At 42.4% G+C, this 144,179-nt stretch overlaps 2 protein-coding genes across 2 annotated transcripts in view; one reads left to right on the top strand and one right to left on the bottom strand.

Moving 5' to 3' along the window:
• Positions 1 to 11,236: 11,236 nt before the first annotated feature.
• Positions 11,237 to 91,699, bottom strand: tmc7 (transmembrane channel like 7). The gene is made up of 15 exons (XM_078559170.1): positions 91,565 to 91,699; positions 82,127 to 82,269; positions 77,735 to 77,902; positions 66,657 to 66,739; positions 53,439 to 53,584; positions 50,073 to 50,220; positions 45,839 to 46,012; positions 40,279 to 40,436; positions 39,594 to 39,711; positions 37,106 to 37,203; positions 32,491 to 32,674; positions 31,613 to 31,743; positions 25,340 to 25,495; positions 24,886 to 24,964; positions 11,237 to 13,844 (listed from the first exon to the last, which is right to left on the bottom strand). Exons 2-15 carry the CDS (start codon positions 82,242 to 82,244, stop codon positions 13,749 to 13,751), a joined length of 1,857 nt encoding a protein of 618 aa, XP_078415296.1. The 5' UTR covers positions 82,245 to 82,269; positions 91,565 to 91,699; the 3' UTR covers positions 11,237 to 13,748.
• Positions 91,700 to 140,750: 49,051 nt separating this feature from the next.
• Positions 140,751 to 144,179, top strand: part of LOC144691099 (transmembrane channel-like protein 5) — a 264,020-nt gene continuing 260,591 nt past the window's right edge. Inside the window, exon 1 of the mRNA XM_078559169.1 lies at positions 140,751 to 140,867. The gene's annotated coding sequence lies outside the window, so the exon portion shown is untranslated. The remainder of the gene's footprint in view (positions 140,868 to 144,179) is intronic.

Below are 144,179 nucleotides of genomic sequence, written 5' to 3' on the forward strand. Positions count from 1 at the left end.
ATCATAAGGTCAGAAGTGGGGATGTTCACTGATGATTGCACAATGTTCAGAACCATTCGCAACTCCTTAGATATTGAAGCAGTCCATGTCCAAATGCAGCAAGACCTGGACAATATCCAGGCTTGGGCTGGCAAGTGGCAAGTAACATTTGCGCCACACAAGTGTCAGGCAATGACCATCTCTAACAAAAGAGAATCCAACCATCACTCCTTGATGTACAATGGCATTACCGTCACTAAATCCCCAACTATCAACATCCTGGGGATTACCATTGACCAGACTGGACTAGCCATATAAATACTGTGGCTATAAGAGCAGGTCAGAAGGTAGGAATCGAGTGACAAGTAACCCACCTCCTGACTCCCCAAAGCCTGTCCACCATCTACAAGGCACAAGTCAGGAGTGTGATGGAATACTCCCCACTTGCCTGGATGAGTGCAGCCCCAACAACACTCAAGAAGTTTGACACCATCCAGGACAAAGCAGCCCGCTTGATTGGCAGCCCATCCACAAACATTCACTCCATCCACCACCGACGCACAGTAGCAGCAGTGTGTACCATCTACAAGATGCACTGCAGGAGTTCACCAAGGCTCCTTCAACAGCACCTTCCAAACCCATGACCACTACCATCTGGAAGCACAAAGGCAGCAGTTATATGAGAAGACCACCATCTGGAATTTCCCCACCAAGTCAGTCACCATCCTAACTTGGAATATATATAACCGTTCCTTCTCTGTCATTGGGTCAAAACCCTGGAACTCCCTTCCTAACAGCATTGTGGGTGCACCTACACCTCAGGAACAGCAGCGGTTCAAGAAGGCAGCTCACCACCACATTCTCAAGGCCAACTATGGATGGGCAATAAATGCTGGCCCAGCCAGTGAAGCTCACAGCCCGCGAATGAATTAAAAAAAAAACAAGGAGCTTTGGAAATTTGGCATCAAACTTTCAAAACTATGATGAGGGTGTACTGTCAGGATTATCCACAAGGTTGGGATGGAGGAACTCCATTCTTGTTCTTTGCTATTAGAGACGCTCCTAATGCATTGACTGGCTTTAGCCCTTTTGAAGTAGTTTATGGTCATGAGGTAAGGGGACTACTAAAATTGATTCATGAGAAATTGGTGGGTCAAAATTCAGAAACCATTCTCTTGGATTACATACCAAATTTTAGGGAAAGATTAAACAGAGCATGTGAGTTGGCTAGGGAACATTTAAAGATATCACAGCAAGTGATGAAAGTGAAGGCAGATAAGAAAGCTGAAGCTCACAGTTTTGTTTCTGGAGAGAAAGTACTAGTTCTGTTATCAGTACTAGGTGATTCATTAAATGCAAGGTTTAACAGGATTGAAAAGAAACTGAGTGATGTAAATTATTTAATAAATACTCCAGACAGGAAAAAGAAGCAGAGGATGTGTCATGTACATATGCTTAAAAAGTACTTTGACAGGGAAGAGGAACAAAAAGAGGTATTAGTGATGATCAATGATGAGAAAGGTATAAATGCAGGACTCTGAAATTGATTTTACTCCAATCAAATTAGATAATGAGGGGGTACTTGAAAATATAAATGAAATATTGAGTTACCTTCCAAAGAAGCGTCAAAGTGATTTGGAAAAGCTATTGCAGTCACACAAACCTTTTGTGAGAATAAATTGGGAAAGGCAAATTTAGCTATACATGATGTGCCTGTACAGGTTTCATCTTCAATAAGGCAACATCCTTATAGATTAAATCTGGCAAAGTTATCACAAGTACAAAAAGAAATTGTCTTGATGCTTCAAAATGATATAATTGAGACTAGTTGCAGTAATTGGAGTTCGCCTGTTATAGTGGTACTGAAAATGGATGGAACACAAAGACTGTATGTGGGCTATCGAAAGGTGAATGCGGTGACAAAAGCAGATTCCTACTCTATACCATGGTTGGAAGATTGGATTGAGAAAGTGGGACAATTGAAATTAAAATCAAAGATTGACTTGCTAAAAGGATATTGGCAGGTACCGTTGTCAAAGAGAGCAAAGGAGAGATCGGCTTTTGTGACACCAAATGGACCAAATCAGTTTAAAGTCATTTGGTATCAAGAATGCACCTGCAACATTTCAAAGGCTGACAAACAAAGTAATTACAGGTCTAAGCAATTGCGCTGTTTATATTGATGATCTGATAGTTTTCAGTCAGACGTGGGAGGAGCATTTACAGCATCTGGAAGAATTATTTACTCGATTACAAAAAGATAATTTGGTGAATTTTCAAAAGCGCAAGTTACGTATCTAGGCCATACCATTGGATATGGTAAGGTGGCTCTGAGATGTGAAAGTCAAGGCTATCGTGGATTTCCCGGTGCCTACAACAAAACAAGAAGTTTTGAGATTTCTGGGCATGAGTGGGTTTTACCGGAAATTTGTACCAAATTTTAGCCGAGCGGTTGTTCCACTGACTGAACTATTAAAAAAGAACAAGGAGTTTCATTGGACACAGGAGTGTCAGAAGTCATTCAATAGTTTGAAAACTGTAATAATTATGACACCAGTGTTGGCAGTACCCAATTATGCCAAGCAATTTAAGTTGGCCGTTGACGCAAGTGATATAGGCATTAGGGCTGTACTTTACAAGAAGATGACACTGGAATTGAAAAACCAAATAGGGTATTTTTCACGGAAGCTGAATATACAACAGGGAAGATATTCAATGATTGAAAAAGAGATTTTGAGTTTGGTGTTAGCATTGCAGCATTTTGAAATTTATGTTGCAAACAATTCTTCAGAAACAATTGTTTATGCAGACCACAATCCTTTAAAGTTTCTCGACAAAGTTCAAGACAGAAGTGCAAGGCTATTCAGATGGATCTTATTACTGCAACCATTTAATCTCCAGATTATACATGTCGCTGGATGAGGGAATCTGATTGCAGATGTGCTATCAAGAGTTTGAAGCTTAAGGGGAAGATTGGACATTAAAAAAAAACCTGGATACTGAACTGGAATGATTTCTATTGATACCAATTTCTGTGTATATATATTATGTTAATACATGCATCTGGTAATGTAAGTGTAATAAGTGTAGGGAATAGTGGGAGATGGGTTATTAAAAAATGAAGCCATCTTTTAAAATTATGACAGTTCATTTTTTGATAAGGAGGGGGATATCATGAAGAGATATTAATGTGTATAATGCTATTGGAAATTATTTTTAAATTGGACTTGTAGTAGGATCTGTGTCTATGTTGTGCCTGTGTGTGGCTTAATTGGATTAAAGCCAGCTAGTCTGGGTGCTTTGATGTATAACAAAAGCAGAAAATGCTGGATAAACTCAGCAGGTCTAACAGCATCTGTGGAGAGAGAAACAGAGTTAACGTTTCAAGTCTGTATGACCCTTCTTCAGGACTTCATCCATGGTCTAGCTGGGATGTCAGTTGTGATCAATAACTCTCTAGCTTGATTAGCTTGGTTCTCATTACAAACACCGCACTGGCCTTTGTGGTATTTAATTTCATTGCTCATGTTTGGCCAGTAGAGCATTTCTCTTTCCTTTCTCAGTACCAAGCTAAATGTGCCCAGCAATATGGAAAATTGCCGAGTTATGTCCTGTACACAAAAAACAGGATAATTCCAACCTGACCAATTGCCATCCTATCAGCCTACTATCGATTATCAGTAAAGTAATGGAAGGGGTCATCAACAGTGCTATCAAGCGGCATTTGCTCAGCAATAAACTGCTCACTGGTGCTCAGGTTGGGTTCCGCCAAGGCCACTCAGCTCCTGACCTCATTACAGCCTTGGTTCAAACATGGACAAAAGAGTTGACTCCATAAGTGAGATGGAAGTGACTGCCCTTGACATCAAGGCAGCATTTGAACGAATGTGGCATCAAGGAGCCCTAGCAAAACAGTCAATGGAAATCAGGGGAAAAACTCTCCACTGGTTGGAGTCATACCTGGCACAAAGGAAAATGGGTGTGGTTCTTCAAGGTCAATCATCTCAGTTCCAGGACATCACCGCAGGAGTTCCTCAGGGTAGTGCCCTAGGCCCAACCATCTTAAGCTGCTTTATCAATGACCTTCCTTCCATCATAAGGCCAGAAATGGGGATGTTCGCTGATGATTGCACCATTCAAAAGTTCTCAGATACTTAAGCAGTCCATGTCCAAATGCAGCAAGACCTAGACAATATCCAGGCTTGGGCTGACAAGTGACAAGTAACATTCACGCCACACAAGTGCCAACCAATGACCATCTCCAATAAGAGAGAATCCAACTATCTCCACTTGACATTCAATGGCATTAACATCGCTGAAACCCCACAATCAACATCCTGAGTGTTACTCTTGAACAGAAACTGAACTGGACTAGCCATATAAATACAGTGGCTACAAAGCAGGTCAGAGGCTAGGAATCCTTCAGTGAGTAACTCACCTCCTGACTCCCCAGAGCCTATCCACCACCTACAAGGCACAAGTCATGAGTGTGATGGAGTACTCTCCACTTGACTGAATAAGTGCAGCTCCCACAACACTCAAGAAGCTGGACACCATCCAGGCCAAAGCAGCCCATTTGATTGGCACTCGATTCACTCCCTCCATCATCAACGCACAGTAGGAGCAGTGTGTACCATCTACAAGATGCACTGCAGGAATTCACCAAAGCTTCTTAGACAGCACCTCCCAAACCCACGACCACTACCATCTAGAAGGACAAAGGCAGCAGACTCATGGGAGCACGACCATTGGAAGTCCCCCTCCAAGCCACTCACCATCCTGAATTGAAAATATATCACTGTTCCTTCACTGTGACCTGGGTCAAAATCCTGGAACTCCCTTCCTAACAGCACTGTGGGTGTACCTACACCACATGGACCGCAGCAATGGTTCAAGAAGGCAGCTTAGCACCACCTTCTCAAGGGCAATTAGGGATGGGTAATAAATGCTGGCTTAGCTAGCGATGCCCACATCCCAAGCATACATTTTCAAAAAGCAAGCGATTAGGAAGGCAAACAGTACGCTGGCCTTTATTGCAAGGAGACTGGGATACATGAATAAAGAAGTCTTGCTGCAATTGTATAGAACCTCGGTGAGACTGCATCTGGAGTATTGTGTAGTGTTTTGTTCTCCTTCCCTAAGGAAAGATATACTTGCCATAGAGGGAGTGCAGAGAAGGTTCACCATTCTGATCCCTGGGATGTTGGGATATTCCTATCAGGAGAGATTAAAGCGACTGGGTTTATGTTCTCTAGAGCTTAGAAGAATGAGAGGTGATAATTTCACATTGTATCACATTTGAGCACTTTTTGAATATATTTACATAGACTCATAGATGGCTTGGTGTGTTTGTACACTATAGAACTCCAAAAGAATGGTAACCAATGAGAATGAAGGCAGCATGCTGAGGTCCATCTCGAGATGAAGTCTTCAGGAGCAAGGGTGTGGCCATATTTGTGAGACATTGGAGGGCTTCTTCCTTCTTTGGTCTATCATACCGTTCCAGAGTTCAAAGGCTCAGGCACTGAGATGCTCCTTACATCTTTCATTGTCCATCCAAACTTGACTTTAAAAGAGCCTCAATGATCAGACTTCACAAACAGATGCTGGGTAGCAGGTGCATCTCAAGCATGTATGCTGGATGCAAAGCACTCATCCTCAGTAGTATCATGTATTGGCCTAGATTTGAGCATCACAGCTTCACAGGCTATGTATGCTTCAGAGAATATTGCTTGTCTGCTGCCCCCACCACTTCAGCAGCATTTGTATTCCAGGTGGAAAAGGATGTGTTTTGTGGGGAAAGTAGAGATTTATGGAAGCCTGGAATGTTGCATGTGGCTCCTGCCTCAGAAACTGGTCCATTGACCGAAATGGATGACGTACATGTTCTTTCAGAGCTGTTGTTGCGGATTCATTGTGCACAACATGCTCTAGGTGTATGATTGCTGGCACACACAATCATACCAACATGCAGAGAGTGTAAAGTCTTAAGTCACGTCACTCTCAGCATTGTGGGTATGACTTGATCATGGACAAGGTGGCGACTTTGGCGCCGCACTTATAGGCACCAGCGTTGATGTGAAAGGGCCAGGCTGTGATGGACTTCTTACCATATGTGTCTGTAATATGCTGAGGCTTGTGGTTATGATGGTGAGGGTTTCAGCCATTTCAATGTGACTGAATCAAACTCATTGATGTTGATTCTCCCTTGTGGTGGATGGGCATTCCGTTGAGTAATTGTGGCATCAACTTAAAAGGTTCTTTATTTGTAATTTGCTCACCAGGAGCTGGCTGATGGCAAGTGAGAGATAGAACGACCTTATATGAATCAATTTTGCATAAGAACACATCTGGCAATGCTCCTCTTCTGCACAGAATCAGCCCAGGGTACATAGTTATGCTTCCCAGCTGCTCTGCCATTGGCAGCCTCCTCATTCCCCCATTTGGGGATTGTCAGAATGGACAGGGGCTTCCTCCTTCTCCTTAAAGGCTGGAGCTCTGCCCATGACATCATCGTCATCAATTTCTAGGCCGCTCTGCTGCACAATGTTGTGTAGCATGCAGCACACCAATACAATTGCTGATAGCTCTGTTGGGGCATACTGCAGGGCTTCAACTGAGTGATTGAGGTACTTGAAGCACATTTTTAAAATTCCAATGGCCTGCCAGACTGTACTCGTGACACCATGGCTACTATTGTAGCCATGAATCTGCGAGGGCGGCTGAAACAGCTGAGGGAGTTGGGAACTCTTTAATACAAAGGAGTCATGGCAGCTACCAGGAAACCACTTGAAGGAAGACCTTGTTGTGGCCACAAACCACCTGTGGATTGATTGATTGGAAGGACTTTGAATTAATGAAGATGTCTGAATTAGGAATTGGAGCCTTTATGGCAACATGGGTGCAATCAATAACACCCTGCACTTGAGGGAAGCCTCTAAGTGGGCAAAGGTCATGGCTCTTTGTGTCTGAGATCCCAAATCTGCAGGGAAATTAATGTGATTCCCCACATGAGCAAACAGGGCTCAATGCAGCTGTGTGCTGCTGACTGGGATATATCATTCAGGTCTCCTGCTGAGTCCTGAGGTATAAAAGTTGAGAACATTGGTTACTTTTAACCACTGGCAATGCAAGAGACTCAAGTTGTTGCTAGACATACGTCTGTCACCACCTTACGGCTTAACTTCAGACTTCAGTAGTGGTTCATCGTCACATTGAGGTATGATGTCCTAGGTCTGTACACCCTGCAGGGTAGTACCTGGTCGTCCTGCCTCTCCTCCTTCCTGGTGCACAATGTTATAACACAGCAGATGGTAAATGCTGAGCTGTTCAAATCCCAGAGGGAAACTTGAAATAACTGTCACAACTAATTTTCAATTTGTATCTTTTGAGAGTTTTGAGGTTTTTATAAAACTAAATTAGACATTTATTAATAAAATATTGTAAGCAGATACATGTCTACAAATTGCTGCTACAATAACTTTTAAATCCCCTAGTTAATCTGATTTCCAGTTACACCTCCGTTAAGGTAACAGTAAACCACATAATTTTAAAAGACCCCAGGCAAAATAAACAATACCCTGAACAGTCGAATTCAAAGTGAGTTCTCTTCACTTTAGTCCTTGGAGAAAGCAGTTTGGTAGCTACAGGCTGAAGGCGTTTCACACTTGTTGAATCTTAGACGGCCTTCCCTTACACACAGCCTTCACTCCTTTATACATATTTTCCCCTTTGAATGCAAGTACTCATTATTTCACTGTGGCTTTGGACTTTACCTTTCTGATAATAAGCCCCTCAAAGCACTAAGTTTTACCAGTAATCTTTGGGAAAAATAAACACGCCCCTGTCAGGGGGGGCGGTTGTGTAGGAGCAGGCGGGCTCCCAATCAGCCTTCCCGGTTGGGAGTGCACCGCCATTTTATGTGCGCGGGCCAATTGAGGCCCGCCTAGCGTGACATCTGCCAGGAAGCTCTATGCACTCCCTGTGCGGTTGGGGGGATTCCCTCAGCCAGGAGTGTGCTTTCATGCATGTGCGCGAAAGAACACACACAGATCTCCCTGAGGCAAAGTGTTGCCTCAGGGAGATCAGCTCAGGTTTGAAAATTTCAATAAAGGGGGAAAAAAATTACTGACATGTCCATTCATGTGCCACTGTCACATGAGCTGGGACATGTCAATTTCTTTTACTTAAACATTTTATAAAAATTTTAATCCCCACATGAAACCTCATCCCGCCCGTGGATGAGGTTTTATGTTTTTTCAGATGTCCGCCTGGGCTCCCGGTCTGCCCAACCTTAAGGTTGGATGGGCAGGTCCATTAACCATGTTAATTACTTTTTTAGTGCCTTTGACAGTTCAGCGGGCAAGCAGCCGAACTGAAAATCTAAATGACGTGGGGTGACGTCGGGATGCACGCATGACATCACCCCACGTCAATTTACATGTCAGCGAGCGGGCCCCACCCCCGCACAGAAGATTCTGCCCACTGTTTCTAAACTTCACCTGGCTAGGTGACGCATTTCACCCCTTTGAAAACAATCTAGTCTGTTTCATTTAAAAATGCAAATGTCCTTTTATACCTTACATTCTAAACCTCCCTATGCTTACATCAAAGCCTTCAGACCAGCTGCCTTTAATCCAATTAAGTCTCACACACACACACAGATACCACTATTTTACAATAAATTCCAATAATATCATGAGGATTATTATATCTTCCTAACAGCGTAATACTGCCTCTTCCTTCTGACCTTCTGCCCTCCAGTTGCTCATGTTGACTGGCTTCTATGTGTGAGGCTGCTATACCCATCTTGTATCTTCCTTCACATGAGGCACAACACACCCTTTGCAGACACAAAGGTCTTCTTGGCACCTGGGGGCATGAGTCAGTAGGGCAAAAAAACCTGCCTGAGAGTCCACCAGACCTACCCTCCTGCTCCTCGGGTTAAAGTGGTGCAGTTTGAATTATGCTTTTGTCAATTCTGGGGCAGTTAAGACATGTTTAAAGCGAATTTCACACAGGTACCTTCACCTCTCCAAAGGGGTAGCCTGGTTATCCAAAGAAATGAACAAAGTTCAGACCTGTTCCTACCAGGACTTCTCTGCTTTGTCGCAATTCAGGCACCTGAGAGTCCAAAATCCAGCTTGAGTGGAGGCTGCTGCTGTTCTATATGAGCAGCTGCCACTGTGAAATGCACGAGCACAAATCCCAACTTTGGCCCTTTCCTGCCTTCTTGAAAATGGTAGGTGTCACCTTCAAGGGTGGGACTTCCAATTTCGCAACGATGGAGAGGCTATCAGTCACTGCAAAAATTTAGGCCATCATATTGATGTTATTACTAGTCCTACAGGATATCCACAATGACAAGGTATATATTAAAAAATGCCTTTTCCACCCTTTTGAATATGTTTAATATTTGGTTTTAAAGTAAGTAGTTTTCAGTATTGGATAATCAAATCTCGAATTACAATAAATTATTTGAAAACCTTTACTTATGTAAAGGACAAAAACTGGTTAATTTATCTTTTTTTTAAAGAGACTGATATACACATTCATATGCATATGATTGAATTCGAAACACATTTCTTGTAGTATCTAGTAGTACACGTGTTAACAATAAGTGTACTCCAGCAAATCCACCCGAAGCTATGGGGCATCATAAATACAGACGCCCCTTAAAGATACCCTGTAAAATATACATCTACAAATGTAACCCAATAAGACATTACTGCAATAATAGCAGTATTTTTTAATGAAAAAAAGTTTTCTGGAGAAAAAGCTATATTGCAGGTAATTAATACATTTAGTACATAAAAATTTCCTTTAATTAAAATCTACAACATTTATAAAGAAACATGTATATAATGTGTTTATTACAAAAGGATAGATTGTCAACTGAAATATTTAGTCCATGACTATTATTACAGACAGGGCGGGGAAGAGAACTGAAACCCTTGTACCCTCCCCTTACTGTTCATAATCAGTGTGGCTTTGGACAGTAAGTACTGTGTTTCTTAGCCTCTGGGGTGAGTGGTCAATTTAAATAACAGCCAACTTTTGTAGGTTAAAGACAGAGGGTTATTTATTCATGCATTCATCCCGAATGTCTAAATGCTACATCACACACACATACACACGAAAGATACAGTTTGAATTACAAAAAAGAGTTTTTAAGAAGCAGTGATTAAAATGGCATTTCACTACTGAAGGGTTAGTCTAGGTAGATTCAGATACCCGGAGTTGTAACTCAGAGTTGTTGCAGGGCTCCCTTTAACAGATTAAGGCTCAACAGGTCACAAAGTTAGGCACTTGTAGTTTTCATACCAGGAGACCAAGGTTGCTTTACAGATGCGTTTGGAATAGGAATCAGGCTGGGAAACCTTTTACATATAACAGTCTTCATGTTAAAAAGGCATGGGTCTGCTACCTTTTTTGTTGATGTCATGCAACTGTTGTGTAGACTGACTGAAAGAAAAAGGGGCTGCCTCACCATGTGGCTGCTTACAGCTGCCTTCCAAATGTGGTGTTAATCTTAAAATAAAAATAAAATACTGCAGATGCCGGAAATCTGAAACAAAAACAGAAAATGCTGGAAAAACTCAGCAGGTCTAGCAGCGTCTGTGGAGAGAGAAACAGAGTTGACGTTTCAAGTCCGTAAGACCCTCCTTCAGAGGGTTAACCTTACTTTGAATACCACAGTCTGGACTATTGTTTCCAACCATCCACCCCTGGGTGCTTGAGACCATTATTGTCTTCTGGCTGAAAATACCCATTCAAGCCAAGAATGCAGTTCCTAATGGTGTCAGGATGCGTGTGTTGACAATTCTTAGTCTGAAATGGGTGCCGTTGTCTTTTGAGACAGTGTTGTAGTTTGAATCCACCAATCAAGGCAGGTGACCCTTGGCAGCCAGCTTAGCAGTCCATCATTGTTTATTTTAAAAGCAAGTTAGTTCCAGAAGATTCCAAACCAATTGCGGTGTTTTAAAAATTATGAATAGGATATGCCTTTACTGGGCATGACAGTATCAAGAAAGCTTTGGTTAAAGGATTTGGAAGATATAATTGAGCCAAATAGAGCCACAACCCATTTTCTAGTAGGAAAAATCATAGAACTCGAGTGTGAGCAAGTTTATCCAGGTTTTCTGTTGCAATTTGATCTTGCACCACACACCTACTCAGATGAGTAATACAACTGGACTATGTTCTCTGCCAAAACACCCCAGTTGGCTGAGAGGAATGAGACTGTAGCCATTGGTGCTCTAATTTTATTACTCTGTGTTTAGCAAAGTTGCAACTGATAATTCATTGCTTGTGGAACTGCAGTAGATTCGAATAAAAAGCTCAAGGCCCATAGTAAAAATCAGCAGTAACATCATAATGATCAGATAATTTCCACAAAACTAAATATGCTGTCAATTTTGTAATACATATTTTTGGTAACAGTATGAATGCAATATATTGCATTATTCTGCTAAAATGATGTGTCTCTTTTAGACAACAAAGTGCAATTGTTGTTGAATGAAAACAAGCTCATTTTACTTAAGGTTTAGATATTGTTTGCTCAGGAACTATGCAAATTGGAAAGTGGTGTATGCACCATGTCAGAAGCACACGGCATTAGGCAACATTTTTTTGATTTTCTCTTAATTATTTTTGATTTGTATTGAAATCTGATGTGATGAACAATTTTTAAAAAGGGACAGATTTTTCTGGAGCTGGGCATCTTGTGGCATACACCAATAGTTAGACTTCTTCCAGCTCAAAACATTTTCACCCCATAACTTGCCGCAAGCTGATAATGACAGAGTGAGGGCAATGGGGCATCTTAGTGAATGGCAAGACCAACAGTATATTTCCTTAACCAATGAGATTTAAGGAACAAGAAACAGCATAAGCACAGAGAAGGATGATGAATTGGGAATCAGAACAGCTACAGAAAGAGAAACAGAGAGAACGAAAGAATGATTAGATTAAGAGAGAGAAAGAAGAGATGGAAAGAAATAATTTAAAAAAAAACACATTCAAAGCTCTAACAGCAATTGACTACATGCAGGAATGAGATTGAACATTTTAATCCATTTCTGGTCCAGAGATATTGATTAGCATTGCATTAACAATTACTACTTATTAAAAAAAGCCACTTGCATCTTAAATACCAGACTTAACTTTCTGCGTTTAATGGTTAATTAATTTGCAAACCCAGCAAGTTGTGTGGCCAAGGTGAGATGCTGTTTGCACAAACCAGCAAGTTCTAGAGACTTGCAACTCACTGAACAATCCTGAACTTGCTGGCTGAATTGCACATAAATAATGGCAAGCAGTGTTAACATAACAATATTTTTCCAGCAAGATCAGGCCCAGTATTATTAGCAGATCTCTTGTGCTGTTGGTCACAGAGTTAGGGAAGAGGCTATTTAATAATAAAAGACATGTTATCAACAAACTGTGATAGAGAACTACATTACAAGAAGTAAGAGCACTTACAGGAAGTACAAACTAAATGCAAGTCTGTTGATAGAATAACATATAAGTAGATGGATAAATCTACACTTTTTGTAATAACTACATTTATCTCCTGTGATTTACAGACACATCATTAATTTCAATGGAGGGTCTCCTGATTGTGCATTGTAACTTCAGTGAAAGTTCAATGAAAATGCCAGAAGTATAACTCAAATGTTTATCAAGTTATGGCAGGCAATCAGGACCCTGCTCCCATTGAAATGCAACCCCTTAATTGGGATCGTTTAAAAACTGAGGCTATTTGAGTGGAGCTATCCAGCTATATTGTGTGCTCCAAGCAGATTTTTTTCCACCAGTTTTAAACATGAACTGCAAGGATGCCTAGGTAATTTACTAAAGACAAAGATACCCTGGGTAAGCGGATAGGAATTGACGTGGGTAGCAGGAAGATGCATATGAGGTTACGTTGAATGATATTTAAATTGGTGCTGAGGTGCAGCTAATACGAGAGGTGTTTGCAGCAACATGAGTTCAGAAAGAATACTCAAGTTCAAATATCCACAGCGTGGAGTTGGAATTTTAAAATCTGTGCATTCTGAGCAGCTCCTTTGTCCATCATAGTGTGTCAAGTGTTGATTGTATGTTTTCATTTGTCTCTCAGGAAGCTAGTAGTAGTATTAAAATAAACATCTAACTTAATTTCATAAACAAGACAAGTGTAATCTGTAAAAACTTTGGTGCAGGTAAAGAACCAGTATATTCAAATAAACAGTTATTAGGATTTTTTGAAGCAAAGTTTTGAACACTGAATTGAGAGGTAGTGGAAATGGGTAGTAGTCTGTAGCGTTGTATTTGGGCGGTGAACATTACCAGCACTGCTTCCTTCACAGTATTAAGAAATTCTTCCATTACTACACACATAAATATTAAAGGAAATATGCATTAATAAATAGGAAATAATAGTATAATAACCATCAGATGTACAAAGAGAGTAACAAATAGGTAAAATAAGCTAATTTTAAAAAATGGTTCCCAGATGATTAACAAAAAACCAATATCAACATTTGCAAGAACTTGTGCCTGTAAAAGCTTTCATGTAACAGAATTACAATTTGGTTTTTAACAAGGTACAGGCAAAATTTCAAGAGAAAAGAAATCCCCAAAATGTTTACCTTATAGTTCAGTAACAGAACAATCAGAAAACGTTCTCTGTAAAATTGTGAAATACAAAAAAATTCCTGAACTATTGTAATACATAGCATACTTCTGTTGTCTATGTATTGCTGTATATTCTGAACAGTCTTATTTCAGTTCTCCCAAATGTTTGTCTCTGTAGTTGACTTCTTCAAAAAGAGCGAATCCCTTGTTAGTTTTTTGATAAGGTATTGTTTGTCACGACCTTGCTGCAAAAATAATCACAACTGTAAACTGATATTCTGAGATTTTCTCAAAGATTTACATCCTTAAATAATTCAGTACTGAAATGCAGCTAATGCTGCCTTGATATATGCAGTTAAATATCCAACATTCAATAAATGTAAAACCTAGCATCGCATTGTCTTACTAGGAACTTGTTAGCGTCCCATCATAACTAATCATTATGTGGTTAGGTGGGTGTCTGTTATACAATGAAGTCTACCACAATGCACGAGGTCCCTAGTCAAACCAGTATATCATCTAGAACAAAAACAAAAATATCTAGAAAAACTCAGCAGGTCTAAGCATCCGTGGAGAGGGACAGTTGACGTTTCGAGTCTGGATGTATATAATCTACATCATTGCCTGATATTCAGGACAGATCTATCCCTCCAGTTTTTATCAATGAATTGGATTGGCTAGTCGATCATCCACATCAAACCTGTCACGTTCATGTGTCAAATGACAATGTCTCCCTGAATCAATTCTAATTTCTATTGCTGGATTTACATAATTACCTTTTGGGTTTTTTTAATGAATAACCTTTGCATATTTTTATTTTCTCACATAGTAGAGCCTCAGCTACAACCAGAGTGTTTTCACTACCTTTGATTTGAGGTAAAATTCAAAGGGTGGGTTTTTTTACAACAATCAATGGTTTCAGATTTTTATTGAATTCAAATTCTACCATCTGCCGTGGCAAGATTTGAACTCTGGTCCCCAGTGCATTATCCTGGGTCTCTGGATTAAAAGTCCAGCAACAATACCACTCTGCCATCATTTCCCCTTAACCTTCTCATCCTGTGCTTTCTTTAACAAATTGTCATTATCTTCAAACCTTACTGTGACATCTACAACGGCTACCACGTCACCCCTACAAACAGTTAAATCCAGTTTAAAAAGTGATCCCTCATCTGTTCTGATGTATGGCTCCAACAAAACTGTATACCCATGTTTAATCACCATGTCCTTAAAAACATGGAGAATTTTGTTGTGTCACTGAATTCTTACGTTTTTAATGTATGAACAACGACCTGAAATATGCAAAATTGTCTCATTAACTGTACACCGTCTACATTTTGTAATATATTCAGATCTATTGAAGGGTAGAAAGTATCTAGTTGGGTAAGCATTAAGTAAGTGAGCTTTGATAAAAGTAGATTGTTTGAACTGAATGAAACCTCAGCCAATGATTCGAAATAATATTGTTATAATAATAAGGATAATTTAACACAGTCCAACTCTTAAATTCATATTTGCATTAATCAAGGTGCATATCGCTGTTAGAGCTGCTGGATCATCTACGGGCATGTTAAACAACTGGCAAATGTACCTTAGACGCATTATCTAAAACTTCTTTAGCTATTTTAAGATTGTAAATCTGATCCATTTTCTCTTTTGTCCACACTGCTTTATTGAAAAGGAAACCATAATTGTTTTAGCAGTAGAGGGTCTCAATGAATCCATTTTCTTAAGTATTGCAATAGTGTTAGGAACTAGAGTTAGTTTTAAGTAAGTTATATGTGTATGTCTTTCTGTTAAACTTAAAGCAATTTAAGTTTTAGCTTTAAGTTTAATTTATATGTATTTGTGTGTGTTAAGGAAGAGAAAACCTTGGTTTTGGTCACTTTAGAATGTTGCCTGCAAGTCTGGGGTTTGCTTTTGTATACGTGCATTTTAAAGACTTTTTATGACCTTTGAAGTGGTTTAGGGAAGTTCAAACAGAGTAGAAAAACTGTGCTGTTGCCTAGCAACAGGAGAGACAGGGAGAAACAGAAAAGCAGTTTGAGTTCAACTGGTAGGAGCATTCCACAGAAACTGCTAAAGCAGGCAGAAAAAGGAGCTGCAGGGAGCAGGTCGTCCCGTCCCCCCCCTCCCCCCTCCCCCCCACCCCCCCTCCAAAAAAAAAAGAAAATCCCAAAAACCAGTGAGCTGGACAGAAGGTAGCGCCAGGAAAGCAGTGAAATCAAGGTGAAAGAACAGGAATCTGAACCAGCCCTGTTCAGTGGAAAAAGCTCCAAATTAAAAGACAAAGCTACGGGGAGCAGAATCAAGGCAAAGTGGGCTTGCGAGAAGCCAGAAGATCCGAGGAGACAGCCAAAGATTGGTAACTCCTTACTACGAGCCTGTGAAGCAGTGGTGTTCTGTTGGCACGGCTGAGTATCTGAGCGAGTGCATGGAAAGTGAAGCCAGAATGCGTGCAGAGATTCAGGGGAGGAGAACATCAGAAGGAGAAGTTGAAACCCTGGAGATGGATCCTTGTCAAAGACATCCAAGTGAAAGCGTCATTTAGGAGAAGATTCCAAGGCGAGCACTTCAAGCCTTGAGATTGGAAACTCTTGGGTTCAGAGTGTGGTGTGTACGGCCAGAGGTCATCTATTGGTTTACATGGACGGCATGCTTATTGTGAATATTAGAATATAAGATAGATTTTGTAACATGTGTTGTCCTTTTGAATCTGCATCTGACTGTAAAAGTATAGTTGTCGGTGAAGGAGTATTGTAATATAGTTCATCTTTTCTTGTTTAATAAATGTTTTTTTAAGTAAAAGTTCATCAGCTGACTCCTATAACTATGGTCAGTAGCCACCCTCCACATTTCTAAATAAAAAATAAAAGTTAGTGCGGTATTTTACCCTGATGGAATTTGACGGCCCCGCCGAAGTCAATGGACTTATGAATGGCTCACCGCATTTTCCGTCATGATGAGGTTGTAAAACTCCACCCTTAAGTCCTATCAAGCTGGGTTCCACCTTAGGATCTGGCTTGTCCAGTAGTAACATCAGCTGGGATCGTAACAAAACAGCAATACTCACCAGCCAATCAACTTATGAGTTTCCTGTGATGTCACATCTCATTTTCTGTTTTCGAACGTAGTTCTGATGCAGCTATCTTCTCCGCTCTCCAAACTCTTGCCACTTCTCCTGCGGGTTTTTAGCACTTCCGCTCTCTGGACTCTCGAGGGTTTTTAGCCCCTCCACTCTGGACCCTCACGGGTTTTTAGCCCCCCCTTGGTGATACACAACTACTTTTCAGAGTGTTGAAGAGACTTATACAAGGCAGTTTGCAACATTCCTACTATACTGATTTCTAAAAGCTCAAATACGACCAGGCTTATTCATCACCAAGTATGGAATCTAGGCATTCACATAAGACATTTTAGTGAAGTGACATCTCCGCTGCATGCCCCTTCCCGCCCCACCTAAGATACCGAGTGACAAGTCACTGAAGGGCAGAGCCAACCCACCCTGCAACAATTGCTGCCTTTTACCCCAGGTGCACCTCATAAATTAGGCCAGAGTCTGACACATTGGTTGGAGGAGGTCTCGTTGATTATACAGAAATTCCAAACCATAGAAGAAGAATTATGTGGATAAATCATGTGCTGCTGGCATGACCTGCAGTGGAAGTGACAAGACAGGTGAGGGCACTTTTTAATACGATTTCTGGGTATTGTGTTTAGGAGGTATGCTGTTGAAGCTTTTCATCAGGACTTTCAGGGCAGATGCAACAATGCCAAATTTCAAAGGGAGCAACAATTTATACTGGCGCGGACTGGTTGATAAGTCGACTCTGATTGGTCAGGGCATTGCCATGGAGTATGCACACTTTAGTTTAATTCAAAAGAGATTCAGTGCCTGGACACGTTCTTTTTGCCTGCAGAAGACAGGTCCCCTGTATGAATATACGTAACTTCTAGCAAGCATAAGTGAGTGACATTGTGAGCCCAACTGATAATCTTAAATTGGCTGTTGGAGCACACTTGGGATTGTTCAGCAAGTGCAGTCCAATCATGGAATCACATCAAATGTTACACATTGTGTTGAGTTTTGCAAGCAGGAGTTGGTTGAGTATGGTCAATACTCTGCCTATTGTGAACAGCCAAAGAGACATGCTGTGGGATACAATCCACCAGTTGATGGGACATGTGGCCTGCACACCTGGCAGCACACTGACACTGAAATTCAAATATCACATTACTCATTTGTGTGATGGGTAGAAAGTCCTTTTAGCTTGATAGCAGCATCCTGTTAGTTGAAAATACCACTCGTGTTGCCACTGCATAGTAGCAGCGTGAAATGACTAGCTTCACCAGTTGCTCAAACTTTTGAGATCTTACCCTTCCAGGGTAAGTTAAGGTAAACTGGGCACTTTTCAGGTTCCAAAGTAGCAGCCTTGGACCCACTTGTGAGTATGTGCAATACACAGTGACCAACGATCTGATTGGTGTGGCCATTATCCTGCAGGATAATGCTACTTGTGTATCGGTGGTGGAAGGAGTGGATGTTGACGGTGGCAGATGAGGTGCCAATTAAGCGGCTGCTTTGTCCTGGATGGTGTTCAGCTTCTTGAGTGTTGTTGGAGCTGCACTCATCCAAGCAAGTGGAGAGTTTATCATCACACTCCTGACTTGTGACCTGTAGTTGGTGGGCAGGCTTTGGGGAGTCAGGAGGTGAGTTACACTCTGCAGAATTCCCAGCCTCTGACCTGCTTTTGTAGCCACAGCATTTATATGGCTGGTGGAGCTCAGTTTATGGTCAATGGTAACCCCCAGGATGTTGATTAACCAACGAAGGTAGGCTTACAGTAGACAATAGTAGATAATCCATTAGCGAATTCTCACCTAGCGCATTGAGTAAAGGGAGCTCATTAGACTGCTCCATTTCAAAAGGTGAATTTGAGTGCATGTGGGAAATTCTTACGTGCAGCTGCAGATTCAAATATAGCATGTATATCATCTATGTGTCGGAAATATGCAAAGGGTAGGAGTTTAAGTGTCACAGTAGCCGTTTCACGCTGCTGACTGAATGCTGCCATCAAATCAAAGAAACGTTCTGCCTAACAAACCAATGCATATTGTAGGATATAAATTTCAGTGCCTGTGCAATGTCAGGTACATTGGTTGTAAGTCCCAACGACTAGCAAAAAGTAACAGCAAGTTCCTTCGGCTGCTCACGACAGGTAGAAAACTGACCGCACTTAACTAGACCGTGCTTGCAAAACTCAGAACACAATGCCTAATATGTTAGATATGATTCCATGATTGGACAGCCCCCGTTTGACAACAGTTCCCTGATGCATTCTCCAGGGCAACACCTCAACCAGAGTCAACTTGTCAACCAATCAGTCCCCTTTTCTCATGCAGTATAAATTATTGTTCCCTTTAAAATTTGGCATTCTTGTGTCTGTCCTGATGAGTGCAAGGTGAAAAACTTCAACAGCATTGTCTCTTTTCTCAGCAATACTCAGGTTCTGTACTACCAAGCAACTATTGTGTTTAAGCTGAAGTTAGGCAGAAACTCTAGGTAAAAATATGAATCAATAGCTAAGACAGATGGCTCTCAGATTTTACTGAAGAATGGGAACTCTGTGCCTAACAGCAGGCAGCACACCCAGAGAGATTGGGTATGTGGAGGCATTACCGATCTTAACAGCAAGGCCTCATTTAAGAAGAAGTTCCCAGAGTCCAATCCAACATCCGTTTCTGTGGTTGTGGACGTGACTCCAGGTGCTCTGTTGTCTTCCTGGTGCCAGGGTCAAGGATGTCACAGAGCGGCTGCAGGATATTCTTGCCGGAGGTCGTGGTCCACATTGGTACCAATGACTTAGGTAGGAAGTGGATGAGGTCCTGAAAGCAGATTTCAAGGAGCTAGAAGGAGATTGAAAAGCAGGACCTCTAAAGCAGTCATCTCAGGATTACTTCAAGTCCCACATGCTAGTGAGCATAGGAATAGGAGAACTGAGCGATTGAACACGTGGCTGGAGGAGGAGTGTCGGAGGGAGGGCATCAGCTTTCCGAGCCATTGGGACCAGTTCTGGGGCAGGTGGGATCTGTACAGGAAGGATGGGCTGCACCTTAGCAGGACTGAGACTAACACTGTCGCAGGGAGATTCGCTGGTGCTGTTGGGGAGGGTTTAAATTAGATTGACAGGGGGATGGGAACCTGTGAGGGAGCTCAGATCCAAGGGAAGCAAAACTGGCCAAAGGAAGCAGAAAAATAGAAAGCAAAAATAGAAGACAGGCGAAGAATAGGCAAACATCAAATAGGATAAGAGTAGAGAATAAAGTTAAAAAAGCAGAATTAAAAGCACTCTCTCTGAATGCATGTAGCATTTGATAAAAGGTTGATGATTTGAATGCACAAATTGAGGTAAATGGGTATGATTTAATTGCCATAATGGAGATGTGACTGCAGGGTGACCAAGATTGGGAACTGAATATCCAAGGATATTTGGCATTTAGGAGGGATAGACGAAAAGGAGATGGCGTAGCACTGTTCATAAAGGATGAGATCATTATATTAAAAAGAGAGGATCTTAGATTGAACGATCAAGATATAAAATCAGTTTGGGTGGAGCTAAAAAACAGCAAGGGGCAGCAATCATTGGTTGGAGTTGTTTAAAGGCCAAACTGTAGTGGCACTGTCAGGCACAGTATAAATCAGGAAATTATAGATACATGTAACGTGGGTAATAAAGTAATAATGGATGACTTCAATGTATACATAGACTGGGTTAACCAAATCAGCATTAATGCTGTGGAGGATGGGTACAAGATAGGTTTCTGGGGCAGTACATTGAGGAGCCAACTAGGGATCAGGATATTTTGGATTTAATGTTGTGTAATGAGAAAGGGCTAATTAATAATGTTGCTGTAAAGAAGCCTTTGGGAAATAGTGGCAATAATATGATAGAATTTTGCATTAAGTTTGAGTACGATATAGTTCATTCTGAAACTAGGGTCTTAAATCTGAAGAAAGGAAATGATCAAGGTGTGAGGGGCAGGCAAGTTGACTATGGTGGATTGGGAAAATACACTAAAAGAATTGACATGCAATGGCTAATATTTAAAGAAATACTACACGGTCTACAACAGATATATATTCCTCTAAGGCACAAATACCCAAAGGGAAAGGTAAATCAACTGTGGTTAACAAAAGAAGTTAAAGATTACATTAGATCAAAATGTTACGACCCCAGATGATGTTAATACTGGACAAGTCAGATCCCAGAGTGAAATCTAGCTTAGTAGATCCTTTTTTTTAAAGAAACCATGGAGGTCAGTTACTGAACACATTCACAAGAGTCTGCCAGCATACTATTAACACAAAGAATAAAATGTTTATTAAACTAGAAAAAAACTGAACTATATTACACTGGACAAAAAGGTTGGAAAGATTTCAATACAGATCCCTGCAAATGATTCCAACGCAGACTATTCCTTTTATCCCAGGAACCCTTACAGACACAAAACCCCAGTGGAGATTTACCACTGTCTCAACACCAAGGTTTCTTGCTTGGGTTAGCTCAATTTCAAACAGTTTTCTTCCTGCAGACTTCGGAGCATGCACCAGACACTTTTCTTCAGCCTGTACCTCTTCCTGAGGCACCACAAAATCTGCAATCTAAACTCATTATTACTTCAACTTCAGAATAAACACATGCATTCCCTAAACTCATTTCCCCAGCAGGCTTACAGGATTTATTATTAGAGAGATTAGACCTTCTGCCTGATATACACACACTAATTACCCACCCTTCTGTGTTTCCCTGTCTTTGTGTGTGTCTCTGGACCACTGTCGCTAGGCAACAGCACAGGTTTTTTGTACTTTATGCTTTTTTAAAAAAAAGACTTCACTAAACTACTAAACCCTTGGCAACCTGTCTCTTCACTTCAAGAGTTGTAAAACCTCATTAAAAATGCATATATACAAACAGGGCCCTAGGCTCCACAGCACCCAGCTCACAAAATCCTCTAAATGAAACTAAAACCAAGCTTTACCTTTCTTAATACCCAAATACAGAATATAAATTAAACTTAAAGTTATACATTATTCCTAACAAAAGGAAAAAGCTTATAAGGATACCAGAAAAAGTAGTAAGCTGAAGATTGGAAACACTTTACGACCCAGCAAAGGAGGACCAAGGAAATGATTAAGAAAGGGAAAATAGAATATGGATGCAAACTAGTAAGGAACATAAAGGTGGACTGTAAAAGCTTCTTTAGGTACATGGAAAGGAAAAGATTAGTAAGGACAAATGCGGGCCCATTACAGGTGGGGACAGCAGAATTTATAGTGGGAAACAATGGTAGAGAAACTAAACAGTTACTTTGTGTCTGTCTTCACGTAAGGAAATACAGAAAATCTTCCAGAAATATTAAGCAACCAAGGGACTTGTGAAACTGAGGAACTAAAAGAAATTGGTATTAGTAAAGAGTTGGTACTTGAAAAGTTAACTGGATTGAAGGTTGGTAAATCTCCTGGACCAGTTGATTATCGAAGGAGGTGGCTAGAGACATAATGGATGCATTGGTGGTCATCTTTCAAAATTCTATAAATTCTGGAAAGGTTCCTGTGGACTAGAAAGTAGCAAATGTAATCTCACTATTTAAGCAGGGAGGAAGAGGGAGAATGGAGAACTACAGACTTGTTAGCCTTGATGTCAGTAGTAGGGAAAATGTTAGAATCTATTATAAAGGATGTGGTAACTGGACATTTAGAAAAGAATGGTAGAATTGGGCAGAGTCAACATGGATTTATGAAACTGAATTCATGTTTGACAAACTTGTTGGAGTTTTTTTAGAATGTTACTTGTAGCATAGATAAAGGGGAACCAGTGGATGTGGTGTATTTGGATTTTCAGAATGCTTTTGACAAAGTCCCACACAGGTTAGTAAACAAAATTAGAGCACATAGGATTGGGGGAAACATACTAATATGGATTGAGAATTGGTTAACATACAGAAAGCAGAGCGTAGGAATAAACGGATCATTCTCAGGATGGAAGGCTGTTACTAGTAGGGTACTGCAAAGATCCGTGCTAGGTCCACAGCTGTTCACAATCTATATAAATGATTTGGACATAGAGATGTAATATTTCCAAATTTGCTGATGACACCAAACTGGGTGGGAACTAAGTTGTGAGGAGGATGCAAGGAGGCTACAAGAGGACTTGGACAAGCTAAGTGGATGGGATAGAACATGGCATATGGAATATAATGTGAATAAATGTGAAGTTATTCACTTTAGTAGAAAAAACAAGGCGGCAGAGTATTTCTTAAATGGTGAGAGGTTAGGAATTTGGGCATCCAGAGAGACCTGGGTGTCGTGTTATGACATAGTAGTTTTTAAAGACTGAGTTATTTAAAATCCCATAGGGAAATTTTAAACAACTGTCATAACCTATATTTTCAATTGGTATGTTTTGAGTTGCAGCTCTAAATTCAGGAATAAGACCACCAGTTCTCGAGAGGTTTTTATATTAAACTAAATGAGACATTTGTTAATTTACAAGGTATTAAACACACACACATGGCTACAAAGTACTATCATAATTTTTTAACAAATTCCCAAACTAATCTCCGCTAAGGCAACAACAACCCATAGACTTTAAACAGACACCAGGCAAAGCATTTTCACCGTACAAATTCAAAATGAGGTTCCTTTCAATTTGGTTCCTTTGCAGACAGTTGTAGGCTTACAGCTGCTTTGATGTTATATGCCTCTCTTCCACACACAAAACCTCTCAGGTTATACCCAGCCTTTCCCTCTGAATGCAAATTCTCATTGTATCACCAGGCCCTTTGAACTCCACCTCTTCTAACAATAAAACCCCTTTCACAGTACTAAAGATGTCTTGCTGCAGTTGTTCTGAGCCTTGGTGAGACCTCACCTAGAGTACGTATACAGTTTTGTTCCCCTTATCTAAGGAAGGATATATTTGCCATAGAAAGAGTGTAACAGAGGTTCACCAGATTAATCCCTGGGATGGCGGGATTATTTTATGAAGAAAGAATTAGGAGACTGGATCTGTATTCCCTAGAGTTTCACCCTAGAATTTCAAAGAATATGGGGTGACCCCATTCAGGGTGGATGTAGAGGTCTTCCCTGGCTGGTGAGTCTAAAACGAGGAGACATAATCTCAGGGAGAGGGTGATGAATCTTTGGAATTCCCTACCACAGAGGGCTGTGGAAGTTCAATCATTGACTTTGTTCAAGACAGAAATAGATAGATTTCTAGAGACCAATGACATCAAAAGAGAGTGCAGGAACGTGGCATCAAGGAAGATGATCAGCCATGATCAAATTGAATGGCAGAGCAGACTTGACAATTGAATAGCCTACTCCTGTTCCTATGACATCCAGCCAGGTTCATTACGTGGTCAGGTGGATGGGAGTGGGAATTTAGCAGGAGGGGGCTGTAGCTAGGGGATCCCTGGGAATGGTCCCCTGCAATCAGTAGGAGGGCTCTGAAGGAGATTGGTGGGGAGGCTCCTGAGGAGTCCTTGCCTGGCCTTGGGGCGATACACGCCACAACATGTGAATGTCAAATCAGCCCCAGTTTGCCTTTAACAGGTGCCTCATCGATGGCCTGAGACACTACAATAAAAATTGCAATGGCTGGGAATGGGGCAGGTTGGAATCACAAGTTAGATTTTTTTTTACATATTACTACTCATGCACCATTCTCACTGGGAAAGAGTGGTTTAAATGCTGATCATGTTCTTTGATCTTCATACTATACTAAATCCCCAGAAAAATTCACAATACCACATCCGTGAAAAAGAACTGGATTTTTAAAAATTATTTTAAGAAATGGCTAACCAGGCCTTAACAATGCAATGGGCACATAGTATCAAAAGCCATCATATATAAATGAATGACAACAGACATTGCAGCTTTCCTCCTTTTTTAAGGAAATAAAGGAGTCTTGAGGTTTATCTGCAGGTTTCCTCCAACTCCACATCCAATTGAGATGCTTTCTACTTAGCCTGCATTTTACCAAACATTTATACAAATATATTTGGCCATGATTTGCTGCATCATGTACGAATACAGCTTTGTCAAGTAACTGCTCCTTGTCTGAAGCTGGTGTACAATTTTGCCATGATTAAAGGTGAACACCATTACCTTAGTTTTTATTTTGACAGGGAAATCTGGACTATCTGACAAACTGGCAATAAATCACTCCAGGTGAATAGTGTTGAAAATTCATATTTAATAATTATGGAATCAAAATCACTCACCATAGCCAGTTGCTCTCTGAGCTGAACAACAACTCGTTTATGTGCTCCAGCCAAAGCAACAAGATAGAACAGAACGAGGCTGAAAGAACAAAAATTGAATGATGTATTTGCTTAAGTATAGAAAAGGACAACGTATAACTCTTGTATTCCCCCACCACTGATCCTAATTTTCACAGCTCTCTTCAATTCATTATTTGCCATTGGAACATTGCTTATTTGCTAAGTCTTTAATCAGGCAGTGGCACATTAAAAGCTGTTTTAAATTACACATAATTATAACAGCTTGCATTAATATAATAACTTTCATTTAAAGGTAAATTTAAGTATTTCTTTAAAAAGATTACAAATTATTTGTTGGTCACTAAAATCACAGGCACATCAATAGGGGGAAAAACATTATTTTGTAGTCCAACAGGAAAAAAAAACTCATATTTTACCATCAAATGCGTCTTACCATACAACCAGAAAGAATGGTATTACAAAAGCCTCGGATGCCAAACCATATAGAAGATTCTTAAGACCCTTTGGGAAACAGTCAATGGTTTTTGGTATAATATCCCATGTGGTATCGTAGTTCATGAATGGCCCACAAGATTTGGATGACTTGACCCTGATCGGAGGGGAAAGAGCACACATATTTATTTTGCCTCTAATACAATGATGGCCATATCACTTCAAAGACAAGTTTTTTCATCATAAAAGGAGTCCCTTCATCAAAATCAAAAACATAACTTGCTGAAGGCTACACTCAAAATGATAACTTGTCCTTTCCTTTACAAATGCAGGCAACTTTGCTGCAGTCAGTTTTTTGTTTCAGACTTTAAGCATTTCTATTTTTTTACTTCTCCAGCAGGAAGTCTTTTTAAAAAAGTTCAAGTTTCCGATATCAACATTAGTGTAGTTTGGTTAATGATTTAATTTTTAGTTTAAAGCATGTGTGAAATATGGACAAGTGCCTTTTACATTCTGGAGACTGGGCTCAGTGGACTCAGGTGCTGAACAAACATCAAGTATGATCTTATATAAACACAAACACACACAAACAAAATTGAAAATCCGGCAAAGAAAGCATATGCTACCCAGCTTTTTACTCTATAAAGATTGGAAACTCCACCGTTGATGAGAGTTATATAATTTGGGTCCATACCAATATTCGTTTGGATTCTCCCTTATTTAGCCTGATAGTTACAACCACAAAAAACTTCAACACATTTATCCAGCACCACTTCCCTTTCATAAATCACTTTGACTCTAATAATATTATGATTTTCTAAGTGCCCTGTTACAATACATCTGAGCATTTTCATTACTACAGGCTAACTGGCCGATAGATACCTTTTCTCCCTCCCTCTTTTTCGCAAATGCTTGTTTAGATTTTGTCCCTACGGATTGGAAGGTAACACTCCAAAATTTGAGGGAATTCTGAGAAGATCAAAATCAAGGCATTCACTATCTCTGCAGCCACCTCTTTTAAAATTTAGCAGGTAGGCCATCAGGTGCAGGGGATTTGTCAAATTTTGGTCCCATTAATTTTTCCAGTAATATTCCCACTAAGACTAATTTCTTGAAGTTCCTCACTCTCACTAGACCCTCGGTTCTCCATAATTTCCAGAATGTTTTTTTGTGCCTTCTACTGTGAACACAGTTACAAGGTGTTCATTTAATTTAGCTTTCATTTTATTATTCCCCATACTTCAACAGTTTGCTTTGTTCAGGTCTAAGAGCGGAATCAACCCAGATTTACACCAAGTGTAGTAGCTGGCAGGGGAAAGGATATTTTAACCGCCGGCCACAATGGCGGCTTTTTATGTCATATCGTCCCAAACCTGCCTGATTAATTACGCATTCCCAGGAAACACGCCATTTCGATGGCGGGCGGGCTCTCATTCGTCCGCCATGCTGTCTCCTCGCCGCTTCATCATGTCGGGAGCCATATTTAAGTGCAGCTGTGTGCACACCTCTCAGTGCTTCCAACCCAGGACTGCTGCATGGAAGACATGGCCCCGGAAGGCAAGAAGATTGCAGCACCAACCTTCCCCACCCCCCCAACCCCCGGTTTAATGACGTGTCCCTCGAGTGCCTTTTGGGTGCAGTGGAGGCCCGCTGTGATGTCCTCTACCCCCGCTCTGGGCAAAGACCAGCAAGCAAGGTCACCAATCCAGCATGGCAGGCGGTGGCAGTGGTGATCAGCGCCAATGCACTATAAAAGAGGATAACCACCATGCCACTACAGGATGAATGGTCTCATCCATTCTGTCAGGGTAAATCACTCCATAAGAAGTAGGAGAAGTAGGCCATTCAGCCCATCGAGACTGCGCTGACATTCAATGAGATCATGACGGATCTGATAATCCCCAACTCCACTTTCCTGCCTTTTCCCCATAACTCTTGATTCCCTTACAGATTAAAAATCTGTCTATCTCCACCCTGAATCTACTTAACAACCCAGCCTTTACAGCCCTCTGCGGTAAAGAATTCCACAGATTCACTACCTTGTGAGTGAAGAAATTCCTCCTCATCTCTGACTTAAATGGGCAACCCCTTAGTCTGAGATTATTCCCTCTGCTCCTAGACTCTCCCACAAGGGGAAACAACCTCTCAGCATCTATCCTGTCAAGCTTCCTAAGAATCTTATATGTTTCAATAAGGTCACCTCCCATTCTTCTAAACTCCAATGAGTACAGGCCCAACCTACTCGACCTCTCCTCACAAGAAAATCCCTCCATACCCGGGATCAATTTTCTCTGGACTGCCTCCAATGCCAGTATATCTTTCCTTAGATAAAGGGACCAAAACTGTTCACAGTATTTGAGTTACTTGTCTAACTACAAATAACTAGTGCCTTGTATAGTTTTAGCAAGACTTCCCTATTTTCATACTCCATTCCCTTTCAAATTAAGGCCAACATTGCATTTCCTTTCCCTATTATCTGCTGAACTTGTATGCTAGCTTTTTGTGATTCATGCACGAGGACCCTTAAATCCCTCTGTGCTGCAGCTTTCTGCAGTCTTTCATCATTTAAATATATTCAGCTCCTCTATTCTTCCTGCCAAAGTGCATAACCTCACATTTTCCCATGTCATATTCCATCTGCCAAGTTTTTGCCCACTCACTTAACCTGTCCATATCCCTCTGTAGACTCTTTGTGTCATCCTCATCACTTGCCTTCCCACCTATTTTTGTGTTATTGCAACTTGGCGATAGTACATTCACTTCCCTCATCTAAGTCATTAATATTTATTGTAAATAATTGTGGCCCCAGCACTGATCCCTGTGGCACTCCACTAGTTACAGGTTGCCATCCTGAAAATGCACTCTCCCCTTATCCCAGCTCTATCTTCTATTATAAAAGCAAAAAACTGCAGATGCTGGAAATCCAAAACAAAAACGATGTGGATTTCCAAAAGGCATTCGATCAGATGCCACACAAAAGGTTAATAAGATAATGGCTCATGGAGTTGGGGGTGATATTTTAGCATGGGTAGAGGATTGGTTAATGGATAGGAAGCAGATAGTGGGCATAAACAGGACTTTTTCAAGTTGGCGGGCAGTGAATGCTGCCAAGGACCAGTGCTGGGCCTCAGCTATATACAATCTATGTTAATGACTTAGATGAAAAGACAGAGAGTAATGTATCTAAGTTTACTATGATACCAAGCTAGCTGAGAAGGTAAGCTGTTGGGGGGACACAGAGAGGCTGAAAATAGATATAGACAGATTAAATGAATGGGCAACAAGATGACAGATGGAGTATAACGTAGGGATGTGCAAAGTTATTCACTATGGTTGAAAGAATAGAGTAGCAATTTTTTTTTTAAAGGTCTGAAACTTGTATCGATGTTCAGAAGAGACTTGAGTGTGCGTGCACAAGGAAAGCAGAGTCAGCAAGCAGGTGCAGCAAACAATTAGGAAGTCAAATGGCATGTTGGCCTTTATTGCAGGGGATTGGAGTACAAGAATAAATAAGTCTTGTTCAAGTTGTACAGGGTTTTGGTGAGACCACGTCTGGAATACTGCATGCAGTTTTGGTCTCCACATTTAAGAAAGGATATACTTGCATTAGAGGTGGCACAATGAAGGCTCATTAAATTGGTCCCTGGGATGAGAGTTGTCCTATGGTGAGAGGTTCAGTGAAATGTGCTTATATTCTCTGGAGCTTAGAAGAATGAGAGGCGATCTCAGTGAAACCTAAAAAATGCTGAGGGAGCTTCAAAGGGTAGACACTGAGAGGTTGTTTCCGCTGGTCAGGGAATCTAAAAACACGGTGGAGGGGGGAGCACAAACTCAGGATAAGGGGCTGATCATTTAGGACTGAGATGAGGGGAAATTACTTCACTCAAAGGGTTGTGAATCTTTAGAATTCTCTAGCCCAGAGGGTTGTGGATGCTCCATCGTTGAATACATTTAAGTCTGGGATAGACAGATATTTGGGGTGGAATTTTGCTTTCTGGTACTAAGTACCATGGCAGGGGCGGGGACAGGGAGCGTTTCCCGCCGTGGAAGCCACCGGGAATTCATGCCATATCACGCAGCCCCAGCCTCATTAATTATGCAGTCGGAGGTTTGCCAAGGTTTATTGCAGCTGGCAGGCTGGATGGCACACACTCTGCCGTCATATCTGGCGCCATATTTAAAAGGCACCCAGACAGCAACTTATTACTCACCACGCTTACTGAGGAGATGGCCAGAAGAGGACGGGGCCACTGATGCCCAAGATCAACGACAACTCCCAGGGCGCCCTTCTTGACCAAGTGGAGGCCAGGAGGGACAGCCTCTATCCTCCAGATGGGAGGAGGTCGAGCAGGGATACAAAGCCTGCATGACAGCAAATCTCCAGGGCAGTCAGTGCCCAGGGCCTCTGGCTGAGGACTGCCCTGCAGTATCGAGAAAGGATGAATGGCCTCATCCGCGCTGCCAGGGTAAGTGAACCCTCGACTACTCACACTCACCTCAACGAATGGTACAGGAGACATGGGCCTCAGTGGCAACATGATAAGATGTTGGCTCACAGCCCCCCACTGCAGTCCATCTACTCTGCAGGCCACTATGGATCCCTCACTGAGGGTTGGGGAGGCAGGGGAAGAAGGGGCTCAGGCGCTGAGGGCACCAGCAAGTACCTCTAATGACATACCTCTGAGCTTTATCCTTATATCTGCTTGGGTCAGCGTTCTGAAGGGTGCTGGCCAGAACCCTTCTGGACAACCTGCAATGCATCAATCAGATGGCACACAATCCAGTGGGTGATTGTAAGACTGGAAGTATGGGAAAGATATATGAAACCCATTTGCTCTTAACCCCATCTTCTCTCTTTGCACGGAAGTTAAGCCATAATCGGAGAGAGGGAGAAAACAGGAACTGACTGACTTCAAGGAGCGGGTGGCCCAGCTGGCCGGGTGGAGCAGGACAGACCTATTGGAGATGGGAGAGGTTGGCTTGTAGCCTCCATCCAGTAAGGATCCATGGATGTCATAGAAACCTCAGGGTCAAGGGTGCCTCCATGTTGGAGGCAGGTCATGCAGTCACTCACTCTCTCCTCTCTCACTTACAAGCATCACCAGGAAGATGGCAATGCCCGAAACTGAAGAAGCCCTGTCCAGCACAGGCCATGTGGTCTACTGCTGCTCCCATTTCATGTGTTCTTGTGCACCCCTCTCACCCGCACCCCCAAGTGCTTTACAGGTGTAACTCGGAAAACTTGTTTCTATTTTGAAGTGTTTAAGAAAAAGTGCCAAGAATTGTTAACAAATGAACAAACTCAGCAATAATGTAGAGAAAAAGACTATATGAAATAAAATTACAAAATGTGCCGATACCAAATTTGGTGGTGTGGCAAACAGTGAGGATAACACCAATCACCTGTACCTTGACATAGATAAGGTGGCAGAATAGGCAGACACATGGCAGATGGAATTTAATAAGGAGAAGTGTGAGGAGATGCCTTTTGGCACAAGGGATAGGGAGAGGCAATACAGCCTTAATGGCACGATTCTGAAGAGTATGCAGGGACACAGGGACTTGGGGGTGCATGTGCATCCATCTTTGAAGATGGCGGGATATATTGAAAGAGTGGTTAGCAAACCATCTTGGATTTTGGGCTTCAGAAATAGAGGCACTGAAAATAAAAGCAGGGAAGTTATACTAAACCTGTGTAAAGCTCTGGTTAGGCCACGACTAGAATAGTGCATCCATTTCTGGTCAGCACTCTTTAGGAAAGATGTGAAGTCCTTGAGCGGAGATTAATCAGAATGGTTCCAGGAATGAGGGATTTTCGTTTTAGTTGGAGAAGCTGGGCTTATTCTCCTTGGAGCAAAGGAGATTGAGAAGAGATTTGATAGAGGTGTACAAGGTTATGACTGACTTAGATAGGGTAATCAAGGAAACACTCTTCCAATTAGCTGATGGTACAAGGACTTGCGGACACAGATTTAAGATTTTAGCCAAGAGATGCAGGGGGAATAAGAGAAAAAACATTTTTTATGTACCGAGTGGTAATGACCTGGAACACGCTGCCCATGAGGATGCTGAAAGCAGGGACAATCAATGACTTCAAAACGATTTTAGATGGGAGTGGAGTGGGACTGGCTGGATTGATTTCCTGCTGGCTCCCTGTGGAGCAATGAACTGACTGGCCACCTTCTGTACTGTAAAGTACCCTATGGCCTTGATGGGTAACTTATTCACAATGGTGCAACTAGAAAACAATATTCAACTAATAACCAATACTCACACTGCAACACCGAAGAGGATAGGAACACAGGCTAATGGAAGTCCAATTAACAGAACTGCCAGAAAGAAAAAGTTAGAGCTTGATGCACGAAAAGGTCTGTTGGACGGGCGACAATTGTTCATCAAAGAAATCTGGAAGGTTCAGAAGACATCATGTTTTTATTAGCAGTAATTCCACCAGCCTCTACTTTTCTCCCCTTCTCTACTGCCAATTTTTTTTTACCACAGATGTCCTCTGATATTTCTTGCAAGAGGCCATTAATTGTTCTTGAATATTGGCATGATATTCTAGCAATGGAGCATCAAAACCAAACCCAATTTTGTCCTTGTCCAATATCTACACATTGCTGGATATCATTCTGGACAGGGAGCTTATCAAATTTATTTTTCCTAACCTTTGGATTATGGGGGCAAATTGTGGTATCTCGAAGCACCTGCTAAACTGAGATTAGCTAATTCACCTCAAGCAGAGAACTAAATCTAGGATCTTCACGACCCGACCCTAATCTAATCTTAATGTCCGTTTTTCTCCCCAATGTGTAAAATACCTTAGAACTTTCTAAATGTTAAACACGCTATATAAAGGCAATTTTTTGCATTTACTGGACTACTCAGCTACTCACTGAGAAACCCTGAGTCATTCTGAGAACCTCAGTGGAACCTGAGAATCTCAAGTCAAATTTCAGGAAGTCTACTGGCGATAAACTAACATCTATTTCGATTGTCAAACTTATGGTTGAAAATCTTATCGATTAATATTTTAATCGGTCAGGAATAACTAAGAAAAAATTAAAGAGAGGTAATTCAATCATCTGATTGCCATATATTATTGTTAAAAATAGGTTTGCTTTCATTGGTATATTCTGTAAAATAACTCACCTTTTTGATATAAAATATGATGATGTACTTGATGGTTGCTATTCCAGGGAGCAATGGTGAATAAAATGTTCCTATCCAACAGATAGTCTGACCATAAACAATTTCTAACACATTTTGTGGAATAGCAAACTGCTGCTGTCCCCACCACTTGAAAGGTGGAAAAGTACAATAGGTTACAATTAACCTGAAAAACAAATATATAAAAGATGTAATTATGCTATTAGAATACAGCATATCCCTTGTTACAATGCACTGTTCAATAATCTAATAAAATAAAATAAAATTCAATGGTTACAAGTGTAATAACTAATGCACAAGTTTCATTAGGTTTAGAAATTAACCCTAAACATATAACTTAAGCTGTATTAATAGTTTACACAAATGGCAAAATGAACATGCTTATTAAATAAAATGTAATATTACAAATATAACATTTTGGCTTAATTTCAAAAATAATCAAACTCTAAGATACTGGATAGTTATTAAATAGACAGATTGAAATATTTGTTGAATATTACTGATTTGAATAGCAAATGATCAGCTGAATGGATTCAGAAATATCGTCACATCTTTCAAGCTTCTACACAGAATTATTCTTTACAAAGTCATCAATTACGAAATTAGTAAGGTCCAAAAAAAAAGGCTTCCTCACCTCCCCCTCACCATAACCCTTCCCATTTCAAATACCTAAGAACTGCCACCTGGTCAGGCAATGGTGCAAGAGCAAGAAGTGACTGAAGAATAAGAAACACTGTCACTCCCTCAGATACACTCAACCACCAGCTCAGATACTGACACATTCAAGACAAGAGGACACCGTGATTGTTACTAACAGAGTAAAGAGTGGGACTGTTATTGAGGGGGAATTGAGATTGCATTCACTGGTACTCCAGTCAGATAAATGGATCATGGACAATGGGCCACAATGTGGATATGTTGGTTGCCTCTTCACTTCCCCCTATGCATCATCTTCAGCTGCTTGCCTTAAACTGGTGCAGCTAAGTCCATAGTGCTGTTAGGAAGGGAGCCAGAATTTTGACCCAGTGACAGTAAAGGAATGGCAAGCAGAATGGTGTGTGGCTTAGAGGAGAACTTCCGGGTGCTGGTGTTCTCATGCATCTGCTGTCCTTGTCCTTCTAGGTGGTAGAGGTTGCAGGTTTGGAAGGTACCGTTGAAGAAGGCTTGATGAGTTGTTGCAGTGCATCTTATGGTACACACAGCTGTCATGGTACAGTGGTGGAGGGACTAAATGTTTAAGCATAACTCTCGTTCTATGTATGCCACTCAAGTGTGCATGGTTGCTCAGCAGAGTCATAACTAGATGGGCAGCAAATAGTCCTTGCCACCCTCTGGTCTCTGTGACAGTTATGAAAACTATTCTTGCCTTGTTGAGAGCTGTCATGACCTGGCAGATGATGTGTGCCAGGCGGATCAAACCTACAGGGGAAACTTGATCACACGGTCACAATGGTTTTGCAATTTGTATTTTATTTAGAGATGTGTGCTCTGAATTCAGAAGTAATAAGTCTACCACGAATTGAGATTTTTAGAATACTAAATTAAACATTTATTAAAAAAAGAAATAATTCCAAGCACATACACAGGTCTACAAATTACTGCTATAATAATTTCTAAAATCCTTAATTAATCTGGCTTCCAGTCACACCCCCATTAAGGCAACAGTAAAGAAAAAATAGATTTGAACAGATCCAAGCAAGTCAATACAGTAGAATTCAAAGTGGCTTTCCCCAGCTTCGGTTTCTGCAGACAGCAGCTTAATGCACAAATACTGGAAGCTTTTCACACTTTTGGGAGATCTTACAATGCCTTCCTAACACATAACCTCAATCTTCTTTATACATGTTTTCCCCTTTTAATGCAAATTCTATTGTTCCCATATGTCTTTGGAACTTTACTTTTCTCATAATATAAATCTATTCACGGTGCTAATATTGTCAATACCTTTGAGAAAAGTAAACACACTGGTTGGTCTAGCTTCTCCAGCTAGGTGCAACATCCTACCATCTCTTTGAAATTCAAACTACCCTGATTTATCTAAAAATGCAAATTCTTCTCACCTCACATTCTAAAACTTCAGCCATGTTTATGTATTTAGCATTTCAAACCTAGCTTCTTTTCTTGAGTCAAAGCCTCCAGACCAGCTGTCTCCAATTCAGTGAAATCCCACACACACAGGGAAACTATCCAAACCCCACTATTAACCTACTTTTACCATAAATCACAATCATATTATGAGAATTATTATACTTTCCTGAGAAGAGTGGAGATCGAGAACTTCAACCCCCCCGACAGATCTCGGAGTTGTTGCGCATGCGCAGACTGGGAGTGGGCTGCACATGCGCAATTCTGCATTTTTTAAGGTCTCTGGGCCCAGTGCACCTGTACATGAAGAAAAAGACACGAGAGCCCAGGTCAGGTGACCAGGAGTGCAGTGCCATCGCAGGCAAGGTGTCCCAGGCAGGGGATGGGGAGGGGTCCCAAAAGTAGAATCCCAGAGAGTGGACAGGGAGAGGAAAAGGCCCTAGTTGAGTTAAAAAGAGGAGCAAAGCAACAGGCTCCAAACAAGAAAAGGGCTTTGGGTAGCAGATTTTAAATGAAGAAGGTATCTGAAGGTTGGTGACTCCATGCTGCAGGCCGTTGGGACAAAGGAGCAGTAGTGTTCAGTTCAGCGTGGCTGAAGAACTGAATTTATGCTTGTGAGTTGATCAGAACAGAATCTCGGGAGTCAAGAGTGAAACCCTGTGAAGTGGGCCATTGTTGAAGCCGTCCGAGTTGGAACGACTTTTAGTGAGAATTCCAAGGTTAGGTCTTCGAAGGTGAAGACTGGAATTCCTCATGAGAAAGACAGAGTTTCAGTGAGGTTGTTGACTCACAGTGTTACTGACATCCGGGTGGATTGTTGAGAAATCTGTGGAATCTGTTTTGGGCACATTTGGCACTTATTGTGCTGTGTGGTGTGTTCGACTGTTAATTCATATGCACCTCAAACTTAGCCTGAATGTTAAGAGTATAAGATAGATATCGTAAATTGTTTTATCTTTCTGACCTTGTACAGTAAAGCTTATTTTTGCTTGTTCAAAACCCATGGAATCTTGTGGCTTTCTTCTCTCGGCAAGTGTCTTGAATTTCAAATTTTGTCTACTTTAAACAAAACATTATCAGTCCCTATCCAGATCCTACCAACTTGGGGGTCTGACCAAGGATCATTACATGGTTCAAATGTTAATGGTACAACAGGCTGGCCCAGAATAAAGGCATCATGATTGCTGCCAGGGTACCTGGCATTGACCTACATGACATACTGAGTATAGTCACACCAGCTGCACATTGAGGGAATGGAATCTTTTGCAGTTGCAATATATCTTTGAATTCACAAAGCGATGGGTGTCAGATGCACACGCCATCTGTTTCTCTCTGAAAAGGAAGAATACAATCTATTCTCCCCTCTTTGCATCTGTCACCTCCCTTATCCAGCAGTGGACAATGAATTGCAAGATGTTATAGAGTTAGAGTTATAAAGCACAGAAACAGGCCCTTCGGCCCATCATGTCCAAGCCGGCCATCAAGCAGCTAACTATTCTAATCCCATTTTCCAGCACTTGGCCTGTAGCCCTGTTGGTAATGTCTTTGTTCCATCTTGGAAGTAGCCCAATGTGAAGTTCATGGATATGATCACTTTTACAGCCACTGGTAATGATGCCCTTGCCCTGCAGAGGTTGCAGGCCTGCTTACAAAGGTGGCAGATTTCTGTGTGTATCTCCTTCAGAGAAAAGGAGATGTTGCATACACCTTTCCTCACTGAGGCTGAGGTAAAATAGGTGTCCCTGAAGATCCTGGGTGAATATGGCGTCCTGCCGAGTCCTTCTCCCCCTCCCTCTTTGAGCAACATGTCCTCCTCCGTGTTGCCTCTGTTCATTTTGCCTGTCATGCTACAGGCCAAGGAGCACAGAAACCACAACATCCATGACTGCGGGCAAGTGGTGTGAACAGTGCTTTCGAAGTGAGAACCAAGGCCTTGTCAAGGTGACACACCACTCACCGCAGACGACACCAACTTTAGGTAGCAATATATATCTCTGAGCACTTCTAATAACTCATCAATAGTTAGTAGATGCTGGAAGAGGGTCCTTACTACTGCTGAACACGTTCAAATAGTGAGAGATTAAGAGGAGGCATTGGTTGGAGTGTTGAGGTCAAAAATGACACCATTAGAGTGAAAGCAGCATTACATGCTGATTGATGCCACAATCTGCCGACTCTGCATATTTCCAGCACACACGTCCAGCAGCCAGGCTCACAAACTCCTCAAAACAGCGTTCAGTGCAGCCTGCACCAGAAGCATTTGCACACAGCATCAATGACATCTTGGCACCTGTAAAGCTGTAAAAGCAAAGGCTGTGCAACTGAATTTTGCAGCCATGGTATTTTGAGGGCACAGGGTCAAAAGTTTTGCTTGCAATCACCTAGGTCATATTCAATGTTTTTAAATGATGCAGGGTTATTAATCACAAATCTAAAAGGATTAAATCATGTACCAATTCACAATTTTTGAATAAATGAAATGGGAAAGTATAGGAAGGGAAATAACACTTACTTTCTGGGGAATTCCAGGAACAGTGCAACAAATGAAATTATAATCAAGTCAAATATCATCAACTTATACATTTCTTGTCCTATTCGGGTTTCCCAACACTGAAACATAAACAATCATTAACATTCTATTTACAGTCAGAACAAAAGTCATTGATTATACACAGAACATTTATCCATTACAATACTTTATCTCAAGAGCTCAGTGATGATTAAATGTTAAAGCAAATGGGCTTGTAGTTTTATAATGTAGCTTTGGGTCTAGTGTCCTTTTTGAATCTAGGGACAGTTACCTAATTCCACTCCATCCAAACTTCAATAATACTCAAATCTCCCTCATCTTCCACAGTAGCCTCATGTACAGTTCAACCATCCAGGGGGATTTATTGGTTTTTAATCCTTTAAGGCAAAGTCCTAGTGTAGTTATGCCCTGTGTGTTTGACATGAGATTATATATTGTTTGACCTCTCCCAGAAAGAAACCTGAAAATACTTAACATTTACCATATTATTCATTTCCCATTTCTTCTCAGTTCAATTCCATTTGGATAGGGCCTTAACTTCTTCTACTTCTGTTACAATAATTCAAGAAATTTTGGGTATTGTACTTTGCAGCTAGCTTCTAGATGCATTGTTATTATTTATTGTATATATTGTATATAAAATTAGACCGTTTCTATGTAGTCTTAGTTTTTCTTTTCCCTTTCTTAATATACTACTTTTTACTGTTGATGCATTTTGGAACAACTTATTTACAGTGATTTGCTTTTGTTACACTTATGAACTCTTACCTGCAATCCATTTGAAGGATATGCCTACTTTTCCTTATTGGATTTATTCTTGAATAATTTACCATCCTTCACTCTACTTGCATTATTAAGCTGACACACAATACCCAGTATGGTTCACCCATCTGTTATAAAGCTTGATTATCTGCATGCTCTATTTCCCCAATTAAGTTATTATCCTATGGTTGCCACATCAAGCAAATCACATATTTCTACTCTGAGCATTTGGATCACTCATAGGGTCTGAAAATATGTTGAGAACATCAAACCCATTTACTACATTGTCAAGCTTAGAGGTCCATTTTATGCTGGAATAGCTGAGCCCATGAGTGACCCAAATACTTGAAAAAGATTGCAGGAAGTGCAAGAACAAAGTACAAAGTATAGCACAAGCAAATTAAATAAAAGTTGCTCCAAAATGATAACAGAAAAAAGTAACAGATTAAGAAAGGGAAAAGAAAAATTAAGAATCTAAATGTAGAAGCAGCCATGTTATATATGCATTCTGACTTTAAGTTCTCCAATAAAATGATCTTGTTCTTACTTCTAATAATGTGATAAAATGATAAGTTCTCCTCATTGGGTTTGATAGACCATAGTTATCCCCAACTGTTGTGCTGGTCTTTCATAGAATCACATATCAATCACACTTGAACCTCCCAGGTATCCCTCACATACAAGTCAACCTGCCATTTCTACTCTCCTATCCATCCTGAATGTTTTGAATCTAGGACCAATGCAAGCAGATATATAAGCCTGGTGAAAAACCTCAACGGTTCTAAATTTTGTGATTAATTTTCATGCACTCATGAAATCCTTCAATATTATTATTGGCAGTGTTCTCATTTTTAACAGTGACATGAACAGGAGCACTTTGACAAGTCCTTTTAATCAAATATACTCAAAATAATTTGTGTTCAATGTAAATGATGCTAGTTCCTGTTAATCCTGTAAAGTTAAGTTTAACATAAAAATGTAAATGTTCTTAAAGGAACAAGTTAAATACAAATACTTTGTTCTTACATTAGTATTAAAATTATCAATTTCTATGCAAGTTTTTTTTTATTCATTCATGGGATGTGGGCGTGGCTGGCTAGGCCAGCATTTATTGCCCATCCCTAATTGCCCTTGATCAGATGGCATTTAAGAGTCAACCATGTTGCTGTGGGCATGTAGGCCAGACCAGGTAAGGGCAGCAGATTTCCTTCTCTAAAGGACATTAGTGAACCAGATGAGTTTTTACAACAATTGGCAATGGTTTCATAGTCATCATTAGGCTTTTAATTCCAGATTTTTTTTTAATTCAAATTCCACCACCAGCTTTACCCTGGGTCTCTGGATTACTAGCCCAGCGACAATACCACTACACTATCACCTCCCCTAATTAACTGCAAAGATCTCTAAAACAATTGAAAGTCTGTTGAGCATTATAAAGTTGTCATTCTGCAAATGCACAATTCACTTTATTAAACTATTTTCTAAATATGTTCATTGATTTCACTTCAAGTGGCAGGGTTTATTTTATATTAGAATGCAATTTTTTTTGTATCACGACTAAACATTGCTTATTGATGACTACACATTTATCCTACTGCATCCTATTTTTGCTACATGCAAATAGAAATTCTCAAAACCACAGGCTTTTAAACCCATATTCAATCTGATTATAGTTTTTTTTAAATGTAGAATTTATCTATGTACTCACTGGATATAATTTGTTGTTGTAGCCACAAGGTTTGCAGTCAGGATTTTTACAAGTGGTGATTTGTGACAACAAACTCGCCAGGAGAACAATAACATTAGCCAATCGCACAAATACAGACCTGTGGAAAAGTTCAGTTCGTAAGTTTTAGTTTGATTTTCTTTCATGAAGAAAACAATGAGGATATGAGACAGCAGGGAATGAGACTGGGTTTTGAAATATCCATGAGTCACTTAAACAAAAACCTGTGGTAAAGGGTGGATTAAGGGCTGGAAGAGTTGAAGTCTGAAATCTTGGTGAGTGTTGCAAGGGAGGGGAATGGTGAAGTTCATTCACATTGCACTCAATTAGCGCCATGGCGTTATGCTTACAGGGCCACCATCAAATAACAACTGTAATTTTATTGCAAACAATTTTTCATGAAATCATCTACAAATCTTTTCAAAATTCAATATCATTCACACACTGCTTTGGCAATAACTTGAATCCATCTATACACTTTTAAACAGTATTCCAACAAGAAAATTCAAATGATTAAGCCAACTGGTGCAAAATGCAATTGTTACAGTCACATGTACCTTTTGGATGGCCTGCTGTCTCAAATTTATGGGTGCATAACATACTGCCAATCTCAACTATAAAAATATACTCTACCTTGTATACATCAAAGAAATACATCCATCCATACCTAATAAGTATAAATCTTATCTCAAAGGCTGGTGAATAGTCTTCAAATTGGATTATACGTTCAAACAGGTGCGGAGTGATAAAGTTGGCTGCTGTGATGACAATCGATGGCAAGTACTCAACTATTAGGCTGAATGTGAAGCCTTTAACATTATCCAACTGATAAAAATAGAAACATAATCAAATTAAGCTGATGTCACTGTAAAAATCTAGAATTTAAAACTTAACAAAACTAAGCAGACATTAGAACATATAGGGGTGGGCAGTGGTTAAACTTGTCCGCCTGTACATTTTAAAAACACAGCATGGAAGAAAAATTCACATTTATGTAGCACCATTCATAACCTCAGGATGTCTCAAAATACTTTACAGCCAACAAGCACCTTCTAGTTGTGTAGTCAATGTTATAATGCAGGATATGTGGCTGCAAATTTATACACAGCAAGCATCCACAAACAGCAATGCGATAATGACATTGACATCAATATCATTCTGTTTTAATTTCAAATTAAACAAATCGCTGGAAATACTCAGCAGGGCTGGCAGAATCTGTGGAGAGAAAAAGTTGAAAGGTCATCGATCCGAAACATTACCTCTGCTTCTTTCTCCACAGATGCTGCCAGATCTCCTGAATATGTCCAGCACTTTTTGTTTTCATTCCATTTTCAGCACCTGCAGCATTATGCTTTTGTATTGTTTTAAGTGATATTGATTGAAAGATAAATAATGACCAGGACACTGGGGATAACTAGCCTGCTCTTCTTCAAAAAGGGCCATAGGATCTTTCATGTCCACCTGAGAGAGCAGATAGGGCATTGGTTTATATCTCACCCAAAAGTGGGCACCTCTGACAGAATCCAGAGTCACATCATAAAATGCTTGGTTCAAACAACTTACCATCTGTTAAGTTGCTAGTTATTTGTGGCTGGATCAAATACCTGATTGACTAAATGTGAACTGGTCAAGGATTAATTCCAGTCAGAATTACAGAATCACAGTGCAGAAGAGGCCCTTCGGCCCATCGAGTCTGCACCAACACGTGAGAAACACCTGACCTACCTACCTAATACTATTTACCAGCACTTGGCCCATAGCCTTGAATGTTATGACGTGCCAAGTGCTCATCCAGGTACTTTTTAAAGGCAACCCGCCTCCACCACCCTCCCAGGCAGTGCATTCCAGACCGTCACCACCCTCTAGGTAAAAAGTTTTTCCTCATATCCCCCCAAACCTCCTGCCCCTCACCTTGAACTTATGACTTACCACCCTGCCACCCAAAGAGACAGCGGGAAACACATCCCTGCAACCATTTAACACCATTTAACACCTTGCTCAGGCAGAAGTCCCACCTCAGAGAGTTGCTGGCAATCTGCTTGGCCAGAAGCTCTGGAGTCCCAGCAGCGCCAGCAGTGGCCAAGATTGGGACTACAAACAGTCCCCGGATTCTAAGTGGCCAGAACCAGGTAAGTACTGAGGTGAGGGGAGAGGTGTGGAGAAGGGGGTCTCATACCAGGGAGGTGAGGTGAAGCCTGGAAAGTGGGGTGGGGGGGGGGGGAGAAGAGGGTGATGGGTGTTTGGAAGAGCAGGTGGGGGCCTTGATGGAAAGGTGTCAGCAGGGGAGGCAGACCTTAGGGAGGGTGTCTGACATTAAAAGAGGGCCCTTGAGGGAGGTTCCCCCCCCCACCCCACCTTGAGGCCCAAGCAGGGTAATCTGCTGGGCTTCACCCCTGCCCTTGAACTCCTTTCATCAGCCTCAAAATTGGATCATTTATGGGCCTCAATTTGGGCAGGACAGACAGGCCGCCCGTCCTGGGCCTTGCCTGCCCCACGTAAAATTGTGGACATCTGAGGCGCAGGCAGGAGGGTGGTGGGAAGACAACCCAGGGAATTTTATGGGCACCCCCTGCCTGAAAACCTGCTAGTGGGCGACTGTAAAATTCTACCCAATATATCTTCTGACTTAACGTACAGCACAGGAAAGCCACTAATCTTTGTCTTTTTATTCAAAGGTTATTGCGGAAAATAAAAGCTCATGGTCTAGGGGGTAACATATTGGCACAGATAGAAGATTGGCTGGCTAACAGGAAGCAGAGAGTAGGCATAAATGGGTCTTTTTCAGTTTGGCAAGATGTAATGAGTGGTGTGCCACAGGGATCAGTGCTGGGACCTCAGTTGTTAAAAGGATATAAGGAGGCTACAAACAGATTAAGGTTAAGTGAGTGGGCAAGGATCTGGGCAAAGATCTGGCAGATGGAGTATAATGTGGGAAAATGTGAAATTGTCCATTTTGGCACAAAGAATAAAAGAGAAGCATATTACCTAAATGGCAAGAGATTGCACAGCTCTGAGATGCAAAGGGATCTTGGTGTCCTAGTGCATGAATCACAAAAGGCTAGTGTGCAGGTACAGCTAATAGAATGTTATCATTGATTATGAGGAGAATTGAATACAAAAGTAGGGAGATTATGCATCAGTTGTACAGGGCACTAATGAGACCACCTTTGGAGTACTGTGTACAGTATTGGTCACCTCATTTCATGAAAAATGTAAATGTGTAGGAAGCAGTTCAGAGAAGGTTTACCAGAGTAATACCTGGAATGGGTGGGTTGTCTTATGAGGAAAGGTTGGACAGAGTAGGCTTGTATTCACTGAAGTTTAGCAGAGTAAGAGGCAATTTGATTGAAACATATAAGATCCTGAGGGGTTTTGACAGGGTGCACGTGGAGGGGATGTTTCCTCTCGGGGGAGAATCTAGAACTAGGGGGTCACTGTTTAAAAATAAGGGGTCGCCCATTTAAAACAGAGATGAGGTGAAATATTTTCACTCAGAGGGTTGAGAGTCTTTGGAACTCTCTTCCTGAAAAGGCAGTGGAAGCAGAGTCTTTGAATATTTTTAAGGGGTGATAGGTTATCGGGGGTGGGTGGGATGCAGATTTCAGGTTACTATCAGATCAGCCATGATCTTATTAAATGGCTGATTGGCCTACTCCTGCTCGTTGTTCATATGTTCATATTATATTAGCAAATCTACACAAGTTTATAACAAGGTCTTGTTCATACTTTCATTAGGTACCTTGTAAGAAAAATATCCTGATTCACATTAATCCAGTTGTACTAACGGGCACTGAGTTATTACTTATATCTTTCATGTTTTCAATGCCCAAAATATTAAATTTCTACACACAAAGTGCGGCAGAACTTTGGAACTCTCTTCCTTTATCAGCAGCTGATGCTAGATTAGTTGTTAATGTTAAATGGAAATTCATAGATTTTTGTCAAAGAGATTAAGAGATATAGAGCAAAAGTATGTATATGAAGTTGGGTCCCAGGTCAGCTATGACCTCACTGAATGGCATAACAAGCTCCAGAGGCTAAAATGTCCTCCTCCTGAATCTATGTACATTTAGATAAGATCAGCCTTTCATTATTCACCACTATTGTTAATCTACAAAGTGCCTTATAAAATAGACATGTCAGGCAGCAATCATTATTTGTACCAAAACTGAAAGTGGTAAAGCAGTAAAAAAAAAGAACTCTAATTTCCATTCCAAAACAATAATTTATTCTTTCATGGGATATAGGTATTGTTGCCCATCCTAATTGTCCTTGAAGTGAGTAGCTTGCTAGGCCATTTCAGAGGACAGTTAATAGTGGTTAATTACTGTGGATCTGGAGTCACAGGTAGGCCAGACCAGGTAAAAAGGGCATATATTTCCTTCCCAAAAGGACATTAATGAACCAGATACGTTTTTACGAATATCAACGATAGTTTCATAGTCACCATCACATTCTAGATTTATTAATCAGGGAGGTGATGGCGTAGTGATATTGTCACTGGACTGGTAATCCAGAGACCCAGGGTAATGCTCTGGGGCCCTGGGTTTAAATCCCATTTGAACGCAATAAAAATCTGGAATTAAAAGTCTGATGATGACTATGAACCACTGTTGATTGTTGTAAAAACCCATCTGGTTCACTAATGGCCTTTAGGGAAGGAAATCTGTCATCCTTACCTGGTCTGGCCTACATGTGACTCTAGACCCACAGCAGTATGGTTGACTCTTAAAATGCCCTCTAAACGAGGGCAATTAGAGATAGGCAATAAATGCTGGCCCAACCAGTGACACCTGCATCCCACGAACGAATAATTTAAAAAAAAAAGAATTTATACTCCACTAACTGCCATGTGGGATTTGAACCCGTGTCTGTGGATGACTAGCCCAGTGACATTACATGCAGAGATATAAAGTAAAGGGTACAACTCTAAAGGGGATGCAGGAGCAGAGGGACTTGGGTGTATATGTGCATAAGTTATTAAAGGTGGCATGACAGGTTGAGACAGCAGTTAATAAAGCATACAGTATCCTAGACTTTATTAATAGAGACAGAGTGCAAGAGCAAGGAAGTTATGTTGGTCTTGTACAAGACACTAGTTCGGCTTCAGGTGGAGCATTGGCTACAGTTCTGTTCACTGCACTTTAGGAAAGATGGGAAGCAATTGGAGAGAGTGCAGAAAAGATTCATGAGAATGGTTCCAATTATGAAGATAGATTGGAGACGTTAGGACTGTTTTCCTTGGAAAAGAGAGGACTAAGAGATTTGAAAGAGGTATTTAAAATCATGGTGGGGCTGGACAGAGTAGATAGGGAGAAACTGTTCCCACTTGTGAAAGAATTGAGAATGAAAGGGTGCAGATTTAAAGTAACTGGCAAGAGAAGCAAAAGCAATATGAGGAAAATCTTTTTCATGCAGCACGCAGTTAAATTCTGGAATGCACTGCCTGAAATTGTGGTGGAGGCAGCTTCAATCGAAGCATTCTAAAGGGAATTAGACTGCTTTCTGAAAAGGAAGAATGTGCAGGGTTATGGGAGAAGGCGACAGAATGGCACTAAGAGCGCTTCTCATTCAGAGAGCTGGTGCAGACATGATGGGCCAAACGGCCACCTTCTGCACTGTAACAAATCTGTGATTCTAATTCTGCGATTACCACTATGCCACCATCTGCCCCAAAAGAGAATGATGAACACATTAAGAAGCACAGTTTAGTCTTATAATGAGGCAGAGTGGTGGCAGAGAAGGAAAGAAAACAGAGCATATCCTCCACTCCAACAGTCAATACCTGTGGGACATCCTGCCCCATGTGCCCAAAGGTCTGTGGGTCAAGAATTGGCCAGTTCAGTCACATGAAGGTCCATGACAGAAACTGACAAACCTGAGTAGATGTCAACCTCAAATCGAGGGGCAACCAATGAGGATATATTTACAAAGGAGAATTGGACTTGATTGGGTCTAAAGGGGCTACAGTTTCCTACACTTCCAAAACACAGGAACAAAATAATTACCAACCTAATCCTAGATGCAAATATTTGAGATAAAGGAGTCCTCAAAATGTTCCACGATGTTACATAGTATCTGTACATTCATCATTGCATTACAGGAATAAAAATAGCTAAAAAGGCATGTCATTACACAATGGCATTTTTAAATCTAACTCTTCATGGTAATAACACAACTAGCATAACATCACTGGAATTATTTTAAATAACAAAATGAATACTCACATTTTCACGATATGCTTGAGAGTAAACAGTAGTTCTGTAAATGCAGTAAAAACAAATGGCCAATATCATTACAACTACCAAATTCAAGCAAGCTCTTAAGAGGTAGATTCGGCATTTCTCCCTCTTGGTCCTGCCTGCAATTTTCTGCTTGATTCTTTCTTCATCCAAGTCAGTCTAGTACCATAAAAAAAAACTGCTTTAGTTCTTCATTTCTTGATAAAAACATCATTTCTAATAGAAATAATTGACTTTGCACTTGTCAAAGGTATGTTTTCCTGAAAGTGAGCATTTAAAAGAGAAATTACACCTATTAAAATGTAAAGATTGCATTTCAGCAATAAATTAACCTAATGTAACCTAATGTAATTTTAACAATGCCACAGACAACTCAACACCAACCAAATTTGAAAAACTAACTGCCAATTGAGACCATTGACAGAATCATTTATACAATTAAAGGACCTGCCCGTCCAACCTTAAGGTTGGCGGGTCGGCCAGGAGCCCCAGTGGCAAATAGAGAAAACATGAAACCTCATCTACCGGCAGGGTGAGGCTTCATGTAGGGTTTCAAAAATTTTAATAAAGTTATTATGTAAATTATGAACATGTCCCATCTCATGTGACATTGTCACATGAGATGGGACATGTTAGGTAATTTTTTTTTTCTATTTTTAATATTTTTCAACGTGGAAGCGATCTCCCTGAGGCAGCACTTAGCCTCAGGGAAATGTGCGCTCTGTCGTGCGCATGCGTGAAAGAGCGCACTCTCGCTTTTGGGGAATCTCCCCTGCCCGCACAGGGAGCGCATAGCGCTTCCCGGCGGACGTCACGCTGGGTGGGCCTTAATTGGCCCGCCCACGTAAAAAGGCGGCAGGGCCCGCTTCTCTGGCGGGAATCAGCTCCCCGCCCGCCGGAGATTGGGTCGGACCCGCCCGCCCGGCAGACAGAAAATTCTGCCCAGAAACTTGTCTTTGAGAGAGAGCACATGAAAGCTCAGAGGGGCATCAATATACAGAAAGAGCACCAGAACTCGCTTTGACCAAAACTCCAAGATTAAAAAAGCCTAAATGAATTTAATATTGGCAGAGATACAGACAAGAAGTGATAGGCTGTTTTCCAATTTAGAAAGGAATGACAAGAAAGATACAGGTAGTGAGAGATTCAGGCAGTCAATGTCCACAAGCAGTGTTTGAAAGCATTCAATTGACCTTGCATGGTTAGCTAATGTAGGCATCGGCACATGTTGCCATGCAAACCCCAAATAATGCTGGAAACTTGACTGACCTCCACACCAATCAAGGTTACAACATCTATTTATTCGGCACCTTTAGTGTAATAAAACTCCCCAAGGCATTTTATAGGAGCATTATAAAACATGACATCAAGCTACATTAGAAGATATGAAACTAAGACCCCATTTTCTGGCTTAATACAGGGAAATATTTTGGCAATTTGGGAACTAAGTTTGAAATTTCAAAGGTATAAGAGTTGACACAATTATCTTCAAGCTTCCCCCACAAGCTCCCCATTAGTTCCATTTCCATTCTGGTTTTTTTAATTCACATTCTGGGGGGATAATTTTCACTTTTGCCAGCGACAAAAAACTGATAGTAGGAGATAAGTCACACATTATATCCTTTCCATTGATTACAAAGGAAAATCAGGCAAGGTGTACAACAGGTGGTAGCCGATCTACTTCACTATTTCCCCACCAATGCCAAAACTGAAAATTTACTTACCTCCACCAAACCTCCTGGAAATTTTTACTTCCTCATTCCCTTCTTCCCAAGCTTTTCACCTGTCCCTGCTTTTCAGTGATTTGTGTCCTGTACCATGTCTCCCTTCAGTTGTCTTTTCCATACAAGCCTTTCTTCATTACTTAATTCCAGAATGCCTCAAATTATATGGATCTCTTCTCTGAACCCTTCCTAGTATATTTTGATTCTTTGAGGTAGGTGACCAAAAATGCATTCCATATTCTCGAATTAGCCTTATCACCAATCTGTACAATGCTAGTGCAACTTATCTACTGTGTATTTCAATATCCATTTGCACTCTATATCCAATTTACTTTATTAAATAATAAATTAATAGGTCATATGACTGGATCCTTATAAACATCATTCCCCAACTCCTTCACTTTCACATTATAACACATGGGTTTTTTGTTTTAATTTAATTTTGCTATTTTAATTACTCATTAGCTTTATTGTTTAACCTTGGTTTAATTTAGCTAATTCTTCCTTAGAATTTTAATAGTGGTATTCCTTTGGAGAAGTGCTTATTCTATCCCATCAGATTACAGTTTGATTTTTAAAAAGCCGTAATTGTAAGGCATTCCCGTTGGTCATTGTAATGCATTTCCATAAAAATCAGGAAACCTGCCACCAAACACAAGAGAGCTCCTAATCCAATTACCAGTTGCAATTGAGTTTTAAAAACCTTTTTGTTATGACAACTCATTCTACCTTCCAATCTAGGCTGTTGTAGTGGGCAAGGAAGGGCATCACTGCTGAGTCTAAAGCTCAGCAAAGGAACTCTCCCTTGTCTATTGACACTTCATTACTTGTGGTACACCATGAGAGCTCATATGGAGTCTCAAAAGTATTACTATGATTGGCCATGCTTAGGTCTCTATAGAGAACTGCATAAGTACTAGTGCAACATGATGATCAAAGACTCTCAGAGGAAACCAGAACTGCAGTCAAGCATGACAGCAGACCCCCAACATCCTGTGCCACAGCAGGGCTTGCAACTACATTTGAAGCATCAACTTGAATTTGTTTTACTGTGTTGCTTCTGAAGGAAGTGTCCAGTAATTGGAGAAAAGGTTTCTCAACACATTAGGGGCTTGTGAAACCAGTGGTGAGCAAATTGAATCCAATGATTCTGAATGCCAAATTTCTTTACTTGACAGAATACATTGTTCCAATTAACTTGAGAGCTTGAACTCATTCTCTGAACCAGTAATCATCTCTCTTGTCCCAAGTTTGACTGGTGGATTACAGATGCATATATCACAGGAGGCTATGGAAGTGTTGACTGGCACAACAAACCATACAAGTCAGCCTTCTTTTGCCTAGGATTCAATCCAAATGCCCTGCCTTTAGTGATTCTCTAAATTGATACTTGAAGGTCTTGTGGGTAATGTCCCTGCCCCTGAACTGGAAGCTCTGGGTTCAAGTCCCAATCCAGCAGTTAAAGGACATTGACAGCCAAACAGACTGAGTATTAATTTGTAAGTCTTTCCAACATACGCCAGATGGTAAGAGCAGAGCAATTCCTGTTTAGCCATGTGATGGGAAGAAATTGGAGTCTATACTATCACTATCCATAGCTCCAGGCTACAACATGAATGTAAAAGTGCATGTTGCCACAGCAACTTGTACTCCTTGGAGGCCAGTTGGCTCAGTTGGCTGGAAAGCCAGTCTGGATCAGATTGGCACCATCAGCATGGGGTTCAATCGCTGTTCCAGCTGGGTTGAATTCAGGACTTTCCTCCTTGCCCTACCTGTGGTGGAGGTTGTGGTGCTGTGGGTCGGACCTACCTTTGGGCAGAGAACTCAAGGACAAGGAGAAGAAGAAATTGCTAATGGTAGGACTAATCTCCTAAAGGAAGATAGCTGCCTGCTTTGAACAAGGTTTACAATAAAAGCACAATATGTAAAGCAAGGCTTCGTATGACCAAAAAAGCATGAAGTTCTAAATAACGATCTCCAACATTATTGGTTCAAAACAGGAGACAAACTAGCCCTCAGATGTTATGACATATAGAGATTTCTTCAGCAGAAAAATCCTTCACCATTTTTGCCTTCCTTCAAATTTCTCCGATTTTCCTATACTGCCCTTCTTTTCCATGAAGGGATGGTTTATGCCTGGATGTGGTGCCACAGTATTGATGAGCCTGTAAATCGAACTCTAAAAACAAATTTTCAATCAAGAACCTAACAAATTATTTTATCATGAGGTCCATACTGTCAGATGGCATTTCATCCTTGCTGAACATTGACAGATGCATGTTCACCAAGGAATGCCCAATCTCCAATCTTCCCCCGGTATGCCGAATGTAGCACTCCACTACCACCCCAGCTAAAACTGGCTAAACAGAGGTTTAAACTCGGATTTTCACATTATATAGAGTCCAATATTACATAGTCTAGTGCTTTTTTTACACTGAGACATCAGTAAAGCTTACATTTCTGCTATTCTATGAGGAACTATAAAAATTACTTACCTTCAGCTCATACTGTAGGCAGCTGTGTTTCAGCTCTGCAGCATGCAGATCGGTGATGCAGAAATCCCAACCTGCAAAAATCTTATTACAAAAACTCTGAAATCGGTCTTCAGATCTGATAAAGCTTTGTTTGAAACCTTCCACAGCCCTAAGGGATTGATGCACAATAAAAATAATAGAAGTGGTAACAAAAGTATATTTAAAATCGATGTTCAAAACTCATTTTTTAAATGACCTTTAAAACTACCATAATACACACAATTTCAGTTTGTTTACACTTCATTTCCAATCAAATGGGACATGTACAGGATTATAAATCATTTAATTTTGAATAGTCTCAATTAACATAGAAAATGTAGTCTGTTATACATCATATATTCCTGCAGTAATTCTACTGCTATTGCGCAAGAGATGAAACTGTTTTATTCACTTCCTTTTTTTACATAGTTTCCGCAATTTAGGTTTATTGAAGGATGTTAATTATTTGTTACTAGAATAGTCTTCACCCTTGGAACGAAGGTTAACCTTTACAGGCAGGACTTATCACTTTAACATATACTAGGCAACTTATGGAAGTCGGGGCAAAAAATCTATTGTATTTTAGGTCATCTAAGTGTTAGAAAACAGATGCCTGAAAGATTCCTCCACACTTATTAAATTGGTTATTATTTTGAATATGGCCAAATTGAAGAAGGGGTTGCTCCATGGCAAAAGTAAAATAAATCACATTTAACCTAGCACAATGACCTTGTGAACAAGATCATACAAGACCAAAAAAACTGCTGAGGGTAACTAGTAATCCCAAGGATATGCAAACAGGATTTCTATAATGTATTACTTAAAAAATTAAACACATGGTACAACAGTGCACCTCTCTTTTTACACATTTATTTGAATTATATCAAACTTAGCAAAACTGGAGTCAATGGGAATCAGGGGAAAACTCTCCACTGGTTGGAATCATACCTAGCACAAAGGGAGATGGTTGTGATTGTTGAAGGTCGGTCATCTCAGCTCCAGGACATCACTGCAGGAGTTCCTCAGGGTAGTGTCCTAGGCCCAACCATCTTCAGCTGTTTCATCAATGACCTTCCCTCCATCATAAGATCAGAAGTGGGGATGTTTGCTGATGATTACACAATGTTCAGCGCCATTCACGACTCCTCAGACACTGAAGCAGTCCTTGTCCAAATGCAGCAAGGCCTGAGCAATATTCAGGCTTGGGCTGACAAGTGGCAAGTAACATTCGTGCCACACAAGTGCCAACCAATGACCATCTGCACAGGAGTGCTGTGTTTGGCTGCAGTAGAGAGCTTCGGTTGGAGATTGGTGACTGAGGGAGTTTAAGGGTTAAATTCTATCAAAAGTCTAGTCTTTCTTTTTTTTGAGGATGTAGCTAGTAGAATGGATAAGGGAGAATCAGTGGATGTGCTGTATTTAGATTTCAAGAAGGCTTTTGATAAGGTCCCACATAAGAGGCTAGTGGGCAAAATTAAAGCACATGGGAATGGGGGCAATATACTGTCATGGGTTGAGAATTGGTTGACAGACCGGAAACAGAGGGCAGGGATAAATGGGTCTTTTTCCAGGTAGCAGGCGGTGAATCGCAGGGATCAGTGCTTGGGCACCAGCTATTCACAATATATATAAATGACTTGGACGAGGGAATCAAATGCAATATTTCCAAGTTTGCTGATGACACAAAACTAGGCGGGAATGTGAGGAGGATGCAAGGAGGCTTCAGGGCAATTTAGACAAGTTGTGTGTGTGGGCAAACACATGGCAGATGCAGTATAACGTGGATAAATGTGAAGTTATACGCTTCGTGTGAAAAACAGAAAGGCAGAGCATTATTTAAATGGTTATATATTGGGAAATGTGGATGTACAAAGGGATCTGGGTGTCCTTGTACACCAGTCAATGTAAGTAAATAGGCAGGTGCAGCAAGCAATTAGGAAGGCAAATGGTATGTTGGCCTTCATTGCAAGAGGATTTGAGTTCAGTAGAGAAGTCTTACTTGCAGTTATATAAGGCCTTGGTGAGACCACACCTGGAGTATTGCGGGCAGTTTTGGTCTTCCTTCCTAAGAAAGGATACACATTCCAGGGAGGGAGTGCAGCGAAGGTTCATTAGGCTGATACCGGTGATGGCAGGACGGTCGTATGAGGAGAGATTGGTTCGACTGGGCCTGTATTCACTAGAGTTTAGGAGAATGAGAGGGGATCTGATTGAAACGTATAAAATTCTAACAGGGCTAGACGGACTAGATACAGAGAGGGTGTTACCCCTGGTTGGGGAGTCTAGAACCAGGGGCCACAGTCTCAGGATATGGGGCAGGCCATTTAGGACTGAGATGAGGAAAGATTTCTTCATTCAGAGGGTGGTCAACCTGCAGAATTCTCTACCACTGAAGGTTGTGGAGGCCGGGTCACTGAGTATATTTAAGAAAGAAATTGATAAATTTTTGGATATAAGGGGCATCAAGGGGTATGGAGAGAAAGTGGAAGCATGGCGTTGAGATAGGGGATCAGCCATGATCATATTGAATGGCGGAGCAGGTTTGAAGGGCCGAATGGCCTACTTCTGCTCCTAATTTCTATGTTTCTATCTCCATCAAAAGAGTATCTAACCATCTCCCTTTGACAGTCCATGGCATTACCATTATTCTAAGTCCCACTATCAATATTCTGGGGGTTACCATTGACCAGAAACTGAACTGGACCAGCTATATAAATACTGTGGTTACACGAGCAGGTCAGAGGCTGCGGCAAATGACTAACCTCCTGACTCCCCAAATCCTGTCCACCACAAGGTGCAAGGCAGGAGTGGGATGGAATACTCTCTACTTGCTTGGATGAGCACTGCTCCAACAACACTCAAGAAGCTGGACACCATCCAGGACAAAGCAACCTACTTGATTGGCACCCAATTCACCATCTTCAACATTCACTCCCTCCACCACCGACGCACAGTGGCAGCAGTGTGTACCATCTACAAAATGCACTGCAGCAACTCACCAAGGCTCCTTCAACAGCACCTTCCAAACCCGTGACCTCTATCACCTAGAAGTACAGGTGGATGCATGGGAACACCACCACTTGCAAGTTCCCCTCCAAGCCACACACCATCCTGACTTGGAACTCTATCGCTGTTCCTTCATTGTTGATGGGTCAGAATCCTGGAACTCCCTTCCCAACAGTTGTACCTACACCACATGGACTGCAGCGGTTCAAGGCAGCAGCTCACCACCACCTTCGCCAGAGCTATTAGAGATGGGCAATAAATGCTGGCCTAGCCAGCAATGCCCACATCCTGTGAAAGAATATAAAGAAAACTTAAAGCTGGAACAGGAACAGGAGTAATTACCTTTTCACAATCCAGAATAGGCTCAGTAGGATATAGAAAAGCATTGTCAAGAAGTATGCAAGTGGTAGATTATAGTGCAAATTGCCAGAATGCAAACCATCAATTTTATAAAATCCATAAAATAGATATGTCCGCTCCAGGAATCCCTAAAAAAAATAGTGAAAACATACAAATAAATGACAGATATTCCTACAGAGCCCTTTCAAAAAAAAATGTCCAAAAGTATATACCTAAATCATGTATGTTTCGAGTGCAGCAGTCTTACACAGTTTCACATTGGGGGGATGGTGGAACAGCGGGGGAGAAGTGGGAAGGCATTTTACATGGGTTCTTGATTAGCAAGTATTTTAAAAATTGTAATTTGTTGTATAATAACCATATAATTTCTTGCAATGTTTTAAAAAATAAAGCAAAGGTTATGCAACAGAAACATGCAGTCATACACTGTTATTCACATATTTTCAAAAGATTTGTTTAAATCATGCAATGTTACTGAAAAAACAACTGGACGTAGAACTGAATCTATGTAAAGTCAAATAATATACAAACACTTTTACTCATGAATTTTCACAATAGCTAAGGAATGGTATGTTGCCATAACAACACAAACCATTAACCAAACAACACTAAAAACATATGGATGCAAACAAATCATAATTTATGAAATAAACATATATTTCTAGGAGAATTTTGACCTAAAAATTTGTGCATTAATTTTGCTTTTTACATAACCAGTCATGAGTTACAAATCAGTTCTGAAGAAGGCATACGGACTTGAAACATTTAACTCTGTTTCTCACCCCACAGATGCTGCCAGACCTGCTCAGTTTTTTTGGGTGGAATTGTCCCCTCCAACCTGTGGCATGTTTCGTGGTGGGCAGAACCGGAAAATCTGGCAAGAGGCCAAAAATCTGAACCCCACCGGCGAGAGAAGAGTTTGAAATTTTCCCCTCACCACTTTCATGGTGGACTGATGGCGGGTGGGGTTTCTGCTGATCCATGGCAGCAACCCCATTTGCATGCATAACTATCTCGTGAATGCTCGGTAAAAACACTGCTCGCTGGAATCACATAGCCCCTCCCAATCAAGCCCCACGACGGCAAGAAATTTGACTGGTTTGAAACACACTTGAATATAAGTGGCATGCAGCAGCTGGTGGCCCTCACCTCTCTCGTGGCTTCGAGACGAGGGCAATAATGAAAGTCTACCTGCAGCAACACCACTCTAGGTTCTCAGCAAAAGCCAGTGAAATGCCACTCTGGTGGAGGCACTGGCGGAGGGGTGTAGGTTTGCGCTCTTCACTACCTTCCTTCATTGCCCGGGAAGGTGTTATCTGGGGGCTCAGCCAGGGCAGCATCCCAGAGAGAGACCAGCATTGTGACTGAGGGGTAAAAACAAAAAACTGCAGATGCTGGAAATCCAAAACAAAAACAGAAATACCTGGAAAAACTCAGCAGGTCTGGCAGCATCGGCGGAGAAGAACAAAGTTGACATTTCGAGTCCTCATGACCCTTCAACAAAACTAAGTAAAAATCGGAGAGGGGTGAAATATAAGCTGGTTTAAGGTGGGGGTGGTGGGGGGAGAGAAGTGGTGGGGGGGGGTGGTTGTAGGGGCAAGCAAGCAGTGATAGGAGCAGATAATCAAAAGATGTCATAGACAAAAGAACAAAGAGGTGCTGAAGGTGGTGATATTATCTAAAAGAATGTGCTAATTAAGAATGGATGGCAGCACACGCAAGGTACAGATAGCTCTAGTGGGGGTGGGGTGAAATAAGACTAAAAGGGCATAAAAGGTATAGATTTAAAAATAATGGAAATAGGTGGGAAAAGAAAAATCTATATAAATTATTGTAAGAAACAAAAGGGAGGGGGAAGAAATGGAAAGGGGGTGGGGATGGAGGAAGGAGTTCAAGATCTAAAGTTGTTGAACTCAATATTCAGTCCGGAAGGCTGTAAAATGCCTAGTCGGAAGATGAGGTCCTGTTCCTCCAGTTTGCGTTGAGCATCACTGGAACAATGCAGCAAGCCAAGGACAGACATGTGGGCAAGAGAGCAGGGCGGAGTGTTAAAATGGCAAGCGACAGGGAGGTCTGGGTCATTCTTGCGGACAGACCGAAGGTGTTCTGCAAAGCAGTCGCCCAGTCTGCGTTTGGTCTCTCCAATGTAGAGGAGACTGCATTAGGAGCAACGAATGCAGTAGACTAAGTTGGGGGAAATGCAAGTGAAATGTTGCTTCACTTGAAAGGAGTGTTTGGGCCCTTGGACGGTGAGGAGAGAGGAAGTGAAGGGGCAGGTGTTGCATATTTTGTGCAAAATATGCAACACCTACCCCTTCACTTCCTCTCTCCTCACCGTCCAAGGGCCCAAACACTCCTTTCAAGTGAAGCAACATTTCACTTGCATTTCCCCCAACTTAGTCTACTGCATTCGTTGCTCCTAATGCAGTCTCCTCTACATTGGAGAGACCAAACGCAGACTGGGCGACCGCTTTGCAGAACACCTTCGGTCTGTCCGCAAGAATGACCCAGACCTCCCTGTCGCTTGCCATTTTAACACTCCGCCCTGCTCTCTTGCCCACATGTCTGTCCTTGGCTTGCTGCATTGTTCCAGTGATGCTCAACGCAAACTGGAGGAACAGGACCTCATCTTCCGACTAGGCATTTTACAGCCTTCCGGACTGAATATTGAGTTCAACAACTTTAGATCTTGAACTCCCCCCTCCATCCCCACCCCCTTTCCGTTTCTTCCCCCTCCCTTTTGTTTCTTACAATAATTTATATAGATTTTTCTTTTCCCACCTATTTCCATTATTTTTAAATCTATACCTTTTATGCCCTTTTAGTCTTATTTCACCCCACCCCCACTAGAGCTATCTGTACCTTGCGTGTGCTGCCATCCATTCTTAATTAGCACATTCTTTTAGATAATATCACCACCTTCAGCACCTCTTTGTTCTTTTGTCTGTGACATCTTTTGATTATCTGCTCCTATCACTGCTTGCTTGTCCTTACAACCACCCCCCCCCCCACCCCCGCCCCTCCCCCCCACCACCCCCACCTTAAACCAGCTTATATTTCACCCCTCTCCGATTTTTACTTAGTTTTGTTGAAGGGTCATGAGGACTCGAAATGTCAACTTTGTTCTTCTCCAACGATGCTGCCAGACCTGCTGAGTTTTTCCAGGTATTTCTGTTTTTGTGTTGTGACTGGGGGGGGTTGTGGGAATGGGGGGGGGGGGTGGAAGGAGAAATGGGGACAAAGGAGGAATGAGAAGTGGGGGGGGGGGGTGGAGAAACGCTGGCAGGCAGAGGGGAGACCAAGAGAGGGGAAGCTGCAGCCCAACATGAAAGGCAGGAGCCCAACATGAAAGGCAAAAAACCTAGACATAGCAACAGGTAGAATGGGAACAGAACTACACGAAATGGAGGGGAGGCACGCAGACTCAGGAACTCGGGGGCGGCGTTGGGGAGAGGTAGTGTTAGCTTGTTACAGAGGGTAAGGCAGAGGGTAAGGCTTACACAAAGGCTCATGGAGGTGGGAGAGGAGAAAGGATTGAACATAAATGAGGGGTTGCTCAGAGACTCATGGAAGGGGCTAGTGAGGAGGTGGTAGGAAGGACAATGTCAAAGAGTCATAGAGTTATACAGCACAGAAACAGGCCCTTTGGCCCATCGTGTCCATGCCGGCCATCCAGCACCTATCTATTCTAATCCCATTTTCCAGCACTTGACCCGTAGCCCTGTTTGCTATGGCATTTTAAGTGCTCATCTAAATACTTAAATGTTACGAGGGCTCCTGCCTCTACCACCCCCTCAAGCAGTGTGTTCCAGATTCCAACCAACCTCTGCATGAAAAATATTTTCCTCAAATCCCCTCTAAACCTTCTGCCCCTTACCTTAAATCTATGTTCCCTTTTTATTGACACCTCTGCTAAGGGGAAAAAAGTGTTGTTGTCAGCAGTCTGGATGGAATGCTAAAACAAAGAGAAAGACAGTCATAGACCCTGGTTTGGGGTCAAGTAGTCAAGGTGTCAGAGTGAAGTGAGTCCTGGGGTTTTGTGGGCCACATTACAGGGCCATGCATGGCTTGCAGGTCGTAGTCCCACTCCAGGGAGGGGCAATGGCTGGGTGCTCAATTCGGAAAAGGCACTGCTTGGTGTGCAGGGGGGGTCATGGTTTTAATGTTGTTGACCATGGTCATGTCCGTTTTGGTACTGGGCTGCTGATGGGATGGTCAGAGTTAGGAAAGGCATTTGAAGCCTGTAAAGGGGGAATACGGAGGGGGTTATGTGAAACTTTCCTGGGGGTGGGGTGGGGTGGGGTCTCCTCTGTATGTGACCATGCACACAGCCTCAAGATGAGGAGGGTTGAGGTCCACGGTGGACATTGGGACATCTACAGTGATCGGTTCAGGTGGGAGGGTTGGAATATTGACAATAATTACAGGATCCAGGATTATTGGGGGAGGTTGGAGAATAACGGGATGGAGCTCTACCTGCACACCGTACAGTTCCAAGGATATCGGAGGGACAGTGACAGTAACGGAGGGAGCGTCGAAGCTGGTATCGAAGTAGTATCTGAGCACCACCATCTTGGCGCAGTCAGAAATCGAAACTGGAGAATTTGGGCAGGAAGGGTTGGAGTCAGTGTGGGAGGAGCCCAGCGCTGAACTAGCGGCCCCATTTCATGGGGCAGCCTCAAACTGCTCGTACTCAAAACACCTAAATGAAGTCGGAGCAAAGATAAAAGTTGAGGATCTCCTTGAGAAGGTTCCATTGCAGCCATTGTCATTTGTATTGCTATAAAGATAGACTGCAGGAGTCATTGGCCTCACAAAATAGTCACTCCATTTTAACTCTTTTGAGTCCAACCAATTAAACAAAATTAACAAAATGAAGGACAAATTAAAAGCAGCCCCTTAAGTTGGGGAAACTGCAAAAACAAAGACAAAATTTAAAGGAAACTTACAAACATTAGACCAAAACGTGAATAAGAGGGTCGATAAAACACCCCAGTCCCTGCGGTGCCCATCAAGCACGGAAGGCCTCGATAGTGCCGGCAGGCACCACGTGCTCCCCCTCCAGGGACACTCGGCTGCGAACATAGCCGCAGAAGAGGGGCAGTTGGGTCGGATGACCCCCTCAATCGCCCGCTGCCCGGACCTGTTAATGGCCAAATTGGCCAGGCCCAGGAGCAGGTTAACGAGGAGGTCCTCCTCCCTCCCAGCCCCCCTCCGCACCGGGTGGTCACTCCATTTTAGTTTTAACCACACAGGAATGTTAAAATTGGGAACTAAGGAGGCACAATTGCTGCATATATGGCAGATCATCATTGAAAGCCTCTAATGTGCTTTCTCCAATAGCATGCACAACAGGCCAAAGAGCATCCAGTCATAACTCATGCTCAAGTAACCTTTCATCAGTATGCCATTTGAGATTGGAGGAGTGAGTTTGGTAAGGTAGCGGGGAAGGCAAATTTTGCAGAAATGAGAAGGGGCTTGGCTGAGGTGGACTGGAGAGCACTGCTGGAGGATAAAACAGTGGAAAACCAGTGAGAAGCACTAAAAAGTGAGATCCTAATTGTACAAAGTAGACATGTCCCCTACAAAAATAAGAGTGGTACTGCCAAATCTAGGCCTCCCTGGTTGTCTAGAGGAATACAGGGGAAGATCAAACAGAAAAAGAAAGCGTACGATAGGCACAAATAACTAAGCACTGCAGATAGCCTAGATGAATATAGGAAGTGCAGGGACGAAGTAAAAAATGAAGTAAGGAAATCAAAGAGAGGGCATGACAAAAGATTAGCAGGTAAAGTTAAAGATAACCCAAAGATGTTTTACCAATACATTAAGGCTAAAAGGTTAGTTAAGGAAAAGTGGGACCTATCAGAGATGAAGATGGAAACTTGTGTGTAGATGCAGAGGCTGTGGGAAGGGTTTTGAATGAACATTTTGTCTCCGTGTTTACAAAGGAAAGGGAGGATGTAGATACAGTCGTCCAGGAGGAACACCGTGAGATATTGGACAGGGTAGTCATAAAAAGAGAGAGGAAGTACTCGAAGGGTTGAAATCCTTGAAAGTTGATAAGTCGCCAGGGCCAGATGGATTGTTCCCGAGGCTGCTGAAGGAAGTCAAGGAGGAGATAGCAGATGTTCTGAGGATGATTTTCCAATCTTCACTAGATACAGGGGAGGTACTGGAGGACTGGAGAAATGCAAACGTAGTTCCATTGTTTAAAAAGGGATCAAAGGAAATGCCAAACAATTATACACCAGTTAGTCTTACATCGGTGGTGAGCAAATTGGTAGAATCAATTCTGAGAGATAGGATTAACTGTCATGTGGAAAGGACTAGTCAGGGATGGTCAGCATGGATTTGTTAAAGGAAGGTCTTGCCTCACAAATTTGGTTGAATTCTTTGAGGGAGTGACAAGAAGGGTTGATGAAGGTAGTGCAGTGGATGTTGTGCACATGGATTTTAGCAAGGCATTTGACAAGGTCCCACATGGCAGATTGGTCAGGAAAGTAAAAGCCCATGGGATTCAGGGTAATGTGGCAAACTGGATAAAAGGTTGGCTTTGTAACAGGAAACAAAGGTCGATGGATGCCCTTGCGAACGGAAAGCTGTCTCAAGTGGTGTTCCACAGGGCTCGATGTTGGGACCCTTGCTGTTTGTGTTATATATTAACGATTTGGACGTGAACATGGGGGGCACAATTGGGAAATTTGCAGATGACACAAAGATTGGCCGAGTAGTGGATAGTGTAGAGGATAGCCATAATCTCCAAAACGATATAGATGGGTTGGTGCAGTGGGTGGTAAAGTGGCAAATGGATTTTAACATAGAGAAGTGTGAGGTCATACATTTAGGGAGGTCAAACAGTTACAGGGATTACACAATAAATGGGAATATACTAAGAGGGGTAGATGAAGTGAGAGATCTTGACATACAAGTACACAGGTCCCTGAAGGCAGCAATTCAAGTAGACAAGGTTGTAAAGAAGGCATATGGAATGCTCTCCTTCATTGGCAGAGGTATAGAATATAAAAGGGTATAATGTTGGAATTGTATAAAACACTGGTGAGCCCACAACTGGAGTATCGTGTGCAGTTCTGGTCACCGCACTACAGGAAGGACATAATAGCTCTGGAGAGGGTGCAGAGGAGGTTTACAAGAATGTTGCCAGGGTTAGAAAAGTGTAGCTACGAGGAGAGATTGAATAAGTTGGGGTTATTTTCCTTAGAACAAAGAAAGCTGAGAGGTGACTTGATTGAGGTGTACAAAATTATGAGGGGAATAGATAGAGTGGACAGGATAAAATTGTTTCCCATGGTGGAGAATTCTAGAACCAGGGGACATAGGTTCAAGATAAGTGGCAGAAGGTGTAGGGGGGACATGAGGAAGAACTTTTTTTACGCAGAGGGTAGTGGGTGTCTGGAATTCGCTGCCCAAGTTGGTGGTAGAGGCAGAAACTCTAAACTCTTAAAAAGTACCTGGATCTGCACCTTAAGTGCTGTAAACTGCAGGGCTATGGGCCGGGTGCAGGAAAGTGGGATTAGAAAGGGCACCTGGGTGTCCTCGGGCTGGCATGGACAAGATGGGCCGAATGGCCTCCTTCTGTGCTGTAACTTTTCTATGGCTCTATGTCATTAAGGCATCCAAAACTTTTCCAAACTCCGTGGGATTAAGATGTTAAGTGTCAGGCATCCTGGTCATCTCGCTCTGCGTTTGTGCCTCAGCTACAAGGCTGTATCAGCGACAAGACTAGGAGTCCAAATGTGACAGTGGTATGTCATTTGCAACTGGGAGCTTGACTATCTTTCTCCATGATTCATTACTCTGTTATACCTATCATTCCACAGAGAGGAGGAGGATACAAGAATGGATCCTGGGCTCAATGCTGCCTTCTTGATCTTTTTCTGATTTTGCCCCTTCAGGCGTAAACCTTGCTGGGGTGGCCGACTTTCTTGGGCAACAGCACAGCCTGCATTTTGGGCAGGATCCCACCATGGGTTATGGTGATCCCTCCCAGCAGCTTGCTGAGCTTCTTGTCATTGTGGATGGCAAGCTGTAGGTGTCGGGGGATGATGCGGGTCTTCTTGTTGTCCCGGGCCACGTTGCCGGCCAGCTCGAGGATCACGGCCATCAGGTACTCAAGGATGGCGGCCAAGTTGACGGGAGCCCTGGTATGCTCAGCATAGTAACCCTTGCGCGGCAGCTGGTGGATACGGCCAACAGGGAACTGAAGACCGGCTCTGAATGAGCGAGACTCGGCCTTGGCGCCCCCTTTGCCTCCGGTTTTACCGCGACCAGACATCTCTCCCCCAGAACACCCTGATGGTGCACATGGAATGGAGGAGGAAAAGAAGGGCCCAGCACCAGTTAGCACAGTGAGGTTCAGGGTCCAGGGGAGCCCTGGCAACAAGCAGAGAATGAGGAGATTAGACATGTACCACGGAGGTGACTCACTCAACCAAGGGTCTACAGAAGAAGACTCTCCTGCAGATGAGTGACAGACAACGTCACGCACATCTGCGCTTGTCCAGAGAAGTGGTGGGATCACATCATCCACATTCTGCGGATCTAATGCCCCTTGGACTGGAGGACATCCCCTGCCTGTGGCCCTCAAGTTCATCACCACAATCTATTTCTTTGCCTGCAGATCGTTCCAGGGATCCACAGGGGACCTGTGCAGCACCTCGCAGGTTGCCACACGTAAATGCATTAAGGAGGTGACAGATGCCCTATACAGCAAGGCTCATCATTATGTGAGGTTTACAGTTGATGAAGATAGCCAGGCTGCTAGATTTAATGGTTTTGCAACTATCTCAGGCTTCCCTAGAATGCAGGGTGTGATCAACTACACATCTGTGGCTTTGAGGGCTCCCTGGCATCAACCCCTGATTTTTATCAACCGCAAAGTGTTCCACTCCATCACTGTTCAACTGATGTGTGATCATCAGAAGCACATGTACACGCCTGTGTCAGGTATCCTGGGAGTAACCATGATTCATACATCCTGAGTCACTCCCAGGTATCTCACATTTTCGAGGGGCCTCAGCAATTACAGGGCTGGCTGCTTGGGGATAAGGGGTGCCCACTCAAATGATGGCACATGACACCCGTGCATCATCCTCAGAGTGCCTCAGAGGAGAGGTACAACGACGTGCATAACTCCACATGATCCATAATTGAACAGATGACTGACATCCTGAAGTTGCACTTCCGATGGTTGGACAGAGGTGAGCTCTGCAATACAATCCTAAGAGGGTCTCCACATAGTCGTGATCTGTTGCGCCCTTCACAACCTGGCGCTTCAAAGGGGAGGAATCCCTTGAGAGAAAGAGAGAAATAGAGGAGACAGAGCTCCTTGGACAATTAAGAGCTGGAGGGCCAGGAACCTGCAGGGGGAGACGAGGGTCAGTTTCCAAGTGAGGATGCCATAGAAGACGCACAAAGCGGAAGACATGCACGTGCCACATTGATAGCCACAAGATTCCAGGAGGAGTAAGGTGCAAGCCATGGGAGATGACCACATTCTTCCTGTCCCTTAGTGCTATTCCATTGCTCAGAAAGAGATTTAAAACCTGTCACATCAACAATGAGCTCTGCATTGGCACTTGTACCTTCAACCCTCATGATTCACCAGGCCATAATCTCTGGAAAGGTCAGCGGTGAACCCTGTATCCATGTGCTCTGGGAAGTTAAAACAGATAACAGCGTAAAGGCTGCGTCAAAGAACTTGATGCAATCATGGCCACCTTAATGAGAACCTACCGCTTACAGTGATATGAGGGATGGTTGAAGACATCACGATCTCACCAGGTCTTGTGCTTTGGCACTACCACTTAGGTGACATGACTGCAGCTATCCCTTCAGCCCTCGCACTACTCCCAATAAAGATTTTGACACATCCCCCTGACATCACACAACGGTCCCATAATGATCTTGACTGAGGTTAGCATCACATCAATGTGAGGCAATCACCGAGTGGGAGGATGGCTCACCCTCACTATAAGAGGTCACATTAATGTATATGCACGACGCCTTCAAGCGATCAAACCATTCTCAGTGGCATCAAATGTATCTACAAAATTGCATGATTTTCACAGTGATTGAGCATCCATGACCCAGAAGTAATGTTAATTCTTCTTAATTTTCTTAACCCTAATCCTTAGTGCAGCCCTGACATTCGCAGCAAGGTGCAGGCAGTCTGATTGCTACACTCTGCTGTTTGTGATGACTTTGGCGGATGTCCTTTGGTGGCCTGAGGCCTTGAGGGCTCCGGCCTGATAAGGGTCTCCTGCTCAGGGGCAGACGCACCCTGCTCAGCCTGACCAGCTGGAGTAGATGAGGTCACAGGCAGAGGGGATTCTGAGCAGCTGGACACCCTTGCAGTGTCCTGTGTGGAGGCCCCCGGGGCGTCCAGCTGACACTCTTCCTCCCTGTGGGTGCCCAAGGGGCCCTCCCTGACTGCATGAGAAGGGGCCCCGCACCTCCCTCGCTTAGCCACTGATGGATCCCACCAACGTCTATAGCCGAGGGGTGCAGGTTCGAGCACAAATCTGGCAAAACCTGCTGGACCAAGGTCTCCAAGCTGGCCCCCACCCTCCCCATGGTGACCTCGAGGTGCTCGCATGTCAAAGCCACGACATCAGACAGAACGCAGATTCCTCCATCCTTTGCTCTAGTTTGCTGAGTGACTCTCACATCTCTGCCTGATTTCCCACCGCCTGTTGCTGCATCTCCAGCATCGTGTCGGTGGCCACTCGCAGAGGTTCATCATCTGACTCAGACTTAGCGGGTGCCTGATCACCAGTAGTCCCACATCCCAAGTTCCAGAAACCTGGGCTGTCATTGCCTCCAAGTGCTGTGAAGCCATGTCAGTGACATGTTCCCCAGAATGTGACCCCAAGCCTAATCTGTGACCCACCAAGGTGTGTGTTTCTGTGCTGGTGGAGGGTGCGGGTGAACATTGTGACAGATCTTCTTCGGATGGTTCCTCAGCTTCGTCCTCTGAGGTGGCTGGGGCTTATGTTGGCCCTCCTCTTCTGCCTTGACCAGCTGGTGCCTGTAAGAGAGAGAAGACAGAATTAGTTCATGAGCAGGCAGAATACAAGATTACATGTCACTCACTGTGAATGTCAGCAGGTGATCAACTCATGGAAGTCTTATCCATAGCAGGCTGCTGGGAGAAGCCAATCTCGCCTTCCCCACAGGAGCAATCCCTGTCCTTCCCAGTCAGCTCGACAGGATCCTCCTCAAATTTTGACAGCTCTGTAATGTTGGCCGTCCCTCCTCCCAACTGGGATCTCTTCCTCCTGTTGTGGACAAGCTTGCAATGCATGACGACAAAGGAATGTCATGAGAAGGGATGGAGCAGAGGTTGGGAAACATGCAAGCTTCCTGTGTATAATAAGCCCTCCCCAGAAAGGGCAGAGGATGGTGTTTGTGCAGCATGATAGAAGAGATGGTGCTGATGTGAAAGTATCGGTGAGATATCAGTGATGATATATGTGTCCCCCGCTAACGTTGTGAGCGATCCCTGAAGAGTGTAGCCCTTTGAGTGCATAACGTCATGAAGAGACTGAGATTGGAGTGAGCTGAAGATTAACTTGCCCTGGCAGAGCAGATGAGATCATTTATCCTCTTCCTGCACTGGATGGCGTTGCGGAGGCAGTTGCCAGCCATGCTGACCTGACTTGCTATGGCCTCCCAGGCCAGAGAGTGAGGCTGGCGTGCTTCTTGGAGCCGTCCCTGAGGTACAGCACGGTGTTGTCGTGCTCCTCATAACAATACCTCGAGGCAGCCGTCTTCTTCCTCTGGTGCACCGACATCTCCACAGGTCCCCTGCAAGACAGCTGGGCTGGAGAGAGTGAAATGTGCGCGCTTGGGTGGTGTTTAAGTATGGCACGTGGACCTTCGATTCCATTAGGTAACGGTGGGGCAGATGAATCAGTTCAAAAGCCGCCAGGTGATTGGGAGAGATTCTCGCCTATGCATAATTAATTAATTTCCGAACGCATAATCGGGTGCAACTGCCCACCATTCCAACCAGCAAGAAACACACTGCAGAACCTGCCCGCCATGGCACTTAAGTTTCAAAAATGGAGAATTCCATCCTTTGTTTTTCTTTCAGATCTCCAGCATCTGCAGCATTTTGCTTTTATTCATCATTAGCTAATCATCTCCATACATATATTTTCTACATTGCCCAGATTTTGCAGTGAGTGGCAAATATATTAAGAGTCATACGGACTTGAAAGGTAACTCTGTTTCTCGCTCCACAGATGCTGCCAGACCTGCTGAGTTTTTCTAGCATTTTCTGTTTTTATTGCAAATGAATGCTACTTGTTCTTCATTACAATTACACTTGCCCTGTAGAACTGCAATTTGTGTTAATTAGAACCAAAGTAGCACGCGCCTTCTACAGGGAATCTGGAACATATGCAAACAGGGCAATCAATGGCATGTCTCCTCAAAATTGAGGATCCTTACTGAAAATCACAGGCTCTAAACTGAGAAGTGTAAGTTGGAATATTCTAATTCAATGCCAAATCACGTGCCAAAAGCAAAATAAAGAGAAGGAAAGAAAACTGGGATTAAGAGAGTGAAATAAGAGGGACAAAGAATTTAGAAAAAAAGTTTAAAATCTCCAACAATAATTAAAATCTGAAGGAATGAGATTCCATGCTTTTAAAAGTAAATTTTCAGTACCAGATTATTTCATAATTATTAAGACTTATCATAACATTAAAAAAAAATCATAATTCGCTAACACTCCAATGGACAAGCCTTAAAATTTTGTGCTTTGTTTGGTGAGGAACTAGTGGGTAAACAATGCTACTTCATGTCCTTCAATGTTTCATCTTGGCATGATAGTGTTACAGCAATCTGTAAGAGCAGGACAACTTGGGCAGCAGCTTCCTGATTTTCATGATTACTTGTACATGTACAAACTCTGGAAGTTGCTGTCCCACTTACTCCTTAATAGTGGTGATTGCTGGTAGCCTGAATGTTACTTCTACCCCAAAATCTGGTGTAAAGCAGAAAATACACTACATATTCATGTACTGCAGTTATGCAATAATGCAGGCCTGCAATCATCAATTTACAAACAGACAATTGGAGATGGGAAAAGAAATGGAATTAGGTTTCTGGATAATTACATCCTCATGACATGTCTAAACTTCTACCATACTAATATGTGAGAGCACTTACTGTTCCTGAGAAAAGATTAATCATGTAGCTATAGAAAATGACAAGCTTGGTTTTAGGCTGTTCATACACTCTGCATTCTTCAGCTATGAAAAAGAAAAATATGTAGGTAAGATTTTCATTGAGAGGACAAACCACACAGAGAATATTGCTAATAGCAACAACTCGCACTTAAAAGTGGATAAAAGACATCAGTAAAAGTGGTGAGCACAAAGCAAGGTGCTTCCTCATGGAGCAAGAGGAAAATAAACTTAACTAAATCAAATGGTGCAATAACCCAAGAAATTAACTAATCTCCTTTGGGCCATCTTGACATGTGCTTTTTTTGGTCTATTTTATGAAACCAAGAAGCAGGAAGGAAATTAGGAAAACAAATATTTTGCATTTAAGATGGCCATCCTGTGATACTTTGTGAAGTGCACATTAAATTCAAGATTTTGTGCATCATAATTTCTTTGTTGCTTAACACAAAATTAGTTAATCAATTTATAAAGAATATAACTAATAGAAAGATCTACTATAAGCATGGTCTTCTTCATTCTTTCAAAGTGCCTCAATCTTCACAGAAGATATTGCTGTTCTCCCATCAGAGAAAAGGAAGAGAAATATGCATTATGGACAGGGTCCTTCAAAAAAAGAAACTGGCTGTAAAATTGGAACACTACAATGTAAAAACACTTGGTCAGTGGAACTGGTTGCAAATAGTTTGGACAGGATCTTTCTGTAGCTTGGGCCAAGGAATCCCCACCGCATGACCATAGTGAACTATCAGGATTCATACAAGGAGACAGCCACTGTTATCCAACTCTCTCATCTTTGTTAAGTAATCAAGTTTTGTTCATAGCTTTGCATTTGTATAGTGCCTTTCATGACATCAGGATGTCCCAAAGTGCTTTACAGCCAATGAAATACTTTTGAAGTGCAGTCACTGTTAATTGCCTGTGTTGGTGAAAGTTTTTGGTTCCAAAAGCTAAGGGATTGGATGCAAGCCCTTTGAAATGAAAGAAACCTGAGGTAGCAGCTAAAACTTTAACACCAGTATGCCTTCAATAACTTGATGGATAAACACAGAATATATTACAGGAATAAACGTTAAGGATTCTCACATATGTTATCCCTTGTCTGAGCTTTGCCAGCTAACATTTTAGGAAGTATTGGGGCACCAATACTAACCACAGGCTAGAGTAAAGGGAGAAAGAGGAACAAAAAGTGCACTTGCTATATGGTACATTAGCACCATTTTAATTTAATTAGATCGCAGGATTGTAATAGATCTATGAGTAAACCAATCGGCCCATCAAGCCTGCTCCACCATTCAATAAGATCAAGGCTGTGGCCTTAATTGTCGCCTTATCTCCACTTTCCTGCCTGTCCCCCAGAACCCTTAACTCCCTTATTGATCAAAAATCTGTCTAACTCAGCCTTGAATATATTCAATGATCCAGCCTCCATTACTCTCCGGGAAGGAAAACTAGAAATTCTTCCTCACCTCAAGTCTTAAATGGGAGACCCTTCATTTTTAAACTAAGTTCTGGATTCCCCCATGAGAGGAAACATCTTCCAAGCATCAACCCTGTCAAAGTCCCTCAGGATCTTATGTTTCAACAGATTACCTTTCATTCTTCTAAAAGTCCAATGAGTATCACAGAATCACAGAATTGTTACGGTGCAGAAGGAGGCCATTCGACCCATCGTGTCTGCACTGGCTCTCTGAGCATTTTAACTTAATGCCAATCTCCTGCCTTTTCCCCATAACCCTGCACATTTTTGCTATTTAAATGATCACCCAATGCCCTCTTGAATGCCTCATTTGAACCTGCCTCCACCACACTTCCAGGCAGTGCATTCCAAACCCTAACTACTCATTGTGAAAAAGTTTTTTCTCACCTCGCTTTTGCGTCTTTTGCAAAACACTTTAAAACTGTGCCCTCTGGTTCTCGATCCGTTTACGAGCAGGATCGGTTTTTCCCTGTCTACTCTGTCCAGACACCTCATGATTTTGAAAGCTTCTATCAAGTCTCCTCTTAGCCTTCTCCTCTCCAAGGAAAACAGTCCCAACTTCTCCAATCTTTCCTCATAACTGAAGTGTCTCATCCCTGGAATCATTCTCATAAACCTCTTCTGCACTTTCTCCAATGTGTTCACATCCTTCCTATAGAGTGGCACTTAGAACTGTCCACAATACTCCAGTTGAGGTCTAACCAGTGTCTTACATAAGTTCATCAAATCATCCCTGCTCTTATACTCTATGTCCTTATTAATGAAACCTAGAATACTGTATGCTTTACAAACAGCTCTCTCTACCTATCCTGCCACCTTTAATGACTTATGTACATATACACCCAGGTCTCTCTGCTCCTGCACAATCTTTCAAATAGCATCCTTTATATTATACTGTCTCTCTATGTTCTTTGTACTGAAGTGCATCACCTCACACTTCTCCGTATTGAACTTCATCTGCTACCTATCTGCCCACTCCACTAATATGTCAATGTCCTTTTGAAGTTCTACACTGTCCTCTTCACAGTTTACAATTCTCCCAAGTTTTGTGTCATCTGCAAACTTTGAAATTGTCCCTTGCACACCAAGGTCTTGATCATTAATATATATCAGGAAAAGCAAGGATCCCAATACTGACCCCTGGGGAACTCCACTACAAACCTTCTTCCAGCCTGAGAAATACCCATTACCCATTATTCCCTGTTTCCTATCCCTCTGCCAATTTTGTATCCACGTTGCTACTGTCCCTTTTATTCCATGACCTATAACCTTCCTCACAAGTCTGTTGTGTGGCACTGTATCGAGTGCCTTCTGGAAGTCCAAATACACCACATCAACAGCCTTTCCCTCATCAACCATCTCTGTTACCTCTTCAAAAAACTCCAGCAAGTTAGTTAGACATGATTTTCCTTTAACAAATCCATGCTGACTCTTCAGAATCAATCCACATTTTTCCATGTGACTATTAATTCTATACCCGATTTTATTGTTTCTGGAAGTTTTCCCAACACTGAAGTTAAACTGACTGGTCTGTAATTGCAGAGCAGATCTTTACAACCTTTTTTGAACGAGGGAATGATGTTTTCAATTCTCCAGTCCTCCGGCACCTCCCCCAAATCCAAGGAACATTGAAAGATTATTGCCAGTGCCTCTGCAATTTCCACTCTCACTTCCTTCAATATCCTTGGATGCATCTCATCTGGTCTCAGTCCCTTATCAACTCTAAGTACCGACAGCTTATCCAACACCTCCTCCTTATCAATTTTAAACCCTTAGTGTGATGGAGTTTCCTCCTCTGTCACCATGGCCTGGGCAGCATCTATCTCGTAGGTAAAGACAGATACAAAGTATTTATTTAACACCTCAGCCAAGCCTCCTGCCTCTATGTGTAAATCCCCTTTTTGGTCCCTAATCAGCCCTACTCCTCCTTTTACCACCCTTTTACTATTGATGTGCTTATGCTTTGGGATTTCCTTTTATGTCAGCTGCCAGTCTTTTTTCATAATCCCTCTTAGCTTCTCGTATTTGCTTTTCCACATCCCTCCTGAACCTTCTGCATTCAGCTTGGTTCTCAATTGTATTTGCTACCTGACACCTGTCGTAAGCACACTTTTTCTTCTTTAACTTAATTTCTATCTCTTTTGTCATCCAGGGAGCTCTGGATTTGTTTGTCCTACCCTTCCCTTTTGAGGGAACATACTTTGACTGTGCCCAAGCCATCTCCTCTTTGAAGGTAGCCCATTGTTCAGCTACTGTTTTTCGTGCCAACCTTTGGTTCCAGTCTATCTGGCCCAGCTCCGATCTTGCTCCATTGAAGTCCGCTCTGTGCCAGTTGATTATTCTTACTCTGGATTGACCTAGTATAGCCCCAACCTGCTCAACCTTTCCTCATAAAGAAACCCCTTCATCCCAGGAATCAGCCTAGCAAACCTTCCCTGAACAGCTTCCAATGCAAGTATATCCCTCCTTAACTAAGGAGACCAAAATTCTACACAGTATTACAGGTACAGTCTCACCAATGCCCTGTACAGCTGTAGCAAGGCTTCCTACTTCTATACATCAATCCCTTTGCAATATAAGCCAATATTTCATTTGCCTTCTTAATTACTTACTGTACCAGAATGCTGTTTGAGATTCATGTGCGAGGACACCCAGATCCCTATGTATTGCAGCATTTTGCCGACTCTCTTCTTTTAAATAATATTCTACTTTTCTATTCTTCCTGTCAGAGAGGACAACCTCACATTTCCCACATTATACTCCATCTGCCAATTTTTGCGCACTCACTTAACCTATCTATATTACTTTGCAGACTTTTTATATCCTCCTCACAACTTACTTTTCGATATATTTTTGGCCGGGATTTTCTGTACCGGCTAGCGCGAGCGTATTTGGCAGCGTGAGTGAACAATATGGCGAGAAGACCAAAAATTGGTTTCACAACGTCGTGAAACCAGTTTGCGATCGTTCACTCAGCCTGTTGATGGCAGGCCACGTTTCCCATCATCGGACAGGGGAACCTCATTATAATACATCTGCATATCATTATAAGGCCAGACCCCCTCACCCCCCCGGCTGGGTCATCTGCCCACGTTAGTGAGAAAACACTGTAAAGCAGAGCTGTGTCCTGGCACCAACTCTCTTCGGTATATTTTTCTCCATGTTGCTGTTGCACGCTTTTGGCGACTCAAATGAGGGTGTCTACTTGCATGCCAAAGCTGAAGGTAAGCTGTTCAACTTTGTAAAACTGCATGTCAAGACCAAAGAGTGTAATATCCTAGTCCATGAGTTGCTGTTGCTGATGATGCCATACTGGCATCCCATACTGAAGCTCACTTGCAACAGCTTGTAGATCAGTTCTCCTGGGCCTGCAAGGAGTTTGGACTAGCAATCAGCATCAGGAAGACCAAAGTTATGGACCAGGATGTAGGGACTCCACCTTCCATCAACATCGGCAACCTCACTCTGGAGGCTGTTGGCAGCTTCACACACCTTGGATCAACAATTACCAGCAACCTGTCCCTTGTTGTCAGGATGTTATCAGTACGAGGATTGCCAAGGCCACAGTTGTCAATGTCAAAGTTGAGAGGTCGAGTGTGGATCAACGCCAAACTAACCGAAAATACAAAGCCCCATGTGTACCAGGCTTATGTTCTCAGCACCCTCCTTTACAGTGGCGAAGCACAGACAACTTACACATGCCAAGAAAAGCTTCCACCCCCACTGCCTCAGATGAATTTTGGGCATAAGACCATAAGACATAGGAGCAGAAATTAGGCCATTCGGCCCATCGAGTCTGCTCCGCCATTCAATCATGGCTGATAAGTTTCTCAACCCCATTCTCCCGCCTTCTCCCTGTAACCTTTGATCCCCTTACCAATCAAGAATCTATCTATCTCCATCTTAAATACGCTCAATGACCTGGCCTCCACAGCCTTCTGTGGCAATGAATTCCATAGATTCACCACTCTCTGGCTAAAGAAGTTTCTCCTCATCTCTGTTCTAAAAGGTCTTCCCTTTACTCTGAGGCTGTGCCCTCGGGTCCTAGTCTCTCCTACTAATGGAAACATCTTCCCCACGTCCACTCTATCCAGGCCTTTCAGTATTCTGTAAGTTTCAATCAGATCCCCCCTCATCCTTCTAAACTCCATCGAGTATAGACCCAGAGTCCTCAAACGTTCCTCATATGTTAAGCCTTTCATTCCTAGGAGCATTCTCGTGAACCTCCTCTGGGCCCTCTCCAGGACCAGAACAACCTTCCTGAGATACGGGGCCCAAAATTGCTCACAATATTCTAAATGTGGTCTGACCAGAGCCTTATAAAGCCTCAGCAGCACATCCCTGCTTTTATATTCTAGTCCTCTAGAAATAAGTGCCAACATTGCATTTGCCTTCCTAACTACCGACTCAACCTGCAAGTTAACCTTAAGAGAATCCTGGACTAGGACTCCCAAGTCCCTTTGCACTCCAGATTTCTGAATTCTCTCCCCATTTAGAAAATAGACTATGCCTCTATTCTTCCTACCAAAGTGCATGAGCCTCACACTTCCCCACATTGTATTCCATCTGCCACTTCTTTGCCCATTCTCCTAACTTGTCCAAATCTTTCTACAGCCTCCCCGCCTCCTCAATACTACCTGTCTCTCCACCTATCTTTGTATCATCTGCAAACTTAGCCAGGATGCCCTCAGTTCCTTCATCTAGATCGTTAATGTATAAAGTGAAAAGTTGTGGTCCCAACACTGACCCTGCAGAACTCCTCTAGTCACCGGCCGCCCTCCTGAGAAGGACCCCCTTATCCCCACTCTCTGCCTCCTGCCAGACAGCCAATCTTCTATTCATGCTAGTATCTTGCCTCTAACACCATGGGCTCTTATCTTACTGAGCAGCCTCCTGTGCGGCATCTTGTCAAAGGCCTTCTGGAAGTCCAAGTAGATAACATCCATTGGCTCTCCTTTGTCTAACCCACTAATTACCTCCTCAAAGAATTCCAACAGATTTGTCAGGCATGACCTCCCCTTGATGAAACCATGCTGACTTTGCCCTATTTTACCATGCACTTCCAAGTATTCTGAAATCTCATCCTTAATAATGGACTCTAAAATCTTACCAACGACCGAGGTCAGGCTAATCGGCCTGTAATTTCCCGTCTTTTGCCTCACTCCCTTCTTAAACAGGGGGGTTACATTAGCGATTTATCACCAGGCATCCCCTGGCAGGACAAAGTGCCGAATATGAAAGTACATCAGCGTGCAGGGAGCCTCAGCGTGTTTGCTCTCGAGTCAATGGTGACTCCAATGGCTGGGTCATGTGAGCTAAATAGATGATGGCCGTATCGCCAAAGATATGCTCTATGGTGAGCTTGCTATCTACACAAGATCAGCAGGTCGCCCACGTCTTCAAGGGTGTCTGTAAGCAAGACCTCAAGTTGACTGGGATTGGAGTCGATGCATGGGAAGTCCTTTCTGCTGACTGGAATGCCTGGAGACAAGCAGTCTCCAGAAGGGTGTGGAAAAAGCAAAAGACAAAAGAAATGGCCAGATGGCAAAAAAGGATCCCGCTGGAAGGAAAAAACATCAATCGACCTTGGACCAAGCCAGTCATCTGTGTCAGCTGCAGAAGGGATTGCCACTGTCGAATCAGCCTCCACGGCCACAATAGGTGATGTCCAATACAGAACTGAGATGCACCCTGGGCGCAGTCCATCGTCTCCCAAAATGGGCGGATGCCAGATGGATATTATATCATACTCATTTATTTCTATCTTATGTATTAATTCATCTATCTTGTTACAAATGCTGCATTGATTCAGATAAAGATCCTTTAATTCTGTCTTTTTGTCACTTTTCCCTATTCTGACCTTATTTGCTGGTGTACTCTTATGTTTGTATGCTTTGTTCCTTCATGTCATACTCTGGGTATCATTACCAACATTACTACCCTGCATTATTGCCTGTCTTTTCCCTTTAATTTCCCAAATCTCCCCTTACATGGACCAGCATCCCAACCCACCATGTTCCTTGGTCATCAGTAAGGATCCGAGTGGACATTAATGACACATTGATATGTTATATGCGAACGTGGAACTGTCACCAATCCGAGACCAAACATGTGTAGATTAGAAGCAAGACAGATATTAACAATGTGCCAAAACTGAGGCATGGTAAGCAACAACCGAAGAACATTATTGCAGAAATATCCCCAGGGTGGTGGCTACTACACTGTATTTATTTAGAGAGTCATAGATTCATACTGGTCTAAGCACAGAAAAAGGCCCTTCGGCCCATCAAGTCTGCACCGGTCAAACAAGTACCTAACTATTCTAATCCCATTTTCCAGCACTAAGCCCATAGCCTTGTATGCCATGGCATTGCAAGTGCACACCCAAATATTTCTTAAATGTTATGAGGATTTCTGCCTCTGCCACACTTTCAGGCAGTGAGTTCCAGATTCCCACCACCCTCTGGGTGAAAAAATTGTTCCTCGCATGCCCTCTAAACCTCCTGCCCCTTACCTTAAATCTATGCCCCTGGTTAATGATCCCTCCACCAAGGGGAAAAGTTCCTTCCTGTCTACCCTATCTATGCCCCTCATAATTTTATACATCTCAATCATGTCCCCCCTCAATCTCTCCTGCTCCAGGGAAAATAACCCCAATCTATCCAACCTCTCCTCATAACTAAAACTCTCCAGCCCAGGCAACACTCTCTCTAGTACAATCACATCCTTCCTATAATGCGGATTCCAGAACTGCATGTAATACTCTAGCTGTGGCCTAACCAGTGTTTTATACAGTTCCAGCATAACCTCCCTGCTCTTATATTCTATGCCTCAGCTAATAAAGGCAAGTATCCCAAATGCCTTCTTAACCACCTTATCAACCTGTCCCACTACCTTAAGGGACATGCACACCAAGGTCCCTCTGATCCTCGGTACTTTCCAGGGTACTACCATTCATCATGTATTCCCGTGCCTTGTTTGTCCTGCCCAAGTGCATCACCTCACATTTATCCAGATTAAATTCCATTTGCCACTGATCAGCCCATCTGACCAGCCCATCTATATCCTGTAATCTAAGGCTATCCTCCTCACTATTTACCAACCCATCAATTTTCATGTCAACTGCAAACTTACTGATCAACCCTCCTACATTCAAGTCTAAATCACTTATATATACCACAAACAGCAAGGGACCCAACACCGATCCCTGTGGAACCCCACTGGACACAGGCATCCAGTCACAAAAACATCCCTCGACCATCACCCTCTGCTTCCTGCCACTCAGCCAATTCTGGATCCAATTTGACAAATTGCCTTGGATCCCATGGGTTCTTACCTTCGTTATCAATCTCCCATGAGGGACCTTCTCAAAAGCCTTGCTGAAGTCCAAGCAGACCACGTCAAACGCATTGCCCTCATCTACACACCTGGTCAACTCTTCGAAAAATTCAATCAAATTGGTCAGACATGACCTCCCCTTAACAAAACCATGCTGAATGTCCTTGATTAATCCCTGCCTCTCCAAGTGTAGATTAATTCTGTCTCTCAGAATTGCTTCCAATAGTTTCCCCACCACTGAGGTTAGACTGACTGGCCTGTAGTAACCTGGTTTATCCCTTCCTCCCTTCTTGAATAACGGTACCACATTGTCTGTCCTCCAGTCCTCTGGACCTCTCCTGTGGCCAATGATGTATTTAAAAATTATTGCCAGCACCCCTGCTATCTCCTCCCTTGCCTCACTCAAGAGCCTGGTATACATTTCATCCGGGCCTGGAGATTTATCTACTTTTCAGCCTGCCAGACCACTTAGAACCTCCTCCCTTTCTATGCTAATTTCTTTAATTATATCACAGTCCTTCTGCCTGATTTCCATACCCACGTCGTCCCTCTCACTTGTGAACACCGACACAAAGTATTCATTTAGAACCCTACCACACACAAATTACCACTATGGTCCTTAATGGGCCCTACTCTTTCCCTAATTATCCTCTGACTCTTACTGTACTTGTAAAGTAACTTTGGATTTTCCTTTATTTTACCTGCCAATGTTTTTCCATGCCCCCTTTTTGCTCTCCTAATTTCCTTTTTAAGTTCCCCTTACACATTCTATACTCCTCCAGGGCTTCCGCTGTTTTGAGCCCTCGGTATCTGTCATACGCCTCCCTTTTTCTCTTTATCCAATTCTGTATATCCCTCGACATCCAGGGTCCTGGATTTGTTGGTCCCACCCTTTGTCTTTACTGGAATATGTTGGCCCTGTACTCTCCCTATTTCCTTCTTGAATGTGTCCCACTGCTCTGACGCAGATTTACCTAAAAGTAGCTGCTCCCAGTCCACTCTGGCCAAATCAAATCTGATCTTATTAAAATCAGCCTTCCCCCAATTTAGAACTCTGATTTCTGGCCCATCCTTGTCCTTTTCCATAACAACCTTGAATCTAATGAAGCTATGACCACTATCTGCAAAATGCTTCCCCACTGATACGTCTACCACTTGCCCGGCTACATTCCCTAAAATTAAGTCCAGGACCGCCCCCTCTCTTGTAGGACTTTCTACATACTGGCTTAAAAAGCTCTCCTGGATGCATTTTAAGAATTCCGCTCCCTCTAAACCTATCACACTATGACTAAACCAGTTAATGTTGGGAAGTTGAAATCCCCCATTATTACTACCCTATTATTTTTACACTTCTCTGAAATTCGCCTGCATATCTGCTCTTCTATTTCGTTCTGACTGTTTGGGGGCCTATAGTACACTCCCCACAATGTGATTGCTCCTTTTTTGTTTTTCAGTTCTACCCATATGGTTTCATTTGAGGAGCCTTCGAAGATGTCATCCCTCCTTACTGCTGTAATAGATTCCTTGATCAATATTGCGATACCTCCTCCTCTTTTACCTCCTTCCCTGTCTCGCCTGAAAATCCTATATCGTGGAATATTGAGCTACCAATCCTGCCCCTCTCTCAACCATGTCTCTGTGATAGCAATGACATCATACTTCCATGTGTTAATTTGTGCCCTCAACTCATCTGCCTTATTCGTCAGACTCCTTGCATTAAAATAAATACCATCCAACCTTGCCAAGCTCCCTTGTGCTTTAACTGGCCTATAATTTCTATGCCTTCCAGACTCACTTGCTCTCTCTTCTAATTTTGGCTGTGCATCTCCCCCTGCTGAACCTCCTCTCAGGATCCCCTCCCCCTGCCAAGTTAGTTTAAACCCTCCCCTTTTTAACAAGGAAAAAGATTTTTCTGTCAGTTGCGTGGAAAACAGCTGCTGACAGCACGAGGAAAATAAAGGAAGGTGTGGGCTACAATTAGAACATATATAGAATGGAATGGGAAAGACACTAGCAGCCCCATGGCACTCATTTTGTGATTCTCGTCAATTTCATTTTCCTATGAGAAGTCAGCAACATCTTATCTGCATGTGAAGGTTGAAAAATATAAGTCAGATTGTTCTTGTATCAACGGATCTATGAGCAGTTGCTTTTGATTGGGTCACGTGTTTAGCAAGCACTATGATTAACTCAAGTTTCCAAAAACAAAATCTGCATTCCCAAGTATAACATACATTAATTACCTACGACAAAGGAGGAAACTTTGACATGCGTAACGTTTACAGCTTCATGGTTTGAAATGATCATCGGAAGTGTGACAAAAGTAAACATTAATAGAAACATCACAAAATTCAACGCCACCAGAAAACGCAGAAAAGAGAAGTAAGATTGGATTCCGGTGCCAAATTTGCCTGAAAGATAAAAAGAAAAGTCAAAGTAATTCAAGAATCAGTTAGGAACACAAACAGGTGTAGGCAATTTTGAGCCTGTTCTGTCACTCAATTATATTATGGATGACATGCATCTCAACTCCATTTACCTGCCTTGATTTCATATCCTACCATTGGCTTACCTAACAAAAATCTATCAATCTCAATTTTTAGAATTACCAATAGACCTAATCTCAACAGCTATTTTGGGGGAGTTCCCAAGTATGCAAGGGAGTACAAGCCTAGTCTATGCAGTCTGTCCTCATAATTTAACCCTTTTAGCAATGATATCATTCCAGTGAATCTGTGCTGTAGTCAATATATCTTTCCTGATGTGTGGTGCCCAGAACTGAATACAATATTCCAGATATAGTCTGACCAGAACTTGATACAGCTGTAGCACAACTTCCACTCTTTCGTATTTTAGGTCCCTTGAGATAAAGGTTACCATTCCTTAAGACTTTTCAAAATTATTCTTTGCACTTATCCACTAACTTGACCCCTAAATCTCAGTGCTCCTGTACAATTCCTAGCCTCTCACCATTAAGGGAATACTCTGATCTGCCTTTCTCGGATCCAAAATAGATGACCTTACATAAACACGTGAGGGACCCATCCATAACTGATGGCCTTAGACAACTGGATTTCAGAACACTTTTTTGCAAAACCGTTTAGTTCAAAATGATCAACATGGATCAATGTTAGCACCACCATGGTTCTTTGGCAGTGGAACAGACACTGAATTAGAGAAAAAGTCACAACTGAATCATTGATGGTTACAGCACAGAGAGAGGTCATTTGGGTCTTGAGCCTGGACCGGCTCTCCCACTAGCTAGTCCCACTCATCTGCCCTTTCTCCATAGTTTTGCACAATTTTGCTCTTCAGCTACTAATTCAATTCCCTTTCGAAAGCCACAATTGGATCTGCCTCCACCTCTTCAGGCAGTGTATTCCAGATCATAACCACTTGCTGCACAAAAATGTTTTACATCATGTTGCCCATAGTTCTTTCACCAATTACTTTGAATCAGGGTCCTCTGATTTTCGACCATTCTATCAATGGGAACAGTTTCTTTCTATGTACTGTCTAAATTCCTCATAATTTTGAATATCTTTATCAAATCTCCTCTCCATATTCTCTTCACTAATGAGAACAACCTCAGCTTCTTCAATCTATCCATGTAACTGAAATTCAAAACTCCACAACCTTCACAACTGAATGCCCTACAGTCACTACAAACTGCAAACAACTTGTCTCTCCAAAGGGTTCTTATTACTACACTCAATTTTAGTATTTAAATAGAATCAAGTTGATAATTAAAGGGAATGATTCACACTATATATCATTGCAAAAGTTATTTCTCAGACATTGGAAGATTAATTTTGTAAACTTGCATTATTCTTTCTCTTGCACCTTATTGAAACATAAACTCAAATATCTTTCGGTTTTGGCTGAATTCGCAATCCTGCTCATAGCAGTTACTTGATTTTTTTCTTTAAAATAGGTAAACTCTCCTCCCCAAGACAGAAAATCTGTACCTTTGAACTTTATCACCATGATAATGCAAGAATTCCTGCCTTAAAATTAAGTTTATTGTACAAAACTACAATCTGTTTGCCAATATTTGCAGGGATGTGGGAAAAGAGCAGGGGAGTGATGGGGTTAATTGGATAGTTCTTTCAAAAAAACCAGCACAAACACAATGGGCCAAATGACCTCCTTCTGCGCTATAATATTCTGTGATTCTATGAACCCTCGTCCCTGGGACCCATTCTCATAAATCTTTTACATCCCACAACCAATTGACCAGATCTAAACTCTGGTCCAGTCGTGAATGGAAGTGGACAATTAAACAACTCACTGAAAGAGGAGGGTCCACAAATATCCCCATCCTCAATGATGGAGGAGCCCAGCACATCAGTGCAAAAGATAAGGCTGAACCATTTGCTACAATCTTCAGCCTGAAGTGCCGAGTGAATGATCCATCTCGGCCTCCTCCGGAGGTCTCCAGCTTCACAGGTGCCAGTCTTCAGCCATTTCGATTCACTCCACGTGATGTCAAGAAACAGATGAAGGCACTGGATACTGCAAAGGCTATGCGCCCTGACAATATTCTGGCAATAGTACTGAAAACCTGTGCTCCAGAACTTGCCACGCCCCTAACCAAGTTGTTCCAGTAGAACTGCAACACTGGCATCTACCTGGCAATGTGGAAAATTGCCCAGGTATGCCCTGTCCACAAAAAGCAGGACAAATCCAACCAGCCAATTACCACCCCATCAGCCTACTCTTGACCATCAGCAAAGTGATGTAAAATGTCATCAACAGTGCTATCAAGCAGCACTTACTCAGCAATAACCTGCTCACTGACACTCAGTTTGGGTTCTACCAGGTCCACTCAGCTCCTGACCTCATTACAGCCTTGGTCCAAACATGGACAAAAAAGCAAAAGTCAAGAAGCGAGATGAGAGTGACTGCCCTTGACATCAAGGCTGCATTCCACCGAGTGTGGCATCAAGGAGCCCTAGCAAAAGTCAGTGGGAATCGGGGGAAAATTCTCCACTGGTTGGAGTCATATCTAGCACTAAGGAAGATGGTTGTGGTTGTTGGAGGTCAGTCATCCCAGTCCAGGGACATCACAGCAGGAGTTCCTCAGTATAGTGCCCGTGCCCAACCATCTTCAGCTGCTTCATCAATGACCTTCCCTCCATCATAAGGTCAGAAGTGGGGATGTTCGCTGATGGTTGCACAATGTTCAGCACCATTCACAGCTCATGTACTGAGGCAGTTCATGTCCATATGCAGCAGGACTCAGACAATATTCAGGCTTGGGCTGATAAGTGGCAAGTAACATTTGTGGCAAACAAGTGCCAGGCAATGACCATTTTCAACAATAGAGAATCTAACCACCTCCACTTGATGTTCAATGGCATTACCATTGCTGAATCCTCCACTATCAACATCTTGGCTGGGGGGGGTTACCATTGATTAGAAACTGAACTGGAATAGCCATATACATACTGTGGCTACAAATGCAGGTCTGGGGCTGGGAATTCTGTGGCGAGTTACCCACTTCCTGACTCCCCAAAGCCTGTCCACCATCTACAAGGCACAAGTCAGGAATGTGATGGAATACTCCCCACTTGCCTGAATGAGTGCAGCTCCCACAGCACTCAAGAAGCTTGACACCATCCAGGACAAAGCAGCCACTTGATTGACACCCCCTCCACCACCTTCAACATTCACTCTCTCCACCACTGACACACAGTAGCAGCAGTGTGTACAATCTACAAGATGCACTGCAGCAACTCACCAAGGCTCCTTCAACAGCAAGTTTGAAACCTATGATCTCCACCACCTAGAGGACAAGGGCAGCAGCGGCATGGGAACACCACAACCTGCAAGTTCCCTCCAAGCCACGCACCATCCTGACTTGGAACTATATCACTGTTCCTTCACTGTCACTGGGCCAAAATTCTGAAACTCTCTCCTTAACAGCACTGTGGGTATACCTACAACACCTGGACTGCAGCTGTTCAAGAAGGCAGCTCACCAGGATGGACAATAAATGCTGGCCTAGCAAGCAATGCCCACATGCCATAAACTAATTTTTAAAACATTCTTCCTAGAGTTCGGTGCCCAGAATTGGACACAATACTCTAGTTGAGGCCAACCCAGTGTTTTATAATGGGTCACCATAACTTCCTTGCTTTTGCACTCTATGCCACTACTGAAGCAGCTCAGGATCCAGTGTGCATTATTAACCACTTTCTCTACCTGCCATGCCAGCTTCAAATAAAACTGATTTTTATATGTAAATTGTAAAATTTACATCCTTTGTACTCTTCCTTTAGTATAATTAACATCTCCTATCCCCATGCGTTTCATAATAAATACGTGACTGCAACCTGACAGGTTAAACTATTCCCCCAATCAAACCTCAACCACTTCCTGTCTAAAGTGCTCTTTTTCTCATTGTGCATTAACCTCCAATTTTACTGAGGCAGCAAACTATTGGGCAAATAGAATGATCTAAGGATTGACAAGCATTGTTCCTCTTTTTCCATTGAAGAAGTCATATTTACAAATGTCAAAAAATGAGCTATTAACATTCTGCCAAAGCAGACTGATGCAATTCAACATATTAATGTTTTAAAACTGATTAATTCCATTGTTTAGCTGAACGGCAATTCAAATTTTCTCACCTTCTATGTCATGAATGTCTTTTTTCCAAAGATACAGGCTAGATAAACGTTCCTTGATTGTTTGAACAAACCTTGCCTTTTTCCTAAATAGAAGGCCTTGATCGTATTTTGTTAACATGTATGCTTGATAGTCTTGACCAGCTCTAATAAAACAGTGATAGAATGAAACTTTTAAAAACAGAAACATATTAGCACATGTAAAATTGGACCAAATATTCTAAATGTGGCCTAATCCAGTACTTGGTTAGGCTTAACATTGCCTCTTTGCTTTTGTATGCTCTGCTGCAATCTAGGCAAAGTCTTTCCTCAGAACTGTTCCCTTCACAGCTGTAACTTCACTGGAAATGCAAACAACAGCCAATGTACGCACATCGATGACAGAAATGCAATGGAAACTTCAAAGTGACAGCAGAAGAGCAGGAGCAGCTCCAAGAAAATTTCTGGCCCCTAATTCTTTCAAATAAACTTTTTTTTAAACTTATGGATCTATTTCAACTGAAGGATATGCAGAAATCCTGAGCGACAATAAAATGCTCGGAAGCTCAATAACCATCATTGTGCCATCACGAGCAGTTTTCCATTTCAGGTCATAAAGGAGAAGATATCAAGGTAGAAGTATTACATTGCAGTAGCATAACGCCCCAACTACAAATTTGTTTTAAACAATCAGATATCTCTTGGCTTTGTTCAATGAGTCGGACGCAGAGAACAAGAGGGATGCAGCAAACCAACTGAAAATTTACTCATTGTCACAGGCTTGTGACAATTCTTTTATAGTCTGTGGTTCTAGGCCAGTGACAAATTATGAGTCACAGAAACCAACTCTGTGTGAAGGGGAGACTAAATTACAGTACTTTGGCACCAAATTAAAAATCAGCAGGATGGATAAATTGGAACACTGTTGGAAGGTGATTTCCTCTGGACTAAACACCAACAAACAACTATGTATTTTCAATCCCAAAGGAATATCCACGCCAGAAGATGGCCAAAGTGCTAATAAAGGAAATCCACGAAGGGTTGGGTGTATTACATTTATGTGTAAAAATGACACTATATTTACTCAACACCTATTGGTGGTTTGGGATAGTGAAAGATGCAGAAATATATATCAGAAACAGTGTACAATGCTAGAATTATTGCAAAAAATCAAAATAAAGAGGGGTAATATACTGTACTACAAAAGCCAATGCAAAAGGTAAACAAATCTGAAAACCCTCAACACAAATTCAAAAAATTCAAAAAAATACAGAAGAGAGCAGCCGGGGAGGATGCAAAAAAGCACAGGACAAGGATGACAAACAAACTAAATCTAATGACCAATCTGTAAAAAAAACGAATGAAAAGAGGGAAGAAGAAAATTACAATCCTTTACAAAAGAGAAAGAGGATGTAAATAAGGCAAGAAAGAAGCAGTAAAGAAAGACAACCTACCAAAACCAAGGAGAACTATTGAAAAGGGTAGTTGAGAAAAAGCTGTTGAACCTAATGTAAAAGATAAGAAAACAGGTGAGTTAGAAAGCTCAGAAAGTGAGTCAGAGGCTAAAGAAACAAGAAGGATACAAAAGATGGAACCACAGGAACTCTCCAAACCAGAGTCTACATTCTGATAAAATGTCACAGACCTAAAACATTAAGACTCATACAGCACAAAAGGAGGCCATTCGATCTATCACATCCACACCAGTCAACAAAGATCTGGCTACACTAATCACATTTTCCAGCGCTTGGCCCATAGCCCTGGAGGCTATGGCAACGCAAGTGAAAATCTAAATACTTCTTCAATGTTACAAGAGTTTCTGACTCAACCACCCTTTCAGGCAGTGAGTTCCAGACTCCCACCACCCTCTGGGTGAAAAAACTTCTCCTCAGTTCCCCTCTTAGCCTTTTACCTCTTACCTTAAATCTATACCCCCTGGTTATTGACCCCTCCACAAATGGAAAGAGTGCCTTGCTACCCACCCTATCTATGCCCCTCATAATCTTATACATCTCTATCAGGTCCCCTCTCAACCTTCGCTGCTTCAAGGAAAACAACCCCAGCCTATCCAAGCTTTCCTCATAGCTCAGACACTCCAGGCCAGGGAGCAATCCTGGTAAATCTCCTCTGCACCCTCTCCTGTGCAATCACATCCTTCCTATAATGTGATGACCAAAACTGCACACAGTACTCCTGTTGTGGCCTAACCAGCATTTTATACAGTTCCAGCATAACCTCCCTGCTCTTGTATTCTATACCTTGGCTAATAAAGGCAAATGTCTCATATGCCTTCTTAACCACCTTATCTACCTGCCCTGATACCTTCAGGGATCTGTGGATATGCACACCAAGGTCCCTCTGATCTTCAGTGCTTTCCAGGGTCCTACTATTCATAGTGTAATCGCTTGCCTTGTTAGCCCTCCCCAAGTGCATTACCTCACATTTTTCCAGATTGAATTTTATTTGCCGCTGCTCTGCCCACCTGACCAGTCCATTGATATCCTCCTGCAGTTTACAGCTATCCTCCTCACCATTTACCACCCTATCAATGTTTGTGTCATCCGCAAACTTCTTGATCACACCCCCTACATTTAAGTCCAAATCATTTATGTACACCACAAACAGCAAGGGCCCCAGCACTGAGCCCTGTGGAACCCCACTAGAAACAAACCTCCAGTCACAGAAACATCCCTCGACCATCACCCTCTGCTTCCTCCTCTCAGCCAATTTTGGATCCAACGTGCCACATTGCCTTGGATCCCATGGGTTCTTGCTTTCTTCACCAATCTGCCATTAGGGACTTTACCAAAAGCCTTGCTAAAGTCCATGTAGACCACATCAAATGCATTACCCTCATCAACGCTACTGGTTACCTCCTCAAAAAATTCAATTAAATTTGTCAAACACGGCCTTCCCTTAACAAATCCATGCTGACTGCCCCTGACTAATCTGTATCTCTCCAAGTGCAGGTATATTCTGTCCCTCAGAAATATTTCTAGTAACTTCCCCACCACCGAGATCAGAATGACTGGACTGTAATTTCCTGGTCTACCCCTTCCTCCCTTTTTTAATATTGGGACAACGTTAGCAGTCCTCCAGTCCTCTGGCACCTCACCTGTGGCCAGAGAGGATTTGAAAATTACTGCCAGGGCCCCTGATATCTCTTCCCTTGCCTCACTCAACAGCCTGGGAAACATCTCATCCGGGCCTGCGGGTTTATCCACTTTTGAGACCGCTAAACCCACTAGTACCTCCTCTCTATGTTAATTTCCTCTAATATTTCACAGTCCTCCACCCTGATGTCTATACCTGCGTTACCTTTTCCATTGTGAAGACCAACACAAAGTATTCATTAAGGAACTGTACCCACATCTTCCAGGTCCATACACAGATTACCTCTATGGTCCCTAATTGGCCCTATTCTTTCCCTAGTTGTTCTCTTCCTCTTCATATACTTAAAAAACCCCTTTGGGTTTTCCTTTATTCTACATAACAATGTTTCTCATGTACTCTCTTAGCTTTCCTAATTTGCGTTTTAATTTCCCCCCTGTACTTTTTATACTCCTCTAGGGACTCTGCCGCATTGAGCCCTTGATGTCTGCCATAAGTTTCACTTTTTTCTTAATCCTAACCTTTATGTCCCTTGATATCCAGGGTTTTCCAGACTTGGTCTCCGCCCCTCCGACACTTTGTCTTTGTCGGAACATATTTGCCCTGCACTCTCGCTATTTCCTCCTTGAATGCCACCCACTGCTCTGAAACAGTTTTATCTGCAAGTAGCTGCTCCCAGTCCAGTTGGACCAAATCGTATCTCATCTTAGTAAAATTAGCCTTTCCCCAGTTTAGAACTTTTATTCCCAGCCCAACCTTATCCTTTAATATAAACTATCCTAAATCTGAGTTATGGTCACTACCTCCAAACTGCTCCCCTACTGATATGTCTTCCACCTGCCCAGGCTCATTTCCAAATATTAGGTCCAGAACTGCCCCCTCCCTTGATGGGCTTTCTACGTACTGGCTAAAAAAAGTTCTCCTGGATGCAACTTTAGAATTTTGCTCCCTCCTTGCCTTGCACATTAAAACTACCCCAGTTAATATTCGGGTAGTTAAAAGTCCCAGAGGATTGGAAAACTGCCAATGTAACACCCTTATTCAAAAAGGGAGGGAGACAAAATACAGGTAACTATAGACCAGTTAACGTTATAAAGGTTATAACAGCAGGGCATTTAGAACTACAAAATCTAATCAAGCAGAGTCAGCATGGCTTCATGAAGGGGAAATCATGCCTGACAAATTTATTAGAATTCTTTGAGGAGGTAACTAGCAGGATAGATAAAGTGGAACCAGTATATATTTGGATTTCCAAAAGGCATTCGATAAGGTACTGCACAGAAGGCTACTTAATAAGATAAAAGTCCATGGTGTTAGGGGTAGTATATTAGTATGGATAGAGGATTGGCTAACGAATAGAAGACAGAGTTGGGGTAAGGGGGGCATTTTCAGGATGGCAACCAAGGGATCAGTGCTGGGCCTCAATTATTTACAATATATATGAATGACTTAGATGAGGGAAGTGAACGTACTATCACCAAATTTGCAGATGATACAAAAAATAGGTGGGAAGGCAAGTGGTGAGGATGACACAAAGAGTCTACAGAGGGATATAGACAGGTTATGTGAGTGGGCAAAAAATGGCAGATGGAATATAATGTGGAAAAATGTGAGGTTATACAGTTTGGCAGGAAGAATAGAGGAGATGAATATTATTTAAATGGAGAAAGACTGCAGAAGGCTGCAGCACAGAGAGATTTGGGAGTCCTCGTGCATGAATCACAAAAAGCTAACATACAAGTTCAGTAGGTAATAGGGAAGGCAAATGGAATATTGGCCTTTAGTTTAAAGGGAATGGAGTATAAAAATAGAAAAGTCTTGCTAAAACTATACAAGGCACTACTTAGACCACACCTAGAATACTGTAAAGAGTTTTGGTCCCCTTATCTAAGGAAATTGGCATTGGAGGCAGTCCAGAGAAGGTTCACTAGGTTGATTCTGGGTATGGAGGGATTTTCTTCTGAGGAGAGGTTGAGTAGGTTGGGCCTGTACTCATTGGAGTTTAGAAGAATGAGAGGCGACCTTATTGAAACATATAAGATTCTTAGAGGGCTTGACAAGGTAGATGCTGAGAGGTTATTTGTGAGAGAGAGTGTCTAGGACCAGAGGGCATAATCTCAGAGTAAGTGGTCACCCATTTAAGGCAGAGATGAGGAGGGATTTCTTCTCTCAGAAGGTAGTGAATCTGTAGAATTCTTTACCGCAGAGGGCTGTAGAAGCTGGGTCATCAAGTACATTCAAGATGGAAATAGACAGATTTTTAATCAGTAAGATAATCCAGGGTTATGGGGAAAAGGCAGGAAAATGGAGTTGAGGATCATCAGGTCAGCCATGATCTCATTGAATGGTGGAGCAGACTTGATGGACCAAATGGCCTACTTCTGCTCCTACGTCTTATGGTCTTACTGTCTTATTATTCTTACACTTCTCTGAAATTTAATTACATATTTGATCCTTTATCTCTTCTCGACTGTTTGGGGCCCTATTGTACTCACCCAACAGCATGTTTGCCCCTTTTGTGTTTTTCACTTCTGCCCATGTGGCCTCATTTGATGATCCTTCAAAGATATCATCCCTCCTCACTGATTCCTTGATCAATATTGCGACCCCACCGTCCTCTTCTATCCCCCTCTCTATCTCATCTGAATACCCTATAACAAGGAATTTTGAACTGCCAATCCTGCCCTTCTTTTAGCCAGGTCTCGGTCATAGCTATGATTATCATACTCCCATGTGCCTATCTGTGCCCTCAGCTCTCCTGTCTTATGCCTCAGGCTCCTTGCATTAAATATATTCCATTTAGCCTTGCTAAACTCACTTCTTTCTTATCTGGCCTATGTTTCCTCTGCCTTCCAGACTCACTCACAGGTTTTAACTTCTAATTCCATCTCAACTTCTCTCCCCTCTGAACTACTTTTCAGGATCCCATCCCCCTGCCAATTTAGTTTAATTCCACACCAACATCATTAGCAAACCTCCTCACGAGGATGTTGGTCCCGTTCCTGTTCAGATGTAATCCATCCAACTTGTGCAGGTCCCACCTCCCCCAGAAAGGGTCCCAATATCCCAGGAATCTAAAGCCCTCCCTCCTGCACCATCTCTCCAGCCACGCATTCATCTGCTCTATCCTTCTGTTCCTATACTCACTACTTTATGGCACTGGGGGTAATCTGGAGATTACTACCTTTGAAGTCCTGCTTTTCAATTTCCCACCTAACTCCCTAAGGTCTGCTTGTAGGGCCTCATTTCTCTTTCTTCCCATGTCATCGGTCCCAAGATGGACCACAACCTCTTCCTGTTCACCCTCCCCCTTCAGAATGCCCTGCAGCCGTTCCATGACATCCTTGACCCTACCACCCGAAAGGCAGCATACCATCTTGGAGTCACATCTACGGCCGCAGAAGCGCCTGTCTATTCCCCTCACTAACAAATCCTCTAATACTATTGCCCTTCCACACTTCTTTCTACCACCCTGAGCAGCTGGACCACCCACAGTGCCATGGCCTTGGCTCTGATTGGCCTCCACAGAGGAACCATCACTCTCACCGTCTTCCAAGGCCGAAAAACGGTTTGCGAGTGAGATGCACTCAGGGGATTCCCTCACTACCTGCCTGGTCCCCTTCTTCTGTCTGGCGGTCACCCATTCCCTCTTTGCTTGCACTTCCTTAAGCTACGGGGTGACCATGTGCTGAAATATACTACCCACGAACCTCTCAGCCTCATAACCGCACCGCAGTGCCCCCAGCTGCCTCTCAAGCTCCAAAACCCGGAGCTCGAGTTGCTCCATTCGGAGGCCCCTCCTGCACACATGGTCATCCAGACTGTCAGGAGCGTCTAGGATTTCCCACATAGCGCAGGATGTGCAAATCACGGGACTGAGCTCCCTGGACGTATCTTAACTAAATAGAATATGGACCCTTGCTTTTATTGTACCCTTATTCCTACTTGCGTATAGATTAGATGCTACATCCTCTAGATGGACTCATTCTCTAGGTGCTGCTGACAGCCTGTCCCAAGGTCCTCCTCTCGCACTCTCCTCTCAACTCGGTTTTTCTTTCCAATGATGCTGCCTGACCTACTGAGCATTTTCAGCATCTTCTGTTTTTAATTTCAGGGGCCAGATCATCCGTTCCCGGAAAGAGGGGAAGGGTGGGAGGGTCATACCACAGAAATTGCGCAGGGATATAACCCCATCCCCAGAAGTCCCCACACAAGGACTATACAGGAATTTCCTGGGAAGTTTGAACTTCCGTGAGCAATTACCCTGCACCCTGGAACCCTCTGAAACTCCGATTTAAATCGGAGACTTCAGATGGTTCCACTCCCTTAGCAGAATAGTTACTCAGGGAAATTGAGAAGGATTAAAACCACTTCTAACTCTTGGGTTAGCACTGTACGGAACAGCACCCTCTCCCAACTCCCCACTGGGCCCCCCGACTACCCACCCATCCCCGAATACTGCCTCCACTGCCTCCACTGCCCCCAACAAATCCCGCCCACCCCAACTACAACCCGACTACCTCTCATTCCCCTCCCACCGACCACCACTGATTATCCCCAGCCCCGACTGCCCCCTATCAGCCCAATGACTACCCCCTACCAACCACCAACTGTCCTCCCAGTCCGACTAACCACCTGACCCCCCTGACACCCGACCACCTCGATCCCAAACCCCCAACCCTCTGCCACCCCCAAACCCATTTTACCCACTTGCCTTCTCTCCTGTCAAAGTGGCTGGGACCTTTAAACTTACCCAGTTTATGGCAGCTGTTGCCATAAAAAGGGGTATGGCTTCACTTCCCCCGGTGCTGCTGGGAAGGAGCTGCTGCACTGCACATTTCTCACCAGGCCCGGATCGGAAGTCTAGGCGAAAAATGTGCAGCTCCAGACTAAGGTAAGTAAAAAGGAGGGCAGTGGCAATCTGACAGTGATTGCCACTCCATGGAAGTTCTGGGCCCAGATTTCCAGCATCTGCAGTATTTTGCTTTTGCAAAATTTAAATCTGATGAGGATGAAAGGAAAAGGAATCAGAAGTAGAACCCATAAACTGAAGATGTAGTAAATCAGGAGCCCAAAACTGAAGGAAGAATATGCTAAAAGTTATGAGCTCAGCAAAGAAAATTAATTTGAACAAAATCAAACAAAACCAAGGGAAAGGACTAAATTTGAATGTTTCTATTGAAAAATAAATTCTACTGAAATACAGGAACTGTCTGGTGTTCTGGGAGCTGTGGAAAACGCAATAATGAAAAAACTCAGAGAACTCAACTGCTTGAACAAGTTAGCAATTCAGCAGACTTGTTTAATGAATATGACAAGAAGAAAGAAATGGTTAATGCAGAAGAAACTTGGTTCAGCAACAAAAAGAAAGTTGTGGCAGTTGAGCACAAGTACGTAAAGCATGAGATAGAGGGAAATCCATCGTAATGGATGCTCTTAGGTTTGTGATGGGCAAGAGAACTGCCAATCTTAACAGTAACTCTAGGGATGTTACTCATAGTGCAACAGGAGAACGTTACAGGCAACAAGTGAATAAATTAAGTTTAGGAATTCAGTTCTCTTCTCTACACATTACTTGAAGTCCTCAGTGAGTAGGTATTCAAAATCTGCTGGAACAGTAATTTTCTTATTCCTATCTTTAAGATCCATCTAGAGATTTTTTTCTTTTATTTCTCTTTCACAATTGGGTCCACAGTGCCACCCCTCATTAATTTAACAATCCTTTACTTAAATCTTGGATCTCAGATATTTATAACATCAGCCAGCCTATTAGCTGGAATGCTCATCTCTGGACTAGAAAGTGTTCCAGCACATGAGCACATAATCTAGACTGACACATCTGTGCAGTACTGAGGAAGCTTTGCATCATTCAAGTGCCATCTTTCAGCTGTCTTTTCAATTATAAATCCCATACCATTATTCAAAGAGTAGGGAGTTTTTCTTGGCCCACCTCTGAACCAACATCACTCAAAACAGATATCTAGTTATTTATCTCAGTTGCAATTCTGTGGGGGTGTGTGTGAAAATTGTTGTGCCACATTTATCTACAAAGCTACACTGAAGGTATTTCAAAACTAACTAGGTCTGAAGTACTTTAGGACATTGGAGAACACAAAAGATGCTCTGTAAAGGCAAGTTCGTTTGTTTCTTTCTTCTTAATACTACCATGGGTTAATTGTAGCAGTCTAAAAGCCATAGTAGTAAAACATCAAAGCCTAAATGGAACATCAGCAGTTTTGCATTATGTTCCACTTCAGTGCATCATTAACAGCATGTCCATTAACCGATTAGTGCTTCATCAGTTTTCATATGCAGTGGCAGTTTTCCATGCTACAGTACAGACAGTCTAACCTGATTCGCTTCTTCTCTTTAATGCCAACAGGCAACTCCCGCAATGGCCCAATGGGCTGTTCCAATTCCTCTGAAATTTGATTGGTGATGGTGGCTTTCCGTTTGTTTATAGTTGCTTTAATTGAAGACCTTCTAAGCAGCGACTGAAAACTTGGCAATTCACTCAGGAGTGGGTTGGTGGCGAACAAGAAAGCTACAATGAAGGTAAAACAAATATTAGAAAAGAAATAAATGAAATAAAGCAAGAAAAACAATTTATATGTACTTATGAGCTATTCCTACAAAAGTGAAACATCAACCAACTAGTTAACATTAAAATTAAGCATCACAAAGGCTGCTTATTGTACAGTTTTAAAGTTGGACACCTGAGTAAGAGTCTGCAACTGGAAAATGGATTTAATAACTCAACAACTCCAGGCTTGAAGAAACCCATTTAAACAAATATAAAGCAGCTGAAGAATACTTTATAAAAATGATTGCCTCTCATTCAGAGGAACATTCCACCAGTGCTGACAGGCCTCTTGCATTTCACCTGTCAGTGAGCTTTTACAGTGAATATCAATAAGCTATTTCATCACATAGGGTGAGCAGGTGGAAAAACAAGGAAATGCATATCACAGCCAAGCCAAATGCTTTCTAACCCAAGCTCTGCAAGATGTATTTCTAGCAGTGTTCAATGGATTGCAATCAGCAGTGTGTTTCACTATCCTGGGTACACCGGATAATCTTTTCGTTCTGACCATTTGGCACACTCCAGACCAGAGAGTGAATGTGGAAGCTTCTTCATCTGTACGATTCAACATCACATCAGACCCGATATTTCAACGGGCTGGATTTTGCAGTCAGTGGTGCGACAGTAGTACTTACTGCTGATTTCAAAGAAGTTGCCCACAAAAATCTTACGATCTCTGTGGTGGGCTTTCCCCTTTCCTGTTGGCATTTAAATCTGTTACTAAATCAAGGGGATCTCCAGCGGTTCAGTAGCAGTTATGTCAGCAAGCACCCAATCACACTGAAGTATTCTCACAGAGAGAAAACCAGGAAATTAAAACCACTGAATCTTTTCACATCTAATTTAAAATTTTCAGGTAGTGAAATAAATCATGATAGGATTAAGATAGGAGCTAAAATAATAAACTTCAAAACATTTTAAAATGTAGAATTTTTGCATAATGGAGATATTTGACAAATATAGAATGAGCTTTTCAGGGTCTATGAGTGTGTTTGTCAGTAAATAAAACTGATCACACCAATAAAATTCACGTATACTTGAATGGACAAACTTCATTTTTTTGGCTCAGTGGATTATAGAAGCTTACAACTCAACACTCTACTCAGCCTGTCAGGCCTGTGCTGGCTATTAAACAGCATTCATGCTTCGTCCAACATCCCTGCTTTTTGTCTGTAACCCTGCAAGTTCCTCATCCTCAAGAACCTGCCCAATTCCCTTTCAAAATTAATTTTGGAATCAGTTTCCACCACCTTTTCAGGTTCAGCTTTCCAGATCCTGGAAACTCAGTGAAAATAAAACTTCTCATCTCATCCCTTCTCAGGATCTTTTGCCATTAAATATAAATCTATCATCTCTGGCTGTTGGTCCACTTGCCGGGGGATTTATTTTTCTCCAGCAATTCTACCAAAACCTCTCCCATAGAGATGGGTAGCATGGAGGCCAGCTCAACCGAGTACTGCTTCAACAGAATATTGAACTCGGGAATTTTCTGGTATAAATACAGGAGGCTTTTGCCAACACATGGGGCAGGATCTTCCAGTCAGCGAGCAGGGACGGGGCCCACTTGCCAACACATAAAATGACGCGGAATGACGTTAGGTAGAACTCCTGACGTCAACCCGTGTCATTTCCATTTTCAGGTCGGCGGGAGCACAGCCAAGTCAGCTGCGACCTCGCCAACCTGTCAACGGCCTATTGAGGCCATTGAGAAACTAATTAATGTCGTTATTGGACCTGCCCGTCCACCTCAAGGTGGGCGGGCAGGCCGGGAGCCCTGGTGGGCTTCAGAAAAAGCATGAAACCTCATGCACGGGCGGGATGAGGTTTCATGAAGGCATTTAAATTTTTAAGAAAGGTTTCAATAAAACTTATGGACATGTCCCAACTCATGTGACAGTGTCACATGAGGGGATATGGCAGGGAAAATTTTTAAACATGTTTATTAAAAGTTTTAAATCAGAGCTGATCTCCCTGAGGCAGCACTTAGCCTCAGGGAGATCTGTGCGCTCTTTTGTGCACATGCGTAAAAGAGCACACTCCTGGCTGAGGGAATCACCCCCTGCCTGCACAGGGAGCGCATAGCACTTCCTGGCAGATGTCACGCTGGGTGGGCCTTAATTGGTCCACCCACATAAAATGATGGCGCGCGCCCAATCGGGGACACCAAACAGAGACGCGCCCGCTCCTGCACTTCCCCCCCCCTCAAGAAGGGGGGAAAATTTTTCCCATGGAGTAAGCAAAATGATGCCCAGCTTAACAGAGTACAGCCTTGACATAGTACTGAACTCTGGAATTTGGGGAGTGAGGAAATTTGACACAGGGAGGGAAGAGGTGTTGTTTATATAACAAGGAGTGCCTAAGAGGGGGAGCGGTCTGAGAAAGAGAGGGGACACAGATGGAGCTGAAGACCAGAGGCATTAATTAGATAAGCAGATAGGTGATTGGTTGGTGAGTTTTAAGGTTTTTTTTCACTAACCTGGGGTGGTAGTTTGAACTAGTACTGGGGTGATGCAAGTAGTGCATTAAATTTATAGACTAACTAGTTAAATTACTTGATATAACTACAAATGATTGTTGAGTGAGATTTCTAAACTTGAAACCCAAATTAATTAAACACATGACAATAAAGATGGCAGGACAGGTGATGTGTTGCACTGTAGCATGTCAGAGCTGGTAAACATCAGTGATCCACAGCAACCACAACTGCAGTAAGTGTCTGCAGCTCAAGGGACTTCAGCTCAGAGCTGACAAGCTGGAGTCTGAGCTTTGAAAACTGCGATACATCAGGGAAGGAGAAAGTTACCTGGACATTTTATTCCAGGGGCTGAATCTTACCTATGTCGAGCCGGCTTGGCGGGAGCTTGCAGGGTCGGGCGCAGAGCCGATCACCAACCGCGATCGGATGCGTGCTGCCATTTTATGCGGCAAGCCAATTAAGGCCTGCCCAGCGTAATGCGTGTTCCAGAGTGCTCAGCACTACCTGTGCGGGTGGGGGGAGGATGGAGAGTCGGGGCCTGCACTCTTAAGAGCACAGCAATCTCCCTGAGGTACAGAGCTGCCTCAGGGAGATTAAGTAGATAATAAAAGTTTTTAAATAATAAAGTTAACAATTATTTAAACATGACCCCTTATGTGACAGTGTCACATGAGCTGGGAAATGTTTGTGAAGTCACGAAAATTTATTTTATACAAGCTTCAGGAAACCTCATCCCACCCGTGATTGAATTTTTTGAGGAGGTGACCAGGTGTGTAGATGAGGGTAGTGCAGTTGATGTAGTTTATATGGATTTCAGCAAAACCTTTGACAAGGTTCCACATGGGATAAAGAAGGCAAATGCACATGGGATACAGGGTAATTTGATAAGGTGGATTCAAAATTGGCCTAGTTGTAGGAAACAGAGGGTGATGACAGAAGGATACTTTAGTGACTGGAAGCCAGTGCCCAGTGGCGTACCACAGGGATCTGTGCTGTGTCCCCTATTGTTCGTCATTTATATAAATGACATAGATGACTAAGTGGGGGGTAGGATTAGTAAGTTTGCGGATGACACAAAGATTAGCCGGGTGGTTAACAGTGAGGTTGAGTGTCTTGGGCTACAGGAAGATATAAACGGAATGGTCAAATGGGCAGATAAGTGGCAGATGGAATTTAACCCTGAAAAGTGTGAGGTGATACGCTTTGGAAGGAGTAATTTGACAAGGAAGTATTCAATGAACGGCATGGCACTAGGAAGTTCTGAGGAACAAAGGGACCTTGGCGTGTGTGTCCATAGATCTCTGAAGGCAGAGGGGCACGTTAGTGGGGTGGTGAAAAAGGCATATGGGACACTTGCCTTTATCAATCGAGGCATAGATTACAAAAGTAGGGAGATCATGTTGGAGTTGTGTAGAACGTTGGTGAGGCCACAGCTGGAGTAGTGTGTGCAGTTCTGGTCACCACATTATAGGAAGGATGTGATTGCACTGGAGGGGGTGCAGAGGAGATTTACCAGGATGTTGCCTGGGATGAAACATTTAAGTTATTAAGAGAGGTTGGGTAGACTTGGGTTGTTTTCGCTGGAGCAGAGAAAACTGAGGGGCGACCTGATCGAGGTGTACAAGATTATGAGGGGCATGGACAGGGTGGATAGGGAGCAGCTGTTCCCCTTAGTTGAAGGGTCAGTCACAAGGGGACACAAGTTCAAGGTGAGGGGCAGGAGGTTTAGGGGGGATGTGAGGAAAAGCTTTTTTACCCAGAGGGTGGTGACAGTCTAGAATGCGCTGCCTGGGAGGGTGGTGGAGGTGGGTTGCCTCACATCCTTTATAAAGTACCTGGATGAGCACTTGGCACATCAGAACATCAAGGCTATGGGCCAAGTGCGGGTAAATGGGATTAGATAGGTAGGTCAGGTGTTTGTCACGTGTTGGTGCAGACTCGATGGGCCGATTCTGCACTGTGTGATTCTGTGATGAGGTTTTCTGAAAAATGCGAAGGCCGATTGGGCTCTTCACCTGCCCGCCAACCTTAAGGCTGAATGGGCAGTGTTGTCAACAACTTTAATTGCTTTTTTAATGGCCTTAATAGGCTGTTGACAGTTAGACAGGCGCGCAGCCGCCTCTGGCGCATGCCCACTGAATGAAATATCAAAATGACGTACAATGTCGGGACACACACCCAACATCATCGTGCATCATTTTACGCTTCGGCGCGTTGGGTTTGCCCCCGCACGCTGGCGTCAAAATTCTACCCCAGGAGTAAGTCACACCCCTTAGGCTAGGTACATCAGGTTTGGTTCATGGTCAAGGACAGGAGGATGTAACTAAGAATGGGCCAGAATGGGAATCCAAAGGAGGCAGGAGCCTCAGCCATTGCACTTGTCCAACAGGTAGCAGGTTCTTACAGTCTGCGTGAATGACAACGAGGCCTGCCATGAGGATGAGCAAACTGTGATGAAATCCATTACTTGCAGCTGTGGTCTGAACAGATTGGAGTTTTGAAGCCTGTATCTTTTTGAGACTGTCCATAACTGAAACAGAAATTCACATCTCCAGATTTTTGGGAGGGGGGAGTAGTTAACTGGATTTCATGGCAGTGACATCAGACTCCTGAGATATCAGCTTCTGGTTCAGTTGCTGAGGAAATGGAAACTAATTGGGAAGAATAAACGGGCTGGGACACAGATACAGCTCAAAAAAGCAGCAAGAGAACAGACACGGGGGCTTTTGGTAAAGCAGTGTGTATATGACCCAGCTAAAAGGACTGAAACCTAAAAATCAGTGTGAGTTCCAAGCACACTGAACATTTGAATGCTTTTTACCAGAGCTGACCATCCCAGGCACATGGGTGTTATTGAGTGGTCGGATGAAGGGAATTCTGTTCTGGAAAGCTACGCCATCAGGACTGTCCTGTGACACGAGTGAAAGAGGGTCTGCGTAAGTGTGCCTAGTTGGTGATAATTGCATGCGTGGGCAGAATATTGAGCTCAGCGGGCGGCTATGCGCCCAACCCAGCCAAGGGTAAAATGACGTGCCATGACGTTGGGTGAGCGTCCCAACATCAATTGCATAGTTCCGCAATATTTCATTTGGCGGGTGCACACCGGAGTCGGCAGTGCGCCTGCCGATAATTAAAAGGCCTATTAAGGCCATTAATTTCAAATTTACGCTGCCCCGTCCAACTTAACAGTTGACGAGCAGGCGTAAACAACAAGTGGCTGTTGTACTTTTTAGGAAACATCATCCACGGGCGGGATGAGGTTCCCTAAGGCAAATAAGAAAATGAAATAAAAATTTCACACTTGAATTAAAAACATGTCCCCGCTCATGTGACAGAATCAACAACACGGGAATAAAGGCTCTTTATCTAAATTCTTGTGGCATTTGTAACAAGATCAATTAATTGATATATAAATAGATGAGTATGATATGCTCAAATGGTGCTGATTGTTCACTGATGATTACACATCGCCACTTCTAACCTTATGATGGAGGGAAGGTCATTGAATCTGCTGAAAACAGTTGTGCCGAGGACACTACCCTGAGGAACTCCTGCAGTGATGTCGTAGAACAGAGATGATTGACCTCCAACAACCACAGCCATCTTCCTGTGTGCTAGGTATGACTCCATACCAAGGGAGTTCCAGGATTTTGACCCAGTGACAGTGAAGGAACGGTGACATATTTCCAAGTCAGGATGGTGAGTGACTTGGAGGGGAACTTCCAGGTGTTGGTGTTCCCATCTATCTGCTGCCCCTGTCCTTCTAGATGGTAGTGGTATTGGGTTTGGAAGGTGCTGTCGAAGGAGCCTTGGTGAATTCTTGCAGTGCACTGGAATCCCAAAGACTAGTGAACTGTATCAAACAGCATGTCCCTTCCGCTGTCCACAACAGGTAAGGTACAGACTTTACCCAACCAGCCCATGGTTGCAAAACTCAAAACATAATGTCCAACATTAGGTGTGAATCTGCGATTGGACAACATTTGCTAAATAATCCTCAATGTGCTAAGAATTATGCTGACAACCAATTTAAGATTGTCAGTTCGGCTCACACTGTGGTGCATTTGCGAGTCCTGGAAGCTACATATATTAATACACAGGGCCCTGTTCTTTGCAGACATAAAGAACATGTACACACATTACTTATTTTGGTTAGCTAAAACAGGCACAAACAGCCATTCACTGGCGCATTCCCCAGGGCAATGTCTTGACCAGAGTCAAGCTGCCTGGTTTAAATTTTTTTTTAAATGCTTGGCAGTTAATTGTCAATCACCATCAACTGGCGCATCCTCCATGGCAATGCCTTGACCAATCAGAATTCACTGGCCAGTCAATCAGCACTCTCTTCTCATCCAGTATAAATATGTTGTTCCCATGACATTGGTATTTTCTTGAAAATTGTCCTGATCAGTGCAAGACGAAAAACTTCACCAAAAAATGTATTTTTTCAGCAATAATCATTACACTTTTAATTTCAGATTTTTATTGATTAAATTCAAATTTCACCACCTGCCATGTGGGATTCAAACCCGTGTCCTCAGAGTTTGACTTTCCACCAATTTTTTTTGAGTCTGAACCATTATCAGCAATAGAAAACTGACATTGAGATGTGGATCCAGGTTACTTCAATCCCCTGAAAGAAGCAAGGTTTGGCTTTGGCGTTATCATTACCAGCAACAAGTAAGATTAGGAGTAAAGTATTTTCAGAATGGAATGTGGGTGATTTGGATCATGAAGAGGGATTGGACCTACTGTTACAGTTTTTGGATAAGTTTTGCCAAAAGCATGAGTTATTGGAAGCGGATGAAGTATGGTTAACTTTTGATAGATTTAAGGAAACATGATCAGTCCGTGGAAGAATATATTATGGGCTTTGATAGATGGTTTGAGAGATTTGAACTTGAAATCCTGGAGTCGGTATTGCCATTTAAGTTACTCGATTGTGCACGTATCTCTCATGTTGATAGACTTTTAGTGTTGATGGGGATTCAATACCATGGGAAAGACTCTCTCCTAGACCAAATGGCTGCTGCCCTAAAAAGATTTCTGGGGAAAACAGTCGCCCCCAGCCACTTTCTTAGTGAATATAAACTGTGCCATGAAACAAAGGATGGGGGATTCTATGATGGTCGAGTTTTGAGATCGACCAAATATTAGATGACGATTCCAGTACAAAGATGGGGTTACTGACAGGCGGTTTGAAAATGGTCATGACTTCAGTTAATTTGAGGGTCGAGACAAAAAGCGGGTCTGGGGTGGCAATCGTAGGCATTTGAACCCAAAAAATGCACAGGGAATGGTTAATCTGTATCATTACGCAATGAATTACCCAGAGCAAAGGAATTGTGTTTTTGGAGTAACCTACAAGACTGACTGCTCTGAGGCTGAAAATGGTGGTGACTACCATGATGGAATTGTGTTGGTCACAGAGTTTGAATCCAGTGATGAGTATCTTAATGGTCAACTCTTTTTCAACTGTACAGTTCTGGGCAGTGGTTGCACTTCCACAGTGTGTGGGATGGATTGGCCTAACTGCTACCTGGAGTCCAGTGCTGAGGCAGACCGGCAGAAGGTCAAGTAGTATGAAAGCTCTAACTGCTTCAGATTTGGAGATGATAACACATTAACATTTTCCAAAAGGGTAGTCCTCCCTTGCAGGATAGAAGGGATCAGTCTGTAATGATATGGTTTCTAGTGAGATACCTCTATTGTTAAGTCAACCTGTGATGAAAAAGGCTCAGATGATGATAGAAATGAAAAATAATAAAGCACTTGTGTTTGGGAAAAATGTGGATCTACATTTTACTCGTCAGGCCATTACTGCCTCCAACTAAGGAAGCCAGAGATTTCTCATCAAAAAGTTCATGAAGTTTTGTTAACCTCTGGGAATAAGAATTTGGTAGACAAAAAGGTGATTATTTAGAAGTTACATTGACAGATTGCACATCCGGTTCCACAAAAACTGAAAACTCTACAAGATACTGGAGTGGTCGATGACCTTATTGGGCAAATCACTGCACAGTGTGAAATTTGTATTAAATATCACAAGACACCACCATGTCCTGTTGTGAGCTTGCCACTAGCCAGCAAATTTAACAACGCAGTGGCAATGGACTTAGAAGTTCGGGGCAAAGATAGGGGTATGTTTTGCTGCACTTCATAGATATGGAAACCAGATTTAGCCTATTCAATGAAATACATAGTAAGGACAAACGGACCGTTGTCGATAAGGTCATGAAGAAATGGGTGGGAAGAGGATTTGGAACATCAACAAAATTCCTGACCGATAATGGTGGGGAATTTGCCAATTAGGAATTTCAAGCTGTGTGAAAATTTGAACATCATAGTTATGCTCACTGCAGATGAGAGCCTGTTTAGTAATGAACTCAGCGAGAGAAACCATGTGGTGAGAGACAACATGTTACATAAAATATTGGCTGACCAACCAGACTGTAAATTGCATTAGCATGAACAGTGCACACAAGGAACTCTTTGCAAACGGTTGGGGGGGGCGGGGTATAGTCCATACAGTTGGTGTATGGGAGAAATCTGAAGTTGCCTTCCGTGTTCTAGATGGAACCAGCATTAGCTCCATTTTTTCTGCTCATCTGAACGCTTTGCATGCAGGCAGAAAAGCTTTTATTAAAGCTGAGGTTTTGGAGAAAATTTGGCAAGCCCTACAGCACAGCATAACGCCACTGGGAATATGTTTAGACAAGCAGGCACGGTATATTACAAAAGAGAAGGCCAGAAAGAGCATAATGGCCCTGGCAAAGTGATAGGGACTGATGGGATAATAGTAACTGTGCAACATGGCAACCAAACTGTTAGGGTACATTCTTCGAGGTTAATTGACACTGACTATACTTTTTACATGTTCTGTACAGGACACAGAAAGCGAAGAGACACTGTGCACTTCACATAAACATATATTGGACAGTGATGAGCAGCAGACTACGGCAGATAGAGGGTCAACTGACTGAGCAAAATAACACCGAGGAACAGGATAACAGTATTCGTCCAAAAGGGCAACTACCCAAAGTGGGAACAAAGGTAAAATACATGCCAGAAGGGGCCAGTATTTGGAGGGATGCCACCATCATTGGGAGAGCAGGAAAGGCCACTGGTAAATGCAAACATTGGCTACATGTGCAGGATGAAGGACAGCAGATAAAACCTATAGATTGGCAAACTGAGGTAAAGATGTGGAAGCCCAGAAAGCACAGTAAGAGTTCTGACAGTGGACCAGAAAGTGGTCGTGACCCCAGAAAAAGATCACGGAGCTGCGCACGGGATTCTGCTCACACAGAAATCATATAGTAGTAGTCCGGAAGGAGAGGAATGCTTGACAAGAACAAGGACTACAGAACAGCTAGGAATGTCAGAAGAAGTCCTTATGACTAAGAGGTTTTATTTGCTGCTAATAAATTAGAAAATAAGCTGATAAAGAAAGTCAAACAAAGAATTGTAAAGTTGGAAGGAATTTGGGGTACATACTGAAATACCTGACAGGGAACAGCCAGCCTTATCACACAGGTGGATCTGTATATAAACAGGATGTACAAGGCTAAAGTGAGATTAGTAGCCTGAGGCTTTTAAGAGAGACTTGGGGATCAAGATGTCAGGGTGGACTCGCCTACTGTAGGAAAAGTGAACTTGAAGATTTTTTTCAGCTATTTTAGCATCATATTCCAAGGAATGCAAATCTATTGGTATATAAGGCGGTGTTCTTGAAGGTGAGAAGTTTCAAAGTGAAGATTTTTTGAAATTGCCCAAAGAAGCTGGCAATATAGAAGGAAAGCTGTGACACTTGAAGAAGTGTATTTATGGATTGAACGATGCATCAAAAGTATGGAATTTTCCCATGAGGTCTGTCCTATTGAAAACGGGTTGCATCCAGTTAAAGGCAGACCCTGCAATGTTCTGCTGGTATCATAAGGAGAAACTAGCTGGAATCTTTATCATGCATGTTGATGATTTCCTTTAGGGGTGCTCTGTAGTATTTGAAGATGGGTAATCGAGAAGATAAAGAAGGAATTTAAGGTCAGAAGTCAGGCTTCAGGGGCCTTTAAATACATAGGTTTAGACATGAAGCAGAACAAGTCAGGAGTGCCAATGAATCAACGATCTTATCCAGAAAAATGTTAATCATATCCCAAAAATCAGGTTAGATCCTCAGAATAAGAGGATCCTGCATCCAAGGAAGAAATAGACCAATTGAGAAGTTTGATTGGGCAGTTGAACAAGTTGTGCACTCAGGCTAGACCTGACACTAGTTATGAAATGTTGGAGCTGAGTACTATGGTGTGGCGGTGGCGTAGTGGTATGGTGACTGGACTGGTAATCCAGAGACCCAGGTCAATGCTCTGGGGACCTGGGTTTGAATCTCACCACAGCAGATGGTGGAGTTTGAATTCAATATAGATGACCATGAAACCATTGTTGATTGTTGCACCCTTCTGGTTCACTAATGCCCTTTAGGGAAGGAAATCTGCTGGCCTACATGTGACTCCAGACACAGCAATGTGGTTGACTCTTAAAAATACCCTCTGAACAAGGGCAATTAGGGATGGGCAATAAATGTTGGCCTAGCCAGTGATGCCCACATCCCATGAATGAATATAAAAGAAAACATGCTACAATTGAGGAAATTCTGAGAGTAAATAACACTAAAGAAATTAAATTCAGAGAGATGCACACCCTAGTTTCCAGCCATGGGTGAACCAGGAGACATGAGGTTGGTCATTTTTAGCGATGCTTCACATGTCAATCTCCCAGATGGATATTCTAGCACAGCAGGGTTTATCACATTCTTGGTGGAAACAATGATAAATATTGCCCGCTAGCTTGGGAGGCCAAGAAAATAAAAAGGGTAGTGAAAAGCACCTTAGTGGCTGAAACACTGGCATTTAGTAGGAGCGACAGATATGGGGTTTACTTATCCAATATACTGACAAATATTATACAAGGGGCAATATGAGAAAAGTTTGCCCATAGAATGTTATGTTGATAACTAGTCTTTTTGGGATAATGCTCATTCAACGAAAAGTGTCGCTTAAAGAAGTCTAAGAATAGACCTAGCCAGCATAAAATAAATGTTAGAGAAGAGAGATCTCTAAGATGCAATGGGTTGTCACAAGTCACCTACTATGAAACTACTTTACGAAAAGAAATGCCTGCTCCAAGAAATTACTAAATGCATTGGAAAGTCTTATCTTTAATAACTAAATGGAAAATGTTATGACACAGCAGATGGTAAATGCTGAGCTGTTCAAATACCAGAGGGAAACTTGAAACAACTGTCACAACTAATTTTCAATTTGTATAAATTTTGAGATGCGTGCCTTGAATTCAGAAGTAATAAGACCACCAAGTCTTATAGGTTTTTATAAAACTAGATCAAACATTTATTAAGATGAATGGTTTTAAATACATACATAGATCTACACATTACTACTATGATAACTTCTAAATCCCCTAATCAATCTAACTCCCAGTTACACTTTTAAGGCAACAGTGAGACACATAGATTTTAAAAGGTAAAGAAACCTGATACTCTGAACAAGTCGACTTCCAATTGAGTTTTCTTAACTTCAGTCCTTTGAAAACAGCAGCTTGAGGCATAGATGCTGAAGGCTTTTTCACACACTTGTAAGATCTTAAAAATGCCTTCCCTTGCTTTATAGTTGTTTATATATATTTGGTAAAGGAGACGTGGGATCCATAAATGTGAAAATAAGTGACTTTATTTGCTAAGATAAAAGCAAAATACAGCGGATGCTGGAAATCTGAAACAAAAACAACAAAACCTGGAAAAGCTCAGCAGATCTGACAGCATCTGCAGAGAGGAATACAGTTAACGTTTTGAGTCCGTTTGACTCTTCATCACTTTATTTCCTTCTGGCCATAATTTTTCAATTTTCCCTAGACTCAGGGGAGGTGCCAGAGGACTGGAGAATTGCAAACATTATGCCCTTATTCAAAAAAGGTCGTAAGGATAAGCCCAACAATTACATACCAGTCAGTTTTACTTCAGTGGTGGGCAAGATTCTAGAAACAAATATTCGGGATAGAATTAGTAGTCACATGGAAAAATATGGGTTGATAAGGAAGAGCCAGCAAGGATTTCTAAAGGAGAAATCGTGTTTAACTAACTTGCTGGAGTTTTTTGAAGAGGTAACTGAAGAGGTCAATAAAGATAATGTTGTTGATGTGGTGCACATGGACTTTCAAAAGGCATTTGATACAATGCCACACATTTGTGAGAAAAGTTATTGCTCATGGAATAAAAGGGACAGTACAACATGGATACAAAATTGGCTGAGTAATAGGAAACAGTAATGGTCAATGGATATTTTTTGGAGGAAGGTTTGCCGTGGAGTTCCCCAGGGGTCAATACCGGAACCCTGGTTTTTCCTGATACATATTAATAATCTATATATTGGCTTGCACGGAACAATTTCAAAGTTTGCGGATGATACATAACTTGAGGGTGTTCCAAACTGCGAGGAGGACAATGTAGAACTTCAAAAGGACACAGACAAGTTGGTGGAGTGGGCAGATAGCTGGCAAATGAAGTTCAATGTGGAGAAGTGTGAGGTGATGCATTTTGGTAGAAAGAACATGGACAGATAACATAAAATAAGGGGGTGCAGGAGCAGAAAGACCTAGGTGTATATGTACATAAATCATTGAATGTGGCAGGACAGGTGGAGAGAGCAGCTAATAAAGCACGTAGTATCCTGGAGATTATTAATAGGGGCATAGAGTGCAAGAGCAAGGAGGTTATGCTGAATTTATATAAGACACTCGTTAGACCTCAGCTGGAGCATTGTGTACAGTTCTGGATACCACACTATAGGAAGGATGTGAACACATTGGAGAAAGTGCAGAAGAGATTTACAAGAATGGTTCCAGGGATGAGAAACTTCAGTTATGAGGATAGATTGGAGAAGTTGGCGCTGTTCTCCTTGGAGAGGTGGCTTAGAGGAGATTTGATAGAAATGCTCAAAATCATGAGGGGGTTGGACAGAGTAGATAGGGAGAAGCTGTTCCCACTCGTAAAAGGATCAAGAATGAGAGGGCACAGATTTAAAGTGATTTGCAAAAGAAGCAAATGTGACGTGAGAAAAAACTTTTTCACACAGCGAGTGGTTTGGGTGTGAAATGCACTGCCTGGAAGTGTGGTGGAGGCAGGTTCAATCGAGGCATTCAAGAGAGCATTAGGTGATTATTTGAACAGAAACAATGTGCAGGGGTTCGGGGAAAAGGTAGGGCAATGACACTAGGTCATAACGCTCATTTGGAGAGTCAGTGCAGACAGGATGGGCCGAATGGCCTCCTCCTGTGCTGTTAAAATTCTGTTTGTTTAGAAAAGAATGTTCTTTAAAGTAAAGCTTTTGAAAAGAGGGGAATTTGTCAATATATCAGTAATCACATTGTTATTGGACCTTGCCAATCTTCTTGTTGGCTGGCAATTACATTGTTAAAGACAACTTGTTTGTTAAAACAGGTGATGGGCATTGGTTCACCTATCAAAATAGTATAAACGTCTACAGCTGTAATACCCCAGTGTGCTAGGGTCTGGGGGTGTGCTGTGTTGTAGAGATGTCTTGAGGATAAACCAGCTTAAAGTAAAAGTCAAGCTTGGACTCATTCTTCCATGACAAACACTTATTGTGAGTAACACTGGCAACCCTTCAGTCCTCTGGCTGTATTCCTGTATCTAATGAGGATTGAAAAATTGTATCCAATGCCTCTGTTAATTCTACCTTTGCTTCTTTCAGTGACCCAGGATACATTCCCTTTTGACCAGATGGCTTAGTAGCTTTCAGTAATGCTAATATTTTTAGTATCTGGTGCTAAGTACCTCCAAATTTACACTCTTCCATGTATGTGAATGCTAAGTCTCAGTGAACTGAAGCTTTGGCAGAAGCAGAGCAGCTCTGACCCAATGTCTGGATTTCCACATGGCACATCTGTGCTCTGCTGTCTGGATTTACTCCTGAATAATAGCTAGTACTATTAGTCTCACCATTATTTCTACTCCAAAATCCAGGCTATTAATATTGGAAGCAGTAGCTTAATTAAAATCTTGGGAGCATAATACTGTGAGGAAGTTAACTCAATCTGTACATGCCAATTCAATGCTATATGTTTGAGTTAATCATAATTAATCTTAATGGAATTTCATAGCATATTGAATCTCAGATATGCAGATGATCTCACATTCACAGCCAGAACAAAGGAAGAGCCAGAGACTATGGCAGGCCTAATCAAAAGACACAGTGAATCTTTTGGATTGAATGTAAAGAAGGCAAAGACCAATGTTATGGCTCAAAATGGCAATGGAAAAATCAAGATTGCAAGCACAAAGTTAGAGGCAGTGGACAATTTCAAGTACCTTGGCTCAATGATTATCAAAGAATGAAATCCACGTTAGATTAGCTATGGCAAGAGGTGTGACTAGTGACTTAGTGTCCAGTTCAAAAGCATCAGCATGAAGCTGTAAAAACAAAAAAGTCTAGTACAGTAACTAGTGTGGAATGTTACACTTTATGAATGCGAGAGAGTCTGAAGAATGAGGATGTGTGGAAGATAAGGAGCTTTTGAGCATCCTCTGTCATACCCACATTTCAATCAGCTGGATGGACAGAAAGACAAATGAGTGGGTTAGATCAAGAAGTTAAGGAATCAAAATGGTTGCTGAGTATAGTTAGAGAGATAGATAGTCAAGTACAGACGTTGGAAGCGAAGTCCCAATAACCTTGTCCCAGCAACAACTGAAGCAGAAATTGAGGATAAAAACAGAGGAGGAAGAAAATTCAGATGGGTGAATAATATTGAGATGAGGACTGAGGGAGGCTTGAAGAAAACCAGGGAAGAAGCAAGAGGATGCCAATGGTCCCAACAAGGCTATGGTGACAATGAGCAAATCAAAATGCTTTGAAAACATTATTTTTTTTTGTTGTAGATCCTGATGGTGAGATAAAAGGGTTCAATTTTTCTCTGTAAAAGTTTCCAGTCACGTCATTACAAACAACAAATTGCACTGAATGAGCAATCAAGGGGTATAATCTAAAATGGTGCGCAAAAAAGTAGTTTCAATCCCTCTCACGATTCTTCATTAATTTCTTGGGGTGCAGTAGATGAAACTATGGGTTTATAATCAATGTTATCAAGTAATACTTATGATTATTCATGAAACTTTGGAAGTTAATTACATATGTTAACAGATTTTTATTAAACAGGGTACATAATGGATGGGATTTACTGGAATGCAAATAATCCTTGCCTTATGATTTGGGGGATTAAAAAGGGAAAGCTCCATCTGAACTTAGTTCACAGAATATTCAAAAGGGTATTAAATTGGTTAGTAAAAGTGGATTAGAAAAAATTTCAATTGAAATTTAAACAGATTGTTTACTGTTATAAAGCATTAATGTTTGATAGAAGAAATACTCAAATGTCTTAGTCAGCTGCTCAAATGGAGTGATATACTTAGATGGTAGGGACAAAAATACAGAACTGTCTCTCTGCAGTGAAATGGAGACAATTTGTAAATGACCAGTCAGGAAATCCAGGACTAGCTTTCAGCCAAACACAGATGGGCAAGTTCTTGCAGCAGCAGCATCATATGGAAGCAAATCAACTGATCACAAAGGAGGGAAAACTCACTGTTCTTGCTTCACTTACAGTACCCTATCGCCAAAGACTGAGAAGCATGAGGATGTTACCAATCTATTACTTAAATATGAATGAGCATTTTCACACAATGTCAACATACAAATATAGGGAGGAATGTTGGTAGTCTAGAGGAAAATACAAAAATGGCAGAGCAGACATGTCCTAATATCCCATTAAGACTGCACTGACTTTAAAATCTATGCCTTCAAAATAAAAGAGGAGAACACTCATAGGAATCCAAACAGTGGTTAAAAGTAGCAATTTTTAATACCCAAGCTTATAATAAAAGTTACAAGTACCAAATCTCACCATTTAGCATATTAACACAAATAATTTTCTTGGCTGCCTTCATTGTGAGGCATACAGGAGAGTCATCAAGAAATGAAGGGAAAATTATGAAGCTTAAAGGAAAAGCGTCATCAGAATTTGGGAATACTGCCAAAGTACCTGTGACTAATTTGCAAAGCTGAAAAAATGGCTTCAAGGCAAAGGGTGTGGAAAGGAGGAAGAAAGCAACTTAGTCCTCGAGTTTACTTTAGATCATTTTCTATTCATCGATTCTTTATATATACACATAACCAAATCAAAAAATGGAGTGCCTTCCCTGGTTAGTCATTGGTAAAACTACAGCTGTCTTCTCTAATTAGGAGCTTACAGCACTACTAAGTCTGCCATAGAGTTGGAGGCCGTTTAACATCAAAATAGCTCACCTATAACACTGGACAGATACAGGAAGAAAAGGACTGACAGTGATGTACATTTTTCTCTTGTCAATGAACACCACCAAGGAAAATTAACTAATTTATTCAGCAAACTTTGAGATAGAAAAATAAATTTATATTCCGATCTTAACTACATTTTATTCAAGATGCCCTTGCAGTATCAGGTACCATCTTCAGATATAGACAGATGTGGGGAATTGAGGCGTTTTTGAAAACAAATTCCTGACTCTTGTTTTAATAAATGTCAGTAACAAAATACAAGTTAAGAGTACGTTTTAGGCTCTTATGGAAAACTTCAAACATTCCCATAATGATTCATTTAGCCTCCATTTTTCATAAGTTATTACCTGGTCCTTTTACAAAAGTTTGAGATACCACACAGGCTATAAAATCATATATCCTTTTCTACAAATAAAACCATAAAATCTCACCTTTTAATTACTGCTGAAAAAAAGAGACATGTTTAAGCTTTTCATCTTGCACTCATCAGGACACTTACAAGAATACCAATTTAAGGGGGAAAACAACTTACGTGTACGTAAAGAGTGCTGATTTGTTGGCAAGTGGCATTGCCATGGAGCATGCACCACTGATGGCAACTGACAGTAAACTGCCAAGCATTGTTTGAAATTTAAACCAGGCAGCTTGACCCCGATTGGTCAAGGAATTGCCCCAAGGAATGAGTCAGCAAAGGCTGTCACTTATTTTGTTTAGCTGAAACAGGCGCAAAGTAAGTACATGTTCTTTCTGTCTGCAAAGAACAGGGCCCTGTGTATTAACATATGTAGCTTGCAGTGTGGCACATTTGCATGTACTGGAAGCCCTACTAAATCTTAAATTGATTGTCAGCATAATTTTTTTTCTTATTCATTCTTGGAATGTGGGCTTCACTGGCTGGGCCAGCATTTATTGCCCATCCCTAGTTGCCCTTGAGGCGGTGGTGGTGAGCTGCCGCCTTGAACCACTGCAGTCCACGTGGTGTAGGTACATCCACGGTGCTGTTGGGGAGGGAGTTCCAGGATTTTGACTCAGCGACAGTGAAGGAACGGTGATATATTTCCAAGTCAGGATGATGAGTGACTTGGAGGGGAACTTCCAGGTGGTGGTGTTCCCATCTACCTGCCGCCCATGTCCTTCTAGATGGTAGTAGTCATGGATTTGGAAGGTGCTGTCTAAGGAACCTTGGTGAATTCCTGCAGTGCATTCTGTAAATGGTACACAGCACTACACCTGTGCGTCGATGGTGGAGGGAGTGAATGTTTGTGGATGTGGTGCCAATCAAGTGGGCTGCTTTGTCCTGGATGGTGTCAAGCTTGTTGTGGGAGCTGCACTCACCAGGCAAGTGCAGAATAATCCATCAAATTCCTGTCTTGTGCCTTGTAGATGGTGGGCAGGCTTTGGGGAGTCAGGAGGTGGGTTACTCATCACACAATTCCTAGCCTCTGACCTGCTCTTGTAGCCACAGTATTTATATGGCTAGTCCAGTTCACTTTCTGGTCAATGGTAGCTCCCAGGATGCTGATAGTGGGGGATTCAGCGATGGTAATGCCATTGAACGTCATGGGGTGATGGTTAGATTCTATCTTGTTGGAGATGATCATTGCCCGGCATTTGTGTGGCATGAATGTTTCTTGCCACTTGTCAGCCCAAGCCTGGATATTGTCCAAGTCTTGCTGCATTTGGACATGGACTGTTTCAGTCTCTGAGGAGTCGTGCATGGTGCTGAACATTGTGCAATCATCAGCTAACATCCCCACTTCTGACCTTATGATGGAAGGAAGGTCATTGATGAAGCAGCTGAAGATGGTTGGGCCTAGGACACTACCCTGAGAAACTCCTGCAGTGATGACCTTGAGCTGAGATGACCAACCTCCAACAACCATCTTCCTTTGTGCTAGGTATGATTCCAACCAGCGGAGAGTTTTCCCACCAAATACCATTGACTCCAGTTTTGCGAGGGCTCCTTGATGCCACGCTCTGTCAAATGCAGCCTTTATGTCAAGGGCAGCCACTCTCTCCTCACGAGTTCAGTTCTTTTGTCCATGTTTGAACCAAGTCCGTAATGAGGTCAGGAGCTGAGTGACACCTAGTTTGGGTTCCACCAGGGCCATTGAGCAGGTTATTGCTAAGCATGATAGCGCTGATGACCCATTCAATTACTTTACTGATGATCGAGAGTAGACTGATGGGATAGTAATTGGCTGGGCTGGATTTGTTCTCTTTGTGTACAGGACATAGCTGGACAATTTTCCACAGGGCCAGTGTCATAGCTGTACTGGAACAGCTTGGCTAGAGGTGCGGCAAGTTCTGGAGCGCAGGTCTTCTGTACTACTGCTGGAATATTGTTAGGACCCATAGCCTTTGAACTATCCAGTGCCTTCAGCCATTTATTTATCTATCAAGTAGAGCAAATCGAATTGGCTGAAGACTGGCATCCTGTGATGCTGGGGACCTCAGGAGGAGGCCAAGATAGATCATCCACTCAGCACTTCTGGCTGAATATCGTAGCTAATGCTTCAGCCTTAACTTTTCCACTGATGTGCTGGGCTCCACCATCATTGAGGATGGGGATATTTGTGGAGCCTGCTCCTCCAGTGGAGTTGTTTAATTGTCCACCACCATTCACAACTGGATGTGGCAGGACTGCAGAGCTTGGATCTGATCCGTTGGTTGTGAGATCACTTAGCTCTGTCTAACACTTGCTGCTTATGCTGTTTGGCATGCAAGTAGTCCTGCGTTATAGCTTCACCAGGTTGACACCTCATTTTTAGGTATGCCTGGTGCTGCTCCTAGCATGCCCTCCTGCACTCTTCATTGAACCAGGGTTGATCCCTTGGCTTGATGGTAATGGTAGCATGGGGAATATGCTGGGCCATAAGGTTACAGATTTGTTTGAGTACAATTCTGCTGCTGCCACTGATGGCCCACAGCGCCTCATGGCTGTCCAGTCTTGAGTTGCTGGATCTGTTGAAATCTATCCCACTTAGCAGGGTGGTAGTGCCACACAACACGATGGAGAATATCCTCAATCTGAAGGCGGGACTTCGTCTGCACAATGACTGTACGGTGGTCAGTCCTACCGATACTGTCATGGACAGATGCATCTGTGGCAGGCAGGTTGCTCAGGATGAGGTCAAGTATGTTTTTCCCTTTTACTGGTTCCCTCACTACCGGCCGCAGACCCAGTCAAGCAGCTATGTCCTTTAGGGCTTGATCAGTAGTGGTGCTACCAAGCCACCCTTGGTGACGGACATTGAAGTCCCCCACCCAGAGTACATTCTGTGCCCTTACCACCCTCAGTGCTTTCTCCAAGTGGTGTTCAACATGGAGGACCACTAATTCATCAGCTGAGGGAGGGTGGCATGTGGTAATCAGCAGATTTCCTTGCTCATGTTTGACCTGATGCCGTACTACTTCTTAGCACCCTGAGGATTACTTAGCAAATGTACAGTCATGGAACTGCATCTAATGCTGGACACTGTTTTGACTTTTGCAACCACGGGCTGGTTGGGTACGGTCTGTACCCTGTCCATTGCGAACAGCAGCTGGAACATTCTATTTTGATATGATCTGCCAGTCTTTGGAACATATGGCCGACCATATCTAGAATCAAACTGGTACTGAAATTCATATACAACATTACTCCTTTGTGTGATAGGCAGAATGTCTTTATGGCTTAACAACAGCATCCTGTTAGTGGCAAATACCACTTGCGGTGCATTCTCCACTTGCCAACCAATCAACACTCTCTTCACATACAGTATAAATTGTTGTTTTCCCCCTTATATTGGCATTCCTGCGAGTGTCCTGATGAGTGCAAGATGATCACAAATGCATCTACTATCTCAACAACCACTTCTTTCAACACTCTGGGATATAGATCGTCAAGTCCAAGGGATTTATCTACTTTAGGTCTTGTCATGAAGAGATATTGTCTATGATATTGGAAATTATTTTAAAAATGGAATTGTAATGGGGTCTGTGTCTGTGTTTGACTGTGTGTCTTAAGTGAATTAAAGCCAGCTAGTCTGGGTGCTTTGATATATAGTAGTTTTGAGATGTTAATTAACATAAGAAGGACATAAGGTAAAGTGTAAATTTGCATTTGTTGAACAAAGCATTCAAAAGTGGGAGTAAAATCTTGCAACTAGCCAGAAGACGCCAAGCAATGTGTTTTTTTTTCAGCATACTAATAAATTTTTTGGAATGAAAGGATAGTGTTAGGAGATGTAACATTAAAAGCCTAGTAATACAATGGAAAATTTACATTCAAAGGAAAAGCTAGGTATAAACAAAGGAGTTTCTGTGAGTGTAAGTCAGAGGCATTTAAGATCTAACCAGCCTGTGTCTGCAAAGGAACCTCACTTTGAATTTGTACAGTCAAATGTGCTTTGCCTGGTGTCTGTTTAAAGTCTACGGGTTATAGTTGCCTTGGTGGAGATTTAACTGGGAGTGGTTAATTTGGGGATTTGTTTAAAAGTTATTATGGTAGTAATTTGTAGACGTGTGTTTAATTAGTTAAATTAATAAATGTTTAATTTAGTTTTATATAAAAAAACCTCTTGAAGCTTGGTGGTCTTACTACTGAATTCAGAGCTGCATCTCAAACATGCCATTTCAAAATATAGGTTATGACAATTGTTTAAGTTTCCCTCTGGGATTTAAACAACTCAGCCTTTACCAACTGCTGTGTCATAACAGTCTAATTAATTCTCTAGTACTATTGTTTTTACTAATATTAATATCTTGCAGTTTCTTGTTTACACTGGTCCCTTAATTCTCCATTATTTCTGGGATGTTTTAGTATTTTCCTCTGTGAAGGCAGATACAAAGTATTTGTTTAGTTTCTATGCCATTTCTTCTTATTCCTCATTTATAAATTCTCTTGATTCCGCTTGTTTTAGCTAATCTTTTCCTTTTTAAATAGCTAAAGCAGCTTTTACAGACGGTTTTTATGTTTCTCGCTTGTTTACTCCTATATTCTGTTTTCCCTTTCTTAATTTTCTTGGTCCTCCTTTGCAGAATTCTAAAATGCTCACAATTCCCAGGCTTACCTTTTTTGCCAACTTTTATATGCCTCTTGCTTTGATCTAATACAATCCTTCATTTTTTTTTCATTAGCCACAGTTGGAACACTTTCTTTGCTGGGTTTTTATGCACTAAAGGAATGTGTCTTTGTTGCAAACTTTGTATTCATCATTTAAATATTAGCCATTTCCTATCTACGATCAAACCTTTCAACGTAGTTTCCCAATCAACCATAGTCAATGTGCCCCCTCATACCCAGATAGTTTCCTTTGTTTAGATTTAAGACTCTGTCTCTGAACATCATTTTCAAACTTAATGTAAAATTCTATCATATTATGGTCACTCTTTCCTAAAGGCTCCTTTACAGCAAGATTATTAATTAGCCCCTTTATCATTGCATAATACTAGATCTAAAATAGCCCATTCCATAGTTGGTTTCTCAATGTACTGCTCGAGAAAACCTTCTTCCATACATTCCAAGAATTTGTCCTTCACAACATTAGTACTAATTAGGTTTACCCAGTCTGTGTAGGTTGAAATCTCCGTATCACTATGTTAGCCTTGTTACATGCACCTCTAATTTCCTGATTTATACTGTGATTTACATTATCACTGCTCTTTGGTGGCTTATAAACAATTCCCACCAATGTTTTCTGCCCTTTGCTGTTTCTTAGTTCCACCCAAACTGATTCTACATTTTTATCTTTACAACTAAGGTCATCTCCCACTACAGCATTAATGCCCTCTTTATTAAACAGAGCTACTCCACTGCCTTTCCCCAGCTTTCTATCCTTCCTGAATGTCACGTACCCTTGGATATTCAGGTCCGGGTTTTGGTTTCCTTGTAGTCACGTCTCTGTAATGGCTATCAGGTCATACATTTAAATTTCTATTTGAGCTGACAATTCATCTGTTTTATTGTGAATGCTGCAAGCATTCAGATACAGAGCCCTTAATTCAGTTATTGTACGTTTTTGTAAACTCTGGCCCTATCTGCCGTCACACTGTTAAGTTTGCAATCACTGTCCCTTCCTGCCATACTCTGATTACCATTACCTTGATCTATTGCCTTGTCATTTCCCTTTAATTTACTCAATCTTCTATTGGTGATCCCTATTGGTCCCTAACCAGATTGTACCAAGAACATGGGGGTCTGGTCCAGGATCATAAAGCTATCACAGAACAGAATAACTACTTTGTACTATGGACATCTAAATATTACAAAATGGCCAACATTAGTTGTGTACATGTTTTTAAAATGGCATGAAAGGTGAGTGACATCCCACATTCAAGTGCAAATCCCCACACTCCGAATTCCCCTGCTTTCTCCCGCACAGCGTTCCTCGGCCAACGCACTTTCAGCTCCACTTATTTCCCTTTCTTGGAGCACCTCGTCACATCCCCATCTGACTGACACTAACCTTCATCCAACTGCCATCTCACTCTCAGGATCATCCTCCACACTATTTATTCTCTGCTTTCTCTCCTTGTAGGAGAGAGAGCCAAGAACTCTAGGAAGAGACCATCCAGTAATTGCCCATCTTGACCATTATGTTAACAGGTTGCATCCAATTCTATGAGCTCTCACTTCTGTCTCTTATGTGCAATGCTCGTGAATGCCTTCTGGAAGTCCATATAAATAACCTCCATAGATAATCCCAAAACTAACACAACAAATACCTGCCCAAACAAATTCAACTAGATTCGTTGTGGAGAGAATGTTTCTACTTGTAGAAGAATCAAAACTAATAGCAATAAATATAAGGGAGTTACTAACAAATTCAGTCTGGAAATAAAGAGAAACTTCTATACTTGGTTGTTAGAATGTGGAACTCGGTACCTCAGGAAGCAGCTGAAGCAAATAGCTTAGATGCTTTCGAGAGGAAAAATGAAAAATTCATGAGTGAAACGGTTAAAGAGATATGCTGAGATGAGGTAGATGGAATTGGAGACTTGTGTGTTGTATAACACCAGCAGGCCAGCGCAGCTGAATAGCCCATTTCTGTGCAGCACATTCTATGTAAATCTATGAAATGTTGCCAGGGTGAAATATCTACAGTGTTGGAGAACAATAAATATGACAGCACAATCATATTCACTTTTAGTACAGCTCAAGTATATTAGGAAAGATTTTACTAAGTTCACAATAGAATTTTATATTTAAAGTCATTTGGTTAAAATAAGGGAGGGTTTTGTGTTTAACACACGCTTGTGTATAACACATATAAAATGAAACATGGTAAGCTCAAACACTTTTTAAGGCCACAATATCTAACTGCATTAAATGAAAACCAGGTAAGTAGAATTTAACTGCCAAAACTCCAACTTTGTGTTTTCCTTTAAATATTTTACCACTCAGAAGTTCACAACACAATGACTTTTCATGAATAATGCCATACAAGGCTCAGTAGGCATGTAGTGAAAACATCAGTGAACACAAGTAGCACACCATTGTCTAATTAAATATGAAAAATCTTAATTCTGTGTTTCCGAGCTAGTATCCGAAGATGCCAAGCAGACTGCAATTTCCAAAGTTCCCTGGCCAAACTACGGGATTCAATAAATGGCAACTGTTTTTATTCCATGTTTCATATTACACATTAGGAGCACAGTTTCACAATATACTGGCCCATATTTTGTGTGAGGAATAATGAAGTGGCCAATACTCAATTATTAAGCAGTAAACTAGGTAACTTTTGCCACCCACGCTACACAGTTAAAAGCTGAAATCAGGGAGTTGCTCCACTCCTCTCGAAGGTTCACCATAAAAATCAAGACGCTCAGCAGGCAATTCCCTGGAAGGGCATGAATTTGTGGCGTTTTGCACAAGATGAACGCTAAACATGTCAGAAAGATAGTTAAACTTGTCCATTCAAGCGTAGGTGAATTCTTCACACTGATAATCACTGCACAACAACAGCTTTCACTGGCCATGAAATTTAACCTTCACAAGTGTGGAGTATCATTCTTTCAGATTGTAATTATTTTCAGATTTAAAAGAACTTTAAAAAAATTGTGCGTGTGTGTGTGTCTCACAATCACATCTTTAGTCCCTTCTCTTTAGTTTGCTTTCTTTGCAGATGTGGTGTGAGATGGATATCCTAATTGGCACTTGCCGGATGAGACTGGGGGTGTGGGAATTGGGTGTGAATAATGTGGACAGGCGGCCCCGGGACTCTGTTGCTCTGTTTGACTCTTTTTAAAAACTACAAGTTCTGTTTTGTTCACCGCGAACCACAAAATCCGGTCTAACGTGTTCTCACACTGATTTATATAAATAAATAAAGCAACAAACTTGCTGACTGTGTTTTTAATCAATGGGAATTTAAGTAGATCTACATTAAAGTACATTTTGTTTGAATTGAGGAAAACTCCGACCTCCCTGACTGGCCCCGGGGTCCCCCAACCCCAACCCCCAACCCCCCGGTCCACAACCCCCCGGTCCCGGGTCCACAACCCCCGGGTCCCCAATCCCCGGGTCCACAACCCCCCCCGGGTCCCCAATCCCCGGGTCCCCAATCCCCGGGTCCCCAATCCCCGGGTCCACAAGGACAAGATGGACTCCTCAGGGGGGGATTATAAAGGTAATTTTTTTCCGGTTTGGCCAACACCGCGGGAGTTTCCCGTCAGTTTTCCCGTTTCCAGGAGAAACTCTGAACTCCCCCCGGGCTCCCCAGGCCGCAGCCGCCGGAGCGGCATCGAGAACCTTCTCTCCGCCCTCGCGCCGCTCGAGCGCTGTGACCGGGAGCGGACATGGCGCCTCCCTCCCCCTCCCTCCCTCCCTCCCTCTCTCTCTCTCCCTCCCCCTCTCTCCCTCTCTCCCTCCCTCCCTCTCTCTCCCTCCCTCCCTCTCTCTCCCTCTCTCCCTCCCTCCCTCTCTCTCCCTCCCTCCCTCTCTCTCCCTCTCTCCGTCCCCCTCACTCACTCACCCGAGTTCTTGCTCCTTAGGGAGCCTCCCCTCTCGCGCTTCATGTCGCCGCCGCTGTGAGGCTCCCCCTGTCCCAGGTGAGGTTCTTGTTCTTTCCTCAGGTGAAGCCGCCTTTTCCTCTCAGACCCGTCACTCGATGACGCCTCGAGAGCAGCGCCTCAGGCATCAGCTCAACGGCGGCAACCAGCTCCCCGGCTCCGGCTAAACACACACACACAGACTCCGGCTAAAATACACAGCCTTCAGCTAAAAACACAGACTCCGGCTAAACACACACACACACAGACTCCGGCTAAAATACACAGACTTCAGCTAAAAACACAGACTCCGGCTAAACACACACACACAGACTCCGGCTAAAATACACAGACTTCAGCTAAAAACACAGACTCCGGCTAAACACACACACACAGACTCCGGCTAAAATACACAGACTTCAGCTAAAAACACAGACTCCGGCTAAACACACACACACAGACTCCGGCTAAAATACACAGACTTCAGCTAAAAACACAGACTCCGGCTAAACACACACACACACAGACTCCGGCTAAAATACATAGACTTCAGCTAAAAACACAGACTCCGGCTAAACACACACACACAGACTCCGGCTAAAATACACAGACTTCAGCTAAAAACACAGACTCCGGCTAAACACACACACACAGACTCCGGCTAAAATACACAGACTTCAGCTAAAAACACAGACTCCGGCTAAACACACACACACAGACTCCGGCTAAAATACACAGACTTCAGCTAAAAACACAGACTCCGGCTAAACACACACACACAGACTCCGGCTAAAATACACAGACTTCAGCTAAAAACACAGACTCCGGCTAAACACACACACACAGACTCCGGCTAAAATACACAGACTTCAGCTAAAAACACAGACTCCGGCTAAACACACACACACACAGACTCCGGCTAAAATACACAGACTTCAACTAAAAACACAGACTCCGGCTAAACACACACACACAGACTCCGGCTAAAATACACAGACTTCAGCTAAAAACACAGACTCCGGCTAAACACACACACACAGACTCCGGCTAAAATACACAGACTTCAGCTAAAAACACAGACTCCGGCTAAACACACACACACAGACTCCGGCTAAAATACACAGACTTCAACTAAAAACACACAGACACCAGCTAGAAACACAGACCAGCTAAAATACACAGGCAACCTTCAGCTAGAAACACAGACTTCAGCTAAAATACACAGGCAACCTTCAGCTAGAAACACAGACCAGTTAAAAACACACAAACTCCAGCTTGAGACACAGACTTCAGCTAAAATACACAGGCAGCCTTCAGCTAGAAACGCAGACTTCAGCTAAAATACACAGGCAACCTTCAGCTAGAAACACAGACTTCAGCTAAAATACACAGGCAACCTTCAGCTAGAAACACAGAACTTCAGCTAAAATGCACAGGCAGCCTTCAGCTAGAAACACAGAATTTAGCTAAAATACACAGGCAGCCTTCAGCTAGAAACACACACACTTTAGCTAAAATGGGTCAAAATCCTGGAACTCCCTCCCTAACAGCACTGTGGGTGTACCTACACCACATGGACTGCAGCGGTTCAAGAAGGCAGCTCACCACCACCTTCTCGATGCCAGCTAGGAATGGGCAATAAATGCTGGCCCAGCCAGCGAAGTGCACATCCCATGAATGAATTTCAAAAATACACAGGCACACTTCAGCTAGAAACACACAAAAAACACTGACATCAGCCAAAACACCCAGGCTTTAGCTAAACACAGGCTTCAATTAAAAAACACAGGCTTAGCTACAAAAACACTGGCTTCAGCTAAAAACACACGCTTTAGCTAAACACAAGCTTCTGCTGAAAACATGGGCTTCGCAGGGCTCAACAGGTTAATGTAGGAAGGATGTTTCCTCTGGCTGTTGGGGGTAGTAGTCATGAACCAGGGTACACAGTTTCAGAATAAGGGGTAGGCCATTTAGGACCGAGGTGAGGAGGAATTTCTTCACTCAGAGGAAAGTGAATCTTTTGAATTCTCTATCCCAGAGGGCTGTAGAAGCTCAATCATTGAGTATATTCAAGACAGAGATGGAAACATTTCTGGTTATTAAATATATTAAGGGATATGGGGATAGTGCGGGAAAATAGCATTGGGGTAGAAGATCAGCCACGATCTAGTTAAATGGCAGATAGGCTCGAGGGGCCAAAGGCCTTCTGCTCCTATTTCCTATGTTTTGTGGAAAACAGGCTTCTGCTGGAAACACAGGTTTCAGTTAAAAAATAGCCTTCTGCTGAAACACAGGCTTCTGCTATAAACACAGGCTTCTGCCAAAATACTGCCTTCTGCTAAAACATAACATAAAGGAAAACTTGCATTTATATAGCAGCTTTCACCACCACAGAATCACAGAACCTTAACGACACAGGAGGAGGCCATTTGGCCCATCCTATCTGCACCGGCTCTGCAAATGAGCATTATGACCTAACGCCATTGCCCTGCCTTTTCCCCACAGCCTTGCACATTGTTCCTATTCAAATAATCACCTAATGTCCTCTTGAATGCGTTGGTTGAGTCCAGGCAGTGCATGCCAGACCCGAACCACTCATTATGCAAAAAAGTTTTTTCTCACATCACACTTGCTTCTTTTGCAAATCACTTTAAATCTGTGCCCTCTCTTTCTTGATCCTTTTACCATTGCGAACACCTTCTCCCTATCTATTCTGTCGAGCCCCCTCGTGATTTTGAACATCTCTATCAAATCTCCTCTCAGCCGCCTCCTTTCCAAGGAGAACAGTCTCAACCTCTCCAATCTATCCTCATAGCTGAAGTTTCTCAACTCCGGAACCATTCTTGTAAACCTCTTCTGCACTCTCTCTTCAACGTGCTCACATCCTTCCTGTAGTGTAGCACCCAGAATTGTACACAATACTCCAGCTGAGGTCTAACGAGTGTCTTATATAAATTCAGCATAACTTCCCTGCTCTTGTACTCTATGCCCCCATTAATTAAGCCCAGGATACTATATGCTTTACTAGTGGCTCTCTCCACCTGTCCTGCCACCTTCAATGATCTATGCACATATACGTCCAAGTCTTTCTGCACCCCTTTCAAAATGTCACCCCTTATTTTATATTGTCTGTCCATGTTCTTCCTACCAAAATGCATCACCTCACACTTCTCCACATTGAACTTCATCTGCCACCTATCTGCCCATTCCACCAACTTGTCTATGTCCTATTGAAGTTCCACACCATCCTCCTCACAGTTCACAACACTCCCAAGCTTCGTATCATCTGCAAACTTTGAAATTGTGCCCTGCACAACATGATCTAGATCATTAATATATATCAGGAACAACGAAGGTCCCAATACCAACCCCATGGGGAACTCCAATACAAACCTTCTTCCAGCCCAAAAAATATCCATTGACCATTACTCTCTGCTTCCTTTTTTTCAGCCTATTTTGTATCCACGTTGCTACTGTCCATTTTATTCCATTAGCAAAAACTTTTCTCACAAGTCGGTTGTGTGGTACTATGTCAAATGCCTTTTCAAAGTCCATTTACACCACATCAACAGCATTACCCTCATCGACCTTTTGTGTTACCTCTTCAAAAAACTCCAGTTAGTTAAACACGATTTCCCCTTTAGAAATCCGTGCTGACTGTTCCTTATCAACCCATATTTTTCCATGTGACTACTAATTAAGACCATAAGTCATAGGAGCAGAAATTAAGCCATTCAGCCCATTGAGTCTGCTCCGCCATTCAATCATGGCTGATAAGTTTCTCTACCACATTCTCCCGCCTTCGCCCTGTAACCTTTGATCCCCTTACCAATCAAGATCCTATCTATCTCGGTCTTAAATACACTCAATGACCTGGCCTCCACAGCCTTCTGTGGCAATGAATTCCATAGATTCACCACTCTCTGGCTAAAGAAGTTTCTCCTCATCTCTGTTCTAAAAGGTCTTCCCTTTACTCTGAGGCTGTGCCCTCGGGTCCTAGTCTCTCCTACTAATGGAAACATCTTCCCCACGTCCACTCTATCCAGGCCTTTCAGTATTCTGTAAGTTTCAATCAGATCCCCCCTCATCCTTCTAAACTCCATCGAGTATAGACCCAGAGTCCTCAAACGTTCCTCATATGTTAAGCCTTTCATTCCTGGGATCGTTCTCGTGAACCTCCTCTGGACCCTCTCCAGGGCTAGCACATCTTTCCTGAGATACGGGGCCCAAAATTGCTCACAATATTCTAAATGTGGTCTGACCAAAGCCTTATAAAGCCTCAGCAGCACATCCCTGCTTTTATATTCTAGTCCTCTCGAAATAAATTGCATTTGCCTTCCTAACTACCGACTCAACCTGCAAGTTAACCTTAAGAGAATCCTGGACTAGGAATCCCAAGTCCCTTTGCACTCCAGATTTCTGAATTCTCTCCCCATTTAGAAAATAGTCTATGCCTCTATTCTTCCTACCAAAGTGCATGACCTCACACTTCCCCACGTTGTATTCCATCTGCCAATTCTATCCCAAATAATTGTTTCTAGAATTTTGCCCACCACTGAAGTTAAACTGACTGGTCTGTAATTGCTGGGCTTATCCTTATAACCTTTTTTGAACAAGGAGGTAATGTTTGCAATTCTCCAGTCCTCTGGCACCACCTCTAAGTCTAGGGAAGACTGAAAGATTATGGCTAGTGGCCCTGCAATTTCTACTCTCTCTTCCTTCAATATCCTTGGATGCATCTCATTTAGTCCCGGTGCCTTGTCAACTTTAAGTATTGACAGTCTATTCAACACTTCCTCCTTATCAATTTTGAACCCTTCAAGTGACAGAGTTTCCTCGTCTGTCACCATGGCCTGGGTAGCATCTGCCTCCTTGGTAAAGATGGATGCAAAGTATTCATTTAATACCTCAGCCATGGCCCCTTCGCCCATGTGTAAATTCCCTTTTAGGTCCCTAATCAGCCCTATTCCTCCTTTTACCACTCTTTTACTATTTATATGCCTATAGAAGACTTTGGGATTCCCCTTCATATTGGCTGCCAGTCTTTTCTCACAACCCCTCTTTGCTTCTATAATATGCTTTATCACATCCCCTCTGGATCTTCCGTATTCCTCTTGGTTCTTAATGGTATATTCTATCTGACACCTTTCATAAGCGCCCTTTTTCTTCTTTATCTTAATTTCAATCTCTTTTTTTCATCCAGGGAGCTCTGGATTGCTTGTCCTGCCTTTCCCTTTCAATGGAATATACCTTGACTGTGCCCAAACCAATTCTTTTTTGAAGGTAGCCCATTGTTCAGCTACAGTTTTTCCTGTCAATTTTTCGTTCCAGTCTATTTGATCCAGCTCCATTCTTGCCCCATTGAAGTCAGCTCTTGTCCAGTTAAGTATTTTTACTCTGGATTGCCTATCATCCCTTTCTATCATCTTCCTCAAACATACAATACAATGATCACTGTCCTCTAAATGCTCCCCCACTGACACTTGATCTACTTGGCCCACCTCATTTCCAAGAACCAGGTCCAAGGGTGCATCTTTTCTTGTTGGACTGGACACATTCTGCTGTAGAAAATTCTTCTGAACGCAATCTAGGAACTTTTGCCTCTCTCCACCCTTTACACTTCCACTGTCCCAGTCTACATTTGGGTAATTGAAGTCCCCCTTTCTAGCTACTCTATAATGCCTGCATCGTCCTGTAATTTCTCTGCAGATTTGTTCTTCTACGTCCTTCTCACTATTTGGTGGTCTATAGACTACACTGAGCAATATAACTGCACCCTTTTTGTTCCTTAGCTCTAGCCCCAAAGTGATTCTGTCCTTGAACCCTCTCGGTCATCCTCTTTCTCCAGCACCGCAATGCTCTCCTTAGCCAATACCACCACCCCTCCTCCTTTCATCCCTTTCCTATCTCTTCTGAACACCTGTACCCAGGAACATTTAACACCCACATCATATTTAACACCACATTAGCCAAAGGAACACAGGTTTAAAGAAAGACACATCCAGACAGTTACGAGAACCCTCATCAATTGCCAAGTGACAATGAAAGACCCAAATCTTGCCTTATTGTCACTTTGATCTACACCTCTCAAGGCTGACAAGGAATCGCCAGCAGAGCTATTGAATGGAAGCAAGTTTCAGACAACTCTACCAAGCAAGGTACTTCCTCCAAATGAACAGGAAACAATAAGACGACAACTCACTGATACACAAGTAGAAGGAGGTCAACACTTCCACAAGCATGCTAAATCTCTGCCTGAGCTGTTGAAAGGACAAATTGTACACGTACAGGATCCAGTGATGAACCTGGAACCCAGCAAAAGTTGTTGGTGATGCTGAGACTTTGAGGTCATACGTGATCGAGACCGAAACTGGTAAGCAAATGAGAAGGAGCAGAGTCCATTTTTGACGTACACCTGATCTGGAAAAGCAGAAAAGATCATCATCAACACCAGTAACATCACTAACCAGTGAGACAACATCACCAACAAGTGGTGAAACATCAACAATGTCACCAGCGAGTGACACAACATTAGCAACTAGTTGCAGGAAATGCTTGCATGTTGCACCATTTATTACACATATTGGTTGATATCCTGTGGCATTACTCATGTCAAAGGTGTTGCAAAAACTTTGAATGAACTCACACAAATGTTTACTGAGTATAAACTATACTGTGTTATAGCTTTGAAGTGACACCCATAGACTTTATCAATAGAATATAACATTGTGTTTTACATAGCATAATATTTCGGTCCTTATCAACAACATACCTTCTGACTTATCATGAGAACTCCCATTATTCTCTGAAAATGGTATGTGTGCATTTCCAGTTCATAACACTGTCATTCTTCTTACAACTGATTAACTAACATGTTATATTCAAGGCACAGCATCAAATCAAAGCTCAGCTATTATAGGCAGTCAGAAACATCTAACAAGTTAAAATAGCACAAAAACTGAATCAGTCAAATTTCTCAAAATGGCTTTTCAATTTTTTTTTGGTCGGTCATTTTTCTTTAGCAGCAAGCTCAAAATATCCAATATTCAATAAGCCGCCTTCGACTGCACCTTCCAAACTCGTGACCTCTACCACCTAGAAGGACAAGCAGATGCATGGGACCACCACCATCTGCAAGTTTGCCTCCAAACCACACACTTGGAAGTATATTTCTGTTCCTTCACTGTCACTGGGTCAAAATACTGGATCTCCCTTCCTGACAGGATTGTGGGTGTACCTACACCACATGGACTGCAACAGTTCAAGAAGGCAGCTCACCACCACCTTCTCGAGGTCCATCAGAGATAGGCAACAAATGCTGACCTTACCTGTGAAAGAATGCAAAAAATCAACAATTTGCATTGATATATATCTCCTTTAATGTAGTAAGACTTCCCAAGGTGCTTCAAAATAGTGTTAAAATTGGCACTGAGCCACATAGGAGATAGTAGGACAGATGACCAAAACATGGATTGTGATATAATTAGAATATTAAAAATGACATTTCAAAGTCACATGATTACAATTACCAAAACATTGACTTGTGGGGACCTCCATTAATGTTTATAGTTGGAGGCATGAGCCCCCTTCAAAATAATTCCCATTTGCTTGCTTGAAGTATTCGTTTGCTTTGAGTTTTCTTTTACAAAATTATTACTCTGTCAACACAAGCTAGTTTAAAAATACACCTGTGCATGCAAGTCCTAGAATCATGCAGTATGCAGAAGTTTCCAATTTGCATCAGTATAATTCTCTGTGCATAGCTTGAAGTGTGTGATTTCTGGGCTGCTTTATTTTTCTGAAGGATTTGAAAAGAAACTAGAAAATCAATTTAAGAATCATTTAAAATAAACGTTTGGTAAGGAAATATTATCAAGTTCTTGTTTTTTTAGTTTGAGAGAGAGAATGAACACTTAGAATAAGAAACAGAAAGGTAGTTGATTACAGTACCTGTGCTTTTGTTGGTTCTGAGAATTCATAAAAATGAGTATCCACTTAAATATTTAATTAAACAGTTAAGCAATTTATTTTTCCTGTTGCAGTAATAAAAGCTAACTCATCTTTTATTTATTTTCATGAACCACACTAAACTGCTTCACTGTCTCTGGGTAGAAGTGTTGGAAACTTCTTTCCCAATTCTTTCACTGAAATGTGTGAGGCTTTCTCAGTCCACGTTCCAGTAGTTTTCTCCCCATCAACAGCATGGGTGAAATGATGTGGGAGTGACTGTATTGTTATCAAAGCAACATTTAACCGAGTGCCAGACCAGGGAGTCCTATTAAAACTTGAGTCAAAAGGAATTGGGGAAAAACTCTCCAGTGGCTGGAGCCATACCTAGCGCAAAGGAAGATGGTTGTGGTTTTTGGAGACCAATTATCTTAGCCCCAAGACTTGCTGCAGGAGAGCCTCAGGACAGAACCATAAGTACTACTAGCTGCATCATCTATCACTTTCCTTCCATCATAGGATCAGGAATGGGACTATTCACTGTTGATTTCACAGCATTCAGCTGCATACGCAACTCCCCAGGTAATGAAACAATCCATGCCTACATACTACAAGATTGTAGTAATTATGATTTTATTTAGTGTGTAATGTACCTTTTAAGAATAATACTTATTAAGGAAGATCACATGGTCTGTAGTAACCAATAGAGTGCGCTCAGGCTACCTCTAGCAGACAGTGTAGAGATAGAGTTGGTGTTGAAAGTGCATGTGTAGTTGTTGCTGAGTACATTGTAAATAAACTTAATATTTCCACCCAAGAAGTGTCTTCAGATCAACTCTATCACTAATAGTAGCAATTCGGCCAGTTTACAACAAACTGGCGATGAGGATAAAACAGGATTGAACAGAAGAAATCAAGTTAGAAAGAAATCAGCACTGTACCTTGCCCAGTAATTGTAAGTAGCAAGGTCCATTAGAATTGAAAAAGTAATCCCCTCTCAAAATGCCACAATTTGGGAGAATTAATCCTTTTGAACCAACCACAGCCGATTGATCTCATTACATAGAACGCATCACGTTCTTTTTTCAAGCACACAAGATTAAGGGGGAAGAGAATAGGTGAGTGATTCTCTTGAGTTCTTGTGGGAGCAAAACTTACTGTTTGATTTGAAGTTTGATGGCACCCAGTGCCCCAGATTCGAAAAATTTCGATGAATTGGTGGATCTCATGAAGGGTCAATTTCAACCAACGCCCTCAATCACGAAACAGAGGTTCAGGTTTAATTTGCAAAATAGAGCCCCAGGTGAGACATTTGCATGCTACATGGCAAATTTGAAGCAGCTAATGGAACATTGTGAGTTCAGTATGACTCTAAACAACATGATCAGAGACCGTTTAGTGTGTGATGTGAAAGAAGACACTATTCAGAAAAGATTATTGTCCAAAGTGAATCTGGATTTCAGGAAGGCATTAGAGATAGCACTGGTCATGGAAAGCAGAGTAAGAGATTCAAAAGCAAGACAGGGTGCGCAAAATGGCTCTGTGTTCTACATCGGGCAGGAAACTTCAGCCGAAAAGGGTGTGAAAATGCAAGACTCTGCCGAGAAGCGGGAAACACCCCCCGTAGCCAAAGAATAAAGAAAAATAACTTAGCAGCAAAATCAAAGAATAATTTTAATAGAGGTAGAAACAAGCAGTCTTGTAGCGATTAGCAGTTTAAAAAAATCGAATGCTACTATTGTCACATAAATGGACATTTGGTGAGGTAGTGCAAGGAAAGATTCAATCAGGCTTGTAAACAAAAGAAGAAGCCCAATGAAATCTACAATGTAGAAGAACCTGAAACAACAAATTCAGACGTTTACTCATTGTTTAATATGAAGGTTGGAAAGACAGAACCAATATTCGTCACAGTGAAAGTAAATAGCAAACCTGTTAGAATGGAAGTGGACACAGGAGCTTCCACTACAGTAATTGGGGAACATACCTTCAGATATCTGAATAATGGTGAACATCAATTAAATTTAGAAATAACAACTGCCAACCCAAAACATATATGGATGAAGACATTCAAGTAAAAGGCATAAGCAGAGTAACTGTCCATTATGGAAGCCAATTGGCAAAGCTACCCTTGATGGTGGTAGCAGGTCAAGGGCCAAGCCTCCTGGGATGAAATTGGTTAAAGGAGATTAAGTTAGAATGGGCTGAAATTTTCCAGTTGAGTGCAAGTGGGTTACCAGAGCTACTTTGAAAGTATGTCACCATATTCAAGGATGAACTGGGGGGAATCCAGGGCCTGCGGGCAAAGATTCATCTGGATCCAGAAGCAACCCCTCGCTTCATGAAGGCGAGACCGGTGCCATACGCAGTACAAGAAAAAGTCGACACTATACTGAACAGAGAAACTGGGCATTATACAAACCTGTGCAGATCTCAGAATGGGCAGCACCTATAGTCCCCGTACTTAAACCCAACCAAAGCGCCTGAGTTTGTGGAGACTACAAACTGATGGTTAATGAAGTAACTAAGCTAGACAGGCACCCCATTCCAAAAATTGCAGACCTGTATGCCAAGCTGGCAAGAGGGACAAAGTACACAAAGCTTGACATGAGTCATACTTAACAACAATGAGAGTTGGATAATGCCTCCTGGGAATTTGTCACAATTAATACCCACAAAGTGTTGTACCAATATACTCGATTGCCTTTCGATGTCTCCTCAACTTGCACCATCTTCCAGAGAACAATGGAAAACTTATTGCAGGGACTGCTGCAGGTTGCATTCTATTTAGACAATGTATCAGTGACAGGATTCACTGAAAAAGAGCATTTGGCAAACTTAGAAGAAGTCTTAAAACGTTTCTCAAGCTGGAGTGGGTTTAAAAAAAGAGAAGTGCACGTTCCAAGCAAGGAAGGTAATCTATTTGGGTCACCAGATAGATTCACAGAGCCTCCACCCGGATGAGGAGGAAGTCAGAGCCATAAGAGAGGCACCTGTGCCAAAGAACACCTCAGGACCCAAATCATTCCTAGGAATGATCAACTATTATGGGCGGTTCTTACCCAATTTGTCTACAGTGCTGGCCCCCCTTCATTCTCTACTCAAAAAGATCCAACGTTGGTCTTGGGAGGCGCCCCAGAAAGAAGCTTTGATAAAGGTGAAACAGTTGCTGCACTCATCCAATCTATTAGTGCATTATGACCAGATGAAAGAATTGGTGCGAACATTTGATGCATCTCCCTACAGAGTGGGAGCAATACTCTCTCTTTGGATGGATGGTGGGAGTGGCCAGGTAGACCCTGGGTGCGGCCACACATTGACCACGTTAGACCTTTCCTGGGAACAATGTTTCTGCTCATTGTTGATGCCCATTCAAAATGGTTGGACATATATGAGGTGAAGTCACCAACGTCAGGCACCACAATTAAGAAACTACGTCAGAGTTTTGCCATTCACAGACTACCAAAAGTAGTCATTTCCAATAACAGCATGGCATATACGAGTGCTGAGTTTCAACGGTTTATCAGCCTCAACGGTATCACTCATGTAAAAATTGCACCGTACCACCCTTCCTCAAAAGAACTGGCCGAAAGGGCAATTCAAACATTCAAGGCAGACATGAGAAAGCTAATTGGTGATTCCTTGGCAACCAAGCTAGCACGCTTTCTTTTTCATTACAGGACCATCCTTCACACAACAACAAGTGTCACACCCGCAGAGTTATTGTTGAAATGCTATCTCAAGATGAGATTGAGCGCAATAATGCTGAATTTAGAGAAGGTGGAAAAGAGTCAGGGAAGCCAGAAAACTAGACACAACTGGCATAGTCACGAGGGGAAATTTACCATGGGTGAGCAAGCATCAGTGAAAAACTTCGGAGAAGGACCAAAGTGGTTACTGAGTGAAATAACTGCAGTGGCTGGACCCCTATCTTACCACGTGGTGGTGGAAGGCTGGATATTCTGTAAACATGTGGACCAATTAGGAAAGAGACAGACAAACCACCAAGATTTGGTTCCTCCGGTGATCATGACCTGGTCTGCTTTTCCTGTTGAGGATACCCAACCCAGGACAGGTGTGTCTGAAGTTCTGTAAGAGTTGAGGATACAAAACTGCAAGTGCCCACCGAAGCACCTGATATCCAGACAACTCCAGAAAAGGAGGTTCCTGATAAAGAACCTGAAGTTGTGGAGCTGCGCCATTGCACATGTAGCAGGAAACTACCTGAAAGACTGAATTTGTAAATTCCTTACCCAGTGTAAATATTATGTTGTCTTGAAAAATATGCACTTGTAAATATATGTATAGCCGAGTTAAAGGGGGAGGAATATAGTAGTTATGGTTTTATTTAGTGTGTAATGTACCTTTAAGAATAATACGTGTTAAAGAAGATCACATGATCTGTAATAACCATTAGGAGAGTAGTGAGGGCTACCTCTAGCAGACAGTGTAGAGATAGAGTTGAAGTTGAAAGCACACGTGTAGTTGCTGCTGAGTATATTGTAAATAAACTTAATGTTTCCACCCAAGAAGTGTCTGCAGATCAACCCTATCATTAATAGTAGCAACTCGGCCACTCTTACAACAAAGATATGCGCAAAATGCTGGCTTGGGCTGATAAGTGCAAGTAACGTTTGCACCTGATCAAGTGTCAAGCAATGATAATCTCCAACAAGATAGCCTCTAACCACCCCGTGACATTCACTGACATTACCATCAACAAATCCCCCGCTATTAATATCCTTGGAGTCAACATTGATCAGGAACTTAACTAGAGCAGGTCAGAGGCTGGGTATGCCACAGTGAGCAGCTCACTTCTTGACTGCTCAAAACCTTTCCACCATCTACAACGTACAAGTTAGAAGTGTGATTAAATACTTTCTGCTCGACTAAATGAGTGCAGCTGCAACAACACTCATGAAGCTCAACACCATTAAGGATAAAGCAGTCCACTTAATCAGCAATTCATTCACCACTTTACAAATCCTTCCATTACCAGTGCACCGTTCTTGCAAAGGATACTCTGCACAGGAAGTACTGTAGCAATTTGTTAAGACTTCCCCGACAGCATCTTTCAAACCTGCGATTTCCACTACCAAGAAGACCAAAAGCAGCAGGAGGTGCATGGCAGACCATTACATGGAGGCTCCTCTCCAAGTCGCACAGTATATATTGCTATTCCTTCATTGTTGCTTGGTCCCAGACCTGAAATTTCCTACCTAACAACACTGTGGAAGTACCTTCGCCACATAGATGGCAGCAATTCAGGAAGAAGGCTCACCACCACCTTCTCAATGACATGTAAGCACTGTTAGCACAAGAAGACAAGAAGTAGAAGCTTGAGTAGTCCAAATGGTCCTTTAAGTCTGCTCCATCATTTAATAAGATTATGGATGAACTTCTACATCAACTCTACTTCCCTGCCATATACCTATGTTACAGACACTGGACCTTATAAGAAGGTTATGTTTTAAAATGTCTCCTTTAACTTAAGGTGAAAAAAATCTGGAAAGGGGGTTGGTGAGGTAATCGTAAACACTTCTACTCAGAGACAGGCCCTTGTAATCAGGTTGCCATAGGGAAAGAAACTCGAACAGAAGCCAATGAAATATCAAGCGACAGTTTCTACATCTTTCCACAGTAACTCACAGTAAAGTGAGACAAAGGGAAAGAGACATAGCAACTACTGCTGTATGGAGAAACAAGGCAGCTGCTGCTGTGTAGAGCAGAGAAGGACTGTCTTGTGTTAACAGCCAAGCAGCGTGCTGGCGAAAGTTGGAAAGTTAAAAGGAAGGGGACAGAATGATGAGATTTCTGGAAATTTAAGGAACAAAGAGTAACCTAGGTGGCTGGTGGAAGTTGGATCTGGAAGACTCAAAAGCCTGAGTAGAACGACTTTCGAAGGACACTGGATGCTTGAACCCAGCATGGCAGAGAGAAGTGAGCCTGCTGGAGAGCCAGCAGTAACTTTGGATTTATTTTTGCAATGTTACACGTCTGCCAGAAGCGTGGTGCACAGCAAAAAGGGTTGTAAGAGGTATCTCAATTGCATTAGTTAATTAATGCAAAAGTACCTTTTCTTTCGTTTGAAATATTAATTGTCTGTTAAATAATGTTTGATTTATGTTAATTTTAATTAGTTTGTTACAGTAAAAATCTTAAAACATGATATCTTATCCTTCGGTTATTTCTATTCGTCATCTGGGAAATTAGTTTCTTTTTAAAAGCTATTGGTCTCCACAAGCACTATGAAACTATATCCATTGATAATGCTTAAAAATCTATTAATCTCAGTCTTGTCAACAGTCCACTGGGATAGCGGCTTCCAAAGATTCATAACCCTATGAGTGAAAATGATGTGCATAACCTGTGGTGGAATTTTATAAAGGATAACCTTAGAACAATGCCATGGGAGATCCACTAGCCTATGTAAAATACATTTTTTGATGGTATTTGTGCATGCAGTTCATGTTTGTCACACAAGAGGGCTCCAGTCCGGTGTTAAGCTCTGGTGTCACACTCGGGCATTACACCTTTTTGAATGACTCAAAGTATGACCACAGATCAGAATTGATGACACAGGAATTGTACAAATCAAAAACAACGAAGAAGTCTAGAACACTGTCTAACACTGTCTAAAAGAAACTAGTAATGAGTTATGAAAACAATCATCATTGAGCAACCAGTCAGAAGAACCTACTAATAAAAGAAAGGATGTGCACCAATGTAAGCACTCAAGATTTAGACACTAAACCAAAGGGGGAAAAAATCTGACTTTTCCTCCCTCAGCCTGCTAACTCACAGCTTAAAATCAAGTTTTTAACAAAGATTATAAAATATGATATATCACAATAAAATCAACAATCTTTAGTCAGAACATTAACTTTTTAAATTCATTTTACGGGATGTGGGTATTGCCGGCTAGGCCAGCATTTATTGCCCATCCCTAATTTCCCCTGAGAAGGTGGTGGTGAGCTGCCTTCTTGAACCGCTGCAGTCCCTGTGGTGTAGGTAACCTGTCATACCTTGAGTCATTTAAAAGGGCGTAATGCTCGAGTGTGGCACCAGAGCTTAACACCAGACTTGAGCTCTCTTGTGTGACAAACATGAAGTGCTCTGAGGGAGGGAGTTCCAGGATTTTGACCCAGCAACAATGAAGGAATGGCGATATACTTCCAAGTCAGGATGGTGAGTGGCTTGGAGGGGAACTTCCAGTTTCTCTCTCCACAGATACTACCAGACCTGCTAAATATTTCTAGCATTTTATATTTGTATTTAAATATTTGGTAATAGTTTCAATGTGAAAGATGAATTGAAATAAAACTTTATGACTCATTTTACCGCTTATTTTTCTGTGATTCAGAGATGCTGTTATAGCTTGAGGAATTATCTTTCTCAGAACATTAACCCTGCCTCTCTCTCCACAGATGCTGCCAGACCTGCTGAGTATACCCAGCATCTTCTGTTTTTATTTCAGATTTTCAGCATCTGCAGTATTTTGCTTTTGTGCCAAATGCATAAAATTTCTTTCAGAGAACAAACATAGTTCAGACAGAGACAGCATTTGTGTTTTCTGGGTTTATACCAGCAGCCTCCCATGATGAAGTTAAGGACCTTTTTTAAATAGTGAGTAAATCATATCAAAGCGATTACAAACTGCTTTTGTTGTCAGATAATGAGATATACATAAGAAAACGAATGTCAGACTTTTTTTGTTTATATTCGGAAACTGAGAATTAAGAAAAATATTATTTGTAAGAGGATTTAAATATGCATTATGCTCGTTATATGTTCCTTAAATATCGTACATGAAAATAGATAATTAAGGAGTACTGCAGCAGTACACACAGTGCTGTGTCACCCCGTCACACAACTTCTAAATAACAAAGTCAACAGCGAAAAAATTTAAATATGTATCGTATCCATTACCTTTCTGAATAATTCCCAGTGATTGTAGGCTTACTAATTAACAGTTCAGCCCAGTTTACTGTAATCAACATGTGTCCCCTTCTTTCAAAGTTTGCCTTCCTTCTAGAGCATTCCTTCTTCACATCTGGAGTACTGTGTGCAGTTTTGGTCCCCACATTTAAGAAAAGATATACATGCGTTGGAGGCAGTATAGCGAAGATTCACTAAATTGGTCCCTGGGACGAAGGGATTGTCCTATGATGAGAGGCTGAGCAAATTGGGTCTATTTTCTCAGGAGTTTAGAAAAATGAGAGACGATCCCATTGAAATGTACAACATCCTGAAGGGGCTTGATAGGGTAGATGCTGAGAGAATGTTTCCACTGGTCGGGGAATATAAAACACGAGGGCACAGTCTCAGGATAAGGGGCTGATCATTTAGGACGAAGATGAGGGGAAATTACTTCACTCAAATTCTCTGCCTCAGAGGATTGTGGATGCTTATCATTGAATATATTTAAGGCTGGGAGAAGCAAATTTAAGGACTCTCAGGGAATAAAGAGATATGGAATGGGCAGGGAAGCAGAGTTGAAGCCCAAGATCAGCCATGATTTTATTGAATGACTGAGCAGGCTCGATGGGCCATATGGTCTTCTCCTGCTAAAACTTCTTGCGTTCCTAAAATTTAAAACCTTGATTTATAACTTTACCTTTTAATTATTTTAAAATTTGTTTAAGGGATATGGGTATTGCTATCAAAGGCAGCATTCATTGCATAAGTGTAATTGCCCTTGAGAAGGTGGTGTGAGCCACTTTCTTGAACTGTTGCAGACCTTCTGGTGTAGGTACACCCACAATGCTGTTAGGGAGGGCATTCTAAAATTTTGACCCAGCAACAGTGAAGGAATAGCAATATATTTCCAAGTCAGGATGGTATGTGACATGGAGGGGAACTTGCAGGTGCTGGTGGTGTTCCCATGCACTTGCTGCCCTTATTCTTCTAGATGTTAGAAGTCATGAGTTTGGAAGGTGCTGTTGAAGGAACTTTGGAAAGTTGTTGCAGGGCATCTTGTATATGGCACACACTGTTGTCGCTGTGCACTGGTGGTGGAGGAAGTGAATTTTTAAGGTGGCGTCAATCAAACAACTGCTTTGTCCTGGATGCTATTGAGCTTCATGAGTGTTGTTGGAGCTGTACACATCCAGGTAAGTGGAGAATATTCCATCACACTTCTGACTTGTATATAGTTGGGGAGTCAGGAGGTGAGTTGATCATTGTTCGAATTCCCAGCCCCTGACCTGCTCTTGACCTACAGTATTTCTATGGCTGGTCCAGTTAAGTTTCTGGTCAATGGGAAACCCCAAGATATTGATGGTGGGATAATCAGTGATGTAATGCCATTGAATATCAAGAGAAGACGGTTTGATTCTCTCTTGTTAGGAGTGATCATTGCCTGGTATTTGTGGAATACAAACGCAACGTCTTCTTACCAACCCAAGTCTGAATGTTGTCTAGGTTTTGCTACATGCGGGCACAGACTGCTTCATTATCTGAAAAGTTATGGATGGGACTGAAGACTGTGTAATCATCAGTGAACATTCCCGCTTCTAAAATAAAGGCAAAATACTGCGGATGCTGGAAATCTGAAACAAAAACAAAAATTGCTGGAAAAACTCAGCAGGTCTGACAGCATCTGCGGAGAGAAAGACAGAATTAATGTTTTGAGTCCGTATGACTCTTCTTCATTCCTATAATTAACATTTTGCTGTTTTTTCTACAAGACTACCAAATTCATGTGAATTTATCCTGGTGATGTGTCAGACTAACATGTAATATGTAATTGTTTTCATATGCTAAGATAACCGATTGCAATTGCATGAACATTTCTGATCTGAAACACAATTCACATGCTGTCTTCCATCGTTTGTCAAGATGCTAAAGTTGGAGAGATTCTGTTTGATTTGTCACGTTCAAAGATATTGATTCTACATCCAAAGGACTATGTATAATTGTCGGGCCCTGTGGCCATCTGTGAATCATAGGGCAGAATTTTGCCCTTGTTGGGCAGGTGCAGCAGGGAGGCCCAGGAGCTTTCGGGAAGCCGACCGCCACCCGCGATCGGGCGCCGACTGTGATTTCACGCTGGCTGGACAATTAACAGCCAACGCACTGCAGCGCTCGGCACAGCCGGGGTAGGAGGGCAAGCGCTGAAGTTTGCACATGCGCGCGCGTGTGCGCAGTAAAAGCTCCCTGAGACACTGAGCTGCCTCAGGGAGCTGAAGATTTTCAGCACTCAAAATAAAAAAACAAAAAATAATGAAAACATGTCCCCTCATGTGACTGTCACATGAGCAGTGACATATTGAATAATAGTGCAAAAAGTTTTTGTTTTTAAATCACTGGTTGAAACTTCATCCTGATCTGGATGAGGTTTCGCCAAAAATGTAAAGGCTGCTTGGCCTTTATGCCCATGTGCCAACCGAACAGCTGGACGGGCAGCAAAAAAATTGCTCTCTGAACGAGCAACTCACCGAGTTTCATTCACCTGCCTTCACTCCATAACCCTGTACATTCTTCATTTTCAGATAACAGTCTAATTCCCTTTTTGAATGCTTCAGTTGAACCTGCCTCCACCACACTCTCAGGCTATGCATTCAAAAACGTAACCACTTGCTGCACAAAACTGTTTCTCCTCACATCACTTTTGCTTTTTTAACTAATCACTGTAAATCTTTGCCCTCTCATTCTCTACCCTTTCACGAGTGGGAACAGCTTTTCCCACTACACTCTGTCCAGACCCCTCATGATTTTAAATATCCCTATCAAACCTCCTCTAAGCCTTTTTTTCTCTAAGGAAAACAGTCCTAACTTCTTCAATCTATCTTTATAACTGAAGTTTCTCATCCCAGGAACCATACGTGAATCAGTTCTGCACCCTCTCTAATACTTTGACATCCTTCCTAAAGTGCGGCACCCAGAACTTGACACAATGCTCCAGCTGAGGCCGAACTAGTGACCGATACTAATTCAACATATCCTCCTAGCTCTTGTATGGTATGCCTCTATTAACAATGCCCAATATACATTATGCTTTATTACCTGCTCTCTCAACTTGTCCCACCACCTTCAATGATTTATGCAAATAAACACCCAGGACCCTATGCTCCAGCACAACCTTTAGAATTGTACCCTTTATTTTGTATTGTATCTCCATGTTCTTCCTACCAAAATGAATCACCTCACACTTCTCTGCATTGAACTTCATCTGCCACCTGTCAGTCCATTCCACCAACTTGTCTATGTCCCTTTGAAGTTCTACACTGTCCTCCTCACAGTTCAAAATGCTTCCAAGTTTTATATCATCTGTAAACTTGAAATTGTGCCCTATACACCAAGGTCTAGGTCATAAAATATGTATTAGTTCCGTTCATGTTAGAGATGGAGAGAAATGCAAATGCGGCACTTTCATCTTTATGCATGTCCGGGGATATAGAAAGGCCTTTGGCCCTATATGTGCTCACTTCCATCCTTTGGCCTACTTAATTCTCCCTCACCATCCCCAACCCTTCCGGAGGCCTGCAGTCAATTTGTGAGTCCTCCAGCAAATATTTCATTGTAATTCTCTCAACAATGAGGTAAGCTGCAGAAGACTCCAGACCTAGTAAACACCATCCAGAAATAACTTACTGTTAACAGGAAATACAAACAGAAAATGCTGGGAAAACTCAGCAGATCTGGCAGCATCTGTGGAGAGAGAAGCAGAGTTAACATTTCCAATCTTCAGACTTTAGAAAAGAGTCATACGGACTCCAAACGCTAGCCCTGTTTCCCTTCCCATAGGTGCTGCCAGACCTGCTGAGTTTTTCCAGCATTCCTTTATATCACCTGATATTTATTTCTTAATTTCTTTAGGAATAGTTTTTTTTTATTTCAGATTTCCAACATCCGCAGTATTTTGCTTTTATCACGATTAACATGTATGTGCAATGATCACCTTATTTTTAAGAAATTCAGTTGAAATTTTCTTGAGTGTTATTGGAGCTGTACACATCCAGGTAAGTGAGGAATATCCCATTACACATCTGACGTGTAGATGGTGGACTGACTTTGGGAAGTCAGGAGGTGATTTAATCTCTGAAGAATTCCCAGCCTGGGCAGGAAACTACAGGTTCGGATGTAATGTCAATCTTACACCCCTCCCTATATTGTTCTCCATTGATTTCAACCAAGAGTGAAATCAAAAACAAAAATAAAAATAGCTGGAAAAACTCAGCAGGCCTGACAGCATCTGCGGAGAGGAACACAGTTAACGTTTTGAGTCTGTATGACTCTTCATCAGAACTAAGGAAATACAGAAATGAGGTGAAATATAAGCTGGTAGAGGGGGGTGGGACAGGTAGAGCTGGATAGAGGACCAGTGATATGTGGAGGCAAAGAAGAGATTGCCATAGATGTCATAGACAAAAGGACAAAGGGGTGTTGACGGTGGTGATATTATCTAAGGAATGTGCTAATGGGGACATTAAGGGTTGAAAGCAGGATGAACAAGTGACAGCCTAGTGGGGGTGGGGTGGTGAGAAGAGATCAAAATGGGCTAAAAGGTGGAGATAAAATGATAGATCGAAATAAATTTAAAAATAGGTGGGAAAAGAAAAATATATTTTTAAAATTATAAATTATTGGAAAAAGGGGAATCAGAAAGGGGGTGGTGATGGAGGAGAGAGTTCATGATCTGAAGTTTTTGAACTCGATGTTAAGTCTGGAAGGCTGTAAAGTGCCTAATCGGAAGATGAGGTGCTGTTCTTCCAATTTGCGTTGAGCTTCACTGGAACAATGCAGCAGGCCAAAGACGGACATGTGAGAATGAGAGCAAGGTGGTGCGTTGAAATGGCAAGCGACAGGGGGGTCTGGGTAATGCTTGCGGACAGACTGAAGGTGTTCCGCAAAGTGGTCACCCAGTCTGCGTTTGACCTCTCCAGTGTAGAGGAGACCGCATTGGGAGCAGCAAATGCAGTAGACTAAATTGAGGGAAGTGCTAATGGAGTGCTGCTTCACTTGAAAGGAGTGTTTGGGCCCTTGGACGGTGAGGAGGGGGGAAGTAAAGGGGCGGGTGTTGCACCTTCTGCGGTTGCATGGGAAGGTGCCATGGGAGGGGCTTGAGGTGTAGGGGGTGATGGAGGAGTGGACCAGGGCGTCCTGGAGGGAATGATCCCTGCGGAAAGCCATCAGGGGGGGTGAAGGGAAGATGCGTTTGGTGGTGGCATCATGCTGGAGTTGGCGGAAATGGCGGAGGATGATCCTTTGAACGCGGAGACTGGTGGGGTGAAATCAGATTGGGTAAAACCAGTTTTGCACCTGATTCCATCAGTTTCCCAATGGGAGGGCTAGATTAAAATCCCCCCTTTGTCTCTGCAGTGAGTACAAGCTCGAGGCATGAGGTGACATTCCATAGGATCCTGTGCTCCAGCACAGTCCCACAAATAGTTTATCAGAAGAACATAGGAATGCACAGTGCTTTTCTATCCATTGATATCTTCATAGCTCAGTGTTCCCAGTGTTGCCCTTGTTGCCCTACCAGGCACTTCTTGCAGAGATTGGTGTACAGAACTGAACACAGTACTCCAAATGTGATGAAAGCAAAATATTGCGGATGCTGGAAGTCTGAAATAAAAACAGAAAATGCTAGAAACAACAGTCATACAGACTCAAAACGTTAACTCTGTTTCTCTCTCCACACAGACTTGAAACATTAACTCTGTTTCTCTCTCCACAGATGCTGCCAGACCTGCTGAGCTTTTCCAGCATTTTCTGTTTTTACTCCAAATGAGATAATATCATGGTCCCAGTCTTGTAGTCAATAGTCTGATTTCACCCCTCTCCTAACTATACTTCAGTTCTGTTGAAGGGTCATGAGGACTCGAAACATCAACTCTTTTCTACTCCACCGATGCTGCCAGACCTGCTGAGTTTTTCCAGGTAATTCTGTTTTTGTTTTGGATTTCCAGCATCCGCAGTAGCTTTGTGTTTTTAGTCTGAGTATTCTGTTTGCTTCAGCCATATCTAAGCTTCAACTTCTTCTCAGTCACCTTTAACTGACACCTAATCACATCATATTCTGTGTTCTTATGTTGTGTATCTATATGGAAACTAAAATAGGGCATTTATCCCAATCGGAGTCAATTGTAGATCTTGACTATGCTGGTTCAGTGAAGCAGTAATGATGCAGGTTTAGTTTGTAGCAGATATAGACTGTTTGTAGAATCAGCCATCTGGCTGTTTACATGACAAAAGGATATTGGAGAAAGGCTGAATTATACATGTTTGTAAGTCCATATTATTCAAAGGGTTCGGGCATGATAATAACATTTAGTTCATACTAAAATTGTAAGGAATAAAGCATAGATCAAACTCTTCTCCCGACAAGATATTCATATTCGAGTTATTGTTGTTTAAGGTCAATCAGAAGGAAAGCAAGACAAAGAATGTGGAACAACATCCAGAAAAAATTCCAATGGAGCCAAGAGAAAAGGTGAAAGGGCAGAAGTGATGGAGAAGTAAGTGCTCCACCTGAGAAACGTGAATGTCAATACGCATGCACATCTGGATTCTTCTCATGGTCTTCACGTAGTAACATATGTAGTTAGTGTAAATCGATTAAGAACATAAGAAATAGGAGCAGGAGGAGGCCATTCGGCCCCTCAAGCCTACCCCACCATTCAATAAGATCATGGCTGATCTGTCCCAGGCCTCGACTCCTCTTTCGTGCCAGCTCCTCATAGCCCTCAACTCCCCAATATTTCAAAAATCTATCCACCTTCTCTTTAAGTACTTTCAGTGATCTAGCCTCCACAACTCTCTGGGTTAGAGAATTCACTACCCTCTGAGAGAAGAAATTCCTAAGCATCTCAGTTTTAAATGAGTGTCTCCTTATTCTGTAACTATGTCCTCTAGTTCGAGATTGCCCCACTAGTGGAAACATCTTCTCAACATCTAGCCTGTCAAGCCCCCTCAGAACCTTGCACTTTCAATAAACTGTAATGAACAAAAGCCATTCTTGCAAATCTACGTAAGTGTAGCGCTTTAGAGCCTTTTCCACCTTAAACAATCTCTAATAAATGCAAAAGGTTGTTGCTGTTAACTCCGTTTCTCCAGCTCAGCTGACCCAGCATCTGTTAACATTACAGTAAGGAAATGTGACAGGTACAGGGGGCTGGGCGCTGTGTTCCGGGAGGAGGAGAATCCCATTGCCAGCAGGTTAGTTGCTTCCAGGTGCCGGCGCTGCTGTGTTAAAACTTCGACGGGAAAAGGATCGATTTTAAATGGCAACTTCGACCCGGGGAATGAAGATTTATCTATAAGGTAAAATGACGCTTTATTTCTTCTCGGTCGAGTGGATTGGTGATTCACAGTTACTCTAGGTTTGTGGACTGTGCAACGGGATCTTCTCACGGATCTTGATGCTCTATTTGTCAGGAAAAGCAATCTTGTAGTTGTTAACCACCTGATATTCAGATTGTAATATTTACACCTAAAAACGATCGTTGTCTATTTCTGGCGGGACATCCACCAAGATTTGCCTTGAGTCTGTTCGGAAAGTTCCTGACCTTCGATCATTCCAAGCAGCTATAGTCTGAAGCTGTTGGAATTTAACTTTGGGGCTGCCTTTGGACTTGTGTATTTGGTACTTGGTAATGTTTCCCTGCGTGGTCTTCCGCCAGGGAATTTTCACAAGAGGTTTCCAGTGAGTGTAGTTGATGGTTACATTAATTAAACAGTTCAATAGATTTTCCTTAAATCAGTCCTTACGGGGCATGGAGATTAAGGTTTGTGGAAGATTGTTCCAGTCTTTAATTGCTGTTGGGAAAATAGAGTTGGCAAAGGAAACACATTGGAGTGTTTACAGTTGGAGCTGTTGGTTACCAACTCTTTTTAAAATTCATTCAGGGGATGTGGGTGTCGCTGGCTGGGCCAGCATTTATTGCCCATTCCTAGTTTCCCTTGAGAAGGTGGTGGTGAGCTTCCTTCTTGAACCGCTGCAGTCCATGTGGTGTAGGTACACCCACAGTGCTGTTAGGGAGGGAGTTCCAGGATTTTGACCCAGCGACAGTGAAGGAACGGCAATATATTTCCAAGTCAGGATAGTGAGTGACTTGGAGGGGAACTTCCAGGTGGTGGTGTTCACATCTTTCTGCTGCCCTTGTCCTTCTAGATGGTAGTGGTCAGAAGTTTGGAAGGTGCTGTCTAAGGTGACTTCCTGCAGTGCATCTTGTAGATGGTACACACTGCTGTAACAGACATGGGGGGCATAGTTGCGGTACCAACCCTAAAGGGCATTAATGAACCAGATGGGTTTTTATGACAATGGTTTCATGGTCATTATCAGACTTTTAATTGAATTCAAATTCCTCTATCTGCTGTGGTGGTATTTGAACCTGGGCCCCCAGAGCATTGCCCTGGGTCTCTGGATTACTAGTCCAGTGACAATACCACTATGCCACCGCTAGCGTCACTATTACATCACTGCCATCGATGCTGCAGGTAGTTGATGGCATCAAAGAACAGGACCACCCATAATATTGAACAATGCAAAGATATTTTAACAAGGGCAGCACCATTAAATGTGTTTTTATCAAATGTTTCTCTGATGTGTAGTCTTAAATGTTGTGTGATCTCACTCTGACATTCTAATACCATTGTTAAGGATTGCAGTTTTCACTGAATATTGAACTACACTGCCCACCCCCCCAACAAAAAACACCAGTTGAAAATCCGTGGATCGCGATTGTGATTTGCTTGTTACCTCACTGCCTGCCCAGCTCCCGACCCTCACTGCCTTCCTCCTGCTCACTGCCCTGCTTCCTTGTTGTCTCCTGCTCCCCGCGATAGAGGGAGCAGGGCAGTGAGCAGGAGGGAGGCAGTGAGGAGCCAGGTGCAGGGTGTCCAGTGAGGCAGTGAGTGGGGCGGCAAGCAGGAGGGCAAGCAATGTGGCCAGCGGTTGGATGTGGGGCGGTGAGCAAAGCGACAAGGGGGAGGGTGGTGAGCAGGTTGGTGAGCTGGGGGAATAGTAAGTAGGTGGCGAGCATTCCACGGGTGCACAATGATGACACCAGCAGCACCACACATGCACTTACGAGCAGAGTAGGTGCTGACTTCCCATTCTAGGTGCATAAAGATGATGTCAGCTCGTATTGATTTCCTGTTCCAGTGCGGTAGCAGGAGATACACTGTCCCTTTACTGTATTTGAAGAGTGATGGAAGTTCCATTTCATGGACCCAAGCACTTTGGATGCCTTGGAGGCCACTTTGACTTTGAACATTCCACTTTAAACTGGATTCCAAAGTAACAGCATTCTTTAATAACTTCAAGGGCGGAATCATGCAATGAGTCATTGGGATGTTCCTGAAGGCTAACCTCATCTGCTGCTTCAGTAATGGCTCTATAGCCTAGGCAGTCTGCAAATTGTCTGATTTGGCTTCATACTTCTTCCTAGATATCATTTGTAAAGAGGAAAAACAAATGTGGGCCCAGGAAGGTACCTTGGGTATGCCACTGAGTTTCCAGTTTGAGGCTTCCCATTCACTGTGACTCTTTGTTGCCATTTGAAGAAATAGTCTTATCTGTTGCTTAGTATTTCATTGAACACCATAATGATCTAGTTTACCTAGGTAGCTTCATGTGTGGTACACATTCAAAAGCCTTGGAAAAATCTAAAATAGCTAAATCAGTGGTGACGTGATTGCCAAGGTTATAGGTCAGATTGTGGATGGTAAGGATGAGTTGTGATTCTGTTGATCTAACTTTACGAAAGGCATGCTGTTTGTCAATAAGAATATTCTACCCTTCAACATGTCTCGTTAGCTAACTATTATCATGAAAATTTAGTTACCTTGTTGGAGAGTGGGAGGCCAGGAACTTCAACTCCTGACAAGGAGCAGACTGGAAGTGGGCTACACATGCGCAGTTCTGCAGTGTAAGTTCTTCAGGCCCAGGACAGGCCAAACACACCTGCGCATGAAGAGAGGAGAAAAGGTGTGAAAACCAGGGTCATGTGACCAGGTGCAAAGTGCCATTGCAGGCAAGTGTCCCAGGAAAGGGGGTGGGGAGAGGGGGCACGGAGAGGTCCCAAAGGGAGCAGGGATGGAGAGAGGTACAAAAGGGAGAGGGACATGGAGACGTCCCAAAAGAAGAGTCCCAGAAAGGGAACAGGGACAGGTAAATGTCCCAGTTCAGTTAGAAGGAGAAGAGCAGAGAAACAGGTTCCAAACAGGAAAAGGGCTGCGGAAAGTGAGAGAGACAGAGTTTCAGTGAGATTGCTTGACTCAGTGTTAGGAATACCTGGGTGGGTTGTTGAGAAATCCATGGACTCTATCTTGGTCACACCTGCATTTACTGTGCAGCATGGTGAGTTCAACCACAGTTTGCCTGTTAATTCACATGTACCTCATATTAATTCTGAATGTTAGAGTATAAGATAGATGTGTAATTTATTATACATTTGATGTCTAAGATGTTGCTCAAGGAGGAAAAAAATGTCTCTTATTTCTTGCACATCTCTCTCATCCTTTCCTACTCTCTTATTGCTTGTTTTGCCACCTGTGTCTTTCTGTTTGTCTTCTACTGTTTTGCTTTTTCCTTTCCTTTTTGCCCTCTGCCTCTCTCCAACTTTATTT

This window comes from Cetorhinus maximus, chromosome 15, assembly GCF_964194155.1.
Source record: "Cetorhinus maximus chromosome 15, sCetMax3.hap1.1, whole genome shotgun sequence".
In the NCBI taxonomy this organism is placed as follows: Eukaryota; Metazoa; Chordata; class Chondrichthyes; order Lamniformes; family Cetorhinidae; genus Cetorhinus; species Cetorhinus maximus.

What these genes read in the sequence shown, in the direction of transcription:
- tmc7 (XM_078559170.1), bottom strand. Translation starts at nt 82,244, where the DNA reads ATGTTAACAAAATACGATCAAGGCCTTCTATTTAGGAAAAAGGCAAGG. An exon ending in AGACATTCATGACATAGAAG is followed by an intron (nt 77,903 to 82,126) that starts GTGAGAAAATTT and finishes TTTATCTTTCAG; the next exon opens with GCAAATTTGGCACCGGAATC. An exon ending in TTCCTGGAATTCCCCAGAAA is followed by an intron (nt 32,675 to 37,105) that starts GTAAGTGTTATT and finishes TTTGTTTTTCAG; the next exon opens with GTTAATTGTAACCTATTGTA.